General features: G+C 28.0%; 9 protein-coding genes across 10 annotated transcripts; 3 read left to right on the top strand and 6 right to left on the bottom strand.

The window, feature by feature from the left end:
* Positions 1 to 25,132: 25,132 nt before the first annotated feature.
* LOC124936377 lies at positions 25,133 to 28,934 on the top strand. 2 transcript variants are annotated; one of them, XM_047476872.1, is made up of 6 exons: positions 25,133 to 25,475; positions 25,684 to 25,731; positions 26,164 to 26,301; positions 26,437 to 26,553; positions 27,349 to 27,411; positions 27,947 to 28,934. In XM_047476872.1, exons 1-6 carry the CDS (start codon positions 25,428 to 25,430, stop codon positions 28,841 to 28,843), a joined length of 1,311 nt encoding a protein of 436 aa, XP_047332828.1. In that variant the 5' UTR covers positions 25,133 to 25,427; the 3' UTR covers positions 28,844 to 28,934. The 2 variants fall into 2 exon arrangements, with proteins under 2 accessions (XP_047332828.1, XP_047332829.1); XM_047476873.1 differs by lacking the exon at positions 25,684 to 25,731.
* An 844-nt stretch (positions 28,935 to 29,778) lies between these two features.
* Positions 29,779 to 37,334, bottom strand: LOC124933785 (abscisic-aldehyde oxidase-like). The gene is made up of 10 exons (XM_047474229.1): positions 37,175 to 37,334; positions 35,515 to 37,107; positions 34,721 to 34,971; positions 34,147 to 34,356; positions 33,836 to 34,054; positions 32,130 to 33,101; positions 31,180 to 31,275; positions 30,937 to 31,035; positions 30,663 to 30,852; positions 29,779 to 30,168 (listed from the first exon to the last, which is right to left on the bottom strand). Exons 1-10 carry the CDS (start codon positions 37,308 to 37,310, stop codon positions 29,942 to 29,944), a joined length of 3,993 nt encoding a protein of 1,330 aa, XP_047330185.1. The 5' UTR covers positions 37,311 to 37,334; the 3' UTR covers positions 29,779 to 29,941.
* Positions 37,335 to 50,534: 13,200 nt separating this feature from the next.
* LOC124934653 (putative F-box protein At1g67623) lies at positions 50,535 to 51,382 on the top strand. Its single transcript, XM_047475174.1, has 3 exons — positions 50,535 to 50,632; positions 50,721 to 50,880; positions 50,978 to 51,382. Exons 1-3 carry the CDS (start codon positions 50,535 to 50,537, stop codon positions 51,380 to 51,382), a joined length of 663 nt encoding a protein of 220 aa, XP_047331130.1.
* A 61-nt stretch (positions 51,383 to 51,443) lies between these two features.
* LOC124934652 (abscisic-aldehyde oxidase) lies at positions 51,444 to 52,741 on the bottom strand. The gene is made up of 4 exons (XM_047475173.1): positions 52,266 to 52,741; positions 51,755 to 51,850; positions 51,518 to 51,616; positions 51,444 to 51,449 (listed from the first exon to the last, which is right to left on the bottom strand). Exons 1-4 carry the CDS (start codon positions 52,704 to 52,706, stop codon positions 51,444 to 51,446), a joined length of 642 nt encoding a protein of 213 aa, XP_047331129.1. The 5' UTR covers positions 52,707 to 52,741.
* A 30,962-nt stretch (positions 52,742 to 83,703) lies between these two features.
* Positions 83,704 to 84,606, top strand: LOC124934651 (putative F-box protein At1g67623). The gene is made up of 3 exons (XM_047475172.1): positions 83,704 to 83,861; positions 83,942 to 84,101; positions 84,211 to 84,606. Exons 1-3 carry the CDS (start codon positions 83,704 to 83,706, stop codon positions 84,604 to 84,606), a joined length of 714 nt encoding a protein of 237 aa, XP_047331128.1.
* A 1,626-nt stretch (positions 84,607 to 86,232) lies between these two features.
* LOC124933786 (abscisic-aldehyde oxidase-like) lies at positions 86,233 to 92,601 on the bottom strand. The gene is made up of 9 exons (XM_047474230.1): positions 91,002 to 92,601; positions 89,720 to 89,970; positions 89,089 to 89,298; positions 88,780 to 88,998; positions 87,608 to 88,582; positions 87,096 to 87,191; positions 86,859 to 86,957; positions 86,602 to 86,791; positions 86,233 to 86,533 (listed from the first exon to the last, which is right to left on the bottom strand). Exons 1-9 carry the CDS (start codon positions 92,380 to 92,382, stop codon positions 86,319 to 86,321), a joined length of 3,636 nt encoding a protein of 1,211 aa, XP_047330186.1. The 5' UTR covers positions 92,383 to 92,601; the 3' UTR covers positions 86,233 to 86,318.
* A 17,416-nt stretch (positions 92,602 to 110,017) lies between these two features.
* On the bottom strand, positions 110,018 to 117,835 carry LOC124935885 (abscisic-aldehyde oxidase-like). Its single transcript, XM_047476317.1, has 10 exons — positions 117,688 to 117,835; positions 115,883 to 117,484; positions 114,096 to 114,346; positions 113,463 to 113,672; positions 113,154 to 113,372; positions 111,370 to 112,341; positions 110,854 to 110,949; positions 110,621 to 110,719; positions 110,365 to 110,554; positions 110,018 to 110,299 (listed from the first exon to the last, which is right to left on the bottom strand). The coding sequence occupies exons 1-10, from the start codon at positions 117,833 to 117,835 to the stop codon at positions 110,082 to 110,084; spliced, it is 4,005 nt and encodes a 1,334-aa protein (XP_047332273.1). The 3' UTR covers positions 110,018 to 110,081.
* Positions 117,836 to 124,601: 6,766 nt separating this feature from the next.
* Positions 124,602 to 137,766, bottom strand: LOC124935884. The gene is made up of 14 exons (XM_047476316.1): positions 137,471 to 137,766; positions 136,174 to 136,866; positions 135,773 to 135,979; positions 135,352 to 135,663; positions 134,175 to 134,299; positions 132,209 to 133,339; positions 131,139 to 131,280; positions 130,891 to 131,050; positions 130,652 to 130,815; positions 129,181 to 129,242; positions 128,638 to 128,737; positions 127,529 to 127,590; positions 126,708 to 126,867; positions 124,602 to 125,002 (listed from the first exon to the last, which is right to left on the bottom strand). The coding sequence occupies exons 1-14, from the start codon at positions 137,642 to 137,644 to the stop codon at positions 124,826 to 124,828; spliced, it is 3,669 nt and encodes a 1,222-aa protein (XP_047332272.1). The 5' UTR covers positions 137,645 to 137,766; the 3' UTR covers positions 124,602 to 124,825.
* A 2,735-nt stretch (positions 137,767 to 140,501) lies between these two features.
* On the bottom strand, positions 140,502 to 143,343 carry LOC124933901 (calmodulin-7-like). Its single transcript, XM_047474341.1, has 2 exons — positions 143,183 to 143,343; positions 140,502 to 141,118 (listed from the first exon to the last, which is right to left on the bottom strand). Exons 1-2 carry the CDS (start codon positions 143,256 to 143,258, stop codon positions 140,745 to 140,747), a joined length of 450 nt encoding a protein of 149 aa, XP_047330297.1. The 5' UTR covers positions 143,259 to 143,343; the 3' UTR covers positions 140,502 to 140,744.
* Between the last annotated feature and the right edge of the window lie 836 nt (positions 143,344 to 144,179).

The following is a 144,179-nucleotide window of genomic DNA, read 5'->3' as shown; positions in this document are numbered from 1 at the left end:
TATTTGTTTTATTAAGTGTAGCGAAAAAATGATTATTCATTAAAAAAAAATATGTAACCTAAACTTAAGTAAAAAAAATTATGGTTTGTTATGCATAAGTCAGGTATTTATTTTATTTAAAACAAATTTGATTTATTAAAATGAACTAGCATGTATCCCGTGCATTTACACGAGTAATAATATAAAAGACCGTGAAAAAATATTACGGTAAAAATTTTATGGGCAGGTCAACCCACAATCCGACCCAAGTATCCATTTACTCTCACATATATCCAAATTAACCACAGCTCTCGACCCGCAATCCGGACACTTTAAAAATTAAGCATAATTATATATATATATATAGATTAGTTAGTTAAAATGTTGAACTTATATTGTTAAAATGTCACGCGTTTATCAAATTTTGGGTTGATTTTAAAATATAAAGGGTTATTAGCCTAGTTGGTTAAAAAGTTGTACTTTCATTTGTTAGGTTGCAAGTTTGAACCATACCTATAGCATTTTTAATTTTATTTTTAACCGTTTTAAGTTTATGAGCAGGTCAACCCACAATCCGACACAAGTATCCATTTACTCTCACATATATCCAAATTAACCACAACTCTTGACCCGACAATTCGGATACTTTAAAAATCAAGCATCATTATATATACTAGCTAAATTTCCATGCGTTGCACGGTATAAAAATAAACATCGCAATATTACACAACTAATATAAAATCAAAAAATAAAATAAAATTTAGCAGTGATAACCAACTTTTAATAAAGTAAATAAATAAAAATTTTATAATTTAAATTTAAGATAGAATAAAATGTAATTTTAATAAAAACTCATAAGAATTTCTTCTACTAACAAAAGTTGATTCAAATCATTATAAACATACAAAATTTAAAATATAATCATTAATATAAGTAAGTAAGCATTTTTACCTAACTAATGACGATGATAATGAAAAACAAATTAAAAATAAAACAAACATATATTAATTTATTATAGAACACATAATAATAAAAAATGATTAATCCATTTAAATAACTTACAAAATCAAACCATAATATTATAATTTCATACTATTCAGTTCAATTTTAAAAAATTAATAAACTACTCATGAGGTTATTTATAAAAATATTATTCAAATATAATTTTTTTATACATATTTTTTAATTCATTACCAATATTTTATTGTTATTCAACTAAAATAAAATTAAAATCTTACAAAAACACTTAAATTATTAAGATTATATTATCTTACCTATTACTACAAAATTTATTAGGAGTTTAGGGTTATTCATTTAAAGAAATAAAAATTAAAATAATAAGGTCAACAATAATAATGTAACAAAAGAGGAAAATAATTCGATGAAAAATAAAAATCACAAAGAACAAATATTAAAAAACACTATCAAACAATCTCTTAATCAAATTAGTAAACATTCATATAAAATGATAATGTTTATTACAACTATATTGTTATTTTTATTATATCAATAAATTATTACAACTATATTGTTATTTTTTATTATATCAATAAAGGTTTAATATGTTTCAAGACAAAATTTTCAAATTCTCAATACAAAAGTGTTTTCTATTGAGTAAGAGAATAGAGACTTTGAAGCATGAAATCAAATTATGGACTAAGAATTTAAGTTAGGATCCTATCTCACAACATTCTTTAAATCAAACAAATCAGTCACAAAGTTAAACAATCCGGTCATTATTACACTACCACGATTAGTAATTGATCAAATCACTGAAATTCATTTTCCCAACTCTTTTAGCTAATTAATTCTTTCAAACAAAACAAATCACAATTCATAATATTTTGCATAAACCATTACTCATTTTGTCGGAGCCTCCCTACCCAATGATCCCCCAAATTCCTAATAACAATATCATATCATATCGGAACCACTCCTCGGAATACCTTATTTTTGTAAGATGACCATTGAAAATAAACACAATCAGAAATACTTCATCAACAGAAAACCTTCCAGCATATGGTAACATTAAAAGAAAAAAGAATGTCATTGTTTGTGACTGTTTATCACAAACCTCTTGTCTGAAGGAGTGAGTGTAAGATATAATCTAAATATTCCTATTTGAAAAATACTTTGACAGCTACATCCTGCCAGAGAGAATGCTGAGTCAGTTTCTATAAGGGAGAATTTGTGGAAATTAAATGACTCGTTACTTTTAACATTGACAATAAGAGAGAGAACAATTAAACATGTATAAAGACAAATATACCGATTCAATCCACAAAGCATGGTAGACAGTGTCACAAGAACCTGCAATAGTGTTTATTTGCATGTTAGTAACAATAAGAATAACATATTGAATAGTTATCACAGCATATTACTACTATCATTTGCAACTAAAATTAATATATTGAAACCTCTGAACATTGATTCACAAGTTTTGGCTTTTAGAATGAGCACATACATACATATACCAATTTTGTATTTTTTATAGTTCAACTTAGGATGTTTTCAGTGGGAATCGAACCCGTGACCTTTGGTCTCTTAGATAAGACTCTTGACACTTGAATTATACCAACTGATCTAAAAGATAATTGTTCCCTCAAGTTTGGACTTACTTCCTACAAGCAGTTGGATTAGTCTTTACATGAAAAGTACAACAACAACCCAAGAAAGATAAGAACAATTTATTTATTTATTTTAAAAATGTTTAATAAATGAAGATCCATATTTTGCATGTATGTATGTATATAAGAAGAAATGATCTAAGGTAAAAAAAGGTAACAACTAACAAAACAATTAAAAGAAAAAGATGATTACCTTGGCCAACCGATTCTCCAATTGTCAAGTCTTCCCATGGAATCTCATAATCGAAGCAATCTTCCATGTCAAGTTTATTAACAGCACTATTGCCGATACTTCCACAACTACAACTACTTGCACTACATTGAAGTTAACATTAAAAGACGAGAACTAAGACCCCGACCCATCATTGTTAGTAGGTCGATTACCCTAATCAATTTTTCTTGTTTTCGTTTAGAAAAAGAACTATGAAGATAATGCCATATTGTTTGGTCGTTCTCTTGGTCCTTATTTAACCATGGCCATATAAAATATGCAGTTTTATTCTCTAATGAACCTTTCTGCTGATCATTCCCTTTACACGGTCAATATAGTCTTTTCTTACCTATCCAAGCTTCGACTCTTGATGTAATGATTTTTTGAATCCCATATTTTCCCTACAGTTTCATCACCAAAATGTTCTTTAGAAATCAAGTTAAATGTAGAAAATGCTATTGGATCCCCACTTGGAGTACCTGCTCCACTAGAATTTGCATCTTCTCTATGCTAAAAAAAAGCTAGATTTGAGAAACCATGATCAGAATGATGATTATATATCTCCACTCCCTCCTTCATGAACCATGATGCCATCTCCTAACTTTATTTTTTTTTACTTCACCTTGTTGCTTACCTTTGATGACTGACCATGTTAATATATATACAATCCATCATCACTATAAAATACGATCAATACAAATCAAATGAAGACAGATTGTAGCTGTAGGCACTAACCAAATCAAACTTGGAGTGGCTGCTGAGGGAGCTAGGGACGGCTAAAGCTCTGTGCTTGTGTCTAAATTCTCAGTACATCGGAATGAAGGCCTTGTTTTTTGATATGGCCGTGAATCATTCAATGCACATATAATACCTATTAAAGTGTGGGTGTCATCGAAGAAATGTGTGTTAGTTGTGACAACTACGAATATCTCTATTTTTGTGCTTAACATGAAATTGGCAGTCCAGTTCTCACCCGTCATCACGTGTTGCACGATATTGTTGGCTACAGCAAGATTTAGGTCATCGATCAGGAGCTCAATAGACTTTTCACTTAGAGCTTTAGTTGCAGAATAACCATAAAGGTGTTCAGTTATTCCATTCCTGTAGAATTAAGGTAACACATAATAGAATCAATGTTGGAATTTCCAGAATGATTCAATAGGTAAAAAGCTGTATAGTACTAAAAGGTAGCTCAAAGAATGAATGACAAACTTTCATCAACAAATGAGTTCTGTAAATTACTAAATATTGAAAGATTTGACCACTCAGCAGTAAATTATACGACCACTAAGATCAAATAATCCAATTCCTCATTAATTTACACCAACATTTGTGCTAAAAATTAATAAAAAGAGGTTGGCCTTACCATAGGTCCTTACATGTACAAATGGAACTCAGAAGCAACTCAGACTATCACAATTTAAGGTCAAATAAGCTGAAATCAGAACAAAATAATTTATAAGAAAACCATAGAAAAGACAACTAATAAATTAATTGCAGATCCAAGAAATTCATAGGCCACATTAGTATTCTTAGAAATAACTATATTCACTTCAATAGCTTTGTCAATGCATCATGTTGAAATAAAGAAACAAAATGATATTTCTCAACAAACGACAAATCAATTAATGTCTAATTCTCTAGACCTGCAAAGTTATATGTACCCTTTCTTCCAATTAGACAACACAATTTTGTTCCACATCCATTTTGAATAAAAACATTTGACACTCATTGATCAAACAATTCCATTCAATAGCCCTTGTTATTATATTATTAAATGGACCATAACCTGTTTCACAACCTTTAAATTCCAAATCCATTAGTTCTAAGTATATTTATGGATGTGTACATTTTCGAACAAGTTCTGGAATCAAAGATCATAAAAGTGCATTTACAAGTTTTCTTTTAAGTAGTTAAGATTTAAACCTGAAAAAATTTATGCATGCTTCGATTTGCTTCCAATACTAGGTGAAAAGGACTTCATTTCTGTTGAAGAACAATAATTATCTTTCTAATATACAATTCCAATTTGTGCATGGCTTCGATTTTCTTCCTATACCAGGTGAAATTTTTGTTGAAGAACATTAATTATCTTTCTTAGACAATTCCAGTTTGTGCATCGCTTCGACTTGCTTTGATTTTCTTTCTATACCAAGTGAAAAAGACTTCATTTCTGTTGAAGAACATTAATTATCTTTCTCAGATTCAATTTAAAATTCTATAGCTTCAATAAAACATCTATAAAAAAAAAGCAGTATTACCAACATCAAACTGCTTTATTAAATCAACTAACCAGTTCTTATAATCAACCAATCTGAATTAGTTACAAATCTATCTTTCAACTTGATATTCTCTCATTATTCATTAATTTTGAGAATCAACAACAAAAACAACATAAACCTGAATGAGAGATGATAAAAACACTAACCCACCAAGCGACTAACAACTACAACCCAAAACCCTAGCGCACTAAGCGTCGGACTAACAGCTACAACCCAAAACCCAAAAGAGGAATAACCGAGAGATCATAAACTATAATAAAAAAAGAGGATGACATTACCGTAGGTTTTCATCTTCCGAAGTCGTCACCAGTCGTCTGCCGATCGAGGATCGCTCATCCGACGGAGATGACGGCGTTTTATAGATGGCCTTACTGTAGATTTTCATCTTCCGAAGCCATTACCAGCGTTTGCCCGATCGAGGATCGCTCATCTGACGGTCGGTTAAGTAGTCGAGGATTGCTCATCCTTAAGTGGGGGAGAGAAATACTCGCGAGATTTTCTTATACCCTGAAACCCGCGAAATCCTCTTCTATAACCCAGTGAAGGAGGAAAGCGCGTGTATATCACCCTGAAACAAAATACTTAAGCATCATTATATATATAGATTAGTTAGTTAAAAATTTGAACTTTTATTGTTAAAATGTCTCGCGTTCATCAAATTTGGTGTTGAATCTTAAATATAAAGTGTTGTTAGCCTAGTTGGTTAAAGGGTTGTACTTGTTCTGTTAGGTTGCAAGTTCGAAACCTACAAATAACATTTTTAAATTTATTTTTAACCGTTTTAAGTTTATGGAGCCCGTCAATCTGGACACTTTAAAAATTAAGCATCATTATATATATATATATAGATTAGTTAGTTAAAAATTTGAACTTTTATTGTTAAAATGTCTCATGTTCATCAAATTTGGTGTTGAATCTTAAATATAAAGTGTTGTTAGCCTAGTTGGTTAAAGGGTTGTACTTGTTTTGTTAGGTTGCAAGTTCGAAACTTACAAATAACATTTTTAAATTTGTTTTTAACCGTTTTAAGTTTATGGGCGGGTCAACCCACAATCCGACCCAAGTATCCATTTACTCTCACATAAATATCCAAATTAACCACAACTCTCGACCCGTCAATTCGGACACTTTAAAAATTAAGCATCATTATATATATATATATATATATATATATATATATATATATATATATATATTTAATTTCAATTATGCCAAAATCCCATACCAAAATTGTTATGCCCAAACTCACCTTTTTCTGTTCAAAAAGGCTAGTAGGGTCAAGGGTGCAATTCTGGAATTGTTCACCCTTATGTATTTATTTATGGGTCATTTTAGGAAGAGACTTGTATTATTATTACTAGGGGCTGAGATATAAAAAGGTTGTGCTAATTATATTATGGGACAGTTTATAGGAAGAACCATGGTAGAAGAGGCTCACACTTAATACTTAGGAATAGACTTGCTGCTGATATTATGAATTGGGATAAAATTGTTATGTGTTAAATTATAAATATAGCCAGAATGTATAAGGGACATGGTATACTAGATGCTTTTATTTTTACTTAGCCAATTTTTAATAAAATCAGCAAGTTGCATGAACCCATGTAAGGGGACCCACCAGAATAATTAGGATAAGTTTAATCCTAATTAATTCCCTCTTTAGTCAATAATTAAACCAACTTGCCTAATAACTAATTTGGACACATGGCATCCTAAAAACACCCCCACCATAACCATTTGCATGCCTTCCATTTAACCTAGCTGCATGCAATCCACCTTGCATATCAGCCCTTTAAATATACCCTTAGCCATTTATTTTCTTCATCATCAAATTCCATTTTCTCTCTCTATAAGCCAAACTTAGAAGCTTTTAAGAGAAGCAAGAGCAACCCTAGCAAAGACTATCTTCTTTATCCAATTTCGAAATTAAGGCAAGTCTTTCTCAAAATCACTCTTAAAACCCACACATAGCTATTTATATCAAGTACTTTCTGCCCAGATTTTTATATATGTTTGAAATATATGTTTGTATGGCATAACATAGGTTTTATGGACCAATCTGGTTTATAAACATACTGTTTTATCAAGCATAACAATGGTCATCATCTTTTCCAAAAAATATTAGGGTTTCTTGATTTGTTAAGTATAAACTTTTATAAAACAGAAACCCTTAAGGTTTATGCATACATGGGCGCATACTATTATGGATGAATGAGTATTGACGGAAAAGGGAGGAGGCTGGCTAGCATGAGCTCTAGTCAGCCAATTCCACATGTACTGGCTGGATTATTTATGGGACTAGAGTATTTGGCATGAGCTCTAATTACTGTTGCCCAACTAAAAGACGGTCCAAACAGGTTGAGGGCTTTTAGGGATGGACTCCTAATTGTGCCTTTTCCAAATACGACTCAAACAAATTCTTTGCCTTCAGGATCAGCTCTGAATGGTGTAGGGTCAAACATGGCTCAAGATGTTACTGTACATGCTCATTAACTCATATTTTATAAACATGCATATGGCTTTTTATGGACTGATCATCTCTTTTAAAGTATGAATCTTTTATGCATACATCTTTCTTTTTAAAAGCAAAGCATTTCAGCAGGTTTTACAATATTAATTGCTTGTTGAGTCTTTAGACTCATTATGTTGTGTGTGGTGTAGGTACCCAACCTTAGCTTTTGTACACTTGAAGGAATGAGGCTTGGAGAGGTGCAAACTGTGGGAGAAAGTGTGGGAGGAGGGACCGAGGCTGTTAGATTTACTTGTTTTTTTTTTTATCAACACTTGACTTTTATTTTGGGTCCTTTCTTACTGTTTAATGATACATATATATAAGACTTGTACAGAAACATGTTGGCATGATGGTTTATAGGCTAGCCTGTTGTAGTTCTTGTTGCTGTTTGATGCAGCATATATATATATATATAAATATATTTTTGAACAAAACAGGTGTAGATGGCTTAAAGTTAAATAGAGATGCATGTTGAGTAGTAGTTATTAATATATGAGTAGGGACGTCTCAAAAATAGCCTAAAAATTCTTTTCTTTTAGAAACCTAACTCGAAATATAGGTGCTTTTTCATCTTATATAGAATTTCATTCAGATTATAATAATAAAAATATAACATTATTAGATTAATTTTTTCATTATTATGTTTTGTCAGGTATGAATTATGAAGATTTAATGATACACAAACCACTACACATGAGCAAACTATATAGGATTAATGGTTAGTTTGATTTAGTTGTTAGTCTGTATTATTAATTAATATTAAGTAATATTATTTTTTATGAATGTGTTTTCAAAACTTGCGTATTTGAATACATTTGAATTTAAAGAAAAGTCAATACAAAATGTAATGATAAAAGTATTAAATTAATATTAATAAATAAATAAAAATTATATATATCAAGTCAAATTAATTTTATCCCTCTACTTTAATTTTTTCTTTATAAATTTTTTAATTTTTAGTAAAAATTAGTGAAAACTACTATAATCAGATTTTAAAAGTTTTTAATTATTTCTAACATTCATTTTTAAAGAAAGAGAAATAAAATTATAAGATTGATGCTTAATGAGTAGAAAGAGAGAACTAAATAAAATAAAGATAATTATTATTTCATTTTTTTTTTTTTTTTTTTTTTGCTGAATAGCTTTTCAAAGGCTCTTTATATATCAGGCATGTTGCATAAGTAATAATATAAAAAATTGTGAAAAAAATATTACGGTAAAATTTTTATGGGCGGGTCAACCCATAATTCGACCCAAGTATCCATTTATTCTCACATATATATCCAAATTAACCACAGCTCTCGACCCGGCAATCCGAACACTTTAAAAATTAAGCATCATTATATATATATATAGATTAGTTATATATATAGATTAGTTAGTTAAAAGGTTAAACTTATATTGTTAAAATATCACGCGTTTATCAAATTTTAGGTTGAATTTAAAATATAAAGTGTTATTAACCTAATTGGTTAAAAGGTTGTACTTGTTTTGTTAGGTTGTAAGTTCGAACCATACCTATAATTAAATAACCCACTATTAAATAATTATTCTCTCGTTTATTAACCACACTTTATAGACTAAAACACTAAAATATATTCAATTCAACTATTAAAAAGACAAATAATATGTTTTTCCATCAATTTTTTAATAACTCAATAAAATCCCCTCAAATAACCAACATCAAACAAGGCCTGAGTGACATGGAGAGATATTAGTGTTTGTTAATGAATTATTTGTTTATTTAAGTGTGCGAAAAAGTTATTATTCATTAAAAAAATATGTAATTACCTAAACTTAAGTAAAAAAGAAAATTATGGTTTGTTATGCATAAATCAGGTATTTATTTTACTTAAAACAAATTTGATTTATTAAAATGAATATGTTATTTATACAATATACTATTATTTTAAAATTTTAGCCAAGTATGTTTTTAACCCATATTAACTATGGAATTCCAACAAATTTGAATTGTTTCACCCAAAATATATTAGTTATATTATTGTAAATATTTTAAAGAGCATTATATTTAATATAGAGTATACATATAAATGCTATAATGCTTAATTAAAGAATAATGTATATAAATGTTAATGATTTCATATAGATATAGATATTATAATGCTTAATACCATATACAACCTTATATATTCTTAAATAATATTATATATAAATATTTATCGTTAAAAGACACTTAATCATACTAAAATAAAGTATAGAGAATCAACTAAAACAATAAAAATATATAACTAGACTATTCGGACTAAAACGATAAAAATATCTAACTAGACTATTCGGTAATCTGTATGAGAGCAAAACCGAGTTGACTATCAACCATAAATGACCACACTTGTAGTCCTTGCCTTTCTTGGAGATTGTTGAGACGAACAACTTGATTCCATGTGGTTTTTAGATGATAAACTTGACTACCCATCGTCCGCTTTATTATCTGTATCGTCTTGATCGTGTTCGTTGGCTCTATAAGAATTATTTCAATCGTCTCATTATTGTCTATCAACAATTGATCACGATCATTTAGAAAGTTTTTATTAATTAATTGGGTGACTGGCATCGAAAATCTACAATTTTGATGGCAAACATCCGTGGCGAAAAGTACTTTTTGAAAAATTAATTTTATAGAATCAACCGTTCCTCCCAATTCTACTATTTGATTGCGAATCTCTATTGGAAGCTGAGTTTTTTTCACGTCGGGTAAAGTAATCTTTTTAATCATCTTCTTTTTCTTCTCATTCTTTTCATTATTCTTTCTCTCGCTCTCTTCTTTCTCGTTCTTCTCCTTATTATTTTTCTTGTCCGCTTCATTCTCGTTCTTCTTCTTATTTCCCTTGTCCACCTCTTGACATTCAGACGTTGGCACAAATTCATGAAGGTCAATAGTACCGTCAGGGGAACGTCGGGGATATATCGACTTCCTTTGTCGTTTCCGAAAATTAGTTACGCTGGAAGTAAAATTCGTCAATGCAATAGGAGAGTGGGTAGAAGAAACATTCATCTTCTTCATTATAAAAAAAATATGTTAAAGAAATGTGAGAGAGATGGGTGATACTAATTTGTAATAATATATATACATATATATAGTAAAAGCTTTAGACTTTAATTTTCTTTTTCCTTTTTCTTACAGATTATTGAGAAAAATATGTAGAGAATATAGGGAGGATATGAAAATATAGTTATAAAAGATATAATGAACAAATATTTATGGGTTTTTTCTATTAAATTAAGAATAACTGATTATATTTTTAATAAAAATAAATAAAGAGAATAAATATATATATATATATATATATATATATTATAAAAACAGAAAAACATGCCATCTATTACGTAATGTAAAAGAAGATTATTAATATTTATTAATTAGTTAATTATTTGGTTAACTATTAGAATTGAAAACTTTTGGTTAAATGAGGCTACTTTGCTTCAACTATAATATTATTTTTGATATATATGATAATATATTCAAGTAAATTTGTTTGTATTTTTATTCTTTTGTTTATGTTTGATGAACATATAAGTTTATTTTTGAGTTTTTAATTGATTAAATTATAATTAATTTTTATATTTAAAATTTATAAATATGAAATAACATATTTTAATATTTAATTTATCAATTAATTGATAATTTAATAAATTAAAAAGTGAAAATGAGACAGTAAAGAGAGGAGAAAAATCGTTATCTCCTACAAATTCAAAACTATTTCTCAAAACCTGCAAGAATCTCTTCCATTTTTTTCTTCAATTTATAATTCTTACACAATCACATGGCAACAAATTATTTCAAAAATATTTATATAAGATTTATTAGATGAGATTAAAATAAATAATTAGCTTTCGATTGATTTTAAATTAAAAAAAAGTACAAATCAAATAAAATAGATTTCAAATACAAAAAATAATAAATAATAATAAAAGAAATAAAAATATAATAATACATATTATAATTAAAAAATAGATAATAATAGTAATTTAGATTTGTTTTCTGTTGTTGCAGGCGAAAACAATTTGAAAAAAAATAAAAAGTTGGAAGATCTCCTGAATCAAACGGCCGAGATTTGGTTCTGATTCTTTGTTGGATGATTCGACGGCCCTCCACAGCTTAGAATCCAGTTGAAAGGTGAAATTCCAGATTTGACCTAGTTTCGGGCGGGATATCCTTGAATGAATGTCTTATAAGTATTAAAAGTAGAAGTTATGATTTGGGTTATTAGAAAAAGGGTTTCTTGATCAACTTATTGAAGAAAGATCGAAGAAATCGCGACGAACAGACAGGTATCTTCAAATCTTCAAATTTATAATAGGGTTTCTTTCTTGCTTTGTTGTTGAATGATTCAACGATTGATTCTATTGATCTCGTTCGTTTGTATTGTTTATTCTCTAATGAATAACGTGTAATTGTCTCAGAGTGATGACGAAGGAGACGATGAACAAATGTGATAAAAGAGAGAACAACTCTGGCAAGGGAAAAAAGAAGATCGAGATAGAAAGAATTGAGAATAAGAAACAGAAATCGGTGGCTTTCTCAAAGCGTAGAATGGGTCTCTTTAAGAAGGCTGATCAATACCACCAAACTAGTGGCTCTAAGATTGCTGCCATTGTCTTCTCACCCGCGGGTAATCTGTACACCACCGACGGTCGCGACGGCACATCTGTTGATGCAATTGTCGACGATTATCTGAGTTTGGCCGGTGGTGGATCGAAGAGAAATGTTGACGATAGCAGCAGCAGCGATGTGGCAAAGCTGACTGGGTGGATATTTGACGAGATGATGGCCAGTAATGGAGATGATCTCGTTGCGATGAAGGCCTTACTCGAGACGATCAAAGAGGAGGTAGACAATCGCCTAACATGCTAGCTAGCTATAGCGATTTAAAAGTATATATATATGTATTGTTTAGCGATTTGAATGTGTGTATGTATTGTTTAGCGATTTAAATTTGTATACGTATTGTTCATATGGACGGTGATTTTCGATTTAGATTAGACATTTTTTTGTTGAAAATATTTCGTTTTAAAAGTTTGTCTTGTGACTAAATGATTCCACATAGTTTTTAGATTATAAATTGGACTACTCATTGTTCACATAGTCTTGATCGTACATAGTCTTAATCGTGTTCGTTGTCTCTATAAGAATTGTTTTGATTGTCTTCTTATTGTTTATCAACGATTTAGTAATAAAAATCTATAAATACAACAAGAAATCTCGTGAAAAAAAGTACTTTTTGATAAACTAATTTTATAGAACTAACCAAACTTTCCAATTCTTCTATTTTATTGTGAATCTCTATTGGAATCTCGGTTAAGGGAAATAATATTGTTATAAAATATATTTACTCTATACATTTCATATTAACTTTGTACCCATAAGGTCTAGTACCTAAATAACCTAATTTTCTTTAACCTAACTCAAACAAGTCCCAAGTGTCTCAATTCAATAGAATTAAGTGACCAAAATAATTGTAACAATATGTATATTCAATTCTTGTCAAACAATTCAATGAAATAGACAAATTATGCAAGTTCGTTAAACTAATAGTTCATTGGTTATTTCATTACAACATTGTGAATCCATTATATAATATTATTAATATATTTATTTTTATATATATTTTTAAATAATTTGGTATAAATGTAACTCGATAATTTTTTATATTTTTAAATTATTTTTTTATTTTTTCTCAAGTCGGAAATTGTAGTAAAAAAAACCTCAAAATAGAATGAAGTTGGATGATATACATGTTTATGATTTAATTATTCATGAGAAACTAATTTTTTTGAGAGGATTTAAGTACATGAAAAGAGAAAATATTAATATTTATAGATTTTTAATAATTAAATTAAAAACAAATTATTTAAATTTTTTAAAAATAAATAAATACTATTTATATATATTAGGAGTAACTAATAATATTTATAAATTTTTAATAATTAAATACTTTTTTATATTATTATAATTTTAATTATTAAATTATTTCATTAACTAAAATATTAAAATACATATATATTTTATTTTTAATAAAATTTTAAATATAAAATGTAATTTTATTTTTAAGTTTTTATAATAATTTTATTAATCCACTAAATTATCTCAAATAACAATAATATTGGTTAAACCTAAATATTTGGAATTTCATCACTTAGATTCATTCTTACATTAAAAATTGAATATGAAAGATTCTTTTAATAATTAAATTAATTAAAATTTTAAATAATAAAATTTTATCAAATAAGATTTTTTTTTTTACAAAATTCACAAAATCCAAAAATAACCCACCATTAAATAATTATTCTCTCATATTTTTTTAACCACTCAATTTATGGATTAAAATACTAATATATATTATTTTATTTTTATAAAATTAAAATACAAAATACAAAATGACATTATAACAATTCAACTATTACAAACACAAATAATATGTTTTTCCATCAAACTTTTTTTTTTAACTCAATAAAATCCCCTCAAATAACCAACATCAAACAAGTCCTAACTGACATGGATAGATATTAGTTTTTGGAGTTATTTGTTTAATTAAGTGTAGAGAAAAAATGATTATTCATTAAAAAAAAATGTAACCTAAACTTAAGTAAAAAAAAAGAGAATTGTGGTTTGTTTATTAGAGCATGCATAAGTTTTTTTTTTTTTACTTAAAAGTAATTTGATTTACTAAGATGAATATGTTATTTATACAATATACAATTATTTTACAAGTTTAGCCAATTATGTTTATAACCCATACTATACTCATGAATTCCAACAAATTTGAATGGTTGCACCCAAAATATATTAGTTAAATTATTCTAAAATCATTTTAAAAATGGTAAGGCACGATCGGCACGGTTGACACATCACAATCGACGACATGATCAACACGGTTGACACAACAGGCACGATCGACACGGTTGACACATCACAATCGACGCCATGATCAACACGGTTGACACAACACAATCGACGACACGATCGTCACGAATGACACAATTCGAAAAAATGGAACGATTGACATAGCCACAGAATCCCCTATTTCGCAAGCGCTACTAGGGTTTCAATCGTACCGATCGCGCTTCGTTGTATTCGCCGCGGCACGAGCGACACAGTCAATATCGCACAATCGAAGTCAAGATCGGCACAAACGGCACGATCGCCACGAACGACACGATTGACAGTGTCGCGGAAACCCTGGTTGGATCATTCACAAGCGCCGCTAGGGTTTCAACCGTTCTAATCGTGCATCGCGATAAATTCTGTTGTTTGAATCCGTCTACTTTTGCCATTTCGAATTAGGAAACATGAAAACTTCTACAATAGAGAATCTTTCTTCTTTGTCAACCTTTGACTCAAACCTGACCAATTCTCTTAAACAGGCACCTGAGGTATCAAATTCCTGCTCCACTCACCCAAAGAAAGTCAAGGATGCAGATAACCAACAGGAAGGAAATAGGGGCACATACTGCATTACGTCTCATAAAAACAAAGACACTCTAGCTAAAGAAGGAAAAGATGGCACCCCTGAATTTGTGAGCAAGAGCATAAATGTCAACTCTGGAAAAGCTCCAGGTATGCCTTCTTCAACTATTGCATTCGATAATCCTGTTAAGATGAATGTCAACGGAGATAAGAGCAAAAAATGAAATACATACTGATTGCCCAAATAAATAAACTTTTTCAAATGAATTTGTTGCTGATTCTTTTGGGAATCAGAATCAATCCGATAAACTGGTAAGTCACAGAGGAAAAAAGGAAATCAAAATAAAACAGAGGCGACCAGTAAGAAGAAGGAAATTACAGAGGAACAAAAGGAAAACAATGCTGGTCTAGAAGAAATCAGGGTAGGAAACAAATGTCAAAATAATGTAGTAAACAAGAAAGTACGGGAAATAGGGGAAACCGAAGAAAAGGCAAATGGAAGGTTGGTTTTAATGAGAGGGAAAACCTTAAAGGACTGAGAAACTAAATTTTAAGAATGTTGATGCAAGCTAAGAATGGAGAAATGATTCACAACAAAGAAATGGCTCAACAAATCACTATTCAGGTAAACCTGCACTACCTCCAAGATTTGAACCTTCTAAAAAAATAGGAGTATGACATTATTGTTAGCTGGTCCGTCAACACAATGAAAGAGTTGACAAAATGTACCAAGACAAATGTTTATACTCTGAAGAAGAACCCAAATTGTCAAGTTTATCAAGTCTGGAAGAAGAATCCATACACAAAGCATGGTCAAAACTTAGCAAAAGAAAGTGAAAACAAAATCCCAAAAAATTGATAGATTTTCCTGGGTGCGTTCAATTCAAAGGTGGAAAAACTCGAAAATCCCTTTGAGTTCAAGCTACCATCAGACATGGAAGTAAAATGCGTTCGATCATGGGAACGTGTGATAGTGGGTAATTATATTGGGAAAGAATTTGCCACTTTTGATGCCCCCAAGGAAGAACTCATGAAGCAATGGGGAAAAAAAGTCTAATGAAGGTCACCTTTAACAGTCACGACATGTATTTCATGAAATTCAATCAAGAGACTTATCTTGAGAAAATTTTAGAGTTGGTACATGCATACACACGTGGGGAAAGAATGTATGAAGCTCGAAAAATGGAAGGAGGGTACGAGGTATGACAGTATTCCAAAAGAAACAGTGCAAATCTGGTTCAAGTTGCGAAATATTCCTCCCCACATGTACAACGCGGAAGCCTTAAGCCATTTCGTTAGCCTTCTAGGAAACCCGCTATACATGGACAAAATCACTGAGGAAAACGAAAATCTCACATATGCTAGGATGAGCGTTGAAGTTCAACCTAGAAGCGTTCTCCCCAACAAAATTACAGTGGTTGATCGAAAGGGAAATGTTACCAAGATGGGCATACACTATGAATGACGACCGTACAGATGTGTGAACTGCAATACCTTTAAACATTCTATAATGAGATGCCCTAAATTAATGGCCAGCCAGGAACAACAAATGCAGAATGGAGAAGCCAAGCAACAAAAGGTTCCTAGTACAAATGAAACAGTTGTGGAAAAACAAGCAACAAAAGAAAGCAATGCCAAAGAGAAAGATGTTCAGAATTCGGATGAAGGAACAAAATGAAATCAAACTCAATAAGAGGGAAGTAAGAAATTAAAGGAGATTGATGAAACAGGGGATTCTGAAGAAGATAAACCTAAATGTAAGGAAGAGGAAAATGCAGAAGATGAAAACAAAGATACAACAGAGGAGAGGAAACTAAGGTTGTTGATCCTCAAACACGGAAAACTGAATTAGAGAAAAGTAGTGACAAAAACCTTAAATCCTGAAAAAGAATACATTTACTATGTTAGTACGAGTTCATATAGAGGATGATTAAACAATAAGAGCAGACAGACATCATCATCTGTTTCAATTCAATCTCTTTTCATGAAGAACGCGAGAAGATTGGGACGTGAAAGAAGGCAATATGGTCAAAAGGCGGATATGGAGACAACATAGGTTGTGATATCTAAATTGTAGTATTTATTCATTTTAATCTTTGTTTTGTAATGTGATTTGACGGTCACCATTTAGAAACTTTTGGGTCTTTTGTTTGTCATCTTACAATCAAAACTAGGGTTTGTCTAGTTATGATTATTGACCCCTCCCACTTTTGGGTTTTTTAATGAAAATGGTGTTAAACCGTTTCCCCCCCCCCCAAAAAAAAATTATTCTAAATAATTTTTAATAGAGAATTATATTATATTTTAGATACAGATGTTACCATGCTTAATTAAATAATATTTTATATTAATGTTTATATTACAACGTTTAACACTATAAACAAATATCTAATTAGGTTATTCTGTAATCTTGATGAGAGCAAAACCGAGTTGACTACCGACCATAAAAGACCACACCTATATTCCTTGACTTTCCTCTTGATTGTTGGGATAAACAACTTGTTTCCATGTAGTTTTAGGTTGATAAACTTGACTACCCATGATCCGTTTTATTATCCATATTGTCTTGATCGTGTTCGTTGGCTCTATAAGAATTGTTTCAATCGTCTCATTATTGTCTATTAACAATTGATCATGATCATTTAGAAAGTTTGCATTAATTAATTGTTTGACCGGTAACGAAAGCTTGCAATTTATATGGCAACCATCCGTGGCAAAAAGTACTTTTTGAGAAACTAATTTTATAGAATCAACTAAATTTCCCAATTTTTCTATTTTATTGCGAATCTTTATTTGAAGCTGGTTTTTTTTTTCATCCGATAATTTTTAATTACTTTTTTTTTTCTGCTCATTCTTTTCATTATTATTTTTATGGGGAGAATATGAAAATATAGTTATAAAAATATAATGAACAAATATTTATGGTTTTTTCTATTAAATTAAGAATAGCTGATTATATTTTTAATAAAAATAAATAAGGAAAATAACTATATATATATATATATATATAATATAAAAACAGAAAAACATGCCATTTATTACGTAATGTAAAAGAAGATTAGATAAGATGTAAGTAAATTTGTTTGTGTTTTTATTTTTATTTTTATGTTTGATAAATATATAAATTTATTTTGAGTTTTTAATTGGTTAAATTATAATTAATTTTTATATTAAAATTTATAAAAATAAAAAAAAATAATTTAATATTTAATTAATTGATAAGTTAATAAATTAAAAAGTGAAAATGAGACAGTAAAGAGAGAGGAGAAAATCTGTTATTTCCTAGAAATTGAAAGCTATTTCTCAAAACCCAAGAATTTCTTCAAAATTTATATCTAAATATTATATTATTGATATTTATGGATTTTAATTATTAAAATTAAAAATAATTATTTGAACTATAATTAATAAATAGTTTAAGAGACATAATTTTATCATGCTGTTTAATTTTTAATTAAAATTGTTTTGATTTAAATTTTAGAGTCGACAATAAATCATGATTGCAAAAAAAATTATCAAATTGTATTATGATACATAACACAATCAAAATCAATAATATTGTTATTTGGTATCAAGATACATTATTATCGTTGCTCAAATAGAAGTCATCCTTGTTAACACTCCAATAACATCCGTATTCTTCGTCATCGTAGTAGTACTTTTGAGCTATTTTATTAACCTTATCATGTGGAATTCCCCGAAACCGAATAAAACCGAACGAAACGGGGATGGTATTAAAAAAAATTCCGAAAAAAAGGGGCAGGAATAGTAAATGCATTTCCCACCCTGAACTGCCCCATTGCCAACCCTAGGGAGGAGTATACTTGAGAAACATCAATCATTTTAAGGGTGTTAAAGTTTAGAAATAAACACTAAAAGAACCTTAGTCAAAATACTTGTTGGGGAAACATCCCATAAATATTTTTAAAGTCATTATCCAATCTCTCGTGACTTTTAAAAAATGGATTGGGGTCCCAAAATTCAAAAAAAAAAATGGGTTTTGAAAAGTGGAACCAAACAAGCCTTACATGGGTTTGATTTTATCGGTCGGGGTCCGAAAACCCTCGTTCTAGATCGATGAGCCTCTCGATCGAGGTTTGGGATCCTCGATTTAAGTACTAAAGTGCCTCGGTCGAGGAGAATAAACCTTTCAGTCCTGGGCTAGCTCTAAGATAAGTTACTCGATTTTGGGTTCGGCAGCTCTTGGTTCAAAGTTTGGGATTATCGGTCCCAAGGCTAGACCTCTTGGTCTTGGGTGTAGGATTCTCGGTCCAAAGGTTAGACCTCTCGTTCCTGGGTCTCGGGAGTCTCGGTCGCAGACTCAGACCTCTCGGTCCTAAATTTGGAGTTATCGATACCACGGTTAGACCTTTTGGTCCTAGGTCTCGAGATTCTCAGTCTCGGATTCAGACCTCTCGGTTCTAGGGTCGGACTCCTCGGTCCTAGATAAAAATCTTCGGTCGGACCTCTCGGTCATAGGTCTCGGCCATGATCGAAGATGCTCGGTCGAACCTCTCGGTCTCCGGTCAGATCTCTCAGTATTTAAGAACACAAAATGTAGGTTTTGTAATTCTTAATTTTGGGCTCGGATTCCTTGACCTGAGGTTTGGGTAGCTTCACAAAGCTTCCAAAACATGTTGACCATCATCTCAAGGTATCAATCGACTTGGATGATGATCAATTTGTTCAAAATAGTTTGTGATCAAAATTTGGTTTTTTATTATTATTATTTTAAAGTGTAAGAAGCTATCTAATAGATTCCTTATACTGCATATACTTGATTGATACAAAAAAAGAACACTAACTGTTCAATTTGACCAATTTAAGAACTTAAAATTTTCATTTATTTTGAAATTTTTGATTTTATTCAAACATGATTCAAACAATTGCCCAACATGTTTACAATTATGTTGGGAAGTTTTTTGGGCTGTGATTTAACATAATTAATCCAAGAACAGTAAACCCGTTTTTATTTATTTTACGAAATTCAAAATTGGATTTTTGTTTATTAGATTTATTGATCGGTATTATCCTATCCATATAGTTTCTAAATGATCTTATGATCGATTTCCATCCATAAAACACCATGAAAAAGTAAGCATATAAGCTTTTGTAATTTGAAATATTAAAATTTCAAATTCAAACTTTAAATGTGAATTAGAGGATGATTGGAACCTTATCAAGTATTGGAGAACACTTCTTGATCCTTAAGGAAGTTTTAGAGATGCCCAAATCCAAGCTTAAAGGTTTTAAACAGAAAATTTATTCCCTCACTCTGTCACTCCTCTAAATAATAATACATATTATAATTAGAATTTTTTTTTTTTTTTTAATAATAATAGCCAAAAGCTGTTGATTTGTAAATAAATAAAAAGTTGGAAGATCTCCTGAATCAAACGGCCGAGATTTGGTTCTGATTCTCTGTTGGATGATCGACGGCCCTCCACGGCTTACAATCCAGTTGAACGGTGAAATTCCAGATTTGTCCTAGCTTCGGGCGGGATATCCTTGAATGAATGTCTTATAAGTATTAAAAGTAGAAGTTAGGATTTGGGTTATTAGAAAAAGGGTTTCTTGATCAACTGATTGAAGAACGATCGAAGAAATCGCGACGACAGACAGGTAGGTATCTTCAAATTTATAATAGGGTTTCTTGCTTTGTTGTTGAATGATTCAACGATTGATTCTATTCATCGTTCGTTTGCATTGTTTATTCTCTAATAAATAACGTGTAATTGTCTCAGAGTGATGACGAAGGAGACGATGAACAAATGTGATAAAAGAGAGAATAACTTTGGCAAGGGAAAAAAGAAGATCAGATAGAAAGAATTGAGAATAAGAAACAGAAATCGGTGGCTTTCTCAAAGCGGAGAATGAGTCTTTTTAAGAATGCTGATCAATACCACCAAACTAGTGGCTCTAAGATTGCTGCCATTGTCTTCTCACCCGCGGGTAATCTGTACACCACCGACGGTCGCGACGGCACATCTGTTGATGCAATTGTCGACGATTATCTGAGTTTGGCCTGTGGTGGATCGAAGAGAAATGTTGACGATAGCAGCAGCAGCGATGCGGCAAAGCTGACTGGGTGGATATTGGACGAGATGATGGCCAGTAATGGAGATGATCTCGTTGCGATGAAGGCTTTACTCGAGACGATCAAAGAGGAGGTAGACAATCGCATAACATGCTAGCTAGCGATAGCGATTTAAAAGTATATATATATGTATTGTTTAGCGATTTAAATGTGTATATGTATTGTTTAGCGATTTAAATCTGTATATGTATTGTTCATATGGATGGTGATTTCGATTTAGATTAGACATGTTTTGTCCACTTTTTTATTAGTATAGTCTTAACCGTGTTTGTTGGCTCTATAAGAATTGTTTCGATAATCTTATTGTTTATCAACGATTTAGTAATGAAAATCTACTACAGATACAATACGACGTTTCGTTGTGACAAAAAGTATTTTTTGATATAGACTAATTTTATAGAACTAACCAAACCTCCTAATTCTTTTATTTTATTGTGAATCTCTATTGGGATCTCAGTTATTTCCTTATAAAGTAAAGTAATATTTGTAATTATTTTCTTATTCTCATTTTTTTTTTTATTATTTATCTTGCCCTTTTATAATAGATGGCATGTTTTATAAAAACAGAAAAACATGTCATTTATTAGTAAGTAAAGGAAGATTATTAATATTTATTAATTAGTTAATTAATTAATTATTTGGTTAACTAATAAAATTGAAAACTTTTTCTTAAATGAGGCCATTTGCTTCTATTATAATATTATTTTTGATATATATAAAATAATCCATAAGATGTAAGTAAATTTGTTTGTGTTTTTATTTTTATTTTTATGTTTGATAAACATATAAGTTTATTTTGTGTTTTTAATTTACTAAATTATGATTAATTTTTATATTAAAATCTATAAAAATAAAATAAAATATTTTAATATTTAATTTATTAATTAATTGATAAGTTAATAAATTAAAAAGTGAAAATGAGACAGTAAAAAAAAGGAGAAAATCATTTATCTCTTACAAATTGAAAGTTATTTCTTAAAACCCAAGAATTTCTTCTAAATTTATTTTTAAATATTAAATTATTGATATTTATGGATTTTAATTATTAAAATTAAAAATAATTATTTGAACTATAATTAATACAATAGTTTAAGAGACAAATAATTTTATCATGTTCTTAGCTTAATTTTTTTATTAAAATAGTTTTGATTTAAATTTTAGGGACCATGTTAGTTTCACTCGACAATAAATCATGATTGCTAAAAAATTATCAAATTGTGTTATGATACATAACACAATCAAAATCAATAATATTATTATTTAGTATCAAGATACATTATTACCAAGTAGTTATAAAATGATAAAATTCATTATCGTTGCTCAAATGAAAGCCATCATTGTTAACACTCCAATAACATCGGTATTCTTTGTCATCGTTATCGTCATCGTCATCGTAGCAGTACTTTTGAGCTATTTTACTATCGAACACATTGAATGATTTACTTCTACCATTGGAATAAAAATGACAGAAAAATAGTGTACTCCCAACAATATTTATACGAAATTTCCATTTGAATTCTTGGCCCTGCCACAATGTGCGGAGACCGAGGTCATCATCACCTGATTTACATTGAAAATGCAATGGCGTCGAAACATTTTCCAAGTTGTTAATGACATGAACCACGGCAATTGGCAAACCGAGACCGAAATCAATTTTGATGTTGTCGACCCTACCAATACTGATTGTGAAATGACTTTGGGTGATAATTGCTATAATAAAAAATTGTAAACTGAAACGGACGATCATTCTTGATTCCATATCTTATTTGTATGTGAAAGTAATTGTTATATGCAAGAAAATGCATGCCTATTAATACTCACACATCAGGTCTTGTATCTGAAAGTAATTGTTATAAGTTACTATTCCATTTATTAAATTTTGCAGTTGCTTCTTAAATAAAACCGGAAATTTTAAATGCATATAGTTAAATGTTGCCCAATGCTCTATCAAATTTTAGCAATTAAAAAAAAATGATGGTTACAAAATGTTATAATTAGAAATTATTATCTTAATTTATAAGAAAATTTACTAACTTAAAAATAAAGTTGCAATTTTTTTATGAAATTTTCAGCATTGTTTTTTACTACAAACAAATTTCCAGGATATTAATTTGATTTAGTTATTAAGGACATCTCACAAACTTTTGAAGGATGTTTTCAGATGGAATCGAATCCGTAATTTTTTTTTGTCTCTTAAGTTAACTCTTATAATTGAGCTACTTTTTACTAAAAGTTCTTTATTTCTAATCAACATTTTTATAAAATTCCAAATTTATGGTGAAAACCCCAAATTTAAATAATTGAAGATAACTAATTGTGTTATTTTATACTAGCATAGATTTTTTGCGTTGAAATTTATAAATATTAATTAAATATAATAAAATAAAGAGTTAAACAATAAAAAAAAATGAATGTTATTATAAACACTGATTAACATTTATATTAAAGTTTAAAAAGACATTTTAGAATTATAAATAATTAAGATGGATAATTTCAAACAAACTCAAATTAAATGTATAGACAAATTTCTAATTAAATTGATTAAATCAATTTAGAAATGGATAGAATTGAAATTGTTTTTAAACGAAAAAATATTATTAAATTTGTTAATATATAATTAAAATATATTTTAAACTATCATTTTAATTAAATTAAAATAATAATATTTAAAAAAATAAAGATGTTGTTCAAAAGTGAGATTATTTTCAAATAAAGTCACCGTAGGAGAAATTATTAAATAAACATTTAAATATGGTACAATTGCAATCATAAAACATATATGAAAATGACAAATAATAATTTTTTTAACACCAAAAACTAACATTTTGTTACATCTACGATTATCTTCTACCCATACATGGACATTTTGTTCAATCTCGACAAATATCTACCTTCATTTTGAGTATTTTCTTCAACTAATTCGTCATTATCAATCACATTATACCCTCATTTTGTGCATTTGATTCAATTCAAATCATCATTCTCTTAATCCATCAAATTCACCCTCATTCCATCTAAAATCTGACAATTCTTTTAATCTTTCAAATTTACACTCATATATACCATCATTATAATAATTTTAATCTTTATAATACACCCTTTAAAATATGCATCAATTAAGACACAAAATATAATCTCAAGTTTAAAATGTGAACACTTTAATCAATACAAGATCTGTGATTTTTGAATTCAATGTATAATTTTGTGCATATATATATTTTATATATAAACTAGAATATATAATTTTTTAAATAAATTATTTAAAAATTTTAATTAGAGAGTTAAGAATATTTTTAAGTTTTAATATTTAATTATATAGTTTAAAATAATTAATACAAATAGAATTATTGATATATATATATATAATTATTTATTAAAAAAATATAAGATTAAAATTAAAAAAATAATAATATAGTAACGTATCTAATAAATATGAAGAAAAAAAAGTAAAAAAATATTTTAACCTAACAAAAATAAAAGAAAAAAATTAATATAAAAGTGAGACGATAGTTTATGTGTATAAAAAGTTGGTGTACATCAGCTCTCGTGTGATTATACTATTTCTGATCTATAAAGAGTTGTTATACATCACTTCTCGTATGATGTTCGTTTTAGACGATAGTTGTTATACACATAACTGTCGTACAAAGAGTTGACGTGACCCTATTTGATTGGTTGAAAAATAATAACAAATTTTTTATCTCTTCTCTCAATCTTAATAAGATTTTAATCATTTCTCTAGCCGTGATGTAATGACAAGTCATTCTCTCCCAAATTCCTGAGTTATCACCTTGTAAACAAAAATTATATTTAGTTTAACACTATTTCAAAACACAATGATAAACATTCAATATTAGCATAAACATGATTCACATAAATAGATAGACAATTTAGAATCTTTTATTTGAATTATTATTTTTTTTAATATTTTTTAAGCTTTTCAAAAACATTAATAGATTTTTGGACAACCTAGATTCACATAAATACACAGACAAGTGTCTGCTGTATTTCTTCTTCCTTCCGAAATCCCCAAATCAAACACAGGGCGCGCATGCAATTTCTTCGTCTTTCTCCTCCTCCTTATGGAAATTCATCTCATTTTACTCTGGTGAAAGAAACCCAACTGTTGATTCGTTGGAACAAGAATCTCAAACCGGTCCACTACAAATTCTGTTGAAACCATATAATTTTTGTATCTAGTAATGATATTAAAGGAGAGGCTTACTAGCATCTGCCGTCTTCTAATTTGAACCGGGCTTCATTGAACCAAGAAATTGAACGGACGGTTACCAGATGAACATATTCAAGAGCAAGGCGAATATGGAAACACAAGAAATGATCGTAAGAACTTTAATTGAACTCTGTTAATCCATTTCTATAACGTTTGACTTTGTTCCTTTGTAGATTAGACAGTAATTAGATAGATGATAAGATTATGTGCTCTGTTTTGATCATCTAGACCTAGAATTTACCTCGTATGGTTTGATTGAATGGTGGTAGATAATAGTTTATCTGTTGTAGTAGTAGTTTCTTATGCTTAATTTTTAAGGTGGGTGTACAAATTGAAGAAGAAAAGATTGCAGACAAGGATCTCGAGGTATAGAAAACTTGCACACCTGATAATGCTGAACTAAAGAAGATTGTATTGTTATTTTGTTGGTTTTAAAGTATCAGTTATAGATTCAGCAATCGTGATATTTTGATCATTCAGATAATGGATGGGTAATGCTATACCACTGTGAAGAGTATGTTGACTATGCGTAAAAACCCTACTTTTATGTTTGTTTTTCTGTCTGGTGAAATGTTTTCATGTATACATGGAGGAAACAGATTGATGCTAACCCTATATAGTATATTCATATTAGGGTTTTATTTAGAGAACCCTAATTCGTATTACAGATCTACTTTACCTATAATAGGTTATTCCTTATTATTTCACTCTGCTAAAACCCTAGTTCTTGTATTATTGTTCCACCAATATCACGTTTTTAACTATGTTTTTCTTTTGTTTCTGTTTTGCCATAATCAGAAACGAGATCAGCATGCTAAAGATTGTTCAGAAAAGTCTGAGGAGATTTTCGAGAATTCTAGGATATGCTTAAAATGTGGAAATGCTGGGCATTATATGTTTTGTTGCCCAAATGATTATTCTCATGAAGATTTAAAGGTGTTCTTAAATACAGGCCTTTTGTTTTTTATATGATCATATGCTTAGTATAAAATTTGCTAATTATATTGTTTAATCCTTTAGATGTCTTTTCTCTAACCATATTACTTTCTTACTTCTTGTTCCAAACTTCAGGAAATAAAATGCTATATTTGCAAGAGATCTGGTCATCTTTGTTGTGCTGATTTCAATGATCCTGGTCCGAGGGAACTTTCTTGTTACAACTGTGGAGAGTTGGGTCACAGTGGCTCGGTAAGCTTATTTTGTTTATGAGTTCTTATATTGAGCCTAGAGGTCATGGCGGTGGGAGTTCTACTAACCTCCCAGTCACACACACTACACAAAAACTAATCCAATCTATCACAAAAATACAAAATCAAAGCAATCAACTCACATCAAATCAAACAAACAAACAAAAACAAAACACAACCCTTATCAACAAAACAAACCAACATTAAAGCATAACAAAATGAATCACACACTAAACTGCTTAATCTATAAATCACACTGATTCTTTCCCTTCACATCCAATGATACAATGTCCTCCATTATCAGAATCTTCTCCAGAAGGTTTTTCATAGTGTAATTCTAAGCTATGGCAGACTTTGCTATGTGCTACTCCACTTTGATGTCACGGGTCACAACAATGTGAAGGTACATGTATATAATTACCTAATGAATTTTATGAGCCATTGCTCGCTTTTGAAGTATCTTGGTTGTGTATCAGTTCTTTAGCTATTTCTTCACCTCCTATCACTGTAGTGCTATATGAGACATACCTGCCTTGGCTGAGACTTATCTGTTTTATCAGATGTTTTTTTTTATACAATAAGGAACATCTTTTTTTTCTTTTCTATTATTCCACTTGGAAAGGAGGATGTTTTGATGGTTATGGAAAATTATTTATGAATCAGTTGTCTATATTTGTGAAATATTGTGCTACTAATACGATAGTTTCCAAATTGGGGAGTATGACATATGTTCATCATACAAGTTATTATTTTTATAAATTTTCGAGTTAAATGATGATGGTATATGTCCTTGCAGAAATGTAAAAGACCAGTGACAGAAGAATCTATCAGTAATCCTCCATACTATAGTGCAAACAAGGTAATTTCCAGTAAGATTGTAGCTAACGATTGTAGCTATACAAGGTAACGATTTTCAGTGAGACCACTGAGATTCTTTCAGTCTTTTTTTAATATATTAAAAGTTGTATAAATAAGCTAGTTATTATGAATACAATAATTACATGTTCACTAGTACATTAATGACCCGTAAATCCAAAACGATAGGAATCAACTAAATCAATCCTCTACTCCCCAAAAATACACAAAATAAAAAATGAAATCATCAACTCAGGCATGAATATATCAAGAGGTCATGAATCATCGTAACCAACTACCTATTACATCAAGGTTCTTGTAGTGTGATTTTTGTTAAGTTCATTTGATATTCAAATTATTTTTTAGATCATCGTAATATTATAATGTAATTTTTTACTTCATTTGGTATAGAATTTTGACAAACATGAGTTGCTTAGAAATCTTAATTATTGGTTGATCAAATTTAAATTTTGTTCTATTTGAAAACTGTATTAATTTTGAATAATTATGTATTGTCTTGTTTTCAATTTCATCTGCAGGTACAAAGAAGAAATCTTGATAAGCAAATTAAGTATTCGAAGAGAAAGAAACCCGCGCCTTCTGATCTTGTTAAATCTCACAAGAAGGCCAAAACCCAATCAGAAGCTTCCATTCAGAAACTTGATAAGAAAGTTAAACACTCGAAGGGAAAGAAATCTGCCATTTCTTCTAAACTTGTTAATTCTCACAAGAAGGCTTCTGACAGCAATAGATGGAGATCTCCTGCAACACCAATTAATCGTCGAGCTAACTTCAATCCTCACATTCCATCTGCAAACTCTGATTTTAATCGATCAGCCAGATTTGACCCAATCGATGGCAGAAATATGCTTCCATCTGCAAACTTAGATTTTGAGCGTCAATTCTGTTCGCCAAGATTTCACCCAATCGACGGTAGAAATTTGCTTCCATCCGCAAACTTTGATTTTGAGAGACAATTCCATTTGCCAATATTTCACCCAAATGAAGTTAGAAATGTGGTTCCATCTGCGAACTTTGATTTTGAGCGACAATTCCATTCGGCAAGGTTTCACCCAAACCACAATAGAAATGTCGATCCATTTGCAAGCTTTGATTTTGAGCGACAATTTCATTCACCAAGATTTCACCCAAACGACAATAGAAATGGGCTTCCATCTACAGATTTTGATTTTGAGCGACAATTGCATTCACCAAGATTTCACCCAAACGAGGGTAGAAATGGGCTTCCATATACAGATTTTGATTTTGAGCGGCAATTCTATTCGCCAAGATTTCACCCAAACGAGGGTAGAAACGGGTTTCCATCTGCAGATTTGGATTTTGATAGATCAACAACACTTCATCAGCAACAATTTCATTTACCCAGATTTGGAGATCCTATTCATGATTGGGTAAGAGGTAACTATAGTAGATAGCATAAACTTTTGTGTTACTATTAGAAAGAGACAAGGAATTGTGATATGAAAGATATGGCCATCATTTTGAATGTTTTTATTTGTTGTTCCTGATCTTTTTATTTCACCTATTTTATGTATTATCAGATTAATTGGAGGTTTTTTGGTTTATAGATTAAATTAAATTTTATTAAAATAATGTATATTGTCTACTTTTTAGTGTTGAAATTTGTATTTATATAGTTGCTACAATATATTTTCAACATTCATTGAACTATACATGCTTATCAATAATATCATTCACTCATTCTAATTTGTGAAAAGAGTTGTATATTTTAAAATATTTTACTTGGAGATTCAAGACAAGGACATATTTTAAAAATAAATTTAAGTTTTTGGATCATCAAGTTCTATATTGAGGCTATTAAAAATATTTAAATTGAGACTATTATTGAGGCTAATTGAGATTTTTTACTTCTTTTAAACTTCATGTACTATTTATTTAATTTTACAGTTATACAAAACGATGTGACGTTTATGAATATCAGATCAATATTACTAATTTAGTTACCGAATTTAGAATTTTTACTATCAAATCTTTAAAATTAGTAATCAAAATACTCAAATCACTTAAATTAGTGACATTGAATTTTTTATTTATAAATGTCACGTAAAAAAGTAAGTTAATGATAAAATAGTTAAAAACAAAACTTATTTTATATAATTTTAATAATAAGAATTCTCAAATTATAAGGTAAAAAAAAAAAAAGTTCGAAATCACAATTGACCTCAAATAAAATGTCCCGCATCATTTATATAATTTATATAAGATATTTTATCAATTTAGAAAAAAAAACATAAATCTCTTCTTCCATTTTCGAGAAGAGTTATTTTAGAGAGAAAACCTCGAATTAAAAATAAAAAATTCAGTACAATCAAACCGAGACAATAACTAATTAGGTGACACTCTAACTTAAAAAAATCAAATTACACAATTTATTGTATCTTCCTTTATTTAAATTACATATATAATCTCTGATAAATAAAATAGAATAACCTTCAAAGGGTCTCATTATTTGTACAGGAATATATAGAAGAAAAAAACTGGTAATGAAATTTTCAGCATCTGGAAATCAGACTTTCTAAGTAGCATTCTACATTGTCTAGTCCACATAGTTCCTTAACAACTGGCATCGAAGCAGGAACTGGTAACTGGAAAAACGCGGAATCTGATTCATTCGATGTTCTTCCCCTCCAAGAAGATAACTGTTTTCTAGCTTCTTTAATGGCTGCCCTTGTTGCACAATGAACTGATGCTGCTAGAAGCAAAGGTGGCTCTCCAGAAGCTGCAAAGTAACACGTATATAAATCTATTTGAAAAGAATGTTTTTTCATTAGCTCGATCTTCATGGATATTATTATTGGTTACTTTCCAAATAAGTTCATTCGGAAATCCCATGGATGAAGATAAAAAATGTCGTAACTTTTATGGGTGTTCACCAGCAAATTTTTTGGATCAATGAAAACTTTTTTATGGTTAGTAGTCAGAAATGAGGTGTTCAAATGCAAGGGGTTTCACAATGGATAGGAAATTTGTTTGTTCGAGTAATTAGGAGAAACAATAGATCCTAAGAAACCAAAATCTATGGTTCGGTTTGATTCCCACTAAGAACACCTTAAGTTGAAACGGGGACAATGAATGCTAACTTCTTAAAACTAAAAGAGAAAAGAAAAAAAAACATTTGTTACTCTTACTTGAGATGTATGAGATTTTAACCCTTTTTCCAAGAAATTGTTTTGAACAGTTTTCGATCTAATTGAATCAGAAAAAGGAAAATACCTTTAGAAGAGAGAACACGATTTTTATGATGATTGCTGTTTAGGATCTCAACATTGAACCGTTTTGGAATGGTGTCGATGGTTGGGATCTTATAAGTCCAGGTACTGTCCGTGACAACCAAACCATCTGAATTCGTTAAATATTCTTCGAGCATGAAGAAACCAATTCCTTGTACAAACGCGCCCTCAATCTAAAAAGGAAAACTCTTAAGATTTAGTTTCTCATAATCAATATTAAAAAAAACACTCTTTTGGGTTTCAGAAGTATGTGATACCTGTCCCAAATCAACGGCTGGATTTAAGCTTTGTCCGCAGTCATAAATGATATCAGATTGAAGAATTCTTGTTCCTCCTGTCAACAGGTTTACTTCCACCTGCAATGCCAAAATCAGCACTATCTCTGAATCACCTGCTTATTTTCAAATAATTCCTTTCGATTTAAGTTATAAAATAAATCCGGTTATTTGGAGTTATTTGAGTAAATATATAATTAATAAAAGAAGAAACAAATAACATACCTCGCTCACAGCAGCACCATAATTCAAGTAGTGGTTAGTCCCAATAACAGGCACATAGAAAGAACTTGCTGTAAAGTTCACAGATTGAAGATGTCCCTGTTTGTATAATGTATAAATATGAATAAATCAACAAAAGACATTAAATACTTGTAATAAAATTCAATAAACAATTGCAACAGCCGACATGACCATCAATTTAATCAAGGTGTTTTCAATCTGGAGATCTCACGGTGTTTTCAATAACCCCTTAGTCCAAGACTCTTGCTTTATAGATAGATTTTTCTTCTGTTCACAAAATGTTTCATTTTTGTGAAAAATCATTTGTGTTTTCAATTTTTTTTGCAAAACATTATAAATGCAACCCCACATGCCAATGGTAAGAGTTGCCTTAAGAGACCAAATGATTACGGGTAATTAAAAAAAAACATTATAAATGCACTTTGGGATCTTTTTTAATGAAATAACAGTAATAAATCAGTTAATGTCCTTTCAAAGAGAATAGAGGTTCAACCCCTTAGTCCAAGACTTTTGTCATCTCAACTACCTACCGAGTGGGTTAGAATGTTGAAATTTTAACTACCCCTCTTCAATCAAGGTGGTTTCAACAAGAATCGAGCTAAGACTCTAGTCATTTAAGCTATCGGGTGGGTAAGACAGTTGAAATCCTAACTACCCACCGACATTACCCTTGCTTCAATCAAGGTGCTTTCAATGAGACTTCCGTCATATCTATAGATAGGGGATATTTTATTTGAAGTATTTTAATTTTGAAGTTTATATTATGGGGTTCTTTGTTCTTATTCTCCACTCTAAAAAACCCAATGAGTTCAAACTTGAGACCTCAGGCTTGGTAAACCTCTTAGTTGGGTTAGACAGTTATAATCCTAACTACCTATATTAAGCCAAAAAAAAATCTCCTTAACATGGAAGCTATGGTGGAAAGAGCATACCGTAGTAATCAGTGTCTCCCATTTCACAGATCCCGATTGTTCACTTAAACTTTTCTTAATCGGCATCAATCTTTCAACCAAAATATCACAACAAAGTCTCACAGCTTCACAGCTCGACTCCGATGTAGTACTCCCAGCTGTAAAACCGCCTTGTACAAGACTGAGAGTGTCGGCTTGCACGACTCGTACTTTATCCAACAAATTATCCTCACCATCCGCATTGCATAAGTTTGAACTAAGGGCAAATGCGGTCATTTGCTTTACTTTTGTCCAAAGCCCTTGACCGAGCTCAATCCCTCCAACTTCCACAACGATAGAACCATCGCTGAGGATACTCACTTTCCCCGGGGTTGCTCTCACAAACACCTCATGGATGATAGGTACAAGAGAGATAGCCCGTTTCCTCCACTTATTATTCCCATTGAATTCCTTTATCTTTTCGATCCTTTCATCTAGGTGCGAAGTAACTGCCAACTTATCGTATATCGAAGGCAAAGTGTATTCATGGGACTCGCCTGCACTAACCCCATAGAATATATTAAGACTATCAAAAGTGTGCATGTTTTTCTTCCTCACGATATCAGCTTCAATGGAGAGAGCATATGCCACATGTTCTATCACAGCTTCCGCAATAAATGATCCTTGGACCTCCCCCGGGGCCCGCATAGCTGACTTGGACGAAAGATTTGTTTTGCAAACCTTCATATCAAATGATAAAGCGCCCCAATTATACTTTCTAAGTGGACCCATAATGTTGTGTGGCATAATGGGGCTGATATCTTGAGTGAATCCTGCATTAATTAATATGTCAAGATGAAGGGCTGTGATCTTCCCATCGGATTTGAATCCAACACTATATGTAATCTTCATAGGATGTCTCCCTCCTACCATTATTGTGTCGGTTTTTCGATTGACATATATTCGTACAGGGCGCTGTAATTTGTATGCAGCAAGTGCACATGCTGTAGCAACCTAAAAAATAAGTAAATACTTTTGAAATAAGTTGAATTTCATAAAAAAAGAGTCAAAGCAAAGCAATGTAAAGAAAAATCTTGTGTTCCATAAGATCCATCGGATGATAATATGAACAGTGTACCGATTATTATCTAGATGAATCTCCCAAAATGAACAATGCAAAAGGGATAATTCATCTAAGGTTGAGAAGGCTTCATAACAAATGCGAAAACGTTTTTGACAAATGGGCAGTGCATTATCAAATGAGACATCGTTTCCTCACAAGAAATGCACAGGACAACAACTACTAGGGGAATTACATAATTGATTCTTAATCATATCGCGAGAAATATATCACCATGTAAAAACACTCCACCGAAAAAAAAAGATCTTGGATAGAGTTTTTTTCAATCCCTAGACCATGAAAAGGAAAGACGCCTACTTATTATTCTTTGTGATGACCAGGGAATCGGACATTGAGACTGGAGGTGGTAAACCATTTTGTCCAAGCAACTTGCAATTTGAGTTACCCGTGATGGGTACAGACACACATTGTCATACACATCATGTCAAATAAAATCACTAATGTCAAATAAACTCTATGAATTGATAATACATGCAAGCATTGAAATGACCGCATATACTTTTGCTCTAATGGGTTTCTCTCTCAAATGATTCAAAGAACCAAATAAAAGATACTTGAAAAAGTTTTAATACATTTTAAATCTAAATTAGTAATTCATAATACTCACAGGCATAGCTCTTATAGCCTTGCCACCAAAGCCGCCTCCAACTCTTCTTGTTATCACACGGATATTATTGTCAGGAACACCCAGGCAACTTGCAACGACAGAATGTAAATACTCGGGACATTGAATTGAACTGTAGATGACCATGCAGTTGTCTTCATCTGGGATAGCGAGTGCACATTGTGATTCCATGTAGAAATAGTATTGAGACCCGAGTCTAATCTGGATGATGAAAGTTGAACGAGCAAGCAAAATAGAGAATGAAGTGAAAAGTTGAAACATTAAAAAAAACAGAACACACAATTTGAATGTACCTCAGCAGAGATAATTTTATGATCAGCTTCATCCATTCCTCTAGAGAAGTCACCAATCTGCTTTGGATAGATAATTGGAGGGACTTCAAAAAAGCTAGACCTCTGAACTGCATCTTCGACTGTTAGAATTGGAGGTTCAAGATTCTCAAAGTCATAATCAACTATTGCACTGCTGGCTGCCATATCAGCATGCTTCTGTGTGTCTGCCACCTATATATAGAGTTCATAGCTCAAGTAAATGGAAAGAATAGTATGATCTGTTGAAGAACCATAATTGATTTCCAATTCATTGTGTTCTCAATATGGATCATGGATGGGACATAATTGTTAAGATAATACAGAACGCCACTTTAAAACTGCCACATCAACTTTGACTGCTGAGGCAGCCTAGTCAGCCTCCTATTTTACATGATTTTGGTCTTCATATATATATGTTAATAAAATTGTACACAATTTTCAAATTACCAAAAGCAGTAATATTCAATGGAAAAATTACTGTTCTTCATTCATAATTGTTTCTTCTTAAATGGACCTCAATTAGAAGAAAAAAAATATAATGAAAAAATGGAAATACCACAAGTGCAAGAGGTTGCCCAGCAGCCATAGTGAGTTCATCTGCAAATAAAGGCTCCGGACCAAACATAGTCTTCGCTCCTACATTCGCCCCACTTTTTGGTATATCGTGGAAGGAAATAACATCCACCGGTAGTAACTCGGGGTTAGTTTTGACACACTTTACTCGTGCCAAAGGCTTTGTGCTATAAATAAATGCAGCATGAAGGCATCTTGGTGGGGAAGGAATGTCATCAACGAAGACAGCTTCACCTACATAATTGACCAAGAATCATTGATAATGTTAAAGCTTTGTAGTGATTGAAAAATTCATTACTGGGAATGATGAAACTTGTGCCATATGATGTTTAGTTAAACCGAGCAATGAACTTTTCCTACACGTTGTGCTTAAATGATATTTTCTTAACATGTAAGCAGGCAAATACTTATATGGATTATCTCTGTCAGGCCTAGGTCATTCTTAGTCTTGTCTACAATTCTTTACAAATCCTATTTCACTAGGCTGGTAGGTAACAGTTTTGAATTAATTCAGTCAGATTATATATATAATATATAAATGGATTATCTCTGTCAGGCCTAGATCATTCTTAGTCTCATCTACAATTCTTTACAAATCCTAGATCTTTAGGCAAGTAACAGTTTTGAAAGAAGTCAGTCAAATTAAAAGTATAATCAGTAATTTTGTGCTGTCATATTGAGATACTACTACTAATAACACTACTTTATAAATTTATACCAACTAGCATGCTAAAACTGATATTGAATTGACATAGAAGAACATATCAAAAAACGAACCAGAAGCTTGGATGGTAGCTCCAGTTTTTTCTATAGGCTTCCCTACAGGATAGTATTTCTGATTTGATTCAACCATCTGGCTTCCAGATAAAAGCAATCCTGGATCTTCATTACGGTCGAATGTCTTCTCCAAAGAATCTTCCACTAATCCATCACGAGCATTAATTAATGGATGAAGGAACTCAAAAAGAAAACTAACAGCAAGGCTACACCTATAAGCAGCATGTGTTGTGTCAACTTCAGGAATAATACTGCCTCTCAGCAATGTAATAGCTTCCAATAGATCCTCTAATCTTAAAGACTTCTTCCCAACTAAAAATTCCTCAATTTTTCTCGCCCTTATTGCATGTTTGACCCCATAAGCCCCAAAAGCCAAGCGAATATTGTTAATAATCACTCCATTAGTAGTTTCACAATGAGAGACTTCAGCTAGGAATGCAGCATTGAGATATGGCAATGCATTGCCCAATGGCCGTGGTGATGCGCGATAGGTTTCAAAAAATACTTTGTTTCCAATTTTATTAGACTGGTTATGCGGGATTTGAATACTCAAAAGCACACTTCCAAAGTTTAATGGAGGCCATTCCAGGAATTCTTCCAACAAAACTGTCTCCAATTTTGAATCAATTTGCAGTTTCACTGTTGATCCGACAGCGAGAAGTATGGTGACGATATCAGAAGGAAAATGTTTCCTTTGCGCCATTACCAAATTCCCACCAATACTAGCCGAGTTTCGGACAAACCCAGAAGCAATTTTCTCCATGTGGTTAGCGATCTTTAGAAACACCGAACCACCTTCTCCCATTGCTTCGTTTTCCTTCTTAAGAGCTGAAATAGCTTCAGAGATTGTTATAGCAGCTCCAATTTCAATCCCATTCTGATCCATTCTGATTACAGAAAGCTCGGGTATATACCTCAGATCAATATACTTGTGAAATGGGACAATTTCCTTGTAATAACCCATTCCTGTATTCCCCACAACTAACTTCACTCTTTCAGAGTCTTCTGCCAAGATGGATTTCAATGTTACCTGAAGTTCCAACAAACTAGTCGGTGTATACCAGGATTGTCTCTTTAAAACCCCCAATTCATTCTTCAAGAACTGAGGGAAGACGTTAATCTGATTATCTCTGTCATAAAATGGTAGTTTATCAGCTTTCAGATGACTACTATCTCCCTTTTTCCAAAAGGAATTAAGACCTAAATCTTCCATATCAACATCAGAAGCAAATGATTTACAAGCATCAGCTATAGGTCTATAACCAGTACAACGACATAGATTACCAGATATAGCCAATTCCGCTTCCGAAACTGTAAGCTTAGAAGGCATCTTTTCCGCATTGACAATAGCAGAGAAAAGTGACATACACATACCTGGCGTACAAAATCCACATTGAGAAGCATGAAATCCTGCAAATCTCTCATGAATAGGATGAAATCCATCTCTACTATTTCCCAATCCTTCACTCGTAGTAATCGAACACTTATCGATACTACAAAGAAGTGTTAAGCATGAACTTACAGTGAAACTCTTCACTTCATCGTTATCAGAATCATATCTCGATAATAGAACAACACATGCACCACAACCACCTGTATATGTGTAAACAACAGAATTAAGAAAAGAGACGATCTAATTCTCAAACAATCATCGGCTAACCTTCACCGCAACTGAGCTTGACACTCTTGAAACGAGTGTGAGAACGCAAATACTCAAGCAAGGTAATTGAAGGATCAAAATTGGAAACCTCGAATCTCTCTCCATTGATAGCGAAAACCAGAGCTTCTTCTTCCATTGTAGTCGATTGATGAAGCTTTTCTTCAGCCATGGCTATATATTCGGGCCATATATTCTGTAATGAAGACTTTTCAAATAATGTCTTATTATGATATGATGATGTTGACTCAATAAATAAATAAATTCTTAATGATTATCATAATCACTTTCTTAATGATTGTCATAATCACTTTTTAATAAATAAAAGAGTGGATATATATAAAAAAAATTGAGCACGACAAGCGTCTAATAAAAATTGTACAGATGACCGAGCTTAACAAAAATTGTGTAAATGACCACTTCTTATTTATCGGACAAAAATACCTCCGTTTCGCGACGACACACTCAACGAATTAGGGTTTCATCGCGTTACACGACGGAGTAATTTTGTCCGAAGGGCAAATAAGGGAATTATTAATCTCATTTTATCAAATTTCAAAAAAAAAATTTATTTAACTTTTTTTTTTGTCAAATTTTGTTTTTTAAATTGAATGACTATTTTATTATTTGAATAGATAAGATAGGAAGATGAGAGGGTATATTAACTAAAAGATATTTTGGTGGATAAAAAAAAGATAGAAAGATAAAAAATATATATATATATATATATATATTAAAATTTGGATAATAAGTAAAAAAAAAAATCTAAGTGTGTACTGTCTAATATTAAAAAAGATATTTTTTTATTAAAGTTTGAAATTTATACCACCAAACTTATAAAAAAATAATTAATTAACTATTTTTTTAATATTAAAATAAAAAAAATTATAGCATCAAATGATACCTAACCTTCCTAATAGATTCTTATTCTCTCTTATATAATTGTATATTTTTTATTATGATAATTTGAATTATTATTTGTTTTGAAATATTGAGATTATAATGTTATTTTTTTTTGATATAATTTATGAATTCTTTTTTTTTTTTGAATTATAGTTTAAATTATTGTATGATTTTAGCTCTATTTATTTTAAAAATGGTTTCATTTTATCATCTAGATTACTTTCTATATTATTATTTTTTTACCAAACATAATAAAATTATTTTCATAGTTTAGCTCACATTTTGATTACGTGATAAAACAAATAATTTAAAAAAAATATATAAAAAAATAATTATTAAATACAATGTATGATTTAAAAAGTATATAATAATGGAGGTCAACTACTTCTAATTTAATGGGTTAGAAAACATGTTTTTCTCTTTGTCTGTTCAAAAAGAAGGAAATTACCTATATATAGTATAGAATTGAGTACTTTTGAAAGTACATATATATTTATTATAAGATCTTTTTGTGATTTTGTATTGAATATTCATGTGACCAATCCATTAAGTAGTTATTTTAAGTAATATGATTTGTTATAAGTTATTATTTGGGATTATTTGTGTGAAATTCTTTTTGGTATATAATAAATTATATTTTTTTTTTATTTAAATAAAAAGTATTTTATTGTTTTAAATGACTTGAATGATATATTTTATAAGTAAATGGTTAATTATTTGAAATTGATGTATATTGAGTTTGAAAATTCATTCTATTGAGAAAATGGTCACAGTATGTTATAAATTATCAAAAACATATAAAAATAACGAGCATAGTTTGATTATTAATATGTGATTGAATCTAAATAATTTTTAATTATTATATATTAGTTTATTTTATTTAATAGATATACAATATTAATGTTTAAAAAATATTATCTAGTTTTTTTAGTTATTAATGTATCTAAAAATATTAGCATGTGTTATATATGAACACAATTTTTCATATTGACAAAGAGTGATGATATAAAAAAATTAAAACAATATTTGTCTTTTTTTAGTTAAAGAACTTTAACTTAACTAGTATAAATCATTGTACATTTACATGGATAAAAATATATTAAAAATATTATTTATTTTAGATGAGTTTAATCTTAAACGTAATGTTAACATATATTTTGTCCTTTCGACACCCCACTTAACCCTTCAATTGACCATCATATTATGACTCACACTTTTACATATATTTTTTTATCCCCCAGGGGAACTACCCACCAATCTTAGTCGAACTCAATTGATGATACATCTCTTATCTCTCGTCAAACTCAACCACTGATCTTAATTCCGACCTCACACTCGACAAATCACCCACCACCCGACCTCCATCTCATGACCTCGCACTTTTAAATGTTCATCAAACCAACAACTAATTCTGACCTCACACTCGACAAACCACCCACCACCCGACCTCTATCTCTTGACCACACACTTTCAAATGCTCGTCAAATCAATTAATAATTCCGACCTCACACTCGATAAAATACCCACCACCCGACCTCCATCTCGTGACCTCACATTTTCAAATGTTCGTCAAACAAACCACTAATTCTGACCTCACACTCGACAAACAACTCTGACCTCACACTCGACAAATCACCCACCACCCGACCTCCATCTCGTGACCTCACACTTTCAAATGTTCGCCAAACCAACAACTAATTCTGACCTCACACTCAACAAACCACCCACCACCCGACCTCCATCTCGTGACCTCACACTTTCAAATCCTCACCACATCAATCAACAATTCCTACCTCACACTAGATAAACCACCCACCACACGACCTTCATCTCTTGACATCACACTTTCAAATGCTCGTCAAACCAACCACTAATTCTGACCTCACACTTGACAAACTACCACAACCCGACCTTCATCTCGTGACCTCACACTTTCAAATGCTGGTCAAACCAATAACTAATTCTGACCCCACATTCGACAAATCACCCACCACCTGACCTCCATCTCGTGACCTCACACTTTCAAATGCTCTCCAAATTAACAACTAATTCCGACCTTACACTCAACAAATCACCCACCACCCGACCTCCATCTCGTGACCTCACACTTTCAAATCCTCATCACATCAATCAATAATTCCTACCTCACACTCGATAAACCACCCACCACACGACCTACATCTCGTGACCTCACACTTTCAAATGCTCGTCAAACAAACCACTAATTTCGATCTCACACTCGACAAACTACCACAACCCGACCTTCATCTCGTGACCTCACACTTTCAAATGCTCACCAAACTAACAACTAATTCCGACATCACACTCGACAACTCACTTACCACCCGACCTCCATCTCGTGACCTCACACTTTCAAATGCTCGTCAAACCAACCACTAATTCTAACCTCACACTCGACAAACTACCAACCACCCGACCTTCATCTCGTGAATCACACTTTCAAATGCTCGTCAAACCAATAACTAATTCCGATCTCACACTCGATAAATCACCCACCACCCAACCTCCATCTCGTGACCTCACATTTTAAAATGCTAAAGAGAAGAGATATGAAAGATGAAATGGAGGGTGCAATATGAGGATAGAAAAAACGTGACATCAAGTTATTTGTTGGAAAAAGAATAAAATATAAAAAGGGAGAGTAGAGAAATAAATTTTTTTATTTTTTTATCTAATAAATTTTAAATTGTGAGAGATAAAAACATATATATAGTATTATAAAATTATAGAGAAAATATAAAAAAATATGAAGAGAGAAGAAATTAATATATATATATATTTATTAGGAGAGATAAATATATTTATTAGGAGAGATAAACATTCGATATTGGTTTTTAAAATAAATTTGTTAGAAATAAATTAAAATATACATAACTTTTTATTTTATCAAAAATATAAAAAATATTTATAAAACAATTTATATAAAATTAATGACTAAATATATATATATATAAACTAAAATTATTTAGGAAAGAGATTAATGTTATAAATTAAAGTAATAATAATAATAATAATAATAATAATAATAATAATAATAATAATTAATGTGTATTTTGTTTTTTAAGAGTCTCTTTGTCTTAGAAATGAGATTCTTCATGTTTTTTAGTTTAATGTTTAAGTTTTATTTATTTTATATAAGTTGTAATTGCGTTCTTATTTTAAGAAGTACAGTAGACATAATTTCATTTAAGTTTGTTTTATTTTCCAATTCTTTATTCACTTTCTAAAAAGTTTTTCACGATCAATTATCGAAGTCTTGATTGTAATTTCTTTACAATTAATATATATAGATATTAGCAGATAAATGACGTGTACAAAACATTTCTCTCATAATTATGTTTAGATAATATTTGGTTTGAATGGATAATGGACTCTTGCATTATTGAGAAATGAATTTTCAATATTGGATGCTGATCAACGTATATTTTGATAATGTTCATGGTTGGATGAGGTGCTCAGATGTGAAAATTTAAAATTTATCTCTTGACAACCTTGATAATATTGTGATATTTATTCTTTGTTCTCTTGTTTGGATTATCTCGAATGAGGAAAATGATCAATGATTTCAAAAGAATTAAAAAAGAAGCCATTTTAAAAGAATTAAAAAAGAAGCCATTTTAAAAGAATTAAAAAAAAATATCCAATGACTTTAAAAGAATTAAAGAGGAAGCCTTGTGAGATTTTCACGATTCTGAAATGGAGATTTTTTTTAGTATCCTTCAACTATTATCTACCAAAAAAAAAATCGAGATTGTCTCTACCTAATGTTTAATTAAATGTTTGGCCTATCAACCAAATATATGTAGATGTAGATGGATGATAAAAGACATACATCTTACAATTTGACCAAATTATTCTCTCTTTTATACCGAAATAAATTAGAGCTCTGTCAAGATTCAATCCAAACACATATCATGATTGAATATATCTAATTTATCTTGTTAATTAAAATTATCATTTGACACTGAAATTAGAAAAAACAGGATTATGTGAAGTTTGTCATTTTATATTTCATATCATGGGTTGACAATAAACATACTTATTTTGTTTAATATAGTATAGCACATGGTTATGGGTCATGATTATGACCATGGGCATGATGATAAACATTCTGCTTCTGTAGTGTAGCACGGTGAACTTATATGCGCACTTGGCCAACAACAATAGCATGGTTTAAATTTTTTACAAGTATAATCTGGTTTGCATAAATGTACATTTATTTTCTTCATCCATTGTTGCTGGTTCAATTCTATAATAAAATCAAATGAAATCAAAAGAAGTGAGTATATATAATGTATACATGTAAATAAAATCAATTCATGTTTAAGATTGTGTATTGAAAGTACTTGTCATGTAACTTTTATGAGATGAATAACAATCTAACAAAACATGGGTATATAAACTAAAGTTTTCACTTACTAAAATAGTATAGTGGATGGTTAGGTTCTAAAAAGAAGGAAGTTGAAGCCTAAGAAAACAACTTTTTAGAATTTCAACTGTAAAAGGAAAAAAGTGTCACAAAAAAAAAAAAAAAAGTAGAAAATACAAGATAAACATAAAATTCCCCGTACATAATAACCCAGTTAAAATGTAATCATATTTATATAGTTAAATTTAAAGATGAAAAACAAATCAATAATATGTGAAGATTTTCACCTTCACCGGAAACATTGTTGAGAATAAATAGAGAGTATACAAATAAAAGAGTAAGGGCGGAGAGAAATTTGAGGTGGGAAGCCATTGTATTATATTATTATTTGATTGTTGTGTGAAAAATAGAGTAGTCTTTATGGAGTATTTATAGTGGTGAAATGAGAAATTAATATTTATTTTAATATACAATGATCAATTTTAAATATTACTTTTATCAAATTGTTGAAAATAAGAAAAAAAAATATAACTTTTATATTTTGTAGTAGATTCTGAGAATCAATTTTAAATATTATTTGAAATCATTCAAATACTCAAATAAAATATTATATTACATTTACTTTATTATTTGTAATATTTTAAAATAGTAAATAATATCATTATGACTAATTTCCTAAAATAACTCACTTCTCATATCAAATATTGTCTTATTAAATAATAAATAAAGTTGAATTATGCAAATCAATTAGGATTATATTAAGAAATATCTAGATATTTCATTTCCCATCCATTAGCAATAATATGGACAATTTATCAAAATATATTTATGATTGTGTGAGTTATTGTAGTATTTATATTTATATTTATGTGAAATCATATATAATTATCTATGGATAAGAATATATATAAAATATTATTTATTTATAAATATTTTAAATAAAATTAAGATTAATCTTAAACTTAATATTAATATATATTTTATTTTTTTGACACCCACTTAACCATTTAACTGACCCTGATATTATCCTTTCGAAAAACCACCACCAATCTTAGTCGAGACCCTAATCTTGTGACTTACACTTTTTCATATGTTTATATTTTTCGACAAATCACTCACCAATTTGAGTCAACTTCTCTTTTACTCCCACTTCAACAAATCAACAACCAATTCCAATTGATCACAGACAAATCACCCATCACCCGACCTCACACTTTCAAATGCTCGTCATACCAACCACTAATTCCGACCTCACACACGACAAATCACCCACCACCCGACCTCTATCTCGTGATTTCAGACTTTCAAATGCTCGTCAAACCAACCATTAATTCCGACCTTACATTTTCAGATGTCTATCATTTGTGTAAAATTTTTATCACCATATATTATAGTCAAGAATGATTTGGAATCCGAACCATAGTCTTCAACATTAAATGTGAACACTTAAACCGTTAGACCACTTATGAGTTATGATTGTTGAAATAATTTTATTATTTTGTGTATGTATATATATTTTTTATTTAATATTTATTACCAATTAGTTAATTTTTATATTAACATAAAAGTTATTTATACTCATAAAGAAAATATAATATATATATATATATGATGAGAGAAAAAAATGTATGATAAAAGATAAAATGTATTTATATAAAATTAATTATGAAAAATAATATAATATATATATATATATAAGGTAATAAATAAATATAAAATTATGAGGGTAGGTGCATTTATAAAAAATTGTTTATATATACATATAAATAAAATAAATATAAAAATGATGAAGGTAGATGCATTTATAACACAAAAATATATATATATATATTTATATCTTGAATTAATATTAATATAAATAATTTTTTAAATGATATATGGTAAAAAATATATATATATATATATATATGAACCAATTCTTGTTCTACACACCTTTTAAATAACTTTTCTCAAACTACCCATTTTCCCAAACTGCTCACTTTTTTCTCTCTAAATCTATATTATCCTTTTAATTACACATCTTTCACATTAATCCACTAATTACTCTATTTTATAAATATATATAATTAAAATTAATAATACACATATTAAATAAAATATATTACATTAATATTAAAATAATATATATATATTATTTTTACTTAATTTTATAAATATAATATATAATTAAAAATAAACATTATAAATTAAATAATTTAAAATAATATTATAAACTAAAATAAAATATATTACATAAACCTTTAATATTATATATTAAAATAAAATATATTATATTATATAAATAATAAAATAACACATATATTACATATATATATTAAAATAATATATATATATATTTTATTTGTACTTAATTTTATAAATATAATATATATAATTAAAACTAAATATACTAAACTAAATAATTAAAATAAATATTATAAACTAAAATAAAATATATAAAATAAACTTAAAATAAAATAAAATAAAACTTTAAAATAAATTAACTAAACTTTAAAATATTTATAAAAGTAATCAATTTAAAAACCTTAAAATAAAATAAATTATATAAATTTTAAAATATTTATAATATTTAACACATTTACGTAAAATAGAAGTCTTATTTTAATATTTATGTAATATAAGTATTATTTTAATATTTATATAATATAATATAATATATTTTATTTTAATATATAATATCAAAATTTTATGTAATGTATTTTATTTAATGTATAATATTTTATTTTAGTTTATAATATTTATTTGAATTATTTAATTTATAATGTTTAATATTAATTATATATATTATATTTATAAAATTAATTAAAAATAAAATAGATGTGTTATTTTAATATTTATGTAATATATGTGTTATTTTAATATATAATATTAGAATTTTATGTAATGTATTTTATTTTAGTGTATAATATTTATTTAAATTATTTAATTTATAATGTTTAATTTTAATTATATGGTATATTTATATATGTGTGTTATTTTAATATTAATGTAATATATTTTATTTAATAAATGTATTATTAATTTAATTATATATTTATATTTATAAAATAGAGTAATGAGTGTATTAGCGTGGAAGATGTGTAATTAAAAAAATAATTAATGATTTAGAGAGAGAAATGTGAGTAATTTGAGAAAGTGAATGAAAATGTGTGTAATTTGGGAAAATTTTTTAAAAGGTGGGTAGAACAGGAATTGGTTCTATATATATAGTAATGGAAACAAAATTTAATTAAGAAAAAAAAGATTGAGAGAGAAGAGAGAAAATACATGATGACCTGAATTATATATTTGATGATGACGTGGATTAATACTTGTTGACTTTAAACATTATTATTATTAAATATATATATATATAAAAAATATTTAATATTTATTATCAATTAGTTAATTTTTATATTAACATAAAAATTATTTATACTCAAATGTATAATAAAAGATAAATGTATTAAAAATAATATAATATATATATATATATATATATATATATATATAAAAGATAATAAATTAATATAAAATTATAAAGGTAAGTGTATTTTTAAAATATATATATATATATATATATATATATATATATATATATATATATATATATATATATATATATATATAACAAAATAATTTTGATTCAACCAGCTCTTTCTCAACTTAACTTATCCGCTTGAATGATCTATTTTAAATATGAAGCAATCCCTTACTAATCCCATAATGAATATCTTTTTAGTAACCTGACTTAGGTTACTTTGGAGTTTCCTAAATCATTTTTTATTATTAATCAATGATTAAAATGATGAAGGTGCCTTTATAGAATAAAATAAAATTATATCTTAAATTAATATTAATATAAATTATTTTTAGATGATATATAGTAAGGAAATATATAGAAAAAAAAGAAGGTAAGAGAAAAAAATATATGTATAACGTTTACTATATATATGTGGTGCTTGTTGACTTTTTATATTTATATTTATATTTATATTTATATTTATATTTATATTTATATTTATTCTTCATCTCTTTTATCTATTATTTTATTAATTAATTAAAATATTAAATAATATTTATTTTAAAAAAATATATTATCATTATATATTAATACATTTTACTCTATATATAAAATTTTCAATCCTTAAAATCACCACTAAATCTGAAATTTTTAAATAACCCAAATATATATATAAAAAATAATGTTTAATTCAAAATTAGGAAGACTCGGTCATCTAAATTTTCTCTTAATATATATATATATATATATATATATATATATATATATATATATATATATATATATATATATATATTCTTTTGTAATTAATTTTACATAAATATTATTTTTCTTTTTAATTATATAAAATATATATTGTCTTATTAATAATTTATATTTATATATATATATATATAATATTACATGTTTATTTATCTTATATATATATATTTATAATATATCTAAAAAGACTATATATATATATATATATATATATATATATATATATATAATAATAATAATAATAATATTTATCTTTCCTAAAATTATTACTAATTTTTTTATCTTTCAGTGTATAAAACAATTGAACTTATATATATAACTTTCTATTCCTAATCCTAATCCAAATTATAATTCTAATTCCTAATTTCTAATCCGAAAAGACTTATCGATTAATATAAACATTTATAGATGTTTGATATTGTATTTGTTTCAATGTACATGTTGCAAAATACAATGAATTTGAATGTAGTTAATTGATTAAAACCAAATAATTTTTAATATTTCAATATGTATAGACTCTTCTTATTTATATATTGACTTTCTCTCTTCTCTTTTTCTATATATATTCACGAACGGATAATTTATCTCTTCTGATGGAGAATTCAACAATCACAATTAAAATATATTTATATTTATATTTATATTTATATTTATATTTATATTTATATTTATATTTATATTTATATTTATATTTATAATTATATTTATATTTATATTTATATTTATATTTATATTTATATTTATATTTATATTTATATTTATATTTATATTTATATTTATATTTATATTTATATTTATATTTATATTTATTCTTCATCTCTTTTATCTATTATTTTATTAATTAATTAAAATATTAAAATAATTTTTATTTTAAAAAAAATATATTATCATTATATATTAATACATTTTACTCTATATATAAAATTTTCAATCCTTAAAATCACCACTCAATCTGTAACTTTTAAATAACCCAAATATATATATAAAAAATAATGTTTAATTCAAAATTAGGAAGACTCAATCATCTAAATTTTCTATATATATATATATATATATATATATATATATATATATATTCTTTTGTAATTAATTTTACAGAAATATTATTTTTCTTTTTAATTATATAAAATATATATTGTCTTATTAATAATTTATATTTATATATATATATATATATAATATTACATATTTATTTATTTTATATATAAATATTTATAATATATTTAAAAAGACTATATATATATATAGAGAGAGAAATAATTAGGTGAGGGAATTTGGTGAGAAAATGACTTGGCATAATCTTATTCTGAAAAAATCAAATAATTTCTCTCTTTTTTCTCTTTCCTCTCACTTAATGAATCATTGAATGTGATGCCACGTCATTCCCTCACCAAATTCTCTCTCTCAATCACTCTTCATATATATATAAAATAATAATAATAATAATATTTATCTTTCCTAAAATTATTACTATTTTTTATATCTTTCAGTATATAAAACCATTGAACTTATATATATATAAGTTCCTATTCCTAATTCAAATTCAAATTTCTAATTTCTAATTCCTAATTTGAAGAGACTCATTTATTAATATAAACATTTATAGATAGATGTTTGATATTGTATTTGTTTCAATGTACATGTTGCAAAATACAATGAATTTGGATGTATTTAATTGATTAAAATCAAATAATTTCTAATATTTCAATATGTATAGACTCTTCTTATTTATATATTGACTTTCTCTCTTCTCTCTTTTTTTTATATATATTCACGAAGAATATGGATAATTTATCTCTTTTAATCTGATAGAGAATTCAACAACTACAATTAAAATATATTTATATTTATATTTATATTTATATTTATATTTATATTTATATTTATATTTATATTTATATTTATATTTATATTTATATTTATATTTATATTTATATTTATATTTATATTTATATTTATTCTTTATCTCTTTTATCTATTATTTTATTAATTAATTAAAATATTAAATAATTTTTATTTTAAAAAAATATATTATCATTATATATTAATACATTTTACTCTATATATAAAATTTTCAATCCTCAAAAACACCACTAAATCTGTCATTTTTAAATAACCCAAATATATATAAAAAAAATAATGTTTAATTCAAAATTAGGAAGACTCAATCATTTAAATTTTCTCTTAATATATATATATATATATATATATATATATATATTCTTTTGTAATTAATTTTAGATAAATATTATTTTTCTTTTTAATTATATAAAATATATATTGTCTTATTAATAATTTATATTTATATATATATATATAATATTACATGTTTATTTATTTTATATATAAATATTTATAATATATTAAAAAGACTATATATATATATATATAATAATAATAATAATAATAATAATAATATTTATCTTTCCTAAAATTATTACTAATTTTTTTATCTTTTAGTATATAAAACCATTGAATTTATATATATAACTTTCTATTCCTAATCCTAATCCAAATTCTAATTTTAATTTTAATTCTAATTCCTAATTCCTAATCCGAAAAGACTCATCGATTAATATAAACATTTATAGATGTTTGATTTTTTATTTGTTTCAATGTACATGTTGCAAAATACAATGAATTTGAATGAATTTGAATGTAGTTAATTGATTAAAACCAAATAATTTTTAATATTTCAATATGTATAGACTCTTCTTATTTATATATTGACTTTCTCTCTTCTCTTTTTCTATATATATTCACGAACGGATAATTTATCTGATGGAGAATTCAACGATCACAATTAAAATGTATTTATATTTATATTTATATTTATATTTATATTTATATTTATATTTATATTTATATTTATATTTATCTATTATTTTATTAATTAATTAAAATATTAAAATAATTTTTATTTAAAAAAAATATATTATCATTATATATTAATACATTTTACTCTATATATAAAATTTTCAATCCTCAAAATCACCACTAAATCTGTAATTTTTAAATAACCCAAATATATATAAAAAAAATAATGTTTAATTCAAAATTAGGAAGACTCAATCATCTAAATTTTCTCTTAATATATATATATATATATATATATATATATATATATATATATATATATATATATATATATTCTTTTGTAATTAATTTTACATAAATATTATTTTTCTTTTTAATTATATAAAATATATATTGTCTTATTAATAATTTATATTTTTATATATATATATATATAATATTACATATTTATTTATTTTATATATAAATATTTATATTATATCTAAAAAAGAATATATATATATATATATATATATATATATAATAATAATATTTATCTTTCCTAAAATTATTACTAATTTTTTTATCTTTCAGTATATAAAACCATTAAACTTATATATATAACTTCCTAATCCTAATTCTAATTCTAATTCCTAATCCGAAGAGACTCATTGATTAATATAAACATTTATAGATGTTTGATATTGTATTTGTTTTAATGTACATGTTGTAAAATACAATGAATTTGGATGTAGTTAATTGATTAAAACCAAATAATTTTTAATATTTGAATATGTATAGACTCTTCCTATTTATATATTGACTTTCTCTCTTCTCTCTTTTTCTATATATATTCACGAACAACACTTTCCTATTTATATATTGACTTTCTCTCTTCTCTTTTTTTCTATATATATTCACGAAACACTGACAATTTATCTCTTATTCTTATGGAGAATTCAACCATCACAAAGGGAGGAGATATCTACAATAGAGATGAATCATTGATTATGACCAACATGCTTTCCCTCCCAAATGATTTGGTGATCGACATCTTAGCTTCTCTATCTGCATCATCTCATTCTGATTTTCTTAGGGCAAAAACCGTGTATGAATAAACAAACACATATTTAGTTATTTTATCTTTTTCTCTTGATAACTTGATAACGTTTAATTCTTTTTCTTAATTCTTGTAGCTGCAAGACCTTGAACGAATTAGGCGACAATGATTTTATATATCAAATCATGTCTTTAAAAGGTATAGAGTTAGTTCCGTGGAACAAAGATAAACAACAAATTCTATTGGAACGATGCATACAATGTCATAATTCAGAAGCCTTTTATAGACAAGGAATGGTAATTAAATTATTGGATATGAATAATGAGTTTCATATATATATTTTTAATATTCTATATTAAGTGATTATATATTTTTGTTCATGTGTTTGTAAAGGTGGACTATTTTAGCGATAAAGGTACTAAATATGGATTGGATTATTTACAAAAGGCGGCAAATTATGGACACGCGGGAGCCCTCTATGTAATTGGAATTATCTCCCTTTTTGGAGATACAGAATCAAATAAAAAAGGGATTGAGATTCTAAACCAAAATATTCTTAAAGGAATATTATGGAAGTGTCGTAAAGAGATGGTTCTTTTCATATACATGTTATGGACGAACATTCCGACAATCATGAATAAAGATGTGGTTTGTTGTTTAAATCACGACAACAATTATCAAAAGAAGTGGAGATTTACGTGGCCAGTTGAAGATGGTGATGATAATGTAGAATGCAAGGCATGCAAATGCGACAGGGAGCTTGATTATTTAATGTCTTCTCTTGGAATTGATCGTTGAATGTTTTTATCGATTTTTTTATTATTTTCTTATAAAAGAAAAACTAGCTTTAATTGTATTCTTATGTCTAAAAAAAAGGAAACTCTTATGATTTCAGCAAAAATAGGTATTAGTTAAGGTTTTGATATGTAGTACCTGTCCCAAATCAACGGCTGGATTCAAGCTTTGTCCGCAGTCATAAATCATATCAGATTGAAGAATTCTTGTTTCTCCTGTCAATAGGTTTATTTCCACCTGCAACGCCAAGAACAACACCATTTTTCAAAAAAATAATTCAAATTAGGTCAATGACATTAAAAACGCGAAACAGAGACAACAAAAACTCAACCAGAAAACCAAATTACTTTATAAGGATCTCAATCAAGTTCATACCTCACTCACAGCAGCGCCATAATTAAGGTAGTCACCAGTTCCAGCAACAGGCACATAGTAAGCATTTGCTGCAAAGTTCACTGATTCAAGATGTCCCTATTTATACCATCAACGTAGTAAACAACAAAACTGTTATATACTTCTAAAAGTAATCGATTGACAATTGAAATCTTTTATTTTTGATAACCCGCCCCACATGACCTCATTTCAATCCAGTTGATTTCAATTAGAATCGAAATTGAGACCTTCAGGCAATAAGTCCCTTAGTCCAAGATTCTTGTTATTTGAACTACCAGGTGGGTTAGACAGTTGAAATCCTAACTACCTATATGCCTCCAAAAATGATAACAGTCTACGTTGGGGATAAAGGATATAGTCTTTTACATGCTAGTCTAAGGTCTTCTCCTACACCCTCGATATACACGAGACAAGAAAATCAATTGACAGTTGAAATGCACATTATCTAAGCAGCAAAATCATCAACATGAAAGCTATGTTGGAAAGAGCATACCGCAGTAATCAACGCCTCCCATTTCACAGAACCCGTTTGTTCCCATAATCTGTTCTTAATCGGCATCAGTCTTTCCACCAAAATATCGCAACAAAGTTTCACGGCAGCACAGCTCGACTCCGATGTAGTACTCCCAGCTGTAAAACCGCTTTGTACAAGACTCAGAGAATCCGTTTGTATGACTCTTATTTTATCCAAGAGGTTTTCATCATCATCATCTGCATTAGATAGGTTTGAACTAAGGGCAAATGCAGTCATTTGCTTTACTTTTGTCCAAAGCCCTTGACCCATTTCAATTCCTCCAACTTCTACAACGATAGAACCGTCCTGTAGGATACTAACTTTCCCGGGGATTGGGCTCACAGTAACCTCATAGATTATAGGCACTAGAGAGATAGCCCGCTTCCTCCACGTATTATTCCCATTGAACTCCTTTATCATTTCGATCCTTTCGTCCAGATGTGAAGTAACCACCAATTTATTACGCAGCAGATCCGGGCCTGACCATGGCAAAACTTGGTTATCTGGCTGACGCCTCAAACTTCATGAAACTAGTAAAGATCATATTAATTGTATGACTAGTTGGATTGAATTAGAAAGAAAACTTCAAAAGAAAAAGACAATTGATGAAATTGTGCAAATAACAATTAAGAAAGAGAGAACATTGGAAACAAGTATTGAAGAGAATAATTAGAGTTGTGCAAAGAATTGCGAAAAATAACTTGGCACTTCGAGGAGATTGTGAAAAGCTTTATGTTGAGAATAATGAAATCTTTTTGCAGTTAATTGAAATTATTTCCGAATTTGATCCAATAATGAAGAACATCTTCGGCGTGTTCAAGAACGACAGATTCATTACACTTATCTTGGGCCCAAAATCCAAAATGAATTGATACAGATGTTGGCAGATGAAGTAAGAAGTTTAATTGTTACAAAAATTAAGCATGCAAAGTATTTCACTATGATACTTGATTGCACTCCAGATGCAAGTCACAAGGAACAGATGTGTGGATGATTCAGAAAATGCAAAAGTGGTTGAAGAATTTTGGATTGGATTTTTGAAAGTTAATGAAACTTTTGGGCTTGAACTTTTTATAGAGCTTAAAAATATTTTGAGCAAACACTTCTTATGACTCAAAAATAAAGAGTGAAGTTGAGGGCTTGGCATAATTTGAACTTGAGAATTTTGAATTCATAACCGGAATGATAATTTGGTACAAGTTATTATATGAGATTAACATTGTCAGTAAGTTTCTCCAATCAGAAAAAATGGATATTGATGTTGCTATCGGACAGTTAAAGGGGCTTATTTCTTTTCTCCAAGACTTTAGAGAATCTGGATTTGATCAAGCCTTGATTGAAGTTGAACATATTGCAAGTGAAATGAGAATTGAACCTATTTTCCGAGAAAAATGCATCATTCAAAGAAAGAGACAATTTGATGATATCAACAGTGAAGAGGTAACTCAATCTTCTAAAGAATCTTTTCGAGTTAATTATTTCTTATTTATAATTGATCAAGCTCTTTCTTCACTTCAAACTCGGTTTAAGAAATTTCAAAAGTACGAAGAAATATTTGGGTTTTTATTTAGTTTGGAGAAGTTGAAGTCTATTGATGATGATGGTCTCTTGAGCTCATGTGTCATTCTTCAAAATTCTTTAACACATGAAGGGCACTCCGATGTTGATGGATCAAAATTATTTCTAGAACTAAAGTTATTAAGACATTCATTACCCGGAGAAGCAAAAAGAGCGATTGATGTGCTGAATTATTTTAAAACAATGGATGGTTGTTATCCAAATTACTATATCACATATCGAGTTTTGCTGACTATACCCGTTACTGTTGCATCTACGGAAAGAAGTTTTTACAAATTGAAGTTGATTAAAACTTATCTTCTATCAACTTTGTCGCAAGAAAGACAAAATGGGTTAGCTATGTTATCTATCGAGAAAAAAATTATTGAGAAAGTTTATTATGCAAACTCGATCAATATTTTCGCTTCAAAAAATGCGAGACGAGTAATATTCAAGTGACTGTGTATTAGTTCGGAACTCGGAACATGAATTTTATATTTAGTTTGGATCTTCTTTGTTTTTTTAGTATTTACTTATGACATATTGTTTTGATGATATTTTATTTCTAGAATTCATGTTACAAATACTATTATATTTAAGAGTAATGATAGGGGGAGCGAAAATATTGTAACGAAAGTGTAGTGAATGACGTGTGAAAATGATTAGGATTGATGACTAGGTCTTTTTTAATATATTTATTTATCTCTCATCCTTTCATTAATAATTTTCTCTCTTCTCTTCATTTATATTTTTTTCTCTTTTTATCTATTAATTTATAATTGTATATTTAAATTAATATATATATATATATTTAAAAGTAATAATTGTAAAAATTAATAAATATATATAAAAAATAATAAGAAGTTAAATATGAATATGATTAATTTTTTTAATTTAATTATTTTTTACAATTAATAGTTAATTAATTTATTTATGTATTTTTAATATAAATAATATTAAGGAGAACGAATAAATCAAATTAATAAAATATATAAATGCACATATTTTTTAAAATATATATTAAATTATAAATATAATATATATAAAATAAAAAGTAAATATATATATTCATAATTTTAATGATTTCTCTTAAAAAATATTCATATTAAATTATTATTTCTCTTCAAAAATAAATAGTCTCATTTTATTCTTATTTAATTTTCTTATAAGATATATATTAAAATTCATTTTCTAAATAATATTATAACTTTCATTTTTATATAATGTTTCTTTGTATATATATGTTGAGGATTAGTAATTTGAATTTTATTTATTATAAATATTAATAATTTGTATTTTAAGTTAAAATTACAATTTTTTTTAATTTTAAATTAAATAAATATTTATAATAATTTTATAATAAAATTAAAGAAGGGAAAATATTAAATAATTTATTTAAATAAAAAAGAATTAAGAGAAATAAATTATTAAATGCAGTTTGGTGACATGTACAATTTAAAATAAAAGAGAGAGAAAAATTGATACGCGTCCTATTTATTATGAGACATTTACAATGCCACATCATTCGCTACGATTTTTTTGCTCCCCCTATCATTACTCTATATTTAAATCGATAAAAAAATATATGTATAAATATTAAGTTTTGAGGGCACCAAGTTTTGTGCTCGCCTCAGGCCTCGAAATCTTAGGTTTGGCACTGGTAACTCCTTAAAATTCACAAGAAGGGCCTCCACAAGCTTTATATGTCTCAAACCTCGCTGCCCAAGATTAATGATCATATAAAAACCGCTGAGAAGTTCAACGTATCAACACATTAAATTTAAGAAATATCTTTAAGAAGAGCTAAGAAATGTTAGCTCCTTATACATGGTTAAAAGAGAGGATCATGGTAAGACAATATATATTATATATATATAATAAGGAAAAACAAAATTAATTAAAAAGGGAGAATCCGAGAGAAGAGAAAGAAAATAAATATCAAAGCCTTGTTGACATGGTTTTATAGTTGGACTTGGACTTTGATCTCTTCTTATTTATAAGAAGAAAAAATATTTGGGTAAAGAAAAAGATGAAAATTTTAATTTAGTTGGTTTAATTGCAGTTATATATAGTTATAGCATAACCCAAAGAAAAAGATGAAAAGTCTAATTTAGTTGGTTTAATTGCAGTTATAGTTATAGCATAAGTTGATGTTGCTGTATGTTTTATAATTAATATTTAATATTAAATTAGAATTCATTATTTTATTTATTAGATATTTTTTATAATTAATATGAGATTTTTATAATTAATATTTAATGCTAAATTATTAATGAGAAATTTGAATTAATATTAATATAGATAATAATATATATAATTCATATTTATAGTATTTATAGTATGAGAAAATAAAATTTAATTAAGAAAAATAGAGAGAGAGGAGAGAAAAAGTACATGACCTGGATTATTGTAGTGTTTATTGACTTTAAGCATCATTTATATATATATATATATATATATAATAGTGTCATTATTTTTCCTGCTCTCTATCATTTTTTCTATAAATATATATATATATATATAATAATGAGAGAATAGAATATTTATATAAAATTAACATGAAAAAATTATTAAAAAATTAAATTATTATTATTAGTTGTATTTATAAACCATTATTAGAATATATATTTATATATAATATAGAAAAAAATTAATTAGACGTAACTACTCATACAACTAGTTCAATTAGACGTATATACTAATAAAAAAATTATTTAAATATATGTATTATAAAAAAAAAGCTCATTTAGTTTTTTTGGTAAATGAAAGTTAATTTTTATTTTTTTATTTATATATTTAATAATTAAATATTAATAATTTTTTATTTAATTTTTTATTTATGACTTACAGTATTAAGGAGTATTGTTTTGTCTAATATTTGATATTTTTTTGATGTATGAGTTGATATTAATATCCAATTCTTGATTATTAATTAATTTATTTGTGTGTTCAATTATTTTTATTGTTGAAAGGATAAATCATTGTTGTATTCAACGAACTAAACAGTTTTAAAAAAATAAAAAATGAATGTTAATATAAGAAAAAAACATTAAAAAAATATATTAAAAAAATATAAAATTAAAATAATTAATGATAAATATTTATATTTATATTTATATATATATATATATAAAAGATAAAATTAAAATAATTAATAATAAATACTCATATAGAAATATTAAAAAATTTATGAAGAAGATAAAAATATAGAGTTTATTAATTAATGATAAAATGAGATAAAAAATATATTAATATTTAATTAATAAATATATAAATAAAAAAATAAAAATTAATTATATTTTAGTAAAATAGGCCAAATGACATAATTTTTAGTAGTATATTAAAAAATTTTTCCCCCTAATATAATTTATTAGAAATGATAAAAGAAGAGATATAAAAGATGAAAGGAAAGATGTAATATGAGGAAAGAGAAAAAAAAGTGACCAAGTTATTTGCTGGAAAAAGAATGAGTATAAAAAGGGAGAGTATTTTATTATTTTTTCATCTAATAAAATTTCAACACATCAAATAAAATAAAAACAATTGTGATAGATAAAAATTTATATATAATATTATAAGATTATAGAGAAAATAAAAAAAATGATGTAAAGAGAAGAAATTAATATATATATATATATATATATATATATATATATATTAATATATTAGAAGAGATAAATATTTAATATTAGTTTTTAAAAAAAATTAGAGATAAATTAAAATATACCTAACTTTTTATTTTATCAAAAAATATAAAAATTATTTATAAGACAATTTATATAAAATTAATGATGAAAATATATATTTTGATAGAAAAAATAAAAAAAAATATATATATATATATATTTTTTGATAGAAAAAATATATATATATATAAACTAAAATTATTTAGAAAAGAGATATTAATAATAATAATTAATAATTAATGTCTCCTTTTGTTATTCAAGAGTCTTTTGTCATATGAATGAGACTTTTCATGTCTCTTGGTTTAATGTTTAAGTTTGGTTTATTTTATATAAGTTGTAATCGTGTTCTTATTTAAACAAGTTTAATAGAAAAAAATTTCATTCAAGTTTGTTTTATTCTTCATTTTTTTATTTACTTTTAAAAAAGTTTTTCACGGTTCAATTATCGAAGTCTTAATTGTGATTTCTTTGGTTTAATTATCGAAGTCTTAATTGTGATTTCTTTACCATTAATACATATAGATATATAGAAATTAGCAGATAAATGACGTGCGCAAAACAATTCACTCATTATGTTTAGATAATATTTGATTTGGATGGATAATGGATTCTTGCATTATTGAGAAATGAATTTTAAATATTGGATTCACAATGTATCTTGGATGAGGTGCTCAATATTAGATGTGAAAACTTAAAATTTATCTCTCTTAACAACCTTGATAATATTGTGGTATTTATTCTTTGTTCTCTTGTTTGGATTATCTTGAATCATTGAAAATGATCAATGATTTCAAAAGAATTAAACAGGAAGATGTAGAAAATGATTCAATGACTTTAAAAGAATTAAAGAGGGAGCCATACGATATTTTCACGGTTCTTAAACGGATATTTTTTTAATATCCCTCAACCAAATTAAATGTAAATGTAGATGGATGATAAAAGAAATACATCTTACAATTTGACCAAATTATTCTCTCTTTTATACCGAATTAAATTATAACTCTATCAAGATTCAATCCAAACACATATCATGATTGAATATATCTAATTTATAAATTAATTTATCTTGTTAATTAAAATTATCATTTGACACTGAAATTAGAAAAAACAGGATTATGTGAAGTTTGTCATTTTATATTTCATATCATGGGTTGACAATAAACATACTTATTTTGTTTAATATAGTATAGCACATGGTTATGGGTCATGATTATGACCATGGGCATGATGATAAACATTCTGCTTCTGTAGTGTAGCACGGTGAACTTATATGCGCACTTGGCCAACAACAATAGCACGGTTTAAATTTTTTACAAGTATAATCTGGTTTGCATAAATGTACATTTATTTTCTTCATCCATTGTTGCTGGTTCAATTCTATAATAAAATCAAATGAAATCAAAAGAAGTGAGTATATATAATGTATACATGTAAATAAAATCAATCAATTCATGTTTAAGATTGTCTAATTAAACATGCATCAAATAATTAAACTCCAAAACATAAATAAATATATATATATATATATATATATATATTATCTTAAATCTTGAATTAAAAAAAAAAAGTGTTCCCTTGGTCTATTTATACACAATACATTTAGATGTGTATTGAAAGTACTTGTCATGTAACTTTTATGAGATGAATAACAATTTAATAAACATTGGTATCTTAACTAAAGTTTTCACTTACTAAAATAGTATAGTGGATGGTTAGGTTCTAAAAAGAAGGAAGTTGAAGCCTAAGAAAACAACTTTTTAGAATTTCAACTGTAAAAGGAAAAAAGTGTCACAAAAAAAAAAGAAGTAGAAAATACAAGATAAACATAAAATTCCCCCGTACATAATAACCCAGTTAAAATGTAATCATATTTATATAGTTAAATTTAAAGATGAAAAACAAATCAATAATATGTGAAGATTTTCACCTTCACCGGAAACATTGTTGAGAATAAATAGAGAGTATACAAATAAAAGAGTAAGGGCGGAGAGAAATTTGAGGTGGGAAGCCATTGTATTATATTATTATTTAATTGTTGGGTGAAAAATAGAGTAGTTTTATGGAGTATTTATAGTGGTGAAATGAGAAATTAATATTTATTTTTAATATACAATGATCAATTTTAAATATTACTTTTATCAAATTGTTGAAAATAAAAAAAAATATAACTTTTATATTTTGTAGTAGATTCTGAGAATCAATTTTAAATATTATTTGAAATACTCAAATAAAATATTATATTACATTTACTTTATTATTTGTAATATTTTAAAATAGTAAATAATATCATATGACTAATTTCCTAAAATAACTCACTTCTCATATCAAATATTGTCTTATTCAATAATAAATAAAGTTGAATTATGCAAATCAATTAGGATTATATTAAGAAATATCTAGATATTTCATTTCCCATCCATTAGCAATAATATGGACAATTTATCAAAATATACATATATGATTATGATACGATTATAATTGTGTGAGTTATTGTAGTATTTATATTTATATTTATGTGAAATCATATATAATTATCTACGGATAAGAATATATATAAAATATTATTTATTTATAAATATTTTAAATAAAATTAAGATTAATCTTAAACTTAATATTAACATATATTTTATTTTTATTTTCAACAATTTGATAAAAGAGCAAGGGCGGAGAAAAATTTGAGGTGGGAAGCCATTGTATTATATTATTATTTGATTGTTGTGTGAAAAATAGAGAAGTCCTTATGGAGTATTTATAGTGGTGAAATGAGAAATTAATATTTATTTTTAATATACAATGATCAATTTTAAATATTACTTTGATCAAATTATTGAAAATAAGAAAAAAGAATATAACTTTTATATTTTTTAGTAGATTCTGAGAATCAATTTTAAATATTATTTGAAATCATTCAAATACTCAAATAAAATATTATATTACATTTACTTTATTATTTTTAATATTTTAAAATTGTAAATAATATCATTATGACTAATTTTCTAAAATAACTCACTTCTCATATCAAAATATGGACAATTTTATCAAAATATACATATGGACAATTTATCAAAATATACATATATGATTATGATATGATTATAATTGTGTGAGTTATTGTAGTATTTATATTTATATTTATGTGAAATATATATAACTAGCATGATTTCCGTACGATACAAACGGACAAATATATAAAAAAATCAAAATTTCAATATAAAAAAAATTGAATCACAGTATATAATATATTAACGTTGGCTATATTCAATAGTCTAAAAATATTTAATTAAATACAATAAAAAAATTAACTTTAATTAAATTTAGTTATATAAAAATTGACACATTTAATTTTAATTCTTACACGTGAATTATAAAAAATTAATAATTATTTAAATTTTAATACATAAAATTTACGTTTATATATTGTGTTTGACATTAATTTTATAATATCATAATTATTAGACATTATATATATTAAATATATAAATTTAAGAAATTTTAATATTGTGTATATATTCTTTCACATTTTCATTTTTATTAATATTTTGTGAAGTTATTTAATCTTAAATTTATTATAATTTTTTTTATAGAAACTTTTTTTAAATACAACTAAAATAAAATAATATAAATATGGTCATTTATTAAAAAATTTAGTTTTTTCGTTCTATTAATTTAATTTAATTTTTTTTAGCGTGAATTATCACACTATTGGAGAAAATAATATTTGAAAAAATATGTTTGTATTTTTTTTCTTTTGTACATAATTATTTCAGCTTCTACTATATCCTCTCAAAAAAAATTCAAAAACAGTTTATTATACATTAAAACTCAAAATATTAATATGAAATATATATATATATATATATATATATATATATTTAATCTTAAGTGTGATTATATATATAATTTTATTTTGGTTAAACAATAACATTAATTATTAATTTTATTAAAAAATTAATAATTATATTTTATAATATTTTGTATAAAAAATATATATTTATAATAATATTTGATTTAAAATAATAAATATTTATTAATTATTTAAAACATATCAAAATATAGAGTTAAATATATTTTGTATTATTTATATATATATAATACATTTATTATATTTTTGTATTATATATATAAATAATTAAAATATTAATATTATTCATTAAAATACAATTTTATTTATAATTTTGTTATAAAATATCTTATTAGGTTTTGTTATAGAAAAAAAAATTAAATCCTTGGAGGCAAAGAATTATCGGGTTCCTCTTAATTTCAAATCATCGTCTTCTTTCGCTTCCCATTTTCTTTAAATAAATATCAAATTTCTTCCTCTATGTCTCTTTTACATCGTCTTCGCCCTCTTTCGTTGCGTCTTCGTCGCCCACATCCTCTTATCGTGTTACCTATACCTAAGAAGAAATCAGAGTCAGTTTTAGAAAGACCTAGACCTAAGGAGAAAGGAGAGACAATTGTATCGCAAGAATTTGATGAGAAATTCATATAAAATGTGTAAAAATAAAATAAAAAATTATTTTTTTTCTAAATCTACGGAGACAGAGAATACTCGTCTTCCTCTTGATTTCGAATGCTCGTCTTCATTCTCTTCCCATTTTTTTTCAAATCAAGATCGAATATTTTCCTTTATGTCTTTCTTGCGTCGTTGTCGCCCTCCTTCATTGCGTCATCGTCGCCCTTCTTCGTCATGTCGGAGTCGCCCTCCTCCTCTTCTCGTGCTACCTATATCTAAGGAGAAATGAATGTCAATTTAAGAAAGATCTAAACTTAAGGAGAAATGAGAGACGAATGTAACGCGAGAATTTGATAAACCGTGAGAATTTGATTAGAAATTCATATAAAATGTGTAAAAATAAAAATTAATTAATTTTAATTTTTTTCTTCTAAATCCACGGAGGTAGAGAATCATCGGTTTCCTTTTAATTTCGAATCCTCGTATTCATTTGCTTCATATTTTTCTTCAAATCAAGATCGAATATTTTCCTCCGTGTCTCTCTTCCGTTGTCGACGCCCACCTATTCTCGTGTTAACTATAACTAAGTAGAAATGAGAGTTGATTGAAGAAAGACCTGGACCTAAGGAGAAAAGAGAGACGATAGTACCGCGAGAATTTGATGAGAAATTCATATAAAATGTGTAAGAATTTGGTAAATGTCACCCTAAATTTTTAGTTTTAAACATCATTATTACCCTTACTTTTGGCCTTCCCATCAATCACAAATTCACCCACTCATATATGTCATCTTACCCTTACTTTTGGCCTTCCCATCAATCACAAATTCACCCACTCATACCCACATGCACAATCACATATTTGTAAAGCATTTTCGCATCAATTGAGACTCGAACTCTGGTCTCCAATATGAAATGTGAACACTTTAACCGTTAGACCACTTGTATTTTTTGAATTTAATTTAAAATTTTATGTATGTATAAATTTTTAATCATTGTTAATTAATAATAGATAAAAAAATATAATTAATAAAAGAAAATTAATTAATTAATCATATAAATAATAAATATGTATATAAGGATAATATGAAAAAAAAATGTATTTATATAAAATTAATGATAAAATATACTATATATAGATTTTAGGAGAGAGAAATGCTTAATATTAATTTTTAAATAAATTAAAATATTTATAATTTTTATTTTATTAAAAATATATAAAAGTATGTGTAAGAAAATATTAAATATATATATATATATATATATATATATATATATATATATATATATATATATATATAAATGAGGAAAAATAAAATAAAAAATAAATTAATTATTAGTGTTACACAAACCGAAATTAATTAGTAAAGATATATCATAAATATGAGAGAGAAATGAATATAAAAGAGAAATTTATAATTTTATTTTAAGTTTAATAAATTATTTAAACATTATTATATATTATATATAGTATTATTATGTATATTATAAATAAATATATATGTATATAAATAAATAATATTAAATATAAGTTTATATAAAATTAATGAAAAAAAATAATATATATAATTAGAAAAGAAAATTTAGTAAAATAAAATAAAAATTAATTAAAAAAGATAAATTAATAAATATGGTATGAGAGATAAATTGGTAATTATGAATAGGTAATTATGACAAGAGAGAGAAATTGTTATAAAATATAATAAGCATATATGTGTGATGTGGTGAGAGCGTGAATGTCACCCTATATTTTATTTATTAAGCATTATTAGATATATATAGATTATCTACGGATAAGAATATATATAAAATATTATTTACTTATAAATATTTTAAATAAAATTAAGATTAATCTTAAACTTAATATTAACATATATTTTATTTTTTTGCACCCACTTAACTCTTTAACTAATCCTGATATTATCTTTCGAAAAACCACTCACCAATCTTAGTCGACTTCAATTGATGACACACCTCTTATATCTCGTTAAACTCAACCACTAACCTTCTAATTGACCATCATCTTGTGACTCACACTTTTTCATATGTCTCTTTATTCCCTCGACAAACCACCCACTGACCCTAATTTTGTGACTTACACTTTTACATATGTTTATATTTTTCGACAAATCATTCACCAATTTTAGTCAACCTCTCTTTTACTCCCACTTCAACAAATCAACAACCAATTTCAATTGATCACAGACAAACCACCCATCACCCGACCTCACACTTTCAAATGTTCGTCATACCAACCTCTAATTCCGACTTCACACACGACAAATCACCCACCACCCGACCTCTATCTCGTGACTTCAGACTTTCAAATGCTCGTCAAACTAACCATTAATTCCGACCTTACATTTTCAGATGTCTATCATTTGCTTAAAAGTTTTATCACCATATATTATAGTCAAGAATGATTTGAGATTCGAACCATAGTCTTCAACATTAAATGTGAACACTTAAACCGTTAGACCAATTATGATTGTTAAAATAATTTTATTATTTTGTGTATGTATATATATTTTCTATTTAATATTTATTACCAATTAGTTAATTTTTATATTAACATAAAAGTTATTTATACTCATAAAGAAAATATAATATATATATATATATATATGATGAGAGAAAAAATGTATGATAAAAGATAAAATGTATTTATATAAAATTAATGATGAAAAATAATATAATATATATATATATAAGGTAATAAATAAATATAAAATTATGAGGGTAGGTGCATTTATAAAAAAATTGTTTATATATACATATAAATAAAATAAATATAAAAATGATGAAGGTAGGTGCATTTATAACATAAATATATATATATTTATATTTATATCTTGAATTAATATTAATATAAATAATTTTTTAAATGATATACGGTAAAAAAACATATATATATAAAAAAACATATATATATATATATATATATATATATATATATGAACCAATTCTCGTTCTACCCACCTTTTAAATAACTTTTCTCAAACTACCCATTTCCTTAAACTGCTTACTTTTCTCTCTCTAAATATATATTATCCTTTTAATTACACATCTTTCATACTAATCCACTGATTACTCTATTTTATAAATATATATAATTAAAATTAATAATACATATATTAAATAAAATATATTAAATTAATATTAAAATAATATATATATTATTTTTACTTAATTTTATAAATATAATATATAATTAAAAATAAACATTATAAATTAAATAATTTAAAATAATATTATAAACTAAAATAAAATATATTACATACATCTTTAATATTATATATTAAAATAAAATATATTATATTATATAAATATTAAAATAACACATATACTACATACATATTAAAATAATATATATATTTTATTTGTACTTAATTTTATAAATATAATATATATAATTAAAACTAAATATACTAAATTAAATAATTAAAATAAATATTATAAACAAAAATAAAATATATAACATAAACTTAAAATAAAATAAAATAAAATAAAATAAATTAAAATTTTAAAATAAATTAACTAAACTTTAAAATATTTATAAAAGTACTCAATTTAAAAAACCTTAAAATAAAATAAATTATATAAATTTTAAAATATTTATAATATTTAACACATTTACTTAAAATAGAAGTCTTATTTTAATATTTATGTAATATATATATTATTTTAATATTTATATAATATAATATATTTTATTTTAATATATAATATTAAAATTTAAGTCTTATTTTAATATTTATGTAATATATATATTATTTTAATATTTATATAATATAATATATTTTATTTTAATATATAATATTAAAATTTTATGTAGTGTATAATATTTTATTTTAGTTTATAATATTTATTTGAATTATTTAATTTATAATATTTAATATTAATTATATATATTATATTTATAAAATTAAGTAAAAATAAAATAGGTGTATTATTTTAATATTTATGTAATATATGTGTTATTTTAATATATAATATTAGAAGTTTATGTAATGTATTTTATTTTAGTGTATAATATTTATTTAAATTATTTAATTTATAATGTTTAATTTTAATTATATGGTATATTTATATATATGTGTTATTTTAATATTAATGTAATATATTTTATTTCATAAATGTATTATTAATTTAATTATAAATTTATATTTATAAAATAGAGTAATTAGTGTATTAGATGTGTAACTAAAAGAATAATTAATGATTTAGAGAGAAAAATGTGAGTAATTTGGGAAAGTGAATGAAAAAGTGGGTAATTTGGGAAAGAGTAATGATAGGGGGAGCGAAAATATTGTAACGAAAGTGTAGCGAATGACGTGTGAAAGTGATTAGGATTGATGACTAGGTCTTCTTTAATATATTTATTTATCTCTCCTTCTTTCATTAATAATTTCTTTCTCTTCTCTTCATTTATATTTTTTTCTCTTTTTATCTATTAATTTATAATTGTATATTTAAATTAATATATATATATATATATATATATTTAAAAGTAATAACTGTAAAATTTAATAAACATATATATAAAAAAGAATAAGAAGTTAAATATGAATATGATTAATTTTTTTAATTTAATTAATTGTTTTCTATTAACAGTTACTTAATTTATTTATGTATTTTTAATATAAATAATATTAAGGAGAATGAATAAATCAAATTAATAAAATATATAAATGCAAATATTTTTTAAAATATATATTAAATTTTAAATATAAATATATATAAAATAAAAATTAAATATATATATATTCAAATTTAATTATTTCTCTTAAAAAATATTCATATAAAATTATTATTACTCTTCTTTAAATCATTCTTATTTCTCTTGAAAAAATAAAAAGTTTCTTTTTTATTAAATTAAGTAAATATTTATAATAATATTATAATAAAATTAAAGAAGGGAAAATATTAAATAATTTATTTAAATAAAAAAGAATTAAGAGAGATAAATTATTAAATACAGTTTAGTTTGGTGACATGTACAATTTAAAATGAAAGAGAGAGAAAAATTGATACGCGTACTATTTATTAGGTGACATGTACAATGCCACATCATTCGTTGTCTTATTCGCTACAATTTTTTTGCTCCCCTATCATTACTCTTTGGGAAAATTGTTTAAAAGTTGGTACAACAAGAATTGGTTATATATATATGGTAATGGAAACAAAATTTAATTAAAAAAAAAAAGATTGAGATAGAAGAGAGAAAATACATGATGACATGAATTATATATTTGATTGAATTATATATTTGATGATGACGCTGACTTTAAACATTATTATTATTATTATATATATATATTTAATATTTATTACCAATTAGTTAATTTTTATATTAACATAAAAATTATTTATACTCAAATGTATAATAAAAAATAAATGTATTTATATAAAATAATATAATATATATATAAGGTAATAAATTAATATAAAATTATGAAGATAAGTGTATTTTTTTAAAATATATATATATATATATATATATATATATATATATATATATATATATATATATATATAACAAAATAATTTTGATTCAACCAGCTCTTTCTCAACTTAACTTGTCCGCTTGAATTGTCTATTTTAAATATGAAGTAATCCCTTACTAATCTCATAATGAATATCTTTTTAGTAACCTGACTTAGGTTACTTTAGAGTTTTCTAAGTCATTTTTTATTATTAATCAAGGATTAAAAATAATGAAGGTGTCTTTATAGAATAAAATAAAATTATTTTTTAAATTAATATTAAAATAAATTATTTTTTAGATGATATATAATAAGAAAATGTATAGAAAAAAGAGAAGGTGAGAGAAAAAAATATATAACGTATGTGGTGCTTGTTGACTTTATATATTTATATTTATATTTATATTTATATTTATTCTTCATCTCTTTTATCTATTATTTTATTAATTAATTAAAATATTAAAATAATATTTATTTTAAAAAAATATATTATCATTATATATTAATACATTTTACTCTATATATAAAATTTTCAATCCTCAAAATCACCACTAAATAATTTTTAAATAACCCAAATATATATATAAAAAATAATGTTTAATTCAAAATTAGGAAGACTCAATCATCTAAATTTTCTCTCTATATATATTCTTTTGTAATTAATTTTACATAAATATATTTTTTTTTAATTATATAAAATATATATTGTCTTATTAATAATTTATATTTATATATATATATATATAATAATAATAATATTTATCTTTCCTAAAATTATTACTAATTTTTTTATCTTTGAGTATATAAATCCATTGAACTTATATATATAACTTCCTAATTCTAATTCTAATTCTAATTCTAATTTTAATTTTAATTCTAATTCTAATTCTAAGAGACTCATTAATTAATATAAACATTTATAGATGTTTGATATTGTATTTGTTTCAATGTACCTGTTGCAAAATACAATGAATTTGGATGTAGTTAATTGATTAAAACCAAATAATTTTTAATATTTCAATATGTATAGACTCTTCTTATTTATATATTGACTTTCTCTCTTCTCTCTTTTTCTATATACATTCACGAAGAACACATCGATAATTTATCTCTTATCGTGATGGAGAATTCAACAATCACAATTAAAATATATTTATATTTATATTTATATTTATTCTTCATCTCTTTTATCTATTATTTTATTAATTAATTAAAATATTAAAATAATATTTATTTAAAAAAAATATATCATCATTATATATTAATATATTTTACTCTGTATATAAAATTTTTAATACTCAAAATCACCACTAAATCTATAATTTTTAAATAACCCAAATATATATATAAAAAAATAATGTTTAATTCAAAATTAGTAAGACTCAATCATCTAAATTTTCTCTTAATATATATATAATATATATATATATATATATATATATATATATATATATATATTCTTTTGTAATTAATTTTACATAAATATTATTTTTCTTTTTAATTATATAAAATATATATTGTCTTATTATTAATTTATATTTATATATATATATATATAATATTACATATTTATTTATTTTATATATAAATATTTATAATATATCTAAAAAGACTATATATATATATATATATATATATATATATATATATATATATATATATATATATATATATATATATATAATAATAATAATAATAATAATAATAATAATAATAATATTTATCTTTCCTAAAATTATTACTAGTTTTTTTATCTTTCAGTATATAAAACCATTGAACTTATATATATAACTTCCTAATCCTAATCCGAAGAGACTCATTGATTAATATAAACATTTATAGATGTTTGATATTGTATTTGTTTCAATGTACATGTTGCAAAATACAATGAATTTGGATGTAGTTAATTGATTAAAACCAAATAATTTTTAATATTTCAATATGTATAGACTCTTCTTATTTATATATTGACTTTCTCTCTTCTCTCTTTTTCTATATATATTCACGAAAGAACACGGATAATTTATCTCTTATTCTGATGGAGAATTCAACAATCATAAAGAGAGAAGATATCTACAATAGAGATGAATCATCGATTATGACCAACATGCTTTCCCTCCCAAATGATTTGGTGATCGACATCTTAGCTTCTCTATCTGCATCATCTCATTCTGATTTTCTTAGGGAAAAAACCGTGTATGAATAAACAAACACATATTTAATTATTTATCTCTTTTCTCTTGATAACGTTTAATTCTTTTTCTTAATTCTTGTAGCTGCAAAACCTTGAACGAATTAGGCGACAATGATTTTATATATCAAATCATGTCTTTAAAAGGTATAGAGTTAGTTCCGTGGAACAAAGATAAACAACAAATTCTATTGGAACGATGCATACAATGTCATAATTCAGAAGCCTTTTATAGACAAGGAATGGTAATTAAATTGTTGGATATGAATAATTATATATATATATATATATATTTATTTATATATATATATATATATATTTATATTAAGTGATTATATGTTTTAATTTATTTGTTTGTGAAGGTGGACTATTTTAGCGACAAAGGTACTAGTGTGGATTATTTACAAAAGGCGGCAAATTATGGACATGCGGGAGCACTCTATGTAATTGGAATTTTCTCCCTTTTTGGAGATACAGAATCAAATAAAAAAGGGATTGAGATTCTAAACCAAAATAATCTTAAAGGAATATTATGGAAGTGTCGTAAAGAGATGGTTCTTTTCATGTACATGTTATGGACGAATATCCCGACAATCATGAATAAAGATGTGGTTTGTTGTTTAAATCACAACAACTATCAAAAGAAGTGGAGATTCGTGGCCAGTTGACGATGGTGATGATAATGTAGAATGCAAGGCATGCAAATGCGACAGGGAACTTGATTATTTAATGTCTTCTCTTGGAATTGATCGTTGAATGTTTTTATCGATTTTATTATTATTTTCTTATAAAAGAAAAACTAGCTTTAATTGTATTCTTATGTCTAAAAAAAGGAAACTCTTATGATTTTCAGCAAAAATAGGTATTAGTTAAGGTTTTGATATGTAGTACCTGTCCCAAATCAACGGCTGGATTCAAGCTTTGTCCGCAGTCATAAATCATATCAGATTGAAGAATTCTTGTTTCTCCTGTCAATAGGTTTATTTCCACCTGCAACACGCCAAGAACAACACCATTTTTCAAAAAATAATTTTTAAATAAGGTCAATGACATTAAAAACGCGAAACAGAGACAACAAAAACTCAACCAGAAAACCAACTTACTGTATAAGGATCTCAATCAAGTTCATACCTCACTCACAGCTACAACGATAGAACCGTCCTGTAGGATACTAACTTTCCCGGGGATTGGGCTCACAGTAACCTCATAGATTATAGGCACTAGAGAGATAGCCCGCTTCCTCCAAGTATTATTCCCATTGAACTCCTTTATCATTTCGATCCTTTCGTCCAGATGTGAAGTAACCACCAATTTATTACGCAGCAGGTCCGGGCCTAACCATGGCAAAACTTGGTTATCTGGCTGACGAAGGATACAAAGATTGAAAGAATATCAGCCGACACCTCAATCTTCATGAAACTAATAAAGATCATATTGATTGTATGACTAGTTGGATTGAATTAGAAAGAAAACTTCAAAACAAAAAGACAATTGATAAAAGTGTGCAAGTAACAATTAAGAAAGAGAGAGAACATTGAAAACAAGTATTGAAGACAATAATTACATTTGTGCAAAGAATTGCGAAAATAACTTGGCACTTCGAGGAGATTGTGAAAACTTTATGTTGAGAATAATGGAATCTTTTTGCAGTTAATTGAAATGATTTCCGAATTTGATCCAATAATGGAGGAACATCTTCGGCGTGTTCAAGAACGACAGATTCATTACACTTATCTTGGGCCCAAAATCCAAAATGAATTGATACAGATGTTGGCAGCTGAAGTAAGAAGTTTAATTGTTACAAAAATTAAGCATGCAAAGTATTTCACTATGATACTTGATTGCACTCCAGATGCAAGTCACAAGGAACATATGTGTGGATGATTCAAAAAATACAATAGTGGTTGAAGAATTTTGGATTGGATTTTTGAAAGTTAATGAAACTTTTGGGCTTGAGCTTTTTATAGAGCTTAAAAATATTTTGAGCAATCTCGAACTTGCGATTGACGATATAAGAGGTCAAGGATATGACAATGGATCTAATATGAAAGGCAAGCACAAGGGTGTACAAAATAGATTACTTGAAATTAATCCTAGAGCTTTCTACACTCCATGTGGATGCCACAGTCTTAATCTCACACTATGTGATATGGTAAATTGTTGTCCTAAAGCGATGTCCTTTTTTGGTGTTATACAACGCATATATTCATTATTCTTTTCTTCTACCAAGCGGTGGAAAATCTTCAAAGATCATGTAAAAAGTCTTACGGTCAAGCCATTATCACAAACATGATGGGAAAGCCATGTTGAAAGTGTGAAGCCCATAAAAGACCAGACTTCAAAAATACGAGATGTTTTAATTGATTTGGCAAACACTTCTTATGACTCAAAAATAAAGAGTGAAGCTGAGGGCTTGGCATAATTTGAACTTGAGAATTTTGAATTCATAACCGGAATGATAATTTGGTACAAGTTATTATATGAGATTAACATTGTCAGTAAGTTTCTCCAATCAGAAAAAATATATATTGATGTTGCTATCGGACAGTTAAAGGGGCTTATTTCTTTTCTCCAAGAGTTTAGAGAATCTGGATTTGATCAAGCCTTGATTGAAGCTGAACATATTGCAAGTGAAATGGGAATTGAACCTATTTTCTGAGAAAAACGCATCATTCAAAGAAAGAGACAATTTGATGATATCAACAGTGAAAAGGTAACTCAATCTTTTAAAGAATCTTTTCGAGTTAATTACTTCTTATTTATAATTGATCAAGCTCTTTCTTCACTTCAAACTCGGTTTAAGAAATTTCAAAAGTACGAAGAAACATTTGGGTTTTATTTAGTTTGGAGAAGTTAAAGTCTATTGATGATGATGGTCTCTTGAGCTCATGTGTCATTCTTCAAAATTCTTTAACACATGAAGGGCACTCCGATGTTGATGGATCAAATTTATTTCTAGAACTAAAGTTGTTAAGACATTCATTACCCGGAGAAGCAAAAAGAGCGATTGATGTGCTGAATTATTTTAAAACAATGGATGGTTGTTATCCAAATTCCTATATCACATATCGAGTTTTGCTGACTATATCAGTTACTGTTGCATCTGCGGAAAGAAGTTTTTCCAAATTGAAGTTGATTAAAACTTATCTTCTATCAACTTTGTCGCAAGAAAGACTAAATGGGTTAGCTATGTTATCTATCGAGAAAAAAATTATTGAGAAAGTTGATTATGCAAACTTGATCAATATTTTCGCTTCAAAAAATGCGAGACGAGTAATATTCAAGCGACTGTGTACTAGTTCAGAACATGAATTTTATATTTAGTTTGGATCTTCTTTGTTTTTTAGTATTTACTTATGACATATTGTTTTGATGATATTTTATTTCTAGAATTCATGTTACAAATACTATTATATTTAAATCGATAAAAAATATATGTATGAATATTAAGTTTTGAGGGCACCAAGTTTTGTGCTCGGCTCAGGCCTCGAAATCTCAGGTCCGGCACTGGTAACTCCTTAAAATTCACAAGAAGGGCCTCCACAAACTTTATTAATGATCATATAAAAACCGCGGAAAAATTCAACATATTAACACATTAAATTTAAGAAATATCTTTAAAAAGAGCTAAGAAATGTTATGTTAGCTCCTTATACATAAGAGAGGATCATGGTAAGACAATATATTATATATATATATAATAAGGAAAAACAAAATTAATTAAAAAGGGAGAGTATGAGAGAGGAGAAAGAAAATAAATATCAATGCCTTGTTGACATGGTTGTTGTGGTTGGACTTGACTTTGATCTAAGATTATTTATAAGAAGAAAAAATATTTGGGTAAAGAAAAAGATGAAAAGTCTAATGTAGTTGGTTTAATTGCAGTTATAGTTATAGCATAAGTTGATGTTGCTGGATGTTTTATAATTAATATTTAATATTAAATTAGAATTCTATCTTATTTATTATATTTATTGGATATTTTTTATAATTAATATGAGATTTTTATAATTAATATTTAATGCTAAATTCATTTAATAAAAAATTTGAATTAATATTAATATAGATAATTATATATATAATATATATAATTTATATTATATATATAATATATTTATAGTATGAGAAAATAAAATTTAATTAATAAAAATAGAGCAAGAGAGGAGAGAAAAAGTACATGAAGTTGATTATACCTTTATATGTGGATTATTGTAGTGTTTGTTGACTTTAAGCATCATTATATATATATATATATAATAAGGATGGTGTGCCATTATTTTTACTGCTCTCTATCATTTTTTTTCTATAAATATATATAATATTGAGAGAATAGAATATTTATATAAAATTAACATGAAAAAATTATTAAAAATAAATAAATTATTATTATTAGTTGTATTTATAAACCATTATTAGAATATATATTTATATATAATATAGGAAAAAAATCAATTAGACGTATACTAATAAAAAAATTATTTAAATATATGTATTATAAAAAAAAAAAAATCGGTTCATTTAGTTTTTTTGGTAAATCAAAGTTAATTTTTATTTTTTTATTTATATATTTATTAATTAGATATTAATAATTTTTTATTTAATTTTTTATTTATGACTGGTATTAAGGAGTATTGTTTTGTCTAATATTTGATATTTTTTTGATGTATGAGTTGATATTAATATCCAATTCTTGATTATTAATTAATTTATTTGTGTGTTCAATTATTTTTATTGTTGAAAGGATAAATCATTGTTATTTTCAACGAACTAAACAATTTTAAAAAAATAAAAAATGAATGTTAATATAAGAAAAAAACATTAAAAAAATATATTAAAAAAATATAAAATTAAAATAATTAATGTTAAATATTTATATTTATATTTATATATATATAAGATAAAATTAAAATAATTAATAATAAATACTCATATATGAATATTAAGAAATTTATGAAGATGATAAAAATAGAGAGTTTATTAATTAATGATAAAATGAGATAAAAAATATATTAATATTTAATTAATAAATATATAAATAAAAAAATAAAAATTAATTATATTTTAGTAAAATAGGCCAAATGACGTAATTATTAGTAGTATATTTAAATTTTTTTCCATAATATAATATATTAGAAATGATAAAGAGAAGAGATATAAAAGATGAAATGAAAGATGTAATACGAGGAAAGAGAAAAAAAAGTGACCAAGTTATTTGCTGAAAAAAGAATAGAGTATAAAAAGGGAGAGTATTTTATTATTTTTTCATCTAATAATATTTCAACACATCAAATAAAATAAAATTAATTGTGATAGATAAAAATTTATATATAAAATTATAAGATTATAGAGAAAATAAAAAAAATGATGTAAAGAGAAGAAATTAAATATATATATATATATTAATTTATTAGAAGAGATAAACATTTAATATTGGTTTTTAAAAAAAATTAGAAATAAATTAAAATATACCTAACTTTTTATTTTATCAAAAAAATATAAAAATTATTTATAAGACAATTTATATAAAATTAATGACAAAATATATATATATATATATATATATATATATATATTTTGATAGAAAAAAAATATATATATAAACTAAAATTATTTAGAAAAGAGATATTAATGTTAATAATAATAATAATAATAATAATAATAATTAATGTCTCCTTTTGTTATTCAAGAGTCTTTTGTCTTGTGAATGAGACTCTTCATATTTTTAGTTTAATATTTAAGTTATTTATTTTATATAAGTTGTAATTACGTTCTTATTTAAACAAGTTTAATAGAAAGAATTTCATTCAAGTTTTATTCTTCATTTCTTTATTTACTTTAAAAAAAAAAATCATGATTCGATTATCGAAGTCCTAATTGTGATTTCTTTACCATTAATATATATATATATATATATATATATATATATATATATATATATATATATATAAATATATATATTAGCAGATAAATGACGTGCACAAAACAATTCTCTCATTATGTTTAGATAATATTTGATTTGAATGGATAATGGATTCTTGCATTATTGAGAAATGAATTTTCAATATTGGATTCACAATGTATCTTTTGATAATGTTCATGGTTGGATGAGGTGCTCAGTAATAGATGTGAAAACTTAAAATTTATCTCTCTTAACAACCTTGATAATATTGTGGTATTTATTCTTTGTTCTCTTGTTTAGATTATCTCAAATGAGAAAAATGATCAAAGATTTCAAAAGAATTAAACAGGAAGCTGTAGAAAATGACCAATGACTTTAAAAGAATTAAAGAGGGAGCCGTATGAAATTTTCACGGTTCTTAAATGGAGATTTTTTTAATATCCTTCAACTATTATCTAAAAAGAAGTGGAGATTGTCTCTACCTAATGTTTAATTAAATGTTTGGCTTATCAACCAAATATATGTAAATGTAGATGGATGATAAAAGACATACATCTTACAATTTGACCAAATTATTCTCTCTTTTATACTGAAATAAATTATAACTCTATCAAGATTCAATCCAAACACATATCATCATGATTGAATATATCTAATTTATAAATTAATTTATCTTGTTAATTAAAATTATCATTTGACACTGAAATTAGAAAAAAACAGGATTATGTGAAGTTTGTCATTTTATATTTCATATCATGGGTTGACAATAAACATACTTATTTTGTTTAATATAGTATAGCACATGGTTATGGGATGATTATGACCATGGGCATGATGATAAACATTCTGCTTCTGTAGTGTAGCACGGTGAACTTATATGCGCACTTGGCCAACAACAATAGCATGGTTTAAATTTTTTACTAGTATAATCTGGTTTGCATAAATGTAGATTTATTTTCTTCATCCATTGTTGCTGGTTCAATTCTATAATAAAATCATATGAAATCAAAAGAAGTGAGTATATATAATGTATACATGTAAATAAAATCAATTCATGTTTAAGATTGTCTAATTAAACATGCATCAAATAATTAAACTCCAAAACATAAAAAAAAGAAAATATATTATCTTAAATCTTGAATTAAAAAAAAAAGTGTTTCCTTGGTCTATTTATACACAATACATTTAGATGTGTATTGAAAGTACTTGTCATGTAACTTTTATGAGATGAATAACAATTTAATAAATATTGGTATCTTAACTAAAGTTTTCACTTACTTATAGTGGATGGTTAGGTTCTAAAAAGAGGAAGTTGAAGCCTAAGAAAGCAATTTTTTAGAATTTTAACTGAAAAAGGAAAAAAATGTATCACAAAAAAAAGTAGAAAATACAATATAAACATAAAATTCCCCCATACATAATAACCCGGTTAAAATGTAATCATATTTATATAGTTAAATTTAAAGATGAAAACAAATCAATAATATGTGAAGATTTTCACCTTCACCGGAAACATTGTTGAGAATAAATAGAGAGTATACAAATAAAAGAGCAAGGCGGAGAGAAATTTGAGGTGGGAAGCCATTGTATTATATTATTATTTGATTGTTGTGTGAAAAATAGAGTAAGTCTTTATGGAGTATTTATAGTGGTGAAATGAGAAATTAATATTTATTTTAATATACAATGATCAATTTTAAATATTACTTTTATCAAATTGTTGAAAATAAGAAAAAAAAATATAACTTTTATATTTTGTAGTAGATTCTGAGAATCAATTTTAAATATTATTTGAAATCATTCAAATACTCAAATAAAATATTATATTACATTTACTTTATTATTTGTAATATTTTAAAATAGTAAATAATATCATTATGACTAATTTCCTAAAATAACTCACTTCTCATATCAAATATTGTCTTATTAAATAATAAATAAAGTTGAATTATGCAAATCAATTAGGATTATATTAAGAAATATCTAGATATTTCATTTCCCATCCATTAGCAATAATATGGACAATTTATCAAAATATATTTATGATTGTGTGAGTTATTGTAGTATTTATATTTATATTTATGTTAAATCATATATAATTATGTACGGATAAGAATATATATAAAATATTGTTTATTTATAAATATTTTAAATAAAATTAAGATTAATCTTAAATTTAATATTAACATATATTTTATTTTTTTTCACCTACTTAACCCTTTAATTACCCTGATATTATCCTTTCGAAAAACCACCAATCAATCTTAGTCGACTTCAATTGATGACACACCTCTTATATCTCATTAAACTCAACCAGTAACCATCTAATTGACAATCATCTTGTGACTCACACTTTTTCATATGTCTCTTTATTCCCTCGACAAACCACTCATTGACCATAATCTTGTGACTTACACTTTTTCATATGTCTCTATTTTTCGACAAATCACTCACTAATTTTAGTCAACCTCTCTTTTACTCCCACTTCAACAAATCAACAACCAATTCCAATTGATCACAGACAAACCACCCATCACCCGACCTCACACTTTCAAATGCTCGTCATACCAACCACTAATTCCGACCTCACACACGACAAATCACCCACCACCCGACCTCTATCTCGTGACTTCAGACTTTCAAATGCTCGTCAAACCAATCATTAATTCCGACCTTACATTTTCAGATGTCTATCATTTGCTTAAAAGTTTTATCACCATATATTATAGTCAAGAATGATTTGGGATTCGAACCATAGTCTTCAACATTAAATGTGAACACTTAAACCGTTAGACCACTTATGATTGTTAAAATAATTTTATTATTTTGTGTATGTATATATATTTTCTATTTAATATTTATTACCAATTAGTTAATTTTTATATTAACATAAAAGTTATTTATACTCATAAAGAAAATATAATATATATATATGATGAGAGAAAAAATGTATGATAAAAGATAAAATGTATTTATATAAAATTAATGATGAAAAATAATATAATATATATATATATATATAAGGTAATAAATAAATATAAAATTATGAGGGTAGGTGCATTTATAAAAAATTGTTTATATATACATATAAATAAAATAAATATAAAAATGATGAAGGTAGGTGCATTTATAACATAAATATATATATTTATATTTATATCTTGAATTAATATTAATATAAATAATTTTTTAAATGATATATGGTAAAAATATATATATATATGAACCAATTCTTGTTCTACCCACCTTTTAAATAACTTTTCTCAAACTACCCATTTTCCCAAACTGCTCACTTTTCTCTCTCTAAATCTATATTATCCTTTTAATTACACATCTTTCATACTAATCCACTAATTACTCTATTTTATAAATATATATAATTAAAATTAATAATACATATATTAAATAAAATATATTAAATTAATATTAAAATAATATATATATATTATTTTTACTTAATTTTATAAATATAATATATAATTAAAAATAAACATTATAAATTAAATAATTTAAAATAATATTATAAACTAAAATAAAATATATTACATACACCTTTAATATTATATATTAAAATAAAATATATTATATTATATAAATATTAAAATAACACATATACTACATAAATATTAAAATAATATATATATTTTATTTGTACTTGATTTTATAAATATAATATATATAATTAAAACTGAATATACTAAATTAAATAATTAAAATAAATATTATAAACTAAAATAAAATATATAACATAAACTTAAAATAAAATAAAATAAAATAAAATTTTAAAATAAATTAACTAAACTTTAAAATATTTATAAAAGTACTCAATTTAAAAAACCTTAAAATAAAATAAATTTTAAAATATTTATAATATTTAACACATTTACTTAAAATAGAAGTCTTATTTTAATATTTATGTAATATATGTATTATTTTAATATTTATATAATATAATATATTTTATTTTAATATATAATATTAAAATTTTATGTAATGTATTTTATTTAATGTATAATATTTTATTTTAGTTTATAATATTTATTTGAATTATTTAATTTATAATGTTTAATATTAATTATATATATTATATTTATAAAATTAAGTAAAAATAAAATAGGTGTATTATTTTAATATTTATGTAATATATGTGTTATTTTAATATATAATATTAGAAGTTTATGTAATGTATTTTATTTTAGTGTATAATATTTATTTAAATTATTTAATTTATAATGTTTAATTTTAATTATATGGTATATTTATATATATGTGTTATTTTAATATTAATGTAATATATTTTATTTCATAAATGTATTATTAATTTAATTATAAATTTATATTTATAAAATAGAGTAATTAGTGTATTAGTGTGGAAGATGTGTAATTAAAAAATAATTAATGATTTAGAGAGAGAAATGTGAGTAATTTGGGAAAGTGAATGAAAAAGTGGGTAATTTGGGAAAGAGTAATGATAGGGGGAGCGAAAATATTGTAACGAAATTGTATCGAATGACGTGTGAAAGTGATTAGGATCGATGACTAGGTCTTCTTTAATATATTTATTTATCTCTCCTTCTTTCATTAATAATTTCTCACTCTTCTCTTCATTTATATTTTTTTCTCTTTTTATCTATATTTAAATTAATCAAAATATATATATATATATATATATATATATATTTAAAAGTAATAACTGTAAAATTTAATAAACATATATATAAAAAAGAATAAGAAGTTAAATATGAATATGATTCATTTTTTTAATTTAATTAATTTTTTTAATTTAATTAATTTTTTTTGAGATTAATAGTTACTTAATTTATTTATGTATTTTTAATATAAATAATATTAAGGAGAATGAATAAATCAAATTAATATAATATATAAATGCACATATTTTTTAAAATATATATTAAATTTTAAATATAAATATATATAAAATAAAATAAAATTTAAATATATATATATTCAAATTTAATTATTTCTCTTAAAAAATATTCATATTAAATTATTATTTCTCTTTTTTAAATCATTCTTATTTCTCTTAAAAAATAAAAAGTCTCTTTATTAAATTAAGTAAATATTTATAATAATATTATAATAAAATTAAAGAAGGGAAAATATTATATAATTTATTTAAATAAAAAAGAATTAAGAGAGATAAATTATTAAATACAGTTTAGTTTGGTGACATGTACAATTTAAAATGAAAGAGAGAGAAAAATTGATACGCGTCCTATTTATTAGGTGACATGTACAATGTCACATCATTCGTTGTCTTATTCGCTACAATTTTTTTGCTCCCCTATCATTACTCTTTGGGAAAATTGTTTAAAAGTTGGTAGAACAAGAATTGTTTCTATATATATATATATGGTAATGGAAACAAAATTTAATTAAGAAAAAAAAAAGATTGAGATAGAAAGAGAGAAAATACATGATGACATAAATTATATATTTGATGATGATGTTGACTTTAATTATTATTACTATATATATATATATAATATTTAATATTTATTACTAATTAGTTAATTTTTATAGAATAAAATAAAATTATTTTTTAAATTAATATTAATATAAATTATTTTTTAGATAATATATAATAAGAAAATATATAGAAAAAAGAGAAGGTGAGAGAAAAAAAAAATATATAACGTGTATTATATATGTGGTACTAGTTGACTTTATATATTTATATTTATATTTATATTTATTCTTCATCTCTTTTATCTATTATTTTATTAATTAATTAAAATATTAAAATATTATTTATTTAAAAAAAATATATTATCATTATATATTAATACATTTTACTCTATATATATAAAATTTTCAATCCTCAAAATCACCGCTAAATAATTTTTAAATAACCCAAATATATATATAAAAAATAATGTTTAATTCAAAATTAGGAAGACTCAATCATCTAAATTTTCTCTATATATATATTCTTTTGTAATTAATTTTACATGAATATTTTTTTTTAATTATATAAAATATATATTGTCTTATTAATAATTTATATTTTTATATATATATATATATATATATAATAATAATAATAATATTTATCTTTCCTAAAATTATTACTAATTTTTTTTATAAACATTTATAGATGTTTGATATTGTATTTATTTCAATGTACATGTTGCAAAATACAATGAATTTGGACGTAGTTAATTGATTAAAACCAAATAATTTTTAATATTTCAATATGTATAGACTCTTCTTATTTATATATTGACTTTCTCTCTTCTCTCTTTTTCTATATACATTCACGAAAAACACACGAATAATTTATCTCTTATTCTGATGATGGAGAATTCAACAATCACAATTAAAATATATTTATATTTATATTTATATTTATATTTATATTTATATTTATATTTATATTTATATTTATATTTATATTTATATTTATATTTATATTTATATTTATATTTATATTTATATTTATATTTATATTTATATTTATATTTATATTTATATTTATATTTATATTTATATTTATTTTATCTATTATTTTATTAATTAATTAAAATATTAAAATAATATTTATTTAAAAAAAATATATTATCATTATATATTAATACATTTTACTCTGTATATAAAATTTTTAATCCTCAAAATCACCACTAAATCTGTAATTTTTAAATAACCCAAATATATATAAAAAAATAATGTTTAATTCAAATTAGTAAGACTCAATCATCTAAATTTTCTCTTAATATATATATATATATATTTTTGTAATTAATTTTACATAAATATTATTTTTCTTTTTAATTATATAAAATATATATTGTCTTATTATTAATTTATATTTATATATATATAATATTACATATTTATTTATTTTATATATAAATATTTATAATATATCTAAAAAGACTATATATATATATATATATAATAATAATAATAATATTTATCTTTCCTAAAATTATTACTAATTTTTTTATCTTTCAGTAACTTCCTAATTCTAATTCCTAATCCGAAGACGAAGAGACTCATTGATTAATATAAACATTTATAGATGTTTGATATTGTATTTGTTTCAATGTACATGTCGCAAAATACAATGAATTTGGATGTAGTTAATTGATTAAAACCAAATAATTTTTAATATTTTAATATGTATAGACTCTTCTTATTTATATATTAACTTTCTCTCTTCTCTCTTTTTCTATATACATTCACGAAGAACACACGGATAATTTATCTCTTATTCTGATGGAGAATTCAACCATCACAATTAAAATATATTTATATTTATATTTATATTTATATTTATATTTATATTTATATTTATATTTATATTTATATTTATATTTATATTTATTCTTTATCTCTTTTATCTATTATTTTATTAATTAATTAAAATATTAAAATAATATTTAATTAAAAAAAAATATTATCATTATATATTAATACATTTTACTCTGTATATAAAATTTTTAATCCTCAAAATCACCACTAAATCTGTAATTTTTAAATAACCCAAATATATATATAAAAAAAATAATGTTTAATTCAAAATTAGTAAGACTCAATCATCTAAATTTTCTCTTAAAATATATATATATATATATATATATATATATATATATATATATATATATATATTCTTTTGTAATTAATTTTACATAAATATTATTTTTCTTTTTAATTATATAAAAATATATTGTCTTATTATTAATTTATATTTATATATATATATAATATTACATATTTATTTATTTTATATATAAATATTTATAATATATCTAAAAAGACTATATATATATATATATATATATAATAATAATAATAATAATATTTATCTTTCCTAAAATTATTACTAATTTTTTTATCTTTCAGTATATAAAACCATTGAACTTATATATATAACTTCCTAATCCTAATCCGAAGAGACTCATTGATTAATATAAACATTTATAGATGTTTGATATTGTATTTGTTTCAATGTACATGTTGCAAAATACAATGAATTTGGATGTAGTTAATTGATTAAACCCAAATAATTTTTAATATTTCAATATGTATAGACTCTTCTTATTTATATATTGACTTTCTCTCTTCTCTCTTTTTCTATATATATTCACGAAAGAACAAAGATAATTTATCTCTTATTCTGATGGAGAATTCAACAATCATAAAGGGAGAAGATATCTACAATAGAGATGAATCATCGATTATGACCAACATGCTTTCCCTCCCAAATGATTTGGTGATCGACATCTTAGCTTCTCTATCTGCATCATCTCATTCTGATTTTCTTAGGGCAAAAACCGTGTATGAATAAACAAACACATATTTAATTATTTATCTTTTTTCTCTTGATAACGTTTAATTCTTTTTCTTAATTCTTGTAGCTGCAAGACCTTGAACGAATTAGGCGACAATGATTTTATATATCAAATCATGTCTTTAAAAGGTATAGAGTTAGTTCCGTGGAACAAAGATAAACAACAAATTCTATTAGAACGATGCATACAATGTCATAATTCAGAAGCCTTTTATAGACAAGGAATGGTAATTAAATTGTTGGATATGAATAATTATATATATATATATATATATATATTTATTTATATATATTTATATTAAGTGATTATATGTTTTAATTTATTTGTTTGTGAAGGTGGACTATTTTAGCGACAAAGGTACTAGTGTGGATTATTTACAAAAGGCGGCAAATTATGGACATGCGGGAGCACTCTATGTAATTGGAATTATCTCTCTTTTTGGAGATACAGAATCAAATAAAAAAGGGATTGAAATTCTAAACCAAAATAATCTTAAAGGAATATTATGGAAGTGTCGTAAAGAGATGGTTCTTTTCATATACATGTTATGGACGAATATCCCGACAATCATGAATAAAGATGTGGTTTGTTGTTTAAATCACAACAACTATCAAAAGAAGTGGAGATTTACGTGGCCAGTTGACGATGGTGATGATAATGTAGAATGCAAGGCATGCAAATGCGACAGGGAGCTTGATTATTTAATGTCTTCTCTTGGAATTGATCGTTGAATGTTTTTATCGATTTTTTTATTATTTTCTTATGAAAGAAAAACTAGCTTTAATTGTATTCTTATGTTTAATCTCAATAAAATAATTAGGTTGTTATATTTTGATGATTTTTATTTGACTTGTATTAATATGATTTTATTTTATCTAAAGTTAATATGCTACCATAACATTAGTGTTAGTGTGACTTAAGTTATAATAATATTATTTTTTAGTGAATAGCTTAATGTTATTTTATTAAACTATAGGTTAATAATATTTTTATTTTTTTAAATTATAATACGGACTTAATGATTTGTGGTCATTTAGTTATAAAGTTAAATCTAATTAGATTAAAGTGTTCGTATATATGAAAAATACATGCAAATATTTATATTATCTATTTCCATGTAATCATAAATATAAAAGATAACTACAACGGAATCTGTAAATAAAGCCTTGTTTGATGGAAAAGTTATTTGCATTTATAAATATATTATATTATTTTTATAAAAAATATACAAAAAAAAATTGATCATTCAAATAAACTAATATAGATTATTTAAGAGAATAATATTTTGTAAGTAAAATATATATTATTTGAAAGAAAAAATACTCTACATATATAACAATAAGATAGTTGTCCTTAATTCCAGTTTATGGATTAAACTAGTATTAATCACAAAAATTATAATTCAAGAATAACCTCAATCTGAACAAGTTTTAATCTTTAAAACGTGATCATGTGAGACGTCCTAGAAGAAACACTAAAAAAAATGAGACAGGAAGAATATGATAAAGTGAAAAGACAAAAAGAATATGATCAAATCAAAAGTTGAAAGAATATGAACATGAGAAATAAAATCAATAATAGAAAGGAATAAGAACGAGGAATATGATAAAGTGAAACAAAAATAAGTTTAAAAAATTGTTATTGATTTTAAAGTACATTTTTTAATTCAATCTTTAATAGAGAGCACATATTGAAAGTTTGTACAGATCATAACTTTATCTAACATAATTTTCGTTAATAATAGGGTAATTTAAGTGACAACAGTGGTTCTTAAGAAATAAAATATCACGGGTTAATTCTTTATTTAAAATGTTTAAGTAACTTAAGGGGAGAACCTGAGTTGAGGGACTTCAATTGTTAGTTGTAAACAAGCCTTTCTATATGTTGAAATTTTTTTAGTTGAGTTTCGAAAATGTGCAGGTAGTTCTACTCAAAGGTATAAATAAAATCGATAAAAGCGGTTTAGTGGCTACCTACATATAGTGGTTAAAATTTAAAAATTATTTAATTTGGTTAACAAGTTTAAACATTTCTCTTAATAATTTGACATTTTTTTCTTAATCAAGTTTTATGTATAATTATATTATCTTAATAATAATGATCCATAAACCAAAACCAACGAGTTGAAATTTTCCCAAACCAAAATACTTTAACCACATAGCCCAATTAGGGTTTAGGTTATGCTGAATCTCAATCATATTAATCTCAATCTTAACAAATCAAAACAAAAAGACTTTTAAAATTTTAAAATGAAGTGAAAGTAACACTTCATATATTATTCTTATATATATATATTGTTATGACACAATAAGGTTCCTCATACAATTTCAAATAAATCACATATTGAAAGGATATATAAAACTATTGTTTTGACACACAATAATAAGCTTCTCCTTTATTATATAGCTTCATATAGATATTTAGCTTTCATTTGTATGAAATGTCAGACTCGGGAAATCTGATTTTCTAAGTAGGATTCGACATTGTCGAGCCCACATAGTTCCTTAACAACCGGCATCAAGGCAGGAACTGGCAAGTGAAAATACGAGGAATCTGTTCTTTGCCTCCAAGACGATAACTGTTTTCTGGCTTCTTTAATGGCAGCCTTTGTTGCGAAATGAACTGATGCTGCTAGAAGTAGAGGTGGCTCTCCAGAAGCTGCAAAGTACAATAAGTGTAACATTTTTTATAGATTTTAAATGAATTGGAAAAAAGTAATTAATTACCTTTAGAAGAGAGAACACGGTTTTTATGATGATTGCTGTGTAGGATCTCAACATTGAACCGTTTTGGAATGGTGTCGATTGATGGGATCTTATAGGTCCAGGTGCTGTCTGAAATAACCAAACCTTCTGAATTCGTTAAATATTCTTCGCGCAAGTAGAAGCCAATTCCTTGTACAAACGCGCCTTCGATCTAAAAAAAGGAAACTCTTATGATTTCAGCAAAAATAGGTATTAGTTAAGGTTTTGATATGTAGTACCTGTCCCAAATCAACGGCTGGATTCAAGCTTTGTCCGCAGTCATAAATCATATCAGATTGAAGAATTCTTGTTTCTCCTGTCAATAGGTTTATTTCCACCTGCAACGCCAAGAACAACACCATTTTTCAAAAAAATAATTCAAATTAGGTCAATGACATTAAAAACGCGAAACAGAGACAACAAAAACTCAACCAGAAAACCAAATTACTTTATAAGGATCTCAATCAAGTTCATACCTCACTCACAGCAGCGCCATAATTAAGGTAGTCACCAGTTCCAGCAACAGGCACATAGTAAGCATTTGCTGCAAAGTTCACTGATTCAAGATGTCCCTATTTATACCATCAATGTAGTAAACAACAAAACTGTTATATACTTCTAAAAGTAATCGTTTGACAATTCAAATCTTTTATTTTCGATAACCCGCCCCCACATGACCTCATTTCAATCCAGTTGATTTCAATTAGAATCGAAATTGAGACCTTCAGGCAATAAGTCCCTTAGTCCAAGATTCTTGTTATTTGAACTACCAGGTGGGTTAGACAGTTGAAATCCTAACTACCTATATGCCTCCAAAAATGATAACAGTCTACGTTGGGGATAAAGGATATAGTCTTTTACATGCTATTCTAAGGTCTTCTCCTACACCCTCGATATACACGAGACAAGAAAATCAATTGACAGTTGAAATGCACATTATCTAAGCAACAAAATCATCAACATGAAAGCTATGTTGGAAAGAGCATACCGCAGTAATCAACGCCTCCCATTTCACAGAACCCGTTTGTTCCCATAATCTGTTCTTAATCGGCATCAGTCTTTCCACCAAAATATCGCAACAAAGTTTCACGGCAGCACAGCTCGACTCCGATGTAGTACTCCCAGCTGTAAAACCGCTTTGTACAAGACTCAGAGAATCCGTTTGTATGACTCGTATTTTATCCAAGAGGTTTTCATCATCATCATCTGCATTAGATAGGTTTGAACTAAGGGCAAATGCAGTCATTTGCTTTACTTTTGTCCAAAGCCCTTGACCCATTTCAATCCCTCCAACTTCTACAACGATAGAACCGTCCTGTAGGATACTAACTTTCCCGGGGATTGGGCTCACAGTAACCTCATAGATTATAGGCACTAGAGAGATAGCCCGCTTCCTCCAAGTATTATTCCCATTGAACTCCTTTATCATTTCGATCCTTTCGTCCAGATGTGAAGTAACCACCAATTTATCGTATATGAAGGGCAAAGTGTATTCATGAATCTCACCTGCAGTAACCCCATAGAAATTACGAAGACTATCGAAAGTGTGCATGTTTTTCTTCCTCACGTCATCAACTTCAATGGAAAGAGCAGATGCCACGTGTTCTATCACGGTTTCAGCAATAAACGATCCTTGGAGATCCCCCGGGGCCCGCATTGTCGATTTGGACGAAAGATTTGTCTTGCAAACCTTCATATCAAATGATAAAGCACCCCAATTATATTCTCTAAGTGGACCCATAATGTAGCGTGGAATAAGGGGGCTTATATCTATAGTGATCCCTGCATTAATTAATATGTCAAGATGAAGGGCAGTGATCTTCCCATTGGATTTGAATCCGACACAGTATGTAATCTTCATAGGATGTCTCCCTCCTATCATTATCATGTCGGTTTTTCGGTTGACATATATTCTGACAGGGCGCCGTAATTTGAATGCAGCAAGTGCACATGCAGTAGATACCTAAAAAATAATTAAATGCTTTAAAAATAAGTTTAATTTCATAAAAATAATCAAGTAAAACACAGTCACATTTCCAGTTACTAATTCCGAATAAACTAAGTGAGTTGATAATACAAGTGAGCATCATAAATTGTTCAAAGAACCAGATAGATACTCGAAAAAGCTTTAATATTTTAGCCTTTCCACCAAATACTCACAGGCATAGATCTTATAGCCTTTCCACCAAAGCCGCCTCCAAGTCTTCTTGTAATCACACGGACATTATGCTCAGGAACACCCAAGCAAATTGCAATGACAGAATGTAAATACTCTGGAGCCTGATCAGAACTGTAGACGACCATACAGTTGTCTTCATCTGGGATAGCAAGTGCACAATTTGTTTCCATGTAGAAATAGTATTGAGAAGGGAGTCTAATCTGGATGATGAAAGTTGAACAAGCAAGCAAAATAGAGAATGATGTGAAAAGTTGAAAGATTAAAAATATCTGAAAATGATTTGGATGTACCTCAGCATGGAGAATTTTATGATCAGCTTCACCCATTCCTTTCGAGAAGTCACCGATCTGCTTTGGATATATATTTGGCGGAACATCAAAAAAGCTAGACCTCTCAACTGCATCTTCAACTGTTAGAATTGGAGCCTCAAGATTCTCAAAGTCATAATCAACCATCGCACTGCTGGCTGCCATATTAGCATGCTTCTGTGTGTCTGACACCTATATATAGAGTTCATATCTTAAGTAAATGGACCAATAATATGATCTGTTTAAGAACTATAATGGATTTCCCATTTCATTTTGTTCACATTATGGATGGGGCATTAATAGTTAAAAATACTACATGAACGCCACACTAACTGCCACGTCAGCTTTGACTGCTGAGGCAGTAACACAGTGAGCTGCCAAAACCGAAATTGAAAGATTTGGAATCCCTATTATCTTACAACTTCCTATTCTCTTTTACACGATTTTGGTATTTATATACAATTTCAAAATTACCAAAAGCAATAATACTCAATAAGAGCAGATTCTCGGCTATTCCGTTCCTCATTGTTCTTATCTAGAATTATTTTCTTCTTAAATTGACCTCAATAAGACAAACTAAATATATCACGAAAAAAAGGATTCATGGAAATACCACAAGTGCAAGAGGTTGCCCAGCAGCCCTAGTGAGTTCATCTGCAAATAATGGCTCCAAACCAAAATCAGTCTTCACTCCTACATTCTCCCCACCAATTGGTATATCTTGGAAGGTAATAACATCCACAGGTAGAAACTCAGAAATAGTTTTGACACCCTTCACTCGTGCTAAAGGCTCTGTGCTATAAATAAATGCAGCATGAAGGCAGCTTGGTGGGGAAGGTATGTCATCAACATAGACAGCTTCACCTACAAAATTATCCAAAAAACATTGACAATATCAAACCTTTGTAGTGATTGAAAACTTCATTACTATGGAAAACGGTGAAATTAGGCCATATGATGTTTAGTTATCAAGGAGAGAAGAATATAGAACATAACAAGACAAGAGAAATTATGTCAATGATGGTGATAAGAATGTTGTTTTACATAACAAATCGTCTATTTACTTAACTATGTTACCAAGTAGCTAGAGAAGAGAAGAACAAGAATACAATAAAACAACAACCAGAAATTATATCATTTAGTGTTAAGAATGTACTTCTACATAATAGAAATTAAAAATGAAACTGGAACTCTACATAAAATTTAATCGACTATGTTGAATTGAGGTTTTAGCTTTGAAGGTCAATCATCTATGCATTTATTTTTGTTAAGGGAGATCTTAAAATGAAGACTTTGCTTTGAGGTGAGATTTAATGGTTATGTTTTTTAGTGTTATAATCTAGCTTCATGTCGAGGCCTTCTCCATCTTTTTCTTAAAACATGGTTTGTATTGCAAGAAGTCACTTTTGGAAATTCAATTATGTGGAAACTGATAAAATAATTGTAATTACGCTTAGTTTAATTTATCTTCAATGATTTCATTTTGCCCCCATGATAACTAAAGCAAGAAACAGCATTGACCGACAATATGTGCTATAAAAATCAAAAACTAATTGGCACAATAAAGCCATCTATCAATGAAAGACTACAAAAGTCAATGGTGAAAGCAACGAAAGAAAATAGTTTTAACCCAAAATCCCCAGACCATGTAAGAAACCAAGGGAAATCCCATTATTGAAGTAATAAAGAATGTAACAAAATGCTATGGGGTTTCAATAGAGTTCACAAATTGAGCAACTGTGACAAGGCTTTTAATGAATTCAGTAATCTTGTGTTGTTATTGAGATTTTATCCCTAAAATGATATGAAAGATAGCTTCACTTAGTATATAAAAGTTATAGGAAGGTAAAAGACTGATAGTGAATTGATACAGATGAACAGATCGAAAAACTAACCAGATGCTTGGATGGTAGCTCCAGTTTTTACAATAGGCTCCCCTACAGGATAATATTCCTTACTCGTTTCCACCACCTGGCTTCCAGATAAAAGCAATCCTGGATCTTCATTAATGTTGATTGTCTTCTCGAAATCATCACCAGCATTAATTAATGGATAAAGGAAGTCAAAAAGATAGCTAACAGCAAGGCTGCGCCTGTAAGCAGCATGTGTAGTACCGACTTCAGGAATAATACTACCTCTCAGCATTATAACAGCTTCCAATAGATCTTCTAGTTGTAAAGACTTCTTCCCAACTAAAAACTCCTCAATGTTTCTAACCCTTATAGCGTGTTCAACTCCATAAGCCCCGAAAGCCAATCGAATATTATTTATAGTTACTCCATTAGTGGTTTCAGAACGAGAAACTTCAGCTAAGAATGCGGCATTGATATATGCCAATGCATTTCCCAATGGCCGTGGCGATACCCGATAGGTTTCGAAAAAGACTTCGTTTCCAATTTTAGTATGCGGGATTCGAACACTCAAAAGCACACTCCCAAAGTCTAATGGAGGCCATGCCAGGAATTCTTCCAAAGAAACTGTCACGAATTTAGAATCCATCTGTATGTTCACTGTTGATCCGGCTCCGAGAAGTATGGTGGCGATATCTGAAGGAAAATGTTTTCTTTGAGCCATTACCAAATTCCCACCAATACTAGCCGAGTTTCGGACAAACCTAGTAGCAACTTTCTCCATGTGGTTCGCGATCTTTACAAACACCGATTCGCCTTCTCCCATTGCTTCGTTTTCCCTCTTAAGAGCTGAAATAGCTTCATAAATTGTTACAGCAGCTCCAATTTCAATCCCATTTTGATCCATTCTGATTACAGAAAGCTCGGGTATATACCTCAGATCAATATAGTTATGAAATGGGACAATTTCCTTGTAATAACCCATTCCAGTATTCCCCACAACTAATTTCACTCTTTCATCTTTTTCAGCCAAGATGGATATCAATGTAACCTGAAGTTCCGACAAACTAGTTGGTGTGTACCAAGATTGTCTCTTTAAAACCCCCAATTCATTCTTCAAGAACTGAGGGAAAACGTTAATCTGATTATCTCTGTCATAAAATGGTAGTTTATCAGCTTTCGGGTTACTACTATCTCCCTTTATCCAAAAGGAATTAAGACCTAAATCTTCCATATCAACATCAGAAGCAAATGATTTACAGGCATCAGCTATAGGTCTATAACCAGTACAACGACAGAGATTACTAGAGATAGACATTTCCGCTTCTGAAGCAGTGAGGTTAGAAAATCCCGAAGGAGGAGGATCATCATCCTCATGAGGACTGCTGTCTGCATTGAGAAGGGAGGAGAAAAGCGACATGCACATACCCGGAGTGCAAAACCCACATTGAGAAGCGTGAAATCCGGCGAATCGCTCGTGAATGGGGTGAAATCCATCTTTGGTATTCCCTAAACCTTCGCTTGTGATGATGGAACACTTATCGACGCTGCAAAGAAGTGTAAGGCATGAACTTACTGTGAAACTCTTAACTTGATCGTTGAAAATGTCGTATCTTGAGAGAAGAACTACACAAGCTCCACAACCACCTGTATATTTATGGAAACAACCCAATGAAGAAGATGATGAAGATGAAAAATGTATTTGCAGAAATAAATTGAAAAATTGAAAAACAAAATATTAAAAAAATATTTACTTAATAATAATAATTTTTAAAAGTAATGTATTAAGAAATAAATTAGTATCAAAAAAATATATTAGTATCGCAAAATTTAACATTATCCTCTTTTCTAGCCTAAGGACACTTAGGGTAAATATTCTACTTCCTAATATTCAGTATTCCACGTAATGTTTTGGTTTTGGTTTTCGAATTCGAATTTTTAATATATTATTTAATAAATTATACATAATTATTTAATTATATGAAATAAAATATATAATCAAATTCGATTTTCAGTTTTGTTTAGAGTTAAAAACTTGAAAAGCAAATCAAAATCGTATTTAAATTCAAATTTATTTAAATTATGTTCGAAAAAAAATTAAATTTGATTTATACAATCTAATAGTATGGTTCAGAATCAAATATTAAACCTCTTTAAGTTTAATAATAAAAATACATATTATTTTTTTAATTTTAGTGTCTTTTTTCTCAACTTATTGTATTCAAATTATTTTTTTATAAAAAAATATTTAAAAGAAAATTATTAAGTGTGTTTATTCAACTTATTGGTTCAACTTATTTATATATGAATCTAACTAATCTCACCTCAAAAAAAATTAGTTAGTTATAATTGATTTATAATATTTTAAATATTAAATATAAATTATAGTTTAATTATTTATTTATTTTAAATAATTTCAAATAACCTATTAGAAATGGAACTATTTTAACCAAAAATTTTACAAGCTCAAAGCCAAGAATAGAGATAATATGTGTTACCTTCGCCACAACCGAGTTTGACGCTCTTAAAACGAGTGTGACGACGCAAGAATTCGAGCAAAGTAATAGAAGGTTCAAAATCAGATACTTCAAATCTCTCACCATTAATCGCGAAAACTAGAGTTTCTCTCCCGATTTCTTGTGCCATCACAAATTCTCTATATCTATTTTGTTCAATACTTTAAGTTTCTTATAGACATTGCTTATAAAGTGATGCAAAGTAAAGAGTTCCGTGAATGAATTAAACTTTAACCAACACAATAAAATAAATGATGTATAAATTAGAGATCCAAATTTAAAGTTTACTCTAGACTCCATTTGTGACCATCATTTTTTTTTTTAAATTGTTTTAAATTAATTCAAAATTCAAAATATTTAGAAATTAGATACAAATTTAGAAAAAATAATGATTTTGTTGTTGTTGAAGAAAAAATCATTTATGATTAGACAATGACTTATTTGAAAATAATATCAAATAGCCTCTTGATTAAAAACTATTTTTAAATGAACCATAATAATTTAATAGCTTATACTAAATTAATATATGTTTTAGTAATATAAGCTAACTTATATTTAAAGAATAAATAATAGACAACATATCTTCCATGAGAATTATGGTTATTATCTTTATTTTAATTTAAAATATTTTTAATAAAAATTGAGAATTTATATTTTAAACTAAGATTATTTATTTGAATATAAACTAAGATTATTTATTTGGTTAATTCTAACTGTATGTATTCAAATCAAGCTGTTTTATTTAAAAGGATGAATGGAGCTAACTACTTTTATTTAAACAAAATAATAATTTTTCTAAATTATTATAATTATTTTTTTAAATAATTTAAGATCAAGCAAAATAATAGTGTAAACATGAAAATTTAACCTATCCTAATTTACAAATAATAATATTATTTATAATAATAAAATAATATTTTTAAATTTTAAATTCAAAATAATTCATAAAGAAATTAAAGATCAAATTAAAGTTAATTATTGTGATAATTAAACTCTAAATAAAAATCCAAAAATAATTTGAAATTAAAATATTGTATTTAGTTTACTCTAATTAAACCTAAGGGGGAGTTGAAATTATTTAAATATGATTTTAAACATAAATTATATATAATTTATAGTTTAAAATAATTAAATAAATACCCAAAATAAGAATAATGAACATACTTTTTATTGTGTTTTCAGAAATATTTTTTTGTAAAATTTTTGGTGAAGAAAAATGCAAGAAATGGATTAAAATTCGAATTCAAATAACCATTTTATAAAAATTAAAACTGATAATCTGGTGTCGCCGAAATTATATTTAATTATTGCAGCCAGAATATCAGCCATCAGATCAATGTTGGATTTTCATCCGGCGCCCAAGAATCAGCTACGCACTCCGCTGTAACGGAGCACGCGTGCGCCCGATCCACACGGAAACAACTAACGGAACGCTAACGCCTGAGCCCAGACACCCAGACGCAAACGGAATGCCACGAAACGCCAACAGTGCGTTTTGGACTAATCAAAACGGTGTCGTTTTGATCGTCTTCTTCGCGAATTCCTGTACGCGAATTTCGGCAATTTTCCAAAAGGAATAACTCTATCATTTCTCCACCTTATCCCTTCATTTTTTCTTCCACTTATTTGCCTTATCCTCACCATCATTAGTCATATACCTAGAATCGACACATTACCATAGAACTAGACTATATAATTATGGATAAAACTTCAAGTGATCAAATTGAAGTTGAATTGAGCTCCATCAACCGACCTAACTAGGGTATAAATACTTCCCAACTATCCTTCTTCTAAATCATCAAACAAACATCACACATTATGACATAAATCAAAACATTCAAATTTCGCCAACAACTGGTTTTTGTAAAAATCATCTTCGACGATCTTGGTTTTGGAAAAGCTTTTAATACATCCTTGGAGTGTTCTTCAACTGATAGTAAGCATCCATAACCTTTGTAATTCGATTTGTAGTTGAAAATTAGACTTTTCTAAGTTTGATCGGTTTGATCTGTTCTAGGGTTCAATTGTATGATTTATTTGTTTAGAATCAATCCTTAAATGTTAGATGAACTTTCTGTTGAAAGAGATTTGATTAAATCAACCTTAAACTAAACAAACGAAAAATTGAATTGAAATTCTGGATTTTTTAAAATTCATGTTCTTGAGCTTTAATCTTGATTTTGACTCAAATAGTTGTTAAACATGTATGTAAACATGTTAGGATGATTTCTATATCATTGTAACATTATCCCGATCATGTTTGATCCAACTGAAATTTTGAAAAAAAAAGAGTTTGAATTTCATCTTAAAAAATTGTTACAGTGATGCTATAATGTTTTTGTTTTGGCTGTGTTCAACTATATTTATCATTTCAAAGCTAATGTAACAAAAATTAGACATTGAAACGGCCTAATTCAAAAGATCCCAAATTTTGACCTACAAACAATTTTTAGAAATTAATCTTTGTATAGATCGATTGATCATGATTAAGGTTAGGGTTTTTGATCTCAACAATCATATGAGTCGACTGTAACTTACCGATCATGATTCCATGATCTATATCAAAAGTTATAACACCTATAATTCTTGACCAATTCAAGAACACTCGGTCCCTGACAACCGAGTTCTGTAGGATCGGGACCGAGAAATAGGACCGAGAATCTTCGGTCCGGACCAAGACCAAGGACCGATGTTTTTAAGTTATGACTAAGACCGATGACCGGTGTTCTAAGCTAGGACCGAGACTTAAGACCAGTGTTCTTGAGTAAGGACCGAGGAATCCAACCGAGGTTTATAACCTCAGACCGAAAGGTTTGACCTAGGATCGAGCCTCCTAGACATTGGATCGAACAGCCTGAGTTTAGGACCGACCTTCCTGAACCCTAGGATCGATCCCTCTAGTCCCTCGACCGAGCAATCCGAGTTCAAGACCAAGCATCTCGAACTTAGGACCAAACCCTCCCAGACCTAGGACCGAACAACCTAAGTTTAGGACCAACCCTCCTAAACCCTAGGATTGAACCCTCTAGTCCCTCGACCGAGTAGTCCGAGTTTGAGACTAAACCTCTCGAACCTAGGACCGAGTCCTCCAGTCCCTCGACCGAGTAGTCCGAGTTTGAGACCGAGCTTCTCGAACCTAGGACCGAGTCCTCCGGTCCCTCGACCAAGTAGTCTGAGTTCGAGATCAAGCCTCTTGAACCTAGGGCCGAACCCTCCCAAACCTAGGACCGAACATCATGTGTTCAGGAGCAACCTTCTTGAACACCATGACCGAGCCCTCCGGTCTCTTGACCGAGTAGTCTGAGTTCGAGACCGATCTTCTCGAACCTAAGACCGAACCCCAAACCCATGGACCTATGCTCCCAAGCCTTAATCCATACCACCTTGGTCTAGACCGAGCCCAAGCCCAGATCACCAAAATCGGACTTAGACCCTAAACTCTGGTCTTAAGGCATGTTTGATTCCACTTTTCAAAATCCAAAATTATTTTTGTAATTTTAGAACCCCAATCCATTTTCAAATAATTCTGAAAGGTCATAAAATGATATTTAAATATTTTCGGGATATTTCCTAAACAAATATTTTGGCTAAGGCCCTATTTGAAATTTATTTTTAAATTTTAACACTTTTCTGATATTTTTTAGGAGTTTTACTTAGTGTTATATTAATGCAATCGCAAGTACACCCTTCTAAATAATTTTGTACAATTATTTGCGTAATCTAAGCCGATCTTTTTCTAGGACCCCAGACTATTAATTAAAGAAAATAAATGTTATAAATAAATCTTGAAATAGCCAGACTTTTGTTTATATTAAAAATAAAATCGTCTTTCGACGGGCGTAAAGGACATAGCGCGAAAGTTCTTTCTCGAGCGTAACCAAAATACGAACCCCTTATAGACACTCTAGTATAAAATATGTTAATACACATACATTTTTACTAATTTTTCTAAAAAATTTGGCGACTCTGTTTTTAAATAAATAATCTTTTAAATTAGTTATGTTTAATTAATTTAAACCGAGTTTTGGTTAAATTATTATTTGACCCCCAAATTATTAAAATTTGAAAACAATAATAATTATTTTTATATAATTAATTTCTAAAGCTCCCAAATATATTTTAATTTTTTTTAAAATGATGTTTTCTTTTAAAAGACGTTTATTGTCACGTAAACCAATGTTAAAACGCATCGAAACTCGAGGTATCCCGCGATCCCTCGTATTGTAATGTGTCACTCGTGATAAGCGCAGGCTTACAAATATCATAGTGGTTTATAAGCATTTACTTAAATATTAATCTTTTTCAAAAATATATTAGAGTTTACCTTTTTTTTAAAGAATAAAAATAGACAATATATCTACTTAATTAACTATGCTTTATAAGTGCTGAATACTTGAATCGTTGAAAGAATAGACAACTTACCTATTAGTGTGGAGTTGATATTGACATATTTTAACTAAACCACTTATTACTCACTAACCATAAAATTAATTATATTTTTATATTGTATAAAATAATTAGTGTTTTTCAAATTAATAGGCGGTTAAAAAAAACAAAAACCTAACCGAACTGGTAATTTATCGATTTCATTTTATCGGTTAATCGGTTCTAACGATTCCGACCGGTTAAACGTTCGTTTTTTTGTTAACTATTTTTCTAGCAGTTTACTAATAATTTAATCATATATTTATATTAATTATTTTATAAATATTAAATATATTTTAAATATATTTAATAATCTATATATATATATTAGTTATTTTTATCTCCTCTTCTAGTCTAGCGGCAAAAAGAGGTGGATACCAACTCTAAGTTCCTGGGTTCGAGCCCGTCGGGCGGCAAGTTTTGCGCATGATTAAGTGTGTTTGCGGACTACATACTTAATCCGTTGTCCCATTTTTTTTTAGTATAATTTTTTTTTTTAATTTATATAGGTATTAATTTAAAAAAAAGATTCTTAAAATATATTATATTGTTATAATATGACGACACAAACAAACAAGAATTTTGAAAAAATATTATTTAATAAATTTAATACTTAATTTAAAAAGTTAAATTATTAATTCTCAGTTAAATACAATTAACCGATCGAAACCAGTAGAATTGTAAAACCAGAACTGGTAAAATCGATATTAATACCCGTTGGTTAACCGATTTGTAAAATAAGAGATAAAACCGAACTTAACTAGAACCGATTAAATGGTTGAACCCCTAATTATAATATAAAATATTATTGTCTCATACTAAATTGAAAATAGTTAAAAGATAAAAAAATATTAAATTTTTATTAAAAAAAATTTAAATTAAAATAAAGATTATTGTGATAAATTTTTAATAAAATAAATTTTAATTAAAAATATTAAATATATATAATTAAATTTAAATTTAAATTTCAAATAGTTGGAATATTATATTGATTTTTGTGTTGAAGACGTATATTATGTAGATGTTAAATTGTATTAATAAATTAGATTGGGTTTATTTTAAAATTGTTTTTGGTCTGTACATGGATTTCAGATTATAAAATGTTGATAATTCTTTAAATGTAAATGTAGATATATATTTTTATTTTATAAAGAGTCCCAACTAGATATAAATCTAGATAAGATAATATTGTGAAATATAACTTAATTAATTAAATATATATATTTAATTCATATACAATTCATTAACATGATGTAAAAATTATCACAATATATGATTTATAGAAACAGTGATAATTAAACACTTATATAATAATAATACTTTGGTTTAATTTAAAGAGAATTGAAATAAATAAATAAAGATCTTGAAGACGTTATTGATGAAAATTAAACTCTAAATATTTAGTTTTTAGGTAAAATTATTCGCATATATATATATAATGAGTTTAAATAATACAATTTATTTTTAAAGAAAAATAATTCTAAATTAGATTAAACCGGAACTCACAAATTATTAGTTTATTTAAATTTAAAAGCTATAAATTTTTAATACATTTATGCGTGTAAAATACTAGCTACTTTAATTAAGCAGTTTTACCTAACTATGAAATATTAAAATATATCAACTTAGTTACGTGAAAGCTAACACATCTTAGCATCTAGTAATTAAATATTATTTTATTATTATATTAAAAAAAATCAAAATTAAAAGAAATATGAACATGTGAAATAAGATAAAATCAAAACTAGAAATGAATAAAAAAAATCAGGAATATGATAAAAGTGAAGCTTAACAAAAAGAAAAGTTTAAAATAAATTGTTATTATTTATAAAGTAACACTTTTGAATTCAATTTTTCAATAATTAGAGGCACCGTGTTAAAATTATACGGAGTTCAAATCAGAATTCTACCCAACATCTTTAAAAGAAATTAAAATACAGTTTCAATTTCTACTTACTCGATTTGGGGTCGGGCTAATTTCTAACATAATTAAATATAAATAAATTGTTGTTGTAAATAGGCTTGTAGGATGGAATTCCATTTTAGTTAGTTTCGAAATGTATGTTCATTTAGTTCTGCTCAAGGGTGTAAATAAAATCGAATGATTGACATGTTAGGTAACTCAGTTTAGTGGCGGTCGAACTGTCAAACCGATATATACGGTTAAACATCTTTAAAATAATATCAAATAAAGTAATAACCTCGCTTAAGTAGTAAATTTCGTCGGTTCCAACTTGAACAAATATTGTAAAGTAATATTCTCGCTAAAAGCATAAGATAATAAAAAATAAAAAAGTCATTAAGGTTCAAATAATATATAAAATAATAATGTCAAAATTATATATATATATATATATATATATATATATATTATATGAGTTACAAAATTCAATTCTTTTAAAAATATGAATATACAATAACTTGTTTCTTCTTTCCACAAAGTTAAAATTAAACTCATTCTTAACTTTTTATAAAGTATAAATAACTCACTGTATATTTTTGTATTGTAATAAGTAATTGTTTGAAATGCTTCCTTTGGTGGCACACGGGATGACATTGCTATGGTCCGGTTTAGGATCAGTCCCTTCATTAATGTTCATTACCGATGTATTTGGTGCAAATTTTTATATGCATAAATTTAGTTTTTATATATAATTAATCATAACAAAAGTGATTTTAAATCAAATATATTACATGTAAAACTTCGATAAATAATAAATATTACTTTATCGATAAAGTAATAAAATATTATTATATCGATAAATAATAAATTCAGTAAAGTAATATTTTTTCTCGGTTCGAATGATATTACTTTAAAGAGGTTTAATTGTAATTGTTAATTTTTTTTTGAAAAATGTTAACTTTTATTAAAAAGAACGCAAGATGAATTCAAGCGTTATAAAAGGGAATAAAAAAAAAACAAAACAATAAATTAGAAAACAACATAAGAATTTTAAATGCCAATAAGATCAAAAATTCTCATCTTGTACAAGTCCCTCTTTTTCGGACGCGTGTAATATAAATCCTTTGAAACATTCGTATCCATAACTTTTCCCTTCGAAAACTCATACATTTCTTTCTTTCCATATTGTCTATCACATAATGAGAGAAATTGGTTTTCAGTCGTCCACGATTTTGTTGCTAAAACACAATTCAATCAATTTGACCTAGAAGTCAACAACTTTTGATGGTGTATCCATTGAAATTGAAGGAGGTTCTGCAAAAGAGCTCACATGCTCTTGGCAAGGTCACAATGAAGAAGAATGTGATCAATGGATTTTTCACTCTTGAAACAAATGTTGCATCTGCTAGCGAGATAAAATCTTTCATTTTTCAGTTTGTTAAATGTCAAGACTTCTCCATTGATAGTTTTCCAACCAAAACAAAGAGTTTTGATAGAATTTTTTATTTCCACATCTCTTTCCAAGGAAACCGGAATAAAGTTTTTTAGAGAGACGCATTATAAATGTAGCTAGTTTTAAAATTGGAAGAGTCGGACAGAGAAAACTTGTCGTTAGTCTTTATGTCAATCGAAACGTTGGTAATAGCATTTATGAGGAGATATCGTCTCCCCTCCTCTTCGGTAGAAAGTCGTATATTTAAAGGAATTCTCCAAACAATTTAGTTAGATGTGAGACGAAAACAGTCTACCACTTTAGCCTCCTTTTTACTAGAAATCTCAAAAAGATCCCGATAAGAGTCTAACAATTTTTTGTTGGGGTGCCACGAATCATTCCAAAAATCATTTTTCTTACCATTACCAACCGTAAAAATGAGAAGGGATTGGAGAATCTCTCATTTTATAGATACGGCCCCATAGGCTTTTACCCATAAATTTTCTCTTGGAAAGAGACATCCATTCTTTATCTCGAAGTATGTACTTTGCGATGATTGCTTTCTTCTATATACTTGTGTTTTCATTGAGAAATCTCCACCACCATTTACAGAGGAGCGACATGTTGAAAAGGGAGAAGTCCTTGATTCCGAGTCCTCCGTCAACAACGTCAAGCTTCGTTGTGTTCTATCTCACCAAATGAGTGATTTTAGATGAGTTAGAGTTGCCCCAAAGGAAAAAAATCCTAATGATTGTGTTCATTCTCACTAGTTAAAAAGGGACATTTACTAATAGAATTTACCGAGAGTTTTATAAAACTCTTGGTATTGGTCCCGAGAGAAAGAAATCTTTCTTTATTCAAAATAGATTCTGAGAGGTGTGTAAAACCTTCGGTGATATGAATTTTCACCGAAAGTTTTTCATAAAACTTTCGAATTTGACTAACCCCAGTTTTTCATAAAACTTTCGAATTTGGCTAACCCCCAAAAACGGAAAAAAATTCTAAGTATTGGGTTAGGGGTAATTGCGAAGGTTTTTATAAAACCTTCGATTTTGACTCTTCCTAAAAAAACAGAAAATAATTCTAAGTGTGGGGAAGAGGGTAATTGCGAAGGTTTTTCAAAAAACCTTAGATTTTTACCCTTCCCAAAAAAATAGAAAATAATTCAAAGTGTTGGGAATTGGGTAATTGTGAAGGTTTTCCATAAAACCTTCGATTTTGACCATTCCCAAAAAAATAGAAAATAATTCAAAGTGTTGGGAATTGGGTAATTGTGAAGGTTTTCTATAAAACCTTCGGTTTTGACTCTTCCTAAAAAAAAACATAAAATAATTCTGTGTTGGGAAGGGGGTAATTGTGAAAGTTTTTCAAAAAATCTTCAATTTTGACTCTTCCCAAAAAAATATGGGTAATTGCGAAGATTTTATGGGTCAAAAAAATATGGGTATTTCTGATTTTAATTAGTTCTTCAAAAACTCTCGGTTGAAACCTTACTAATTAAAATCAGATCCCCTTTTCTTTTTCTGGTTCTTCCAACTACCTCTCTCTCTCTCGCCACTAGATTTAGTGTGTTTTTTTATAATTTTGATTAGTATATGTTAGATTTAGGATTGATTTTTTTTATTTTGGTTAGTATATGTTAGATGTAGGGTTTATTTTGTTTGAATTTTGGTTAGATTCATATATGTTTAGGTTTGAATTTTGGTTAGATTCATTTATGTTAGATTTATGTTTGATTTTTGTTTGAATTTTGGTTAAATTCAAATATGTGTTAGGTCGTTGTATTAATTAGGATTTCATTTTGATTTTGGTTAGATTCATATATGTACGAAGAATAGGGAAATAAATAGAAGCCCAATTATTTAATGATATGCATTTAGGATAGATGATTGGAGGAGTATACGAAGAACACCAAAGAGACTACACAAGTCATTCCAGAACCTGCTTGCATAAGTAGATCACCTTACGATCCGAGGAGAGTCTTCCAGAGACAGTATATGTCGTGGACCCGATAGCTACTACTGACCCAGTAGGTGTTACACATGAGAAGGATGAGGTTGAAGAGTTTACTGAGAGTACGTTTACTGAGTTGGAGGATCATGTGGAGAATCGTCAGAGTGGTAAAAATTCTCAACGATCCACTGATCGGTTGTTGGATGAGAATGAACAGTTAAAAGCGGATGCGAGACACATGGCGTTAACAATGGAGCAAATTCAAATGAGGGATATGGAAAGAGCGCAAATGATTAGTGAAATGCAAGCGGAGATGGTGCAAATGACGCAAAGAATGGAGAAATATGAACAACAGATTGAATTTTTAATGTGGTAGCATCAACCCCCTCCTCCCCTAACTAGTTAGTACATTATTGTTTTTGAACAATTGTAAACGTTTTGGTTCGACTGATAACATGTTTATGGATGATTGTGTATGTTTTGTTTTGACTGATAACAGGTTGTTTGGATGATTGTATTTGGTTTAGAATTTTGGAATTATAATGATATTTTGGTTTATGAATGTTATTGTATATGTATTGGTTTGGCTGAACATGTTTTAGTTGCGCACAAAACGATCGACCTATTTGAGATATTTATAGACCGAGAGTAATTTGAAAAACTGAAAATAATTCTAAGTGTTGGGAATGAGTAATTACGAAGGTTTTTCAATAAACCTTCGGTTTTGACTCTTCCAAAAAAAAACTGAAAATAATTCTAAGTGTTTGGAAGGGGTAATTGCGAAAAAATATAAAAAAAAACCTTCGGTTTTGACTCTTCCCAAAAAAATGAAAATAATTCTAAGTGTTGGGAAGAGGTAATTGCGAAGGTTTTTCAATAAACCTTCGGTTTTGACTCTTCAAAAAAAACTGAAAATAATTCTAAGTGTTGGGAAAAGATAATTGCTAAGGTTTTTCAATAAACATTCGATTTTGACTTTATCCAAAAAAACTGAAAATAATTCTAAGTGTTGGGAAGGGGTAATTGCGAAGGTTTTTCAATAAACCTTCGGTTTTGACTCTTCCCAAAAAAAACTAAAAATAATTCTAAGTGTTGGGAAGGGGTAATTGCGAAGGTTTTCAATAAACTTTCGGTTTTGACTCTTCCCAAAAAAACTAAAAATAATTTTAAGTGTTGGGAATGAGTAATTGCGAAGGTTTTTCAATAAATCTTCAGTTTTAACTCTTCAAAAAAACATAAAATAATTCTAAGTGTTGGGAAGGGTAATTGCGATTTTTTTTTAATAAACCTTCGATTTTGACTCTTCCCCAAAAATAATTTGTTTAAGGTGAGTACCGAGAGATATTTGAAAATCTCATGGTTTTGAATGTAGGTACAGAAAGTTAATTGATTAGTTTTTGGTATTCACCCCCTATTTTATTTGATTTTTCACTTTTTAGTTTGTCTAAACTCCTAAGCACATCAAGTGTGTGTTATTTTTTAAGAATAAGGATTGTGTTTAATGTTATAAATGTATATGATTGTGTTTGATTATATAAAGAAGTGTATATGTATGTTTTTGTGTTTGATGATAATAAGAATATGTGTAAAATTTGATTATAAGGACGTGTTGGGATTGTGTAATGTTTTAAGGATATCAAATGTGTTAAATTAATGTTGTTCAAGATTATTAGAAAGTGAAGCACCAATTAATTTAATAATTTATGAAGTGATAATACCGAGAGATATACTATTAACTTTCGGTATTATACTTTTATACCGAAAGATGTTTATAAATCTTTCGGTATTACTATTTCATAATTTGTTAATTAGTTGGTGTTTCACTTTCTAATCTAAACTCCTAACTAAGCTAATTAAGTGTGTGTTAATTTTTAAGAATAAGGATTGTGTTTAATGTTATAAATACATATGATTGTGTTTGATTATAAAGAAGTATATATGTATGTTTGTGTTTGATGATAATAAGGATGTGTGTAAAGTTTGATTATAAGGATGTGTTGATATTGTGTAATGGTTTAAGGATATCAAATGTGTTAAATTGATGTTGTTCAAGGTTATTAAAAAGTGAACACCAATTAATTTAACAATTTATAAAGTGGTAATACCGAGAGATTTAAGCATGTCATTCGGTAATAATCTTCAAAACCGAGAGATATACACAAATCTCTCGGTTTTCTCTATTTAAACTAATTGTGTCATTTGTCAAAACCGAGAGATTTAGAAATATCTCTCGGAATTTAGAAAATGATCAAAACTAAGAGATATGTCTACATCTCTCGGAATTAAGTAATTGATCAAAACCGAGAGTTATATGAAAACTCTCGGAATTAAGTAATTGATCAAAACCGAGAGTTATATGAAAACTCTTGATAATGACCCGTTTAAATAAAAAAAACTTCTTTCTTCCCGATTCTTTTTGCCCCGCTTTCACTCCTCTCTCTCCCCGATTCTTTCTGCCCGCGTCGCCCACCCGCCAACGATTGAAGATGACTCCGCCGCCATCCGATTGAAGACGACGCCATTGTTGATTGAAGACTGAAGCTGCCTCCTGCCACCGCCGCCATCCGATTGAAGCTCCTACCGTCGTCGCGCCTTCGCCTGCATTTCAAGGTTAGATTTATGGTTATTGAGTTTGATTTAGGTTATATTAGGCTAGATTTATGGTTAATATGTTATATATTGAGTTTGATTTAGGTTATATTAGGTTTGATTTAAGTTATATTTATGTAATTAATATGTTAGATATTTGGTTTGATTTATGTTTGATTAGGTTTGATTTATGTTAGATTTGGTTTGATATATATTAGATTTGGTTTGATTAATGTTAGATTAGGTTTGAATGGTTTTGATTTAGGTTTTAAGGATGTAATTAATATGTTAGATATTTGGTTTGATTTATGTTAGATTTGGTTTGATTAATGTTGGAATTGGTTTGATTAATGTTAGGTTTAGGTTATAAGGATGTAATTAATATGTTAGATATTTGGTTTGATTTATGTTAGACTAGGTTTGAATTATTTTTGATTTATGTTAGATTAGGTTTGAATTATGTTTGATTTAGGTTAGAATTATATTAGAGAAATGTAAACATAATTCAGATAATGTTAAGTAAATAATAATGCGGGTTGTTTTCCATGTACCCAATAAAACTTGGATGACCTTACATCGAGATCATTCAGATTACGAGAAAGGGGTTGACAAATTTCTCGAGTTTGCAGTGAGTAGTACAAGACGACAAATAGTTAAATGTCCTTGCGTGAAATGCTTGAACACGACGTCTATGGACATAGTCGATGTGAAGACTCACCTCATCATTTATGGAATAATTCTTCATTATGAATTATGGTATTTTCATGGAGAAAAGAGACTTACTATTAACGTGGTTAATGATGATGATGTCGATGACTTGGATGATGATGATGATGATGACGATGATGATGGTCAATCAGAGGATGCTGTACCGGAATTTAACGATCCTAGAACGGAGATGAATAATACAGTCAATGAAGAGGTTAATGAAGAACGTTATATGCTAGATTTTATAAACGATATACTCTCCAACGTTTATGATGGCCCGAACAACCATGAACCAATCGAAGATGGGCAGAGATTCTATAAACTGTTTGATGGCCCGAACAACCCGAACAAGATTTTTTTGTTATAGTACGTCTTATTAATTAGCATTAAAGAGTATGTTATTTAATATTCGATCTATTTACAGCGAGTATATGTAGTATTGCAATAACAATGACCATGGAGAAACGTATGCCACATATTTTAAGCATAGAGTGAGTAAATTCAAAATCATATCTTATAACTTTATTTTGATTTTACAATTAACGAATGAATTTTGGGAATGTATATATAGGTCGCTCAATTAGCAAAAGATAACGACATATCAAGAGACATTAAGATCTTATGTTAAGGTCCAACTATGTACTCATGTATGTATGTTTGGTGTAAAATAAACGGATACAAATTATGTACAGAAAAACACGACGAAGGTTTGATCACTCAAAATAACGGAGTGGTAATTGAAGAGTACAATGGGTCAGGTACTATATCATACTACGGAGTTTTAACGGATATAAACAAGTACAATACTTTTCTCACAAATGAGTTGTCTTATTCAAGTGTAAGTGGTTTGATACACATTCTGGGGAATTATGACTTTGAAAATCGGATAAATATGGCTTTATAAGTATAAATGTAAACCGTATTTTGAAAATTCAAAGTCATGACCCATATATATTGGTGAGTCAAACATAACAAGTATTTTACGCCCCTAATATGTCATCACGACCTGGTTGAAAGATTGTGACAAAAATAAATCAACGGTTTACGAATATGTCATCACGACCCATTTTACGAATATTAATTAGCTAGATTTATGTTTTTACTTTAATATTTTTATTACTTTAATTATTCTCCAATTTATTAATGATATATCCATGAAGGATGGTTAATGGTCGCAAGCAAACTGTTTGGGGGGTATGCGGAAAATACTGAAGAAACTAGACATGACATTTCAGAACCTACTTGCATAGGCAGATCACCTTAAGATCCGAGGAGAGTCTTCTAGAGACACACTGTATGTCGTGGACCCGTTAGCTATTGCTAACCCAACAGGTGATACACATGAGGAGGATGGGGCTGAAGAGTTTACTGAGAGTACGTTTGCTGAGGTGAAGGAAGAGGTAGAGGATTAGGAGGATCATCATGAGCACTATTCCACTCCTGACCCATATCGGTAGGTAACATGTTTACACTTATTTATTGTTTGTATTGATTTACACCTAATATTGAATTTGCTATTTTTGAAGAATCTTTCGCCCAGAAGAGACGGGTGAAGAACAAGAATATCGCTCTATTTAGGAGGCCACCGGGGACGAAGATTGCTCTGACTTTCAGAGAGGTAGATGGGAGGTCTAGACATTTGGGGGTCGGTGATGCGGGAGACCCCTCAGTCACCTCACACCGTCTGCTGAAGTGGAAGACATTAAGTGTTGACCAATTCGATTCATTTTGGCTAGCTACGACGGTGATAAAATACTTATACATTAATCATTCAATTTTTTATAGCATTTGAATGTTTTATTTTTCAGGATCCGTTCGAGAGTACAAATGGTTCTATTGATCAATATCGAGCGACCGGATTGGCACACACCAGACATATATGGGATAGGTGGCGCTCTGATTTGAATATGGATTATATCCGGATTCATCAAGGAGACGAGGTGACGGTACTTGCCAATCCCCCACGAGACTACGATCCAGTTGATCGGGAGTTCGTGTGTCGGAACCATTACTTTACAGATAAATTAAGGTACGGTTTCATAATTGAAATAAAATTTGATATCACTTGTTCTAACTTCATTTTTTATTTCAAATGCAGAGAAACAGTGGTATCAATTTTGTTAACAATAATAAACTAAAATTCCTACATCATATTGGAAGTATGTTGTTTTCACAAGTGGAGGAAGAGTTGATATGTACATTATTTCAAATAACTTAATATAAAGAATGTCACTAATTTCATAAATAATTTATTTCAACAGGCGGTTTAGAATTTTAGAATTATAATGAATATTTTTGTTTATGAATGTTATTGGATATGTATTGGTTTGGCTGAACAAGTTTTGGTTGCGCACAAAACGATCTGCCTATTTGAGACATTTATAGGGGCAATACCAAGAGTTATTTGGAAAACTCTCGATTTTTCCCTTTCAAGAAAACCCGAGAGTTATTTTAAAAACTCTCGGATTTTCCCTTGTAAAAAAACGAGAGTTATATGAAAAACTCTCGATTTTTCTTACAAAGGAAAATCCGAGAGTTTTCCATATAACTCTCGGTTTTTCTTACAAATGAAAATCCAAGAGTGTTTCAAATAACTATCGGGTTTTCTCTTTGGTATCTAAACCGAGATATTTACGAAATCTCTCGGTAAACACCCAATTAGATTTACCGAGAGTGGCAATACCGACGAATGTCGAGAGTTACTCAAACTCTCGGTATTATGTCTATACCGAGAGATATATGGTCATTACCGAGAGATTATACTCTCGGTAATGACCCATTTTCCACTAGTGTCTGTTGGTCACCGATGTAGGGATACGGAAGAGTGACATAGTGAATGTTGGGATTGTGTCGACTGGAGAGGGAGTTCTTAATGAGGACCAACCTACCGCTTTAAAGAGAAGTTTGTTCTTCTAAAGTGTCAACCAAATTTTCCATTTTCTCGATGATAGAATTCAAAATATCCTTGCAACTGAATTTGACACCGAGAAAGAACCCGATATATTTTGATCGAAAAAAACAATTTTGAACCCATTTAAAATTTGAAAATAGAGTTTATTTATATTATATAGTTATAATGTTTAACCGATCAAATAGCTCGTTCTCAATCTTAACAAAAAAGACTGTAAAATTTTAAAATGGATTTTATTCTTATATTATTTTCCTCTATTAAAGTAAATCAAAATCCTTTGTGTTTTTTTGCTTTTCTACTCTTACACTTTCATAATAGAATGTATGTTTCTGCCTAAAAACCATACTGTTCAAGAAAGTTATGAAATTTAGATAAATTTGTGTCAGCTACCAAATTTTAAATTAGGTAATTGAAAATAAATCATTAGAACTTACAAAATATACAGAGAAAACAAGTATCCATGATCTTTTTATTTGGTAAAAGGGTATATTTATATATATATATATATATATATATATATATATATATATATATATATATATATATATATATATATATATATATATATATATATATATATTGTTTTGACACAATAGATATATAATAAAACTACTGTTTTGACACAATAATAAGCTTCTCCTTATTATATAGCTGCATATAGATATTTAACTTTTATTTGTATGAAATGTCAGCCTCGGGAAATCTGATTTTCTAAGTAGGATTCGACATTGTCGAGTCCACATAGTTCCTTAACAACAGGCATCAAGGCAGGAACAGGCAAGTGAAAATACGAGGAATCTGTTCTTCTTTGACTCCAAGAAGATAACTGTTTTCTGGCTTCTTTAATGGCAGCTTTTGTTGCGAAATGAACTGATGCTGCTAGAAGCAGAGGTGGCTCTCCAGAAGCTGCAAAGTACAATAAGTGTAACCATTTTTTATTAGATTTAAATGAATTGGAAAAAAAAAATTACCTTTAGAAGAGAGAACACGGTTTTTATGATGATTGCTGTTAAGGATCTCAACATTGAACCGTTTTGGAATGGTGTCGATTGATGGAATCTTATAGGTCCAGGTGCTGTCCGAAATAACTAAACCTTCTGAATTCGTTAAATATTCTTCGCGCATGTAGAAACCAATTCCTTGTACAAATGCGCCTTCGATCTAAAAAGGAAAATTTTATGATCTCAGCAAAAATAGGAATTAGTTAAGGTTTTGGTATGTGGTTACTTGTCCCAAATCGACGGCTGGATTCAAGCTTTGTCCGCAGTCATAAATGATATCAGATTGAAGAATTTTTGTTTCTCCTGTCAATAGGTTTATTTCCACCTGCAATGCCAAGAGCAACACCGTTTTCATTTTTTTTTCAAATAAGGTCAATGTCATTACAAACGCGAAACAGAGACAACAAAACTCAACCAGAAAACCAAATTACTGTATAAGGATCTCAATCAAGTTCATACCTCACTCACAGCAGCGCCATAATTAAGGTAGTCACCAGTTCCAGCAACAGGTACATAGTAAGCATTTGCTGCAAAGTTCACTGATTCAAGATGTCCCTATTTATACCATCAATGTAGTAAACAACAAAACTGTTATATACTTCTAACAGTAATCGATTGACAATTGAAATCTTTTATTTCCGATAATCCACCCACTGATCCAGTTGATTTCAATTAGAATCGAAATTGGCTTCGGGCGATAAGCCCCTTAGTCCAAGATTCTTGCTATTTGAACTACCAGGTGTGTTAGACAATTGAAATCCTAACTACCTATATGCCTCTAAAAATGATAACAGATATACTATTGAGGATAACAAGAAGAAGGGGATGGGGATAAATGATATAATCTTTTACTTGCTAGTGGTCTTCCCCTACACCCTCGATATACACGAGACAAGAAAATCAATAGACAATTGAAATGCACATTATCTAAGCAACAAAATCATCAACATGAAAACTGTGTTGGAAAGAGCATACCGCAGTAATCAATGCCTCCCATTTCACAGAACCCGTTTGTTCACATAACCTGTTCTTAATCGGCATCAGTCTTTCCACCAAAATGTCACAACAAAGTTTCACAGCAGCACAGCTTGACTCCGATGTAGTACTCCCATATGTAAAACCGCCTTGTACAAGACTCAGAGTATCCGTTTGTATGACTCGTACTTTATCCAAAAGGTTTTCATCATCATCTGCATTGCATAGGTTTGAACTAAGGGAAAATGCAGTCATTTGCTTTACTTTTGTCCAAAGCCCTTGACCGATTTCAATCCCTCCAACTTCTACAACGATAGAACCGTCCTGTAGGATACTAACTTTCCCGGGGATTGGGCTCACAGTAACCTCATAGATTATAGGCACTAGAGAGATAGCCCGTTTCCTCCAAGTATTATTCCCATTGAACTCCTTTATCATTTTGATCCTTTCGTCTAGATGTGAAGTAACCGCCAATTTATCGTATATGAAGGGCAAAGTGTATTCATGAATCTCGCCTGCAGAAACCCCATAGAAATTACGAAGACTATCGAAAGTGTGCATGTTTTTCTTCCTCACGTTATCAACTTCAAGGGAAAGAGAAGATGCCACGTGTTCTATCACGGTTTCAGCAATAAAAGATCCTTGGAGATCCCCCGGGGCACGCATTGACGATTTGGACGAAAGATTTGTCTTGCAAAGCTTCATATCAAATGATAAAGCACCCCAATTATACTCTCTAAGTGGACCCATAATGAAGTGTGTGATAAGGGGGCTTAAATCTATAGTGATCCCTGCATCAATTAATATGTCAAGATGAAGGGCAGTGATCTTCCCATCAGATTTGAATCCGAAACTGTATGTAATTTTCATAGGATGTCTCCCTCCTATCATTATCATGTCGGTTTTTCGGTTGACATATATTCTGACAGGGCGCCGTAATTTGAATGCAGCAAGTGCACATGCTGTAGATACCTAAAAAATAAGTAAATGTTTTAGAAATAAGTTTAATTTCATAAAAAAGAATCAAATCAAAGCAAAGCAAAGGAATGGAAAAAATAAAAACACAGAAACAAACACAAAAAAAAATAAAAAATCAAAGCATCACTGTCTATGGTTGGTTGATGGAATTAGGAGACTAAGGAAATTGCTCTTCAAACATGACAGTGGTCACCCATTTTTATTATTAATTCATTTCTTCTCAGTGAGTAATATATCACTAAGTAAAAATACTCCACCCGAAAAAAGGCATCTTGGATAGAGTTTTAGAATTCCAAACCCTATACCATGGAAAGGAAAGACATTGATACGTGTTAGGGTTTAAAATAGGGTACTTGGACATTGATATTATAAATAGTTATAGGTAGGAGAAATAAAGGGTACGCTTAAAACATTGATTTAATTTCTCTATCGCTCTGTTCTAGCCATTTGGTATTCCCTTTCCCATCTAATGAAATCTATCATCTCCTTCTTTATTGAATATCTTCTTCTCTTTTCTCATCTAACGCCTAAATCTGCAAACCATAATTTTACTTTGTAACAGACACCTACTTATTATTCTTTTTGTAATGACTTGGGTGCCCGGGATTTGGCCTACTCATGATGGTTAAAGACGCCTTATTTTCCAGCACATCAAGTAAAACACAATCACATCTCCAGTTACTAATTTCGAATAAACTAATTGAGTTGATAATACAAATGAGCATTGTAAATTATTCAAAGAACCAGATAGATACTTGAAAAAGCTTTAATATTTTAGATATAAATTAACAAGTCAAAATACTCACAGGCATAGATCTAACAGACTTTCCACCAAAGCCGCCTCCAAGTCTTCTTGTAATCACGCGGACATTATGCTCAGGAACACCCAAGCAAATTGCAATGACAGAATGTAAATACGCTGGAGACTGAACAGAACTGTAGACGACCATACAGTTGTCTTCATCTGGGATAGCAAGTGCACATTGTGTTTCCATGTAGAAATAGTATTGAGATGGGAGTCTAATCTGGATGATGAGAGTTGAACAAGCAAGCAAAACAGAGAATGAAGTGAAAAGTTGAAAGATTAAAAATATCTGAAAATGATTTGGATGTACCTCAGCATGGAGAATTTTATGATCAGCTTCATCCATTCCTTTCGAGAAGTCACCGATCTGCTTTGGATATAAATTTGGCGGAACTTCAAAAAAACTAGACCTCTCAACTGCATCTTCAACTGTTAGAATTGGAGGTTCAAGATTCTCAAAGTCATAATCAACCATCGCACTGCTGGCTGCCATATTAGCATGCTTCTGTGTGTCTGACACCTATATATAAAGTTCATATATTAAGTAAATGGACCAATAATATGATCTGTTGAAGAACTATAATGGATTTCCCATTTCATTTTGTACTCAATACGGATGGGGCATAAATAGTTATAAATATTACATGAACGCCACACTAGACTGCCAAGTCAGCTTTGACTGCTGAGGCAGTAACTCAGTGAGCTGCCAAAACCGAAATTGAAAGATTTGGAATTCCTATTATCTTACAACTTCCTATTCTCTTTTACATGATCTTGGTATTTATATACAATTTCAAAATTACTAAAAGCAATAATATTCAATAAGAGCAGAGAATCTGCTAATCCGTTCCTCATTGTTCTTCATCCATGATTATTTTCTTCTTAAATAGACTTCAATAAGAAAAAATAAATATATCATGAAAAAAGGGAATCATGGAAATACCACAAGTGCAAGAGGTTGCCCAGCAGCCCTAGTGAGTTCATCTGCAAATAAAGGCTCCAAACCAAAATCAGTCTTCACTCCTACATTAACCCCACCATTTGGTATATCTTGGAAGGTAATAACATCCACAGGTAGAAACTCAGAAATAGTTTTGACACCCTTCACTCGTGCTAAAGGCTTTGTGCTATAAATAAATGCAGCATGAAGGCAGCTTGGTGGGGAAGGTATGTCATCAACATAGACAGCTTCACCTATAAAATTATCCAAAAAAACATCGACAATATCAAACCTTTGTAGTGATTGTAAACTTCATTACTAGGGAAATTGGTGAAACTTAGGCCATATGATGTTTAGTTACCAAGGAGAAAAAAATAGAGAATATAACAAAACAAAAGAGAAATTATGTCAATGATGGTGATAAGAATGTTGTTTTACATAACAAATCATCTATTAGCTTAACCATGTTACCAAGTAGCTAGAGAAGAGAAGAATGAGAATAAAATAAAATAAAACAATAACCAGAAATTATATCATTTAGTGTTAAGAATGAACTTCTACAGAATGTAAATTAAAATTGAAACTGGAACTCTGCATAAAATTTAATGGACTATGTTGTATTGAGGTTTTAGCTGTGTAGGTCAATGCTCTATGCATTTATTTTGTTAAGGGTGATCTTAAAATGAAGACTTTGTTTGAGGTGAGATTTAACTTATGTTTTTTGGTGTTCTTTCCCCTTTCTTTGTTTTTTTAAAACATGGTTTGTATTGCAAGGAAGTCACTTTTGATCATCAATTCTAGGATATCACAAGGTGATGGTATCCTAAATCAAATTCAATTGTGTTTAGTTATCTTCAACCATGTTCGTAATTATATTATATTATGTGATAATAGTATTCTAAACTCATATCAATTCAACGTGGTTGTTCAAATCACGTTCAAACCTTGGTATAGAAATTGTTTGTATTGTTTTTTTTTAAAAAGGGTTAAACATGCCAAGTAGAGGTTTGACATTTCGCTAAAGAAGCAAACGCTCTAACAACTAAGCTATACTACATTGACCATTGTTTGTATTGAAGACGACTTTGCCATAATTATGTTAATATAAACTTTAACATTTGAAAGAAAAAGTATTATAATATCGTAATTTTAGGAATATATCATATATAATATTCTAACTTCCTCTTAAACCCAAGTCAATGACATATGTTCTTGATTTGGATTCGCAACACAACATACAAAATTGTTTTTTAATCTTTTGTTAGTAGCAATTGTTTGGTCTCTAGTACTTAGGTCTCTCTCGTGCTCTTGAACTTTCATCTCTAGCTCTTAAGGTTGTATTTACCTCATAATTTATTTTATCTTCAATGACTTCATTTTGCCCCCATAATAACTAAAGCAAGAAACAACATTGAGCCCGAGAATATGTGCTATAAAAATCAAAAACTAATTGGCACAATAAAGCCATCTATCAATGAAAGACTACAAAAGTCAATGGTGAAAGCAACGAAAGAAAATAGTTTTAACCCAAAATCCCCAGACCATGTAAGAAACCAAGGGAAATCCCATTATTGAAGTAATAAAGAATGTAACAAAATGCTATGGGGTTTCAATAGAGTTCACAAATTGAGCAACTGTGACAAGGCTTTTAATGAATTCAGTAATCTTGTGTTGTTATTGAGATTTTATCCCTAAAATGATATGAAAGATAGCTTCACTTAGTATATAAAAGTTATAGGAAGGTAAGACTGATATTGAATTGATATAGATGAACAGATCGAGAAACTAACCAGATGCTTGGATGGTAGCTCCAGTTTTTGCTATAGGCTCCCCTACAGGATAATATTCATTACTTGTTTCCACCACCTGGCTTCCAGATAAAAGAAATCCTTGATCTTCATTAGTGTTGATTGTCTTCTCGAAATCATCACCAGCACCAATTAATGGATAAAGGAAGTCAAAAAGATAACTAACAGCAAGGCTGCGCCTGTAAGCAGCATGTGTAGTCCCAACTTCAGGAATAATACTACCTCTCAGCATTATAACAGCTTCCAATAGATCTTCTAGTTGTAAGGACTTCTTCCCAACTAAAAATTCCTCAATGTTTCTAACCCTTATAGCGTGTTCAACTCCATAAGCCCCGAAAGCCAATCGAATATTATTTACAGTTACTCCATTAGTGGTTTCAGAACGAGAAACTTCAGCTAAGAATGCGGCATTGATATATGCCAATGCATTTCCCAATGGCCGTGGCGATACCCGATAGGTTTCGAAAAAGACTTCGTTTCCAATTTTAGTATGCGGGATTTGAACACTCAAAAGCACACTCCCAGAGTCCAATGGTGGCCATGCCAGGAATTCTTCCAAAGAAACTGTCACGAATTTCGAATCCATCTGTATGTTCACTGTTGATCCGGCTCCGAGAAGTATGGTGGCGATATCCGAAGGAAAATGTTTTCTTTGTGCCATTACCAAATTCCCACCAATACTAGCCGAGTTTCGGACAAACCTAGTAGCAACCTTCTCCATGTGGTTCGCAATCTTTACAAACACCGATTCGCCCTCTCCCATTGCTTCGTTTTCCCTCTTAAGAGCTGAAATAGCTTCATAAATTGTTACAGCAGCTCCAATTTCAATCCCATTTTGATCCATTCTGATTACAGAAAGCTCGGGTATATACCTCAGATCAATATAGTTATGAAATGGGACAATTTCCTTGTAATAACCCATTCCCGTATTCCCCACAACTAATTTCACTCTTTCATCTTTTTCAGCCAAGATGGATATCAATGTAACCTGAAGTTCCGACAAACTAGTTGGTGTGTACCAAGATTGTCTCTTTAAAACCCCCAATTCATTCTTCAAGAACTGAGGGAAAACGTTAATCTGATTATCTCTGTCATAAAATGGTAGTTTATCAGCTTTCGGGTTACTACTATCTCCCTTTTTCCAAAAGGAATTAAGACCTAAATCTTCGATATCAACATCAGAAGCAAATGATTTACAGGCATCAGCTATAGGTCTATAGCCAGTACAACGACAGAGATTACTAGAGATAGACATTTCCGCTTCTGAAGCAGTGAGGTTAGAAAATCCCGAAGGAGGAGGAGCATCATCCTCATGAGGACTGTTGTCTGCATTGAGAAGGGAGGAGAAAAGCGACATGCACATACCCGGAGTGCAAAACCCACATTGAGAAGCGTGAAATCCGGCGAATCGCTCGTGAATGGGGTGAAATCCATCTTTGGTATTCCCTAAACCTTCGCTTGTGATGATGGAACACTTATCGACGCTGCAAAGAAGTGTAAGGCATGAACTTACTGTGAAACTCTTAACTTGATCGTTGAAAATGTCGTATCTTGAGAGAACAACTACACAAGCTCCACAACCACCTGTATATTTATGGAAACAACCCAATGAAGAAGATGATGAAGATGAAGAAGATTAAATAACAATTTTAAATATTAAATATAAATAATATTTTAATTATTTAATTTAAATAATTTCAAATAACTTATTTTCTAATTTAACTATTTTAACAAAAAAAAAAAAAATTAATTACAAACCAAAGTCGAGTAAACATAATATGTGTTACCTTCGCCACAACCTAGTTTGACGCTCTTAAAACGAGTGTGATAACGCAAGAACTCGAGCAAAGTAATAGACGGCTCGAAATTAGATACCTCAAATCTTTCTCCATTAATTGCGAAAATCAGAATTTCTCTCATGTTTTCTTGTGCCATCACAAATTCTGTAATATATGTATTTTGTTGAATGCTCTGAGTTTCTTATAAAGATGGTTTATAAAATGTTACGAAGTATAAAATTGCGTGAATGAATTAAACTTTGACAAACGCAATAAATGATGTATAAGTTAAAGACTTAAGTTTGAAGCTAATTCTAGACTCTATTTGTGAGCATTTCTTAGTTGAATTGAAATTTAAAATATTTAGAAATTAGTTACAAATTTAGAAAAAATAAAACTTAATTTTCTTTGTTGTTGAAAAAAAATGATTTAGGATTGGATAATGACTTATTTTAAACTAATATCAAATAGCAAGCATCTTGATTAAAAACTATTTTTAAATGTACCATGATAATTAATTAACTTATACTTAATTAATATATGTTATAGTAATAGAGGGTAACTTCTATTTAAAGAATAAATAATAGACAATATATCTGCAAATAAGGATCATGTAAAAATTGAACATGTGAGTTTTTATCTCAAATTAAGATTTTTCTCACATCTTTTCATTGAATCCCTCCTTAATCAAGAAATCAATTATATATATATATATATATATATATATATATATATATATATATATATATATATATAAATATTTAAATTTCATCTACCCTAATTTATAAAATATTATTAAATTATAATAATTTTAAAAATTTTAAAATTCAAATAACTTAAAAATAAATTACAAGATTAAATTAGAGTTAATTATTATGATAACTAACCTTAAATAGAAAAATTAAATAAAAATTCAAAAATAATTTAAGGTTAGAATATTGTATTTATTTTACTCAAATTAAACCTAAGAAGGGGTTAAAATTATTTAATTATGATTTTAAACATAAATGATGTATAATTTATAGTTTAAAGCAATTAAATAAATACCTCAAAATATCCAAAAATAAAAATAATAAACATAATTTTTATTGTGTTTTTAGAAATAATTTTCGTGGAATTTTTTGTGAAGAAAAATGTAAAAAATTGTATTAAAATTCGATTTTAAATAATTTTTTATAAAAAAATAAATCGATAATTATGTGTAGCCGAAATTATATTTAATTATTACGGCAGAGATTTCAGTCAACGGATCAGCGCTGGATTCTTATTCAGCGCCCAGAAATCAGCCAAGCCTGTCGGCTATAGCTAAGCGAATGCGCACCCGGTTCACACAGGATCGACTAATTGGCAACTAATCCTGTTAGCCCAATCGCCCAGACGCAGACGGATCTCCAACAGAACGCCTAACAATGCGTTCTTTAAATCAAAACGACGTCATTTTAGACGTCTTCTTCGCCGATGTAGGGGGGTCGCCGAAAACACGATCAATCGTCGGTGATTCTTCTAAGAGGGCTATCTCCTTCTGTCGTCCTTATCTTCCGAAATTTCACCCATGTGATCGCCTTATCATCGCCATCATTACCCTAAACCTAGAAATCTTATCTTACCATAGAACTAGGCTACTCAAGATAAGACAAAGTTAGGGATAAGAACTTTGATCAAATTGAAATTGAATTCATCATCCTCAACCGACCTAGATTAGTATAAATAGTCTTTAGGCCCTTCTCTACCAAAACATCAAACAATCATCACATATTATATACGGAATCAAAAATTCCGGCCAAACTAATTTTTGTGAAAATCATCTTCGGTGATCAAAGCTTTGATCCAGGCTTTGGGAAAGCTTTTAATACATCATTGAAGTGTTCTCAAACTGTTTGTAAGCATCCAGAACCTCTGTATTTAGATTTGTGATTGAAATTGGGTTATTAACAAGTTTGATCAGTTTGATCTGTTCTACGGTTCAATTGTGTAATTTCTTTGTTTAGAATCATTCCTTAGATGTTATATGAACTTTTTGTTGAAAGAGTTTTGATCAAATCAACCTAAAAAAAAAAATTGGATTGAAATTCTTGATTTTTTAAAATTCATGTTCTTGAGCTTTAAGTTTGAATTTTTTATTCAAATAGTTCCTAAACATGTTTGTAAACATGTTAGGATGATTTCCAGATCATTAAAACACAATTTCAATCATGTTTGATCAAACTGAAATTTTGAAAATTTTGAATTTGAATTTCGTTTTCAAAAGTTGTTATAGAGCTTGAATGATGTTCTTGTTTTGGTTGTGTTCGACTATGTTCATCATTTCAAAGCTAATGAAACAAGAATTAGGCCTTGAAATGGCCTAATTCAAAATATCCCAAATTTTGACCTAAAAACGATTTTTGAGAAATTAATCTTTTTAGAGATCGATTGATCGTGATTAGGGTTAGACCTTTTAATGTCTACAATCATATGAGTTGATTGCAACTTATAGATCATGATTTCAATATATGTATCAAATTATACAAGACCTGTAATTTTTGACCAATTCAAGAACACTCGGTCCTCAACAACCGAGTCATGTAAAACCGGGATCGAGAAATAGGACCGAGAACTCTCGGTCCTAACTGAGGCCAAGGACCAAGAAAATTGACCTAAGACTAAGACTAAGGACCCATGAACTTGAGTTAAGACCAAGCCCTAGGACCTATGTTCTTGAGAAAAGACTGAGGAGTTCGACCGAGGTTTCTAACCTCGGGCCGAGAGGTCTAACTTGGGACTAAGCCTCCCAAATCCACGACCGAGAAAACTAGACCTATGACCGAGCCTCTTAGACCTAGGACCGAATAGCCTAAGTTCAAGATCGAGCCTTCTAAGCCCTAGGACCGAGTCCTCCGGTCCCTCGACCGAGTAGTCCAAGTTCGGGACCAAGCCTCCCGAACTCAAGACCGAGCCTTCTAGATCCATGTACCCATGCTCTCGAGCCCTAATTTAGACCCTCCCAATCTAGACCGATCCCGTCCGAGCCTAGATTGGCAAAATAGGACCTAGACCCTATGACTCCGGTCCTAACGCCTGTTTGGTTCCACTTTTCAAAATCCAAAATTATTTTTGTAATTTTGAAACCCTAAATTCATTTTCAAATAATCCTGAAAGGTTTAAAATAATATTTAAATATTTTTGGGATATTTCCTAAACAGATATTTTGGCTAAGGCCCCGTTTGGAATTTAATTTTAAATTCTAACACTTTTCTGATATTTTTCAGGGTTCTTATTAGTTTATATCAACGCAGTCGCAGATACGCCCGTTAAAATAATTTTGTACAATTATTTACGTAATATAAACATATCTTTAGGACCCTTGTATTATTAATTAAAGGAAATAAATGTTATAAATAAATTTTATAATACTCAGATTTTGCTTTAAAAAATAAAATTGTTCTTTGACGGGCGCGGAGAACAAAGTGCGAAGGCCCTTTTCCGAGCATAATCAAAAGACGAACCTCTTATAGAAACTTTAATGAATTACGTTTATACACGTACATTTAATTTACTAATTTTTTTTAAATCATTTGACGACTTTATTTTTAAATAAATGATCTTTAAAATTAATTATGTTTGATTAATTTAAACCGAATTTTAATCAAATTATTATTTGGTGCCCATATTATTAAATTTAAATAAAATTAATTATTTTTATATGATTAATTTTCAAAGTTCCCGGATATTTTCAATTTTTTAAAATAATGTCTTCTTTTAAAAAAGACGTTTTTGACGCGCAAACTAAAACACATCAAACTTCGAGCCACCAGCGATCCCCGTTGCTAAGTTCCGGACAAGAAAATCCCAGGTTACAATTTCAAATTAATATTATGATATCAAATTATAAATTTAAGAGGATGGTAAAATGATGAATGAAGCTAACTATTTTGTTTTTAAAATCAAACAATAATTTTTCTAAATTATTATATTTTTTAAAAATAATGCAAGATCATAGTGATTTATAAGCATTTACTTAATAATTAATCTTTTTCATAATATATTAAGCTTACCTTCTTTTTTAAGAACAAAATAGACAATATATCTACTTAATTAACTAAGCTTTATAAGTGATAAATACTTGAATTGTTAAGAGAATAGACAACTTACCTATAAATAGTGTTTAATTGATATTGACCTATATTAATTAAGCCACTTATCACTCACTAACCATAAAATTAATTACACTTATATATTCAATAAAATAATTAGTTTTTTTCAAATTGATATTGTAATATAAAATATCATCAGCATAACTTAATTGGAAATAATCTTACTAAGACATAAAATATATATATATATATATATATATTAATTTTTCATTAAAAATGTTTTAAATTAAAATAAAGACTATTGCCATAAATTTTAATTTATATATATATATAAATTTCAAATAAGAGGAATATTATATTGATTTTTGTGTTGAATGTATAATTTGTAGATGTTAAAACTATATTAATAAAATTATTGATAATTCTTTAAGAAATTATAATTCTGTAGGAAAATACTACTTTTTTTATAAAGGGTCTCATCTGGATATAAATATACATAAGATAATATTAAAAATATAATTTAATTAATTAAATGTATATATATTTTTAATTCAACTACAATTCATTATCATGATGTAAAAATTATCAGAATATATAATTTATAGAGAAAAATAAATAAATAAATATAAAAACTCTACAAGATAAAGTCGTTTTGTTGTGTTTCATAATTTTTTTTAGCATAAGAAGGTGTCTCGTTTCTATTTTCACCACTCATATTAAAAAATATTCACCATTTAATTCTATTTTTATAATTAAAAAAATATTCTTAACTTTTGACGATGGTTGGTTGCTCATACATAATAATATTTTTTCTGATTATGTATCTATCTTTTTCTTAATTATTTGAAGTAATCTCCCCTTTGGAGGCCCTCTTACAGCGGGGAAGATGTGGTGTCCCTTTGGATGTTCCAATAGGCTGATTATTTAAAATTAGTGTATTTAAAAAAGATATATAGAGTCCCTATACATTTTTTATGTTGATTTTTTTATAATCATCCTTTTGGACATCTGATCCTCTCCTCTCTTAAATATCTTCGTTTGTTTTGTTTTTTATTTATTTATTTTTGTTTCTTATTATTTCAAACTATAGGTAGATAATCAGTTATCATTTGACATAACATTTTGCGTTGCTTACCAACTCACGGGTAAGGACAATTTGCACTTTCATCCAGAATATTTGGTAGAGATCCTCTTACACCGCTTAACTAGTTTGTTCGGTTGCTCTACTTTCTCATCCATCCTTATGAAACTCAAACAAGTTCGTCATTTAAATCACCTAAAATACATATAAGATTGTTGGATTATCTTAATTTTAATTTTAATTTTTACAAATTTTATACATTATTTAACCTCTAGATTATCATTTAATTGATTTGATTGTGTACCTATTATATTGTATATTTGATATTGCATATGTAACTTTTCTTTTGAATTAATACGAAGTATCTCCTTATAAAAATAACAAAATAAAAAATGAATTTTTTAAGTTGTTATTAATGAAAATTAAAATATATATATATATATATATATATATATATATATATATATATTATCTAAAAAAATCTAATGAATTTAAATAACATAATTTATATTTTAAGAAAAATAATTATAAACTAAAAAGCTATATATTAGTAATACATTTATGTGATTTTATCGTGTAAAATACTATATAGTTTGATTAAGCAGTTTTACCCAACTAAACAAATATTAAAATATGCCAACTTACTTAAGTGAAAGTTAACACATATCTTACCGTCTAGTAATTAATTCAAATAAATTGTGAAAATTTAAAATTTAAAATATATTTTTAAATATCAAGACTCAAATTATAGTATATGGTGTAGTATTTCATTTAATATAAACTTAAAAAAATAAACCATAATCAAATATAACTTCTAACTTGTTGGTTTGAAATTATTTGAATAATTTTAAAAAATAATGTCACATAATTATCGTTTTCTTTTGTCACCTAAATCAATTCATTAACTAAAATATTAATGAATAATAATTGGAGAGAAAATAAAATAATAATTAGTGATGATTTTGAAAAGTAGATAAGAAAATTTTAGTAAAAATATTTAGAAAGTGTTAATATATATAAATAAAATAAAAAACAATAATTTAATATTTTAATTAATAAATTTAGTGATATAATTGATAAGAAGAATAGAAAAATAATGTTTGAGTGGGTTGAGTAGTTATTTAAATGATTCAAACCGAATAATGCTCAAATTCGAACAGGTCTTTCATTTTCTCTTTAATTATAACAATCAATTCATTAATTAAAATATTAAAATATTTTTTATTTTATTTTCTAAAAAATAATATTTTATCATTATATATTAATAAACTTTAAATCTTTTTAATAAAAAAATATATATATCTCAAAATTATTGTTCATCAACCTCTTTTAAATAAACCATCACTCTAATCTAAATTATAATACTTTTTATTTTATTTAAAATAATTCCTTATAATAATTCAAATTATTCTATAAATCATTGTAACCATCCACATGAAATATATATTTATACAAAGTATTAATACATAATTTTTTGAAAAAAAATGAAAATTTCATTCAACTTATATACACACTAAAATGGCATAGAGAAAATACAAGGCTCAAATCAATGTAAAAATAAATAGAAAATCATCATATAAGAGAATAATAATAAAAAAATGTTTATGTTAATATTTCAACTCAATCACCTAGATTAATAAACCTACAAAGAATATAATAAACCAGCTTTACTGTTCAAATCACTAAAATGTGTGCAAACAAACGATCAATTTTCAAATGACCCAAAATATATAGCAGTCATAAATTGAAACAGCATTGTATTGAGAGTACTAACTAGGATATATATCTAGTAAGAATCAATCTTTTCTACGAAAACGGATGTGCTAGTTCAACGGTTAATCGTTATATCAGAGATGCCAATGCAATCTTATGAGACATCCTTGGATGAAACAAAAAAGACAAGACGTGGTATTTCAATATGAAGATACCGAAAAGGAAAATATGATAAAAGTGAAAAACCAAATACCATGTTGATGTTTTGTTCCAACTATGGTCAAAGTTGAAGTGTTTGGCGAGTTATTTCATAATCTGTATCTGTGTAGAACTCGTTATAATTGAGATATCGCCAGAAACGCGAAACACCGCGATATTCCGTGTGTTTTGATGACTTGAGATGGCACAAATATAATTCCTTCAGATTCTTGTCAAAAGTTTGCTTAATTGCCAACACCTGCAAGTGAATGGTGTATTAGCTGAACTACAATTCATGAAAGCTATGCAAGTGACTAAAATTTCACATCATTTCGATTTGAGAAGAAAAATTGCATTTGACAATTTCATAATCAGATGATCTGTATCCATCTTGATGGTTGTGTACCTTGAGTTGTTTTTCGATATTGATGTTTTATCTGTCACGTGTAATTAACATATGAACGAAATTGAATTGATGAGAAAGGGTTCTATCTTTTCAAAAAAATAATAAGATCCATAATTTCACTTTATTTTACAATTCATTTCAATTTTCCTTCTCGAGCATCTTGAAGGAATTCCGGTGATGGTCAAAATTGAAACCAAATATGCACAGAATTGCAGGCATATGTTGCCTATGTAAATTCAAACTCTTGAACTATGACAGTCAATTATTTCGATAAGAAATATCTAAAGCTGGGTATTCAAAAAAAATGTAATTATTTTTGTTAATATATATGTTAATATCCGAATGAGATACTTGACAAAGAAATATAATTATAATTTTTCAAACCCAGATCCAACTCCATATTGGTATTACCAAGTAAAGCCGCACCCCGTTTGGAAACACTTATAATTTATGTTTATGGACACATTTCTGGATCCATAATTTTTGTATAGAGGTGTTTCCAAATCCCGTTTATTTTCTCAGAGGCTATATTGATCCCCTTGTAGATGGTTTTCAATTAACCCGACCTAGAAAATAATAAAAAGATGTGGAATTTTGGCCATAGAAAATGGGATGGAGGATCATTATGCATCAACTGGAAAAATAACAGACATGTAGTTGCAACAGAATTTGCTCACATCAGAAAATGAATACTTATGCCCATCTAGGGCTGCAAATGAGCTCCCGAGCTGTTCGGTCAAAACTAGACTTGAGCTTGATTTTGACTAAGTTCAAGCCGACTCGTATAATATTCGAGCCGAGTTCGAACTCATATAATACTTATTCAACGACATGTCGGGCTTTTTTGAGCCAAACAATATATAATGTATTATTTTTATTTATTTTTAATATTAAAACCTAAAACAAACCTCTTTTTCAAATTTCAACTATCCTTTGTAAAGTCTAAACATTCATGTGGATTGTGGACAGTAAATCATGTCTTATTGCCCTATTCCAAAACCCTAGTCTAATATTTTCATTTTAAAAATTGGTTTTGGCTTGAGTTTGAGTTTGAACTTCAGTTTGAAAACTTAATTTTAATTCAAGCTTTTCAAGTCGAGTTCGAGCTCGAGCCAGCTTGAGCTCAGCTTGGATCATTTGCAGTCCTATGCCCATCAATTGAAAACTTAAGCTATATTCCTTATGTGAGATATAACAGGATTTAAGATATACCCATGATTCAATTTTCCTTGGGAGTACAATTTGAGGCGAAAGAAATAGGAGAACATTTGAAGGAAAGATTCTTAATCATGACATAATCAAAGTATTACTTTCCACTTCTTTCTTATCTTTATTAAAGGGTGATAATCGTAGATGAAATGATCAATAATTAGTTTGTTTGTTTTTATATAAGTATCAGTCTTTTAGCAGTTTGGTCTTTTGGTTTTTGATGTTTTTTTCACATAGACACACATTGATGTACTTTTCTATGGGGGGCATGAGAGTGGCATTTTTGCGCTCTCCATTTTGTTATGATAATACATTTACCTTCTAAAATACAAATAAGTATAAATTGTACCTGTGAAATGTTGATGCAAGAATGTTTGCCAAACAAATCTCTGTCGACACCAGCCGCATCTGCTACTCCTACAGTCGAGCAGGATTTGAAGTCCACAGCACATTGCAAAATGTTTCGGATTATGGCACCAACCGACTGCAATTCGTCAGACAAGAAGCATCTATAGAGACAAAATATCAATTATTAGTTGAAAACAAAAAATACAAGTTTAGTAAAAACGATACAAATTGGAAGAACAGGCAAGTCATGATAAAGAAAAATATATATTGTTGATTCAACAGGTCCATATTATCAAAAATGCCACTTCTGGTTTGTCTCATATAGGCTGTGTTGGTATTGATGTTTTTCATTTGGATTATGATCCTAAAAATTCTACATTTATTATGTTGGCAAAAAATTACAATGATTTAAAAACAAATCTAGATCAACATCCAAAAAATAATCTTGATCATCATCTAGAAAAGCTCTATACCAAATGAAGCAAAAACAATACTCGATCATGATCAAGAATAATCTTACATCATTATCCAAAAAAGAATCTTATACCAATCGGAAAAAATAAAATCACTTTCAATTTTAACTTTGGCGATTTTCAATGGGATCATGATTATAACAAATCAAATAAGCTCCCTAAGCTCAACTGGTCATCTGTGAGATTATTGTTGCAACAATTAACTTTTCTACAAATTGACATGAAAATTGACAAGTCGGGTTGTGTTCCTTGCAGGAGTCCTAACTCAAAAAGTCTAGAAATTTGAGGCCCTATGACTCCTAGAAGAAAATATCAAAATGCAAGATACAAGAAAATGATTCCAACTCACACGTGCATGGAATTAGCTAGATATTCCATATGTAGTGTTTCCAGGTCCATCATATCTTTGACCTACAAAGTAAGCTAGAATGCATTAGGACAGTAAAGCTAAAGTTTAAATCATGAGATGGCACTGGAATTTGTAATCCTGCTGACAAGAAAATTAAAACAATAGTGACAAAACAAATAATTATCAGGTCTACTTAAATTATGGAATTCCCATATATAATTTTATTTTATTTTAATATAGGAAGGTAGCATGACCCCCACAGCCACGACTTCCACTTCAACAAAAGAGAATTCCCATATATAAATGTAATGAGATTGGAAGTAAATTCATAGGATGGAAGTAACTCCATAGGAAAAGGAAAACAGGCAACAATCCCTCCATTCCATTTTATGGGACACACATCCCATTACATGTAGTCTGAGAAATTGGTTAATATTAATGACCAAATTGCCCTTGTTATTTTTATTGGTAGTGATGTATAAAGTAAAAATGTATTAGATAAATTGTTGGCTTGAGGAAAAAGTTGTCCATTTGAAATATCCTCCAACTAAAATGTCAAACTCAAAGGAAGAAGATCCATCAGAATCATGGGAGCACAAACCTCTTTGTATTGATAGCAAGTATAGTAATGTAAACAAAAAACCGTTAAAGGAACAGTGACGGAGAAGAGAGATGAACAAAATGTTTCAAAACACAACCATAACAATCAAGCTAATTTGGTATTATCTGAAAACCCACAAAATACTTCCTGTATTCTTCCATAATTTGTTCCATGTCTCAAAAATGGAAATCATACAACAAACACACTGAAAATATTTTTAAGCATAACCTGGTCCAACACACCTTCTACGGCCACAAGCAGTCAAAGCTACTCGAAAATATCAAGCTGATTTTGAGTATTTCAACACATTATTTTTTTTTCCTTTTTCTTTGGTCAATTGACAGATGCCTTCCCCACAGAAATTACATAAATAATCTCTCATGCAAATTAGAATTACTTTCAATTCAAGGAAAGGCAAACAAGGTAAAATTGATGTGTAATCTAGGCACTAAAAGCCAAAATAAATAAGTAAAAAGTGGTTGCATAAAAGTAAAACACAGAACTGAACCTTGTGTTTCAGAGAATCCAGAAACTCGCACCAGGATACATGGGATAGCTGTGATTGGACATACTGCTGCAATGTTGAGACAAAATGATCAACTTGGTGCCTGAGATAAGAAGTAACAATATAATATTAGTGCAACATTTGATGAAATTGAATTCCTAAGGACATTTTAATGTGGTTTAAACTAATATCCTTCATCAATCACTTCTTCCATCAAATCATGAATCCAAATACAAAAATCCCATCATTCTTTATAACATTTAAATTTTAAATATTAAGGGTATTTTGGACATTTTGACTCATATAAACCACTTTTTACTTCAAAAAATATTTCTCTTACAAAAACCAGTTTATTTGCAAGAAACTAAAAAAAAACAATTAATATATCATCCTAACAAGACCATAATACCTTTCCCCCAAAAAATATAATACATGCACAAGCAAGAAGAAGAATAAAGAAAAAATAAAGGGATGAGAACTGAGAAAAACATAAAGGTGTTTTCAACCCCTCAAAAAAAGTTATGCCTATCACAACCCAAGGCTTACCTCATCTTGGTTAGCATGTTGAATTCTCCAATATGTGGTTCATGTTGTCCAGAATGATGGTCCTGATTGATTAACCAGAACATATCCTGACGATCAATACACAACTCACAAAAACCTTGTACAATTGACAAAAATATAGTTTACTTGCATAACCTACCACGAAACATTGATGAAATAAAGTTTAGGTGTCTAACTATTCCTACAAAAGCCTCTATTGTAAAGTGCCTAGAACTCAATTCTGACTGCATGCTTACGCATGGGTGGTGTCCACTACATTAGTAACTGTAAACCCTATCCAAAAAAGTAGACACATCCGATTTTCCCCTACTTAAATTTAAGTTCATGTGAAGGCCAAACAATGTAAAAGATCACCATCCCAAATCTTGTTAAAGCCATACTTCGGTACTTTTCTGTCAAGCCATATGTGGTACCACCACCCACTTGTGTGTAATGCCTGCATCAGTTGCAAAGGTAAGGCATAGTAATAGTATTACCACAACTCATCCAATAAAAGTTATCTTAACAATGGATCCTCTAAAGTTCACATGCCCCTAGGGATTAAATCCAAAGTTCCTGCAGTATACAAATTAGAGATATCTGGTACACATAGGGTTAGACAATCCAATGGTGGAGATACGACAGCGGACAATCCAGATTCATCTTCTAGGAATATTAGGGGTTAGAGGTAGTTAGACAAAAATATTAAATAAGTCCCTGAAGTTCATTAGAGAGTTACAATTAGGCTGGTTAGTGATGCCAGTTAACATAGTTTGTTACAAAAGATTCATTGTCCTTTATGGTATGAGCCATAAGTTACTAGAAAATATATCCAGATTTTATGAATAGAGAATGATATTCTAAGCTATCTCTCATCTTCCTAAGGGACTCTATCTCTCTCCAAATCTATCAAAACCCTAGAAATCCTCTTGAAAACGTACTAATATCACACTAGCCAACAGCAGATTTTACAACATGCCACCCATATGAAAGTTGGACACAGATCTTTTATATTTGTCACACAACTAGAGAGACAATAAAGCAAACATCAACCACAAACTCTCATTGAATATAACATCAAGAAAATAGCTCACCTGTATTAGATAAGAAGGATATGATTGCATGCAACATTAGGTCAGTGAAGAGAGAGGATTCACAAGGCTCTCTCTAGTCAGTTGAGAAGGGGGTAAACTGAGTTGAATTCATCTATTTACTTGTGCGGAACATAAATGGGGAACGAAATTCTATTTCTGGATAAATTAAGAAGGCTTAAATAATGGGACAACTAACAATTGTACAGCTGATTAACTTGTAAGTTATATCAGGATTGGATTAGAGGGGATTGGTGTCATCTTTTACGGCAGCAGGGATTTCATGGTTAATTTTTTATGTACTAAGTACATATAGAGTTCATCTTCTTTCAAAGTGTTTTATCTATGGAAGAATATTGCAGAATCAATTTCATATGATATACCTTCAATAAGCACCAAATATCAGCTAGTGAGAAGGCAGCAAGCTTGACTCCCATCAGAAAATTAAATATATGTGTATACATTTCCAAGGCTTCTGGAGTCAAAACCATATTTACCGGCCAATCCACCATGTATCCCAAGCCAATGAAGTCAAATGAATCAACTCCTGCCATAAACTTATTAAAATGAGCCAGATTATGCAGAAACTTAATAACAGTGCAGCAATCAAAGTAAAATCTACCTATGCCTGATATAGATGAAGTCATTATGCCCTTCCTCTTGGAATAGACATATAAGTTACCCTTGTATTTATCCCCTTCACATGAAGATCTCTGCACTGATGACTCAAGTAATCTTTGAATTTCTGACACTTCTGAACTAGCCTCCATTACATGCCATTTCTGGCTTCAGAATAGGAGAGGAAGAACCATAAGAAACAATTTTTCAAACAGACAGAAGTTAAATGGTCATGATAAGAAGAGGAAATACATGATTCCAAAGAGCTGTGACAAATATATTTGCCCAGTCTGCCACTTCCATGAGATGGTAGCGCCTTAATGCCAATAAGTGGTCTTGCAAACCAAATCCTTCAAGAAGTAGTTTGATAGTTAACTTGCTCACATAGGAATATCTATTACTGTTAAGAAAAACCATGACAAAGAAAAACGAAAAATAGACAATGATAAGGAAATTCTGACCAGCAGAATTATAGTAATGAAATGTGGTATATCCTAATGGAATGAATAGCATATCAAGGAGCTTTGCTCTGGAAGTAATGGGAAACAAAAACAACTACTGCAAAGAGAATAATACAGACACATGAGTTTGATTTCATATTCAATCAAATGAAATCTCATAATCCTTTGTACCATCTTTCACTCAAAAAAGAAGACCAAGGTCCCACTCAGCAACATCTCATAAACAAATCCACTCAATTGGGAAGATTAGCTATTTTCTCATAATACAAGAGGTTCACATTTATCTATACTCTAATCAATTCTCCCCCTGTAAGACATACAACTTTTACATATTGTCAAGACCAACAAAAGCTCTTCTACAGAAAAGAGAGAGATGTGCTTCACGAAAGTTCCAATGCATACAACTATGCTGGTAGACATGGCATGAAAACTGTGGCATTTACAAATCAAATTGCAAACCACAACCTAATAATCTCAGAAGATTAATTGGCCTGCCAAAATAGAGATACTAGAGAAGGAGATTGACAACAAATAAGATAAAGGAAACCACACTCTACACTGGATGTTCCTCCAGAAATATGAAGGCAAACTAGCAACATCATAGGCTAACCACTTGAGGTACGATACCTAGCCAAACAAGCACTAGTGAAGGTGTGTGGTAGGCAACCCCCGATTTAAACCGCTGCTCACAAAAATAAACATATAAATAACCAATTGTAAAACATAACCTGAACGAATTGACATACTAGTAAAATCAAGTAGTGTGCAGTTTAGTATTTTGGCTAAGAGATTAAATAGAACTAATATTAGTTCATATGAACTAATACAGTCACAAAAGGTTAATGACACGTGTAAGGATACTGAAGCCGAATCTCCTGCAAGAGGCATTTCTCAATGACAAAATCAAGTGGCATTTCAAATGTAGGAGTTGAAGGCATGGTTCCCCTGTCACTGGTGTTGAAAGATTCAGCAGATGAGCTAGGCATATTTTGCAAATCATTAACACCAAAACAAAATGAGGAAATATCTTCTTGTTTGTCATCCAATGATACTGTTAACTTCCCATGAGAGGTCATGGTTTCCTCATGTGTGATGTTATTGGCAGTAAATTGAGTATAATCATAGGAAGCACTCATACCAGCACCAGTATTAGAATTCTGAGTAATTCTAGGCTCGTGTATACAACTTCTTTGACTTGTAGTATTCTCCACATATACTTTACAAGGGTCTTTCACAGATGAAAAATCAAAGAAAGAAAATGATTCTCCATGATCTGTGTAGTAACTGCCCCCTGACTTAACCAAGAGTTTATTTTCAATCCATGTAGGATTCATGCAAAAAAGATGGGAGAGGTTTTTATGCTTTTGGGTCTGCAGAACAAATGAATCTAATGAAGAATGTTGTTGGTCTGCAAAGTTAGCCACCTCAGTGGTTTTCTTGTTTGAATCCTTTCTGTTTGAAATTGTACTACAGGGGTGTGACATTTCTTTCTCCATAGCATTTGAAATTCCTCCACTAAATGGTAGCTGAAAGTCAGAGGTAAGGAAATAGTTTCTATCTAGAAGATGTCTGTCAAAGTGGAAACCATTTCTCACAAAACCAGGCGGCTGCAAGCTTTGAGAACAATCCAACTCTAGTTGCAGGGAACCATCATTTGAGTAACCTGTTTGCTTATGAGGAGGTTCTTTAAACTGATCAAGAGTATCAGTGTTCTCACAATTTTTACTCAAAACACTGTCCATGTCCTTCAGAACATGCTGAAAAGGTTTCTGGAAAAAATTGTCAGACATGGTACTGGAGATAATGTTTAAGGAAGACAAATATTTCTGGTCAAGCCCAGCAAAGCTATTAGAACTGTGAATTAACTGCTCAGGCTCACTTTGCTCTTCAGACCCGCATGTTGACGAGCACTCAGAAGAATCAGCCTGATCCTCCATATAAGAGAGTTCACTTCTCATACTTGATTCCTCAGATTCCTCGGCATCATGAGCGCTGGGATCAGGAAAACATGCAACAAAAATAGAGAGTCAAAAGAAAAGAATCATTTAATTAAAAGATATATATATATGTGTGTGTGTGTGTAGTATGAAATGTACTAAGTAGATTTCTAAACAATAACAAAATGTCTCCCTAAAGATTTCCATCTCGAATTAAGTACAGGTAGATTAACTAATAGAAGCATTTCAATCATATCCCAAAAATGGATGCTCAGATGTTCATTTCATCTTCTTCTTTTTTTTGAAAAAAGTCAACTTTTCATTAAAAGAAAAACATGCGTTTAATGAATTACAGATGGGAGGGAGAAGAGAAACAAAAACAAAAGAACAGAAGGAGAAAGATGTTTATTTTATCTTGAAAACTGTGATATGTAGTTTTACATTTCATTAAGATGTAATCCTGATTTCAACTATCTATAAACAATAGCTTTGAAATCGTATAATCACTTAATGATTTACACAAACAGAATCACTACAGAAGATACATTCAAAAGATTACATTTCTATTAGATAAACATTTTTGGATTATATATAAAGTTTACAAATTGAAGAGATCTTTAACTCATGAAACTTATGAAAGGATTCAACTCATTCCAATGCAAGTATAAAAAGCTTTACCACATCAACTTGAAGCATTAATAGAAAACCTCAAAATTAAGTTTAAAAATCAGTGAAAGTAATTATTTGTGTCTACAGTTGTTGAAGGTGAAAAAAATATACATCTGCAAGTGATGAAGAGGAACAATGAACATTAGATATAACAACAAACACATACAAATAATGAGAAAGGAGCATATATATACTGAATAGATTCAGAGAAGAAAGTATACCTGTTCAAATTTACATCATCAGATATAGTATAAGTGACATCCTCATCATTTATAACAGGCATAGGAATATATGGATATCCTTGATTGTTATGCGCCCAACCCATAGCATTGCCCCGCAAAGCTACCTGCAAAATGGTGAAATATAACTATTTTAAGAATCTTCCTGTTTCATTTAATTTTGCATACAAGATCAATGTGTTTCCATCCAAAACTACTTGCGAAAATGTGGAAGACTCTTTACCACCTAACTTAATCAACTGCGGGAATATAAAACAAGAATCAAAATCTCTCAACATGTTCTGCAAAGAAATGTAGGATAAGATAATCTATTATCAAATAACGGTAGCAAAAAGTGAGTTTATCCTAGTCTCACACTTTTTTAGTACATCTGTTCAAGAAAGTTATGAAAATATAAAAGGCCAATGTTTCCGGTACCCAATTTTTAATGACACAAATATTAACTTGGGTAATGCAAAATAAATCATTACAAGTTGCAAAGTACATAGAGAAAATAAGTGTCCATGATCTCTCATTTGGTAAAGAGGGGTAAAAGATTATTGTTTTTGAGGCAATCAAGTTCCTTCATACAGATTTGCATGAAGACAAAGTAGAATCGGGCTTGGAGATGAAGACAAATAGACTAGATAACAAGCTTAAAGGCCAGATAATTGACAGAAGTCACACCCCGTTGAAAATTGAAGTATTCTGAGATCAGAAATCACATTGGTCTATATGAAGCTAAAAGTAGATGCATAAAGAAAAATTCCACGGACCATATATTGGATGGGGGAAGATATTGTTACCAGACTAAGCCTTATCTACAACCACATAAAATTAGAAAAAGAAAGACAATGCAACCATTGGAATACCTACTTCGGTTATTAGTATTGAACTTGAGAGTTGTGAGAGAGATTTTTTAGGGGGATTAAAGACCTCTTTGATTGTGTGTATTAATGAATGAAATTAAATGTACATTTATACAAAGAGAAATAAAGAAAAGGTAACCAAACGCTACTTTTGGTGATTCCAATAAGCAAGGAAAAACACACACTACTTAGATCCCTAAACTATAAATTCAGTTTCAACACTCCCCCTCAAACTAGTCTAACTATTTCCACAGAACTTAAGAAAATCGGAGAAGTAAATGGACATCAAGTAAGAGAGCTGATGCAAGTACCTGTTGATATGTTACCTCCAAGTTTTCCAAGACAGTGTCAAGTTTTTCCAGCATTGTTTTATAGTAGCTGCTTCTTGCATTGAACAGGGTGTTGATGTTTCTTTTATCAAAAGTCAAAATAGAGGAGTAAAATGGAGAATCACATGAGAAATCACTCCAGGAAGGAAGAAGGTCTTCATAGATACGGTTTGTGCTTCCTGGATTATTACATAACTCAAGTAACTTCAGAGACACGTGAAGCTGCTGACCAGCTCTGATAATAGGACCTGAGTATTCTTTTAGAAAACAAGGAATGGCAACTCCATCACGCTCCTGAATAACTTCAAGATTGTTAGAGAAATTAAACAAGGTAAAAGACATTACAAGGATAACATATTTGACAACTACTGGATCAGAGCTTGTAAATTGCAGATAAGGTTACCCTGACAGTTGCCATTGAAGGGCAATTCAAGCTCGAAGCTTCAGTTGGCAAATATGATGATGTCTTGTCATTGCACCCTACTAAAAATTCCTCATAAGGATCACTGAGTGTAGCATTGAAAATCCATGATCTTATAAATTCAAAATATGGTTCACATGCATGGAGAAATAGAAATCTGAGGAGGGCGGAGTGGGATGGATCTGCAACCTGCAAATAAGCAAAAAAAAAAAAAGGGGAGGGGAGGGGGTGGAATCAAGGTTCATAACTAGGACATTCGAGTTAAAAACAAGTCGCAACAAAATGAAAATATGAAAAATACATCTATATAACAATTGATCCATAACAAATGGATAAATAAGTGAAGAACCAAGTAAATGATGGCAATACCATGAGTTACTGACCCGTAATTGTGCATACAAATAAGTGAGCAGATCAGCACCGCTAGGGAAGTCATGGAAATCTGACTTTGCTTTTACATATAATTCTTGTAAGGGAATAACAGAGAAGGAGACAGACGTGTTGTATACACAACAGATATTTCCAAGAGCTTCAATTTGTGTTCTCAATTCCTTTGTATGCAGGAAAACTTCCAACAAAGTAGCTTCAGAATGGGTCACACTTCCTAAATGGCCTACTCCCTGATTTGAGCAAGAAGGATGACTGGTCTCTGAAAAATGCCTCAGACCAACTGATGCATACAAAGTAGAGATAGAGGAAATAAAACCTTCCAATATCTTCTTCAGAGCACTAGAGAATGCCTGATTGACAAGTCCATGTTTGAGGGACCCTCTGTTATCATTGGAATTTTCCGAATTCAACTGCTTACCACATTTAAGGATCTCATCAACATTCACATATGAAAATTCTTCTACAAATTTATGGAGAAGAAAGATGGTGCACCCTGAGAATCCAATGGACTTCAATATCTTCCCTAGGGAAAGAGTGCTAGATGAACGGTTCCACAGGTTGTTAATTCGGTGGAAGGTTCTGTCAGATGACTCACAAGAGAATTTAGCACAGAGCTTCTCAATAGATAAAAGAGAAGACTCTGTACCTTGTAGTGCATTCATTGCAAGCCTAACCAAACTTGCTTCCTATAAAAACAAAAAATTGATAAAGTAAGTACAAGCATAGAGCAGTTTAGATAATTGCAATTCCCCAATAAGTGGCATAAAAGAGAACAGCGTGAAGATGACTAACTAAGTTGGTCAGCAATCAATGTTCTTAGACCACTAGAGGTAACTTAATTAGACTTAGCCCTCTTGTGGTAGAACAAGGCAACTTGGCAAATATCAGATTAGTAGGATGAGAGGTTAAGTTGCATTTTCGAGACAATCGTTTCATGTCAAGAAGCCTATTTTATTGCTTGAGTCTAAAATGCATAATAAATTTGTTGGACGTTAATCAGAAAAAGATATTAGTTACAGAAAAAGATATTAGTTACAGAAAAAAAAAACGATTCTCTACAAACTAGCAAGTGGCAATACTCTCTATCTCTGGCTATTTGAACAAGCAACTAAATCATGCTCGAGACAAGAACAGTAATTGGAACCCTAACCACAAAAAAATAAGTAAAATTATCAATGGTGAAAACAAAAACAAAAAAGTTAAGGTACTTTCAATGTAGAGAAACGAGTCATACTGGTAATACAAGTATCAAACAAACTAAGAATCTTAATTTCAGTAAATTATCCTTACAGAGACAGTAGAAGTATCATATAGAGGTTTACTGAAAGAAGACTGGGAAAATGAAGCATTCGAGTAGGCAATTCCCGCTTCAGATGGAACAGATTCCCAAGGTCTTGGAGGAAGCCATGCGTCTTCTGGCTTCAGCTTATCAAACAGCGATGCGAAATTGGTATCAACCGCCATTGATAAGAGAAAGAAACTTGTTTAGGTTTTCTCAGAGGTTTAGAGATTTAACAGGTGATTCGTCCCTCCTCGATTGCTCGATTGTTCATACGGAGGACCACGGCGGCGATAGGCGGAGGGAATGAGAAATTTATGAAAGCCCGGCAAAAGTTTTGATGTTTCAACACAAATTCTCAGTCTTTAGTACTGTCGTTTGATTTCAAATCCACATTTTCAGTTAGACCCGATTTATTTATTTTGGATCCGGGTTGTAAGTTCCATGTAGGGTTGAACCGCTTACCTAACGAATATCAAACCGAACCGACTATACAGAAATTTATGATTTTTTTTTATTTTCAAAAAGCTCACTTATGTACTAATAAAAAGTCATTTAAACCTATATACTATCAAAAATTGACTCATTTAGCCTATTTTAATAACCATAGTTAATTTTTATTTTTAAATTTATATATTTATTAATTAAATATTAATATATTTTCTCTCTCCTTTTTTTCATTAATTAAACTAAGTAATTTATTTTATTTTTAAATTTTTTATTATTTTAATATTAATTTCTTTTTTATATTTCATCTTTTTTTTTATTAGTTTTTATTTCTCATATTTTTTAAATTCTCATTTTTTTTTAATTTAACAACTTTTTTTTATGAATTTTATGTTTTACTGTAATATTTTTTGAAGGAGTTTTTCTTATTTAATTTAATATAATATAAATAAAAAAGGGTTTTTTTTTATTTAGTTTAATATAAATAAAAATGAAATTAATAATTTTTTATTTAATTTTTATTCACGACTTATATTAGTAGTAAAGAAATTGTTTTGTCTAATATTTGATTATTACTCTTTTACTGTTTGATGAATGAGTTTTTATTATTATTTAATTCTTAATTCTTAATTAATTTATTTTTGTGTTAAAGGATTTTTATTGTTGAAAGAATTTTCATTGTTATATTCACTTATTGGGATAAACAATTTTAAAATAATTAATAATGAATGTGAATATAAAAAATATATATAAAAAAGAAGAAGAAATATAGAGTTAAAATAATTAATGATGAATGCTCGTAGGTATAAAATAAAATTAAAATAATCAATCATAAATACTCATATAAAAATAATAAAAAATTATAAAAAAGATAAAAATAGAGGGTTCATTTATTAGTAATAAGTGAAATAATAAATGAAAAGGAAAGAGAGAGAAAATATATTAATATTTAATTAATAAATATATAAATTTAAAAATAAAAGTTAACCATGGTTACTAAAAGAGGCTAAATGAGCCAATTTTTGATAGTACGTACGTTTAAATGACCTTTTATTAGTACATACGTTTAAGTGAGCTAGTTGTACAAGTACATACGTCTAAGTGAGCTTTTTTCTTTTTTTTTTTATCAAACTAATTTCAACTATTCGGTTCGATGAACTTAAACCGTTAGATAGTTCAATTCGATAAAATATTTACAAAATAAAATTTAAATAAGATGGAAATAAAAATTGAATCTTAAACCGATAATAATAAGTATGTATTATAATTATTATTCTAACACATATTTTAACTAATATTAAAAATATTAAATATTATTAATAGTAAATAAATTTAATTTTATAGTTGTTAATTATTTTTAGTGTCATATTTAGTAAAAAAAATCTTAATATGATATATTTGTGCTTTTGAAATTATGTTAGTGATTAATGAATTATGTTATTGGGTGACTTTCATAATATTTGTTACGATTAATCTATTTAACAAATTTATTAATGAATTAAACCCATTAAACCATCCAAACTAATTTTTAACTATTCAAGCTCATAAACCGACGGTTTAAAGTTTAATAAATCGACGTCGATTTAGATGAACATTTCAAAAGTAAACTGACCAAACCAAAACCAAATCATTTACATCGTTAATCTAACTCAAACCCAAAAACATTTATTCTGCCCTATATATTATTAAATTTAGAAAGTTAGCACTATTTTATATTATCTTAATTTAAAATGTTTATAAAATAAAAAAAATCAAATTATCACTTAAACTAACTTAGTATTTTTAAATATTTAGTATTAATTTTATTAAAATACTTAAGTACTACTATCTTTAAAGTCTTTACCTGTTTTTATTCTATTATCTTATCGTATTCTAAATATGGAGAATTTAGATGAATTATTATTAGCATCTAGGATAATTATTTGATTATAAAATGGAGAATTTGGATGAATTATTATTAGCATCTAGATAATTATTTGGTTATAAAAAGAGAGTATAAAGATGAAATATCAAAATTTATATTCGAATAAATTATACATCTCACAAATTTATAATAAAATATTATTAATCATCAAACTTTATATATATATATATATATATATATATAATGAAAAATATTAATACCATCAAATAATTATAAATATAATATATGTTATAAAATATAAATGTTTATACTATTTATAAAACGAGCTATTCGAAAGACAAATATAAAACTTAAATTCAATTACAAAACCGAACTACTAGAACTTCTCACCCCTAATACTAAATTATTAATATTTGTTGAATTTAAAATACAAATATTATTTGTTGGAGTTCAAAGAAGTCTTAAATTTAATTTATCAAAAAATTTGTCTATTTGGTTTTTTTTTATATATATTTGAGATGATAATGAAATAGTATTTAATAATCAAATTAGAGATTAGAGAGAATGGGAGTCAATGCTAAAATAATAATAAAATTTCTATACTCCATCTCCCAATTTCCATTCCCTACCCGTCCTCATCAAATTAACTATAATACAATACAAATTCCTAACCATTGTTACAATTTAACATTTTAAAAATTATATTATTAAAAATAATAATTACAAGTATGTCTAAAAGGATCACAAAATGCAATAATAGAAAACATATAAAAATACAAATAGTCTTAAAACCAGTTCTAAGGTAACATATTTGAAAACCATCAACAAAAGCAAAATACTGATCAACCAAATCATCCAATTCTAAAGTAAATAAACATAATAATCAATACACAAACAAGTCAAATACAATAAGAGTATCAGATTTGTGTATTATCCTAACCAGAAATTAGATAGATAATCTTTTAGTTTGATCCTCACTTGGCCATCATGATTTTGACGAACTCCTCGTAATTGATTTGTCCATCGCCATCTACATCAGCTTCGCGGATCATTTCATCAACTTCCTCGTCAGTGAGTTTTTCACCTAGATTGGTCATGACATGACGAAGCTCGGCTGCTGAAATGAAACCATTCTGATCCTTGTCGAAAACCCTGAAAGCTTCTTTCAATTCCTCTTCGGAGTCGGTGTCCTTCATTTTTCTGGCCATCAGATTGAGGAATTCAGGGAAATCAATTGTTCCGTTTCCATCTGCGTCGACTTCGTTTATCATGTCTTGGAGCTCGGCTTCTGTTGGATTCTGGCCCAATGATCGCATCACTGTTCCTAGCTCCTTGGTAGTGATACAACCTGCAACAATAATATTGTATTTTTAATGGTATGGAAATTTTCAAGTTGTTCTAAGAAACAAAATATTTTCTAAGAATCTTGTTCAGTTGGTGTGACGCAAAAATTAATATGAATTGATGAGATGATGGATGAATAGATAGTCGGTTATTTTGAGGATGATTCAAATAACTCAATCAGAACAATGTTGCAATATACATAGTAGAAACTGGAGCAAATATATGAACAATAAAAAGGTTTGATGAAAAGTAGATTATTATAGAAGAAGTGATTGATTATGTGAGGGTGGTTTATTAGGATTAAATCAAAATAATCTAACATCAAACAAGCCCTAACTCTAGACACATTTCCGCAACACAATTCTCAAGTGTTTCTTAGGAGACTACAAGAGAATGGTTTGCGGTTGTCTTTCTTTTCCTTGTCTTGTTTGGCTCTTATACACAGTTTGTTATGTATCCTTTCTTTATGATTCCTTGTTTTGTAAATGACATTGTCTTTTATTTATTAAAATAAGACTGACCTTTAAATAGCAGCTAACAAATAACATATTGACACTAGATGTTCTATATTCAATTGAATTGTATTGAACAATAGTTATTGTTGTCACATGGATTATTATGTGGCATAACTCAAAATCCACATTCAACTTTAGCAAGTAAGCAAAACACTTTCAACAATTACCATTATTTCGAGCAAAGACCAATTGGGTGATGTTCTCTATCAATACGAATACATATAGATTCCATTCCAAGACAGTCAGAAACATATAGACAAATCTCGAAATTGATAGTGCACAAATCAACTAGAAGCTCCTACTTTGTGACTTTGTTTATAACTCTGATCTTATAATCATATTACCATTATTTCGATCACAGACCATTTGGAAGATGTTTTCTATACATATAGATACCATTCCAAGACCATAAGAATCATATATACAAATCTTATGAAAGAAATCTTGATATTGATAGTGCACAATCAACTAAAAGCTCCTAATTTGTGACTTCGTTTATAACTACTATGATCAATAATCATATTGCACATACGGTAAGCAAGAATCATATTACCATTATTTCAATCACGGACCATTTGGAAGATGTTTTCTATACATATAGATTCCATTCCAAGACAATCAGAATCATATAGACAAATCTTATAAAAGAAATCTTGACATTGATAGTGCACAATCAACTAGAAGCTTCTACTTTGTGACTTCATTTATAACTATGATCAATAATACATACGGTAACCAAGAATCATATTCCCATTTTTTCGAGCACACGCCAATTAGAAGATGTTCTCTATCAATACAAATACATATAAATTCCATTCCAAGACAGACAATCAGAATCATATAGACAAAAATCTTACGAGAAAAATCTCGAAACTGATAATGCACAAATCAACTCGAAGCTCCTACTTTGTAACTTCATTTACAAACTATCATCAATAATCATATCGCACATACAGTAATCAAGGAACAACAGCAAATTGTACAATAAATCGAGACACAAATCATTTCTCAATGTCAATCAGAATCATATAGACAAAATCTTATCTAAGAAATCTCGAAATTGATAATGCACAAATCAACTCGAAACTCCTACTTTATAACTTCATTTACAAACTATCCTCAATAATCATATCGCACATACTGTAAGCAAGGAACAACATCAAATTGTACAATAAATCGTGACACAAATAATTTCTCTATATCAAAATCACAATAACAAAGAACCTAATGCATTTATCTCCCTAACAAATAATATACAAAAAATAGATGAAAAAGATCCAGAATATATTGATAACTAAGTAAAGAATATCTATAACCTGAAAAATCAATCTATAAGGGAATCAATCATACAAAAGGTCTCAGAATACGAAAGCACGAACATGATTGATGAATAAACCATAAACAGATACGCGATTAAAGAAACATAATAGAAATCTAGATAAAAGAACAAAGGAAGAGAAGTCAACGAACGTATCGATAAATCGTGGATGTAGAGATCTGAATATAAGTTAGAAATCTATACATCTAGAAACAGAAATGAAAAGAAATGTTACCATCTCCATCCTTGTCGAATAGGCTGAAAGCCTCTTTGAATTCAGAGATCTGATCATCGGTTAGCTGATCCGCCATTAGAGAGAAAAAAAGGAAGAAGGAATGAGAAAATGGTTTTTTTGAGAGAAAACGAAAGAAGGAGATATAGAGAGAGAGAGAAGAGAGACGGGTCTCAAATGACCTTGAAACGGTAACGCGGAATTCCAAATATGTTAATTTACTAAATTTTTCCTTTAGCTTTCAATTCTTATACTTTTTTATCCTAAACTTTACTTTGAAGAAAAAATGAATATGTTCTGATTTAATTAATCATTGAAAAAAAATTTGTAAATTATTTACAACATAATTGTATACTAAATGAAATAAAAAATGTATGATCTAAATTTTAATTTGTAATTTAGATACTGGTATAAAAATAGTACTGACAAACAAAGTTCAAATATTTATTATTACTTTCTTTTTGTTCATTTTAATTTTTAAATTATATTTTATAATTCTAAATAAAATAAAATGGGAGTAGTATTTTATTTTTATTTATTTATTTGTTGAAAGGTACATTGAAGTCAAATATTGTGTCAGTGACAAGTGACCGTACAATGTAAGGTTCTAGAGGAAAATTGGATCAAAATGACACTCAAAATATGATGATATTAAAAAAATAATTTTATTATTTTCATTTTTTTTAATTTATTTTTTTTATAATTTTGGACTGTTATACTCTTTTAATTTTTTTTTCTTCTTCTTTTTCTTTTTCCCCCCATTTCTGCCCGTTTTCTTTCCCCTTCTCTTCCCCCGCGACGGTTGCTCTTCCCCCATCCCCACGATCACACGCCAGCCGGACGGTTTCAGCCCCAGCCGGACTATTCCAGCCCCAATCGACTCCCCCATGATTGTCAAACGCTTCCAGGCCGACTCTGCGACGATCGCTAAGCCCCGGAGACACTGAGTCCGTCTCCCCCATGTTCATCCAACATTACTGAGGTTAATTCGACTATTCTC

The sequence above is a fragment of the Impatiens glandulifera genome, chromosome 4 (assembly GCF_907164915.1).
Source record: "Impatiens glandulifera chromosome 4, dImpGla2.1, whole genome shotgun sequence".
NCBI lineage: Eukaryota > Viridiplantae > Streptophyta > Magnoliopsida > Ericales > Balsaminaceae > Impatiens > Impatiens glandulifera.
This window is presented reverse-complemented; position numbering and strand designations above follow the sequence as displayed.

Coding starts and splice junctions, on each gene's coding strand:
- LOC124935884 (XM_047476316.1), bottom strand. CDS start 137,644: ATGGCGGTTGATACCAATTTCGCATCGCTGTTTGATAAGCTGAAGCCA. Junction 130,816..130,890: donor TTCATCTATATCAGGCATAG/GTAGATTTTACT, acceptor AGTTTATGGCAG/GAGTTGATTCATTTGACTTC. Junction 125,003..126,707: donor CTTGCATCAACATTTCACAG/GTACAATTTATA, acceptor ATTCACTTGCAG/GTGTTGGCAATTAAGCAAAC.
- LOC124935885 (XM_047476317.1), bottom strand. CDS start 117,835: ATGGCACAAGAAAACATGAGAGAAATTCTGATTTTCGCAATTAATGGA. Junction 114,347..115,882: donor AGCTACCATCCAAGCATCTG/GTTAGTTTCTCG, acceptor ATAATTTTATAG/GTGAAGCTGTCTATGTTGAT. Junction 110,300..110,364: donor CCGTGTTCTCTCTTCTAAAG/GTAATTTTTTTT, acceptor TGTACTTTGCAG/CTTCTGGAGAGCCACCTCTG.
- LOC124933786 (XM_047474230.1), bottom strand. CDS start 92,382: ATGTGCATGTCGCTTTTCTCCTCCCTTCTCAATGCAGACAGCAGTCCT. Junction 88,999..89,088: donor ATAAAATTCTCCATGCTGAG/GTACATCCAAAT, acceptor TTCATCATCCAG/ATTAGACTCCCTTCTCAATA. Junction 86,792..86,858: donor CAGCCGTTGATTTGGGACAG/GTACTACATATC, acceptor TCCTTTTTTTAG/ATCGAAGGCGCGTTTGTACA.
- LOC124934651 (XM_047475172.1), top strand. CDS start 83,704: ATGGAGAATTCAACAATCATAAAGGGAGAAGATATCTACAATAGAGAT. Junction 83,862..83,941: donor TTTCTTAGGGCAAAAACCGT/GTATGAATAAAC, acceptor TAATTCTTGTAG/CTGCAAGACCTTGAACGAAT. Junction 84,102..84,210: donor CCTTTTATAGACAAGGAATG/GTAATTAAATTG, acceptor TTGTTTGTGAAG/GTGGACTATTTTAGCGACAA.
- LOC124933901 (XM_047474341.1), bottom strand. CDS start 143,258: ATGGCGGATCAGCTAACCGATGATCAGATCTCTGAATTCAAAGAGGCT. Junction 141,119..143,182: donor ATTCGACAAGGATGGAGATG/GTAACATTTCTT, acceptor TTATTGTTGCAG/GTTGTATCACTACCAAGGAG.
- LOC124934652 (XM_047475173.1), bottom strand. CDS start 52,706: ATGATAAAGGAGTTCAATGGGAATAATACGTGGAGGAAGCGGGCTATC. Junction 51,851..52,265: donor GGGAGGCGTTGATTACTGCG/GTATGCTCTTTC, acceptor TGGTATAAATAG/GGACATCTTGAATCAGTGAA. Junction 51,617..51,754: donor ATGGCGCTGCTGTGAGTGAG/GTATGAACTTGA, acceptor TTGGCGTTGCAG/GTGGAAATAAACCTATTGAC.
- LOC124933785 (XM_047474229.1), bottom strand. CDS start 37,310: ATGGAAGAAGAAGCTCTGGTTTTCGCTATCAATGGAGAGAGATTCGAG. Junction 37,108..37,174: donor CAAGCTCAGTTGCGGTGAAG/GTTAGCCGATGA, acceptor ACACATATACAG/GTGGTTGTGGTGCATGTGTT. Junction 30,169..30,662: donor TCGTGTTCTCTCTTCTAAAG/GTATTTTCCTTT, acceptor GTTACTTTGCAG/CTTCTGGAGAGCCACCTTTG.
- LOC124936377 (XM_047476872.1), top strand. CDS start 25,428: ATGAACATATTCAAGAGCAAGGCGAATATGGAAACACAAGAAATGATC. Junction 25,476..25,683: donor TGGAAACACAAGAAATGATC/GTAAGAACTTTA, acceptor TTAATTTTTAAG/GTGGGTGTACAAATTGAAGA. Junction 26,554..27,348: donor AGTTGGGTCACAGTGGCTCG/GTAAGCTTATTT, acceptor ATGTCCTTGCAG/AAATGTAAAAGACCAGTGAC.
- LOC124934653 (XM_047475174.1), top strand. CDS start 50,535: ATGACCAACATGCTTTCCCTCCCAAATGATTTGGTGATCGACATCTTA. Junction 50,633..50,720: donor TTTCTTAGGGCAAAAACCGT/GTATGAATAAAC, acceptor TAATTCTTGTAG/CTGCAAGACCTTGAACGAAT. Junction 50,881..50,977: donor CCTTTTATAGACAAGGAATG/GTAATTAAATTA, acceptor GTGTTTGTAAAG/GTGGACTATTTTAGCGATAA.